General features: G+C 46.5%; 1 long non-coding RNA gene across 2 annotated transcripts; it reads left to right on the forward strand.

Moving 5' to 3' along the window:
- The first annotated feature begins 29,688 nt into the window (after positions 1-29,688).
- LOC141166317 (uncharacterized) lies at positions 29,689-85,562 on the forward strand. Of its 2 annotated transcripts, none has more exons than XR_012251278.1 (5): positions 29,689-30,179; positions 66,785-66,837; positions 72,521-72,631; positions 73,502-73,586; positions 85,284-85,562. It is a non-coding gene; the product is annotated as an uncharacterized lncRNA (long non-coding RNA). The 2 variants fall into 2 exon arrangements; XR_012251279.1 differs by lacking the exon at positions 85,284-85,562 and adding an exon at positions 75,397-75,471.
- The last annotated feature ends 58,617 nt before the right edge of the window (positions 85,563-144,179 follow it).

Genomic DNA, 144,179 nt, shown 5'->3' on the forward strand with positions numbered 1-144,179 from the left:
TCTCGCGCCCTCTTCAGGTTTGGCCTATCATCATCTCGCGACCTCATCAGGTTTAGCCAATTATCATCTCAGGTAGGGCCTATCTTCGTCTTGTTCTCTCATCAGCTTTGGCCTATCATCGTCTCGCACCCTCACCAGGTTTGGCTTACCATCATCTCATGCCTTCATCAGGTTTGGAATATCATCATCTCGCGCTCTCATCAGGTTTGGCCTATCATCTTGCGCCCTCTTCAGGTTTGGCCTACCATCATCTCGCGCCCTCACCAGATTTGCCATACCATCATCTCGTGCCCTCATCATGTTTGCCCTATCATCATCTTGTACGCTCATCAGGTTTGGTCTGCCATCATCTCGTACCCTCATCAGGTTTGGCCTGCCATCATCTGGCGCACCAATCAGGCTTGGCCTACCATCATCTCGGGCCATCATTAGCTTTGGCCTATCATCATCTCGCGCCCTCATCAGGTCTGGCCTAACATCATCTCAGGTTTGGCCTACCATCATTTCGCGCCCTCATCAGGTTTGGCCTAATATCATCTCGCGCCCTCTTCAGGTTTGGCCTATCATCATCTCGCGCCCTCATCAGGTGTGGCCTATTATTGCCTCGCGCCCTCACCAGGATTGGCCTAACATCATCTCACGCCCTCATCAGGTTTGGCCTTCCATCATCTTGCAGCCTCATCAGGTTTGGCCTGCCATCAGCTAATGCTCTCATCCACTTTGGCCTACCATCATCTGGTGCACCAATCAGGTTTGGCCTACCATCATCTCGTGCCGTCATTAGGTTTAGCCCATCATCATATCGCACCCTCATCAGGTCTGGCCTATCATCATCTCCAGCCCTCATCAGGATTTGCCTATCATCATCTTGTTCCCTTATCAGGATTGGCCTAACATCATCTCAGGTCTCATCAGATATGGCCTTCCATCATCTCACGGCCTCATCAGGTTTGGCCTTCCATCATCTCGCAGCCTCATCAGGTTTGGCCTATCATAATCACGAACCCTCATCAGGTTTGGCCTACCATCATCTCACGCCCTCATGAGGACTGGCCAATCATCATCTCGCACCCTCTTCAGGTTTGGCCTATCATCATCTCGGGCCCTCATCAGGGTTGGCCTAACATAATCTCACGCCATCATCAGGTTTGGCCAACCATCATCTAATGCCCTCATCAGGATTGGCCTACCATCCTTTCTCACCCTCCTCAAGTTTGGCCTACCATCATCTTGCACCCACATCAGATTTGGCCTACCATCATATCGTGCCCTGATCAGTTTTGGCCTACCATCATCTCGCACCCTCATCAGGTTTGGCCTATCATCATCTCAGGTTTGGCGTATCATTCTTGTGCCCCATCAGGTTTGATTTATCGTCATCTTGCAAATTCATCAGGTTTGGCCTATCAACATCTCGCGCCCTCTTCAGGTTTGACCTAACAACATCTCACGCCCTCATCATGATTGTACTACCATCATCTCGTGCCCTCATCATGTTTGGCCTACCATCATCTCGCACCTTCTTCAGATTGGGCCTATTATCATCTCGCACCATCACCAGGTTTGGCCCACCATCATCTTGTGCCTTCATCAGGTTTGGACTATCATCATCTCGCGCCCTCATCAGGTTTGGCCTATCATCATCTCGATCCCTCATCAGATTTGGCCTACCATCATCTCTCGCACTCATCAGATTTGGCATACCCTTATCTCGTGCCCTCATCAGGTTCGGCCTATCATCATCTCACATCCTCATCAGGTTTGGCCTCCCATTATCTCGAGCCCTCATCAGGTTTGGCATACAATCATCTCGCGCCCTCATCAGGTTTCGCCTAACATCATCTCGAGCCCTCATCAGGTTTGGCCTACCATCATCTCGCGCCCTCATCAGGTTTGGCAAAGCTTTATCTAGCGCCCTCATTATGTTTGGCGTAACATCATCTCACGTACTCATCAGGTTGGGTATTCCATCATCTCACGCCCTTATCAGGTTTGACCTATCATCATTTTGCGCCATCATCAGGTTTAGCCTATCATCATCTCGCAACCTCATCAGGTGTGGCAAATCATCATCTCGAGCCCTCACCAGATTTGGCATATCATCATTTCGCGCCCTCATCAGGAGTGGCCTATCATCACCTCGCGCCCTCATCAGGATTTGCCTATCATCATCTCGTGCCCTTATCAGGATTGGCCTAACAGCATCTCACGCCCTCATCAGGTTTGACCTTCCATCATCTCGAGGCCTCATCAGGTTTGGCCTATCATCATCTCGCGCCCTCATCAGATTAGGCATACCCTTATCTCTCGCCCTCATCAGGATTTGCCTATAATCATATCGTGCCCCTATCAGGATTGGTCTAACATCATCTCACGCCCTCATCAGGTTTGGCATTCCATCATCTCGAGCCCTCATCAGATTTGACCTACCATCATCTCACACCCTCATCAGGTTTGGCCCACCATCATCTCGCGTCCTCATCAGATTTGGCGCACCTTTATCTCGCGCCCTCATCAGGTTTGGCCTATCATCTCACGCCCTCATCAGGTTTGGCCTTCCATCATCTCGCGCCCTCATCAGGTTTGGCATACCAACATCTCGTGTTATCTTCAGGTTTGGCCTAACATCATCTCGCACACTCACCAGGTTTGGCCCATCATCATCTTGTGCCTTCATCAGGTTTGGACTATCATCATCTCGCGCCCTCATCAGGTTTGGCCTATCATCATCTCTATCCCTCATCAAATTTGGCCTAGCATCATCTCGCGCCCTCATCAGGTTTGGCCAATCATCATCTCACGCCGTCATCACGTTTGGCCTATCATCTCGCGCCCTTATGAGGTTTGGCCTAAAATCATCTCGCGCCCTCATCAGATTTAGCGTAGCTTTATCTCGTGCCCTCATCAGGTTCGGCCTAACATCATCTCACGTACTCATCATGTTGGACATTCCATCATCTCGCAACCTCATCAGGTTTGGCCTACCTTTATATCGAGCCCTCACCAGGTTTGGCCTATCATCATGTCGCGTACTCATCATATTTAGCATACCTTTATCTCACGCCCTTATCAGGTTTGGCCAATCATCTCACGCCCTCATCAGGTTTGGCCAATCATTTTGCGCCCTTATCAGATTTGGCGAAGCTTTATCTTGCGCCCTCATCAGGTTTGGCCTAACATCATCTTTCGTACTCATCAGGTTGGGCATTCCATCATCTCGCACCCTCATCAGGTTTGGCCTGGCATTATATTGCGCCCTCTACAGGTTTGGCCTAACATCATTTCGCGCCCTCATCAGGTTTGGCATACCATCATCTCGCGTTATCTTCAGGTTTGGCCTAACATCATCTCGCACCCTCACCAGGTTTGGCCCACCATCATCTTGTGCCTTCATCAGGTTTGGACTATCATCATCTCGTGCCCTCATCAGGCTTGGCCTATCATCATCTTGATCCCTCATCAGATTTGGCCTACCATCATCTCTCGCCCTCATCAGGTTTGGCCAATCATCATCTCGCGCCGTCATCACGTTAAGCCTATCATCTCGCGCCCTTATCAGGTTTGGCCTACCATCATCTCGCGCCCTCATCAGATTTAGAGTAGCTTTATCTCGCACCCTCACCAGGTTTGGCCTATCATCTCACGTACTCATCAGATTTAGCATACCTTTATCTCGTGCCCTCATCAGGTTTGGCCTACCATCATCTAGAGCCCTCATCAGGTTTGGCCTACCATCATCTTGCGCCCTTATCAGGTTTGGCCAATCATTTAGCGCCCTTATCCGATTTGGCGAAGCTTTATCTTGCGCCCTTATCAGGTCTGTCTTATCATAATCTCGAACCCTCATCAGGTTTGGCCTACCATCATCTCACGCCCTCATGAGGCTTAGCCAATCATCATCTCGCACCCTCATCAGGTTTGGCCTATCATCATCTCGCGCACTCATCAGGATTGGCCTAACGTAATCTCACGCCCTCATCAGGTTTGGCCTTCAATCATCTCGCAGACTCATCAAGTTTGGCCTACCATCATCTCACGCCCTCATCAGGTTTGGCCTATCATCATCTCGTGGACTCATCAGGTTTGGCCCACCATCATCTCACGTTCTCATCAGGATTGGTCTACCATCCTTTCTCACCCTCCTCAAGTTTGGCCTACCATCATCGTACACTCACATCAGATTTGGCCTACCATCATATCGCGCCCTGATCAGTTTTGGCCTACCATCATCTCGCACCCTCATCAGGTTCGGCCTATCATCATCTCAGGTTTGGCGTATCATTCTTGTGCCCCAACAGCTTTGATTTATCAACATCTCGCACCTTCATCAGATTTGGCCAATCATCATCTCAAGCCATCATCAGGTTTGGCATACCTTCATCTCGTGCTCTCATAATGTTTGCCCTATCATCATCTTGTACCTTCATCAGGTTTTGTCTGCCATCATCTCGTGCCCTCATCAAGTTTGGCCTGCCATCATCTTGCACCCTCATCAAGTTTGGCCTACCATCATCTGGCGCACCACTCAGGCTTGGCCTATCATCATCTCTCGCAATCATTAGGTTTGGCCTATCATCATCTCACACCCTCATCAGGTCTGTCCTACCATCATCTCAGGTTTGGACTACCATCATTTCGCGCCCTCATCAGGTTTAGCCTTCCATCATCTCGCGCCCTCTTCAGGTTTGGCCTATTATCATCTTGCGCCCTCATCAGGTTTGGCCTATTATCACCTCGCGCCCTCATCAGGATTTGCCTATCATCATCTTGTGCCCTTATCAGGATTGGCCTAACATCATCTCACGCCCTCATCAGGTTTGGCCTTCCATCATTTCGCGGCCTCATCAGGTTTGGCCTTCCATCATCTTGCAGCCTCATCAGGTTTGGCCTGCCATCAGCTCACGCCCTCATCAAGTTTGGCCTACCATCATTTGGCGCACCAATCAGGCTTGGTCTACCATCATCTCGTGCCATCATTAGGTTTGGTCTATCATCATATCGCGCCCTCATCAGATTTGGCGTAGCTTTATCTCGCGCCCTCATCAGGTATGGTCTAACATCATCTCACGTACTCATCATGTTGGGCATTCCATCATCTCGCACCCTCATCAGGTTTGGCCTACCATTATATCGCGCCCTCATCAGATTTGGCGTACCCTTATCTCACGCCCTCATCAGGTTTGGCCTATCATCATCTCGCGCCCTCATCAGGTTTGGCCTAACATCTCACGTACTCATCAGGTTGGGCACTCCATCATCTCGCTACCTCTTCAGGCTTGGCCCACCAGTATATCGCGTCCTCATCAGATATGGAGTACACTGAACTCATGCCTTCGTCAGGTTTGGCCCATCATCATCTCGCGCCCGCATAAGATTTGGCGTACCCTTATCTCGTGCCCTCATCAGGTTTGGCCTATCATCATCTCACGCCCTCATCAGTATTGGCCTGCCATCATCCCACTCCCTCATCAAGTTTGGCCTACCATCATCTGGTGCACCAATCACGCTTGGCCTACCATCATCTCATGCCATCATTAGGTTTTGCCTATCATTATCTCGCGCCCTCATCAGGTGTGGCCTATTTTCACCTCGCACCCTCATCAGGATTTGCCTATCATCACCTCGTCCTCTTATCAGTATTGGCCTAACATCATCTCACGCCCTCATCAGGTTTGGCCTTCCATCATCTCGCGGACTCATCAGGTTTTGCCTTCCATCATCTCACGGCCTCATCAGGTTTGGCATATCATAATCTCGAACCTCCATCAGGTTTGGCCTAAAATCATCTCACGCCCTCATGAGGTTTGGCCAATCATCATCTCACACCCTCATCAGGTTTGGCCTATCATCATCTCGCGCCATCTTCAGGATTGGCCTACCATCCTTTCTCACCCTCCTCAAGTTTGGCCTACCATCATCTTGCACACTTATCAGATTTGGCCTGCCATCATATCGCGCCCTGATCAGTTTTGGCCTACCATCATCTCGCACCCTCATCAGGTTTGGCCAATCATCTCGCACCCTTAATAGATTTGGCGTAGCTTTATCACGCGCCCTTATCAAGTTTGGCCTAACATCATCTCTCATACTCATCAGGTTGGGCATTCCATCATCTCGCACCCTCATCAGGTTTGGCCTACCGTTATATCACGCCCTCATCAGGTTTGATCTATCATCATCTTGAGCCCTCATCGGGTATGGCCTATCATAATCTCGCACCCTTATCAGGTTTGGCCAATCATCATCTCACCCCATCATCAGGTTTTGCTAACCATCATGTTGTGCTCTCATCATGTTTGCCCTATCATCATCTTGTACGCTCATCAGGTTTGGTCTGCCATCATCTCCTACCCTCATCAGGTTTGGCCTGCCATCATCTGGCGCACCAATCAGGCTTGGCCTACCATCATCTCGGGCCATCATTAGCTTTGGCCTATCATCATCTCGCGCCCTCATCAGGTCTGGCCTAACATCATCTCAGGTTTGGCCTACCATCATTTCGCGCCCTCAACAGGTTTGGCCTAACATCATGTCGCCCTCTTCAGGTTTGGCCTATCATCATCTCGCGCCCTCATCAGGTGTGGCCTATTATTGCCTCGCGCCCTCACCAGGATTGGCCTAACATCATCTCACGCCCTCATCAGGTTTGGCCTTCCATCATCTTGCAGCGTCATCAGGTTTGGCCTGCCATCAGCTAATGCTCTCATCCACTTTGGCCTACCATCATCTGGTGCACCAATCAGGTTTGGCCTACCATCATCTCGTGCCGTCATTAGGTTTAGCCCATCATCATATCGCACACTCATCAGGTCTGGCCTATCATCATCTCCAGCCCTCATCAGGATTTGCCTATCATCATCTTGTGCCCTTATCAGGATTGGCCTAACATCATCTCAGGTCTCATCAGATATGGCCTTCCATCATCTCACGGCCTCATCAGGTTTGGCCTTCCATCATCTCGCAGCCTCATCATGTTTGGCCTATCATAATCACGAACCCTCATCAATTTTAGCCTACCATCATCTCACGCCCTCATGAGGACTGGCCAAACATCATCTCGCACCCTCTTCAGGTTTGGCCTATCATCATCTCGGGCCCTCATCAGGATTGGCCTAACATAATCTCACGCCATCATCAGGTTTGGCCAACCATCATCTAATGCCCTCATCAGGATTGGCCTACCATCCTTTCTCACCCTCCTCAAGTTTGGCCTACCATCATCTTGCACCCACATCAGATTTGGCCTACCATCATATCGTGCCTGATCAGTTTTGGCCTACCATCATCTCGCACCCTCATCAGGTTTGGCCTATCATCATCTCAGGTTTGGCGTATCATTCTTGTGCCCCATCAGGTTTGATTTATCGTCATCTTGCAAATTCATCAGATTTGTCCTATCATCATCTCGCGACCTCATCATGTTTGGCTTATTATCATTTCCCGTCCTCATCAGGTTTGGCCTATCAACATCTCGCGCCCTCTTCAGGTTTGGCCTAACAACATCTCACGCCCTCATCATGATTGGACTACCATCATCTCGTGCCCTCATCATGTTTGGCCTACCATCATCTCGCACCTTCTTCAGATTGGGCCTATTATCATCTCGCATCATCACCAGGTTTGGCCCACCATCATCTTGTGCCTTCATCAGGTTTGGACTATCATCATCTCGCGCCCTCATCAGGTTTGGCCTATCATCATCTCACATCCTCATCAGGTTTGGCCTCCCATTATCTCGAGCCCTCATCAGGTTTGGCATACAATCATCTCGCGCCCTCATCAGGTTTCGCCTAACATCATCTCGAGCCCTCATCAGGTTTGGCCTACCATCATCTCGCACTCTTATCAGGTTTGGCCACTCATCATCTCGCGCCCTCATCAGGTTTGGCAAAGCTTTATCTAGCGCCCTCATTATGTTTGGCGTAACATCATCTCACGTACTCATCAGGTTGGGCATTCCATCATCTCACGCCCTTATCAGGTTTGACCTATCATCATTTTGCGCCGTCATCAGGTTTAGCCTATCATCATCTCGCAACCTCATCAGGTGTGGCAAATCATCATCTCGAGCCCTCACCAGATTTGGCATATCATCATTTCGCGCCTTCATCAGGAGTGGCCTATCATCACCTCGCGCCCTCATCAGGATTTGCCTATCATCATCTCGTGCCCTTATCAGGATTGGCCTAACAGCATCTCACGCCCTCATCAGGTTTGGCCTTCCATAATCTCGAGGCCTCATCAGGTTTGGCCTATCATCATCTCGCGCCCTCATCAGATTAGGCGTACCCTTATCTCTCGCCCTCATCAGGATTTGCCTATAATCATATCGCGCCCCTATCAGGATTGGTCTAACATCAACTCACGCCCTCATCAGGTTTGGCATTCCATCATCTCGAGCCCTCATCAGATTTGGCCTACCATCGTCTCACACCCTCATCAGGTTTGGCCCACCATCATCTCGCGTCCTCATCAGATTTGGCGCACCTTTATCTCGCGCCCTCATCAGGTTTGGCCTTCCATCATCTCGCGCCCTCATCAGGTTTGGCATACCAACATCTCGTGTTATCTTCAGGTTTGGACTATCATCATCTCGCGCCCTCATCAGGTTTGGCCTATCATCATCTCGATCCCTCATCAGATTTGGCCTAGCATCATCTCGTGCCCTCATCAGGTTTGGCCAATCATCATCTCACGCCGTCATCACGTTTGGCCTATCATCTCGCGCCCTTATGAGGTTTGGCCTAAAATCATCTCGCGCCCTCATCAGATTTAGCGTAGCTTTATCTCGTGCCCTTATCAGGTTCGGCCTAACATCATCTCACGTACTCATCATGTTGGACATTCCATCATCTCGCAACCTCATCAGCTTTGGCCTACCTTTATATCGAGCCCTCACCAGGTTTGGCCTATCATCATGTCGCGTACTCATCATATTTAGCATACCTTTATATCACGCACTCATCAGGTTTGGCCTACCATCATCTCGAGCCCTCATCAGATTTGACCTACCATCATCTCACGCCCTTATCAGGTTTGGCCAATCATCTCGCACCCTCATCAGGTTTGGCCAATCATTTTGCGCCCTTATCAGATTTGGCGAAGCTTTATCTTGCGCCCTCATCAGGTTTGGCCTAACATCATCTTTCGTACTCATCAGGTTGGGCATTCCATCATCTCGCACCCTCATCAGGTTTGGCCTGGCATTATATTGCGCCCTCTACAGGTTTGGCCTAACATCATTTCGCGCCCTCATCAGGTTTGGCATACCATCATATCGCGCTATCTTCAGGTTTGGCCTAACATCATCTCGCACCCTCACCAGGTTTGGCCCACCATCATCTTGTGCCTTCATCAGGTTTGGACTATCATCATCTCGTGCCCTCATCAGGCTTGGCCTATCATCATCTTGATCCCTCATCAGATTTGGCCTACCATCATCTCGCGCCCTCATCAGGTTTGGCCAATCATCATCTCGCGCCGTCATCACGTTTAGCCTATCATCTCGCGCCCTTATCAGGTTTGGCCTACCATCATCTCGCGCCCTCATCAGATTTAGCGTAGCTTTATCTTGCACCCTCACCAGGTTTGGCCTATCATCTCACGTACTCATCAGATTTAGCATACCTTTATCTCGTGCCCTCATCAGGTTTGGCCTACCATCATCTAGAGCCCTCATCAGGTTTGGCCTACCATCATCTTGTGCCCTTATCAGGTTTGGCCAATCATTTAGCGCCCTTATCCGATTTGGCGAAGCTTTATCTTGCGCCCTTATCAGGTCTGTCTTATCATAATCTCGAACCCTCATCAGGTTTGGCCTACCATCATCTCACGCCCTCATGAGGCTTAGCCAATCATCATCTCGCACCCTCATCAGGTTTGGCCTATCATCATCTCGCGCACTCATCAGGATTGGCCTAACGTAATCTCACACCCTCATCAGGTTTGGCCTTCAATCATCTCGCAGACTCATCAAGTTTGGCCTACCATCATCTCACGCCCTCATCAGGTTTGGCCTATCATCATCTCGTGGACTCATCAGGTTTGGCCCACCATCATCTCACGTTCTCATCAGGATTGGTCTACCATCCTTTCTCACCCTCCTCAAGTTTGGCCTACCATCATCGTACACTCACATCAGATTTGGCCTACCATCATATCGCGCCCTGATCAGTTTTGGCCTACCATCATCTCGCACCCTCATCAGGTTCGGCCTATCATCATCTCAGGTTTGGCGTATCATTCTTGTGCCCCAACAGCTTTGATTTATCAACATCTCGCACCTTCATCAGATTTGGCCAATCATCATCTCAAGCCATCATCAGGTTTGGCATACCTTCATCTCGTGCTCTCATAATGTTTGCCCTATCATCATCTTGTACCCTCATCAGGTTTTGTCTGCCATCATCTCGTGCCCTCATCAAGTTTGGCCTGCCATCATCTTGCACCCTCATCAAGTTTGGCCTACCATCATCTAGCGCACCACTCAGGCTTGGAATATCATCATCTCTCGCAATCATTAGGTTTGGCCTATCATCATCTCACACCCTCATCAGGTCTGTCCTACCATCATCTCAGGTTTGGACTACCATCATTTCGCGCCCTCATCAGGTTTAGCCTTCCATCATCTCGCGTCCTCTTCAGGTTTGGCCTATTATCATCTTGCGCCCTCATCAGGTTTGGCCTCTTATCACCTCGCGCCCTCATCAGGATTTGCCTATCATCATCCTGTGCCCTTATCAGGATTGGCCTAACATCATCTCACGCCCTCATCAGGTTTGGCCTTCCATCATTTCGCGGCCTCATCAGGTTTGGCCTGCCATCAGCTCACGCCCTCATCAAGTTTGGCCTACCATCATTTGGCGCACCAATCAGGCTTGGCCTACCATCATCTCGTGCCATCATTAGGTTTGGCCTATCATCATATCGCGCCCTCATCAGGTCTGGCCTATCATGTCGTGCCCTCATTAGGATTTGCATATCATCATCTCGTGCCCTTATCAGGATTGGTCTAACATCATCTCACGCCCTCATCAGGTTTGGTCTTCCATCATCTCGTGGCCTCATCAGGTTTGGCCTTCCATTATCTCGTGGCCTCATCAGGTTTGGCCTACCATAATCACGAACCCTCATCAGGTTTGGCCTACCATCATCTCACGCCCTCATCAGGTTTGGCCAATCATCATCTTGCGCCCTTATCAGGATTGGCCTAACATAATCTCACGCCGTCATCAGGTTTGGCCAACCATCATCTAATGCCCTCATCAAGATTGGCCTACCATCCTTTCTCACCCTCCTCAAGTTTGGCCTACCATCATCTTGCACCCACATCAGATTTGGCCTACCATCATACCGCGCCCTGATCAGTTTTGGCCTACCATCATCTTGCACCCTCATCAGCTTTGGCCTATCATCATCTCAGGTTTGGCATATCATTCTTGTGCCCCATCAGGTTTGATTTATCATCATCTTGCAAATTCATCAGATTTGTACTATCATCATCTCGCAACCTCCTCAGGTTTGGCTTATCATTTCCCGTCCTCATCAGGTTTGGCCTATCAACATCTCGCGCCCTCATCAGGTTTGGCCTAACAACATCTCACGCCCTCATCATGATTGGACTACCATCATCTCGTGCCCTCTTCATGTTTGGCCTACCATCATCTCGCGACTTCTTCAGATTGGGCCTATTATCATCTCGCACCCTCACCAGATTTGGCAAATCATCATCTTGTGCCTTCATCAGGTTTGGACTAACAACATCTTACGCCCTCATCATGATTGGACTACCATCATCTCGCGCCCTCTTCATGTTTGTCTTACCATCATCTCGCTCCCTCATCAGATTTGGCGTACCCTTATCTGGTTTGGCCTATCATCATCTCATGACTTCATCAGGTTTGGCCTTTCATCATCTCGTGCCCTTATCAGATTTGGCCTACCATCATCTCGCGCCCTATTCAGGTTGGGCCTATCATCATCTTGTGCCCTTATCAGGATTGGCCTACTAACATCATCTCATGCCCTCATCATGTTTGGCCTCCCATCATCTCGCGGCCTCATCAGGTTTGGCCTGCCATCAGCTCACACCCTCATCAAGTTTGGCCTACCATCATCTGGCGCACCAATCAGGCTTGGCCTACCATCATTTTGTGCCATCATTAGGTTTGACCTATCATCATATCGCGCCCTCATCAGGTCTGGCCTATCATCATCTCGCACCCTCATCAGGTCTGGCCTACCATCATCTTAGGTTTGGCCTATCATCATTTCGCGCCCTCATCAGGTGTGGCCTATCATCACCTCGCGTCCTCATCAGGATTTGCCTATCATCACCTCGTGCCCTTATCAGCATTGGCCTAACATCATCTCACGCCCCCATCAGGTTTTGCCTTCCATCATCTCGCGGCCTCATCAGGTTTGGCCTTCCATAATCTCGTGGCCTCATCAGGTTTGGCCTATCATAGTCACGAACCCTCATCAGGATTGGCCTAACATAATCTCACGCCGTCATCAGGTTTGGCCAACCATCATCTAATGCCGTCATCTGGATTGGCCTACCATCCTTTCTCACCCTCCTCAAGTTTGGCCTACCATCATTTTGCACCCACATCAGATTTGGCTTACCATTATATCGCGCCCTGACCAGTTTTGGCCTACCATCATCCCGCACCCTCATCAAGTTTGGCCTATCATCATCTCAGGTTTGGTGTATCATTCTTGTGCCCCATCAGGTTTGATTTATCATCATCTTGCAAATTCATCAGATTTGTCCTATCATCATCTCGTGACCTCATCAGGTTTGGCTTATTATCATTTTCTGTCCTCATCAGGTTTGGCCTATCAACATCTCGCGCCCTCATCAGGTTTGGCCTAACAACATCTCACGCCCTCATCATGATTGGACTACCATCATCTCGTGCCCTCATCATGTTTGGCCTACCATCATCTCGAGCCTTCTTCAGGTTTTGTCTATTATCATCTCGCACCCTCACCAGGTTTGGCCCACCATCATCTTGTGCCTTCATGAGGTTTGGACTATCATCATCTCGCACCCTCATCAGGTTTGTACTATCGTCATCTCGATCCCTCATCAGATTTGGCCTACCATCATCTCGCGCCCTCATCAGGTTTGGCCAATCATCATCTCGCGCCCTCATCACGTTTGGCCTATCATCTCGTGCCCTTATCAGGTTTGGCGTACCATCATCTCGCGCCCTCTTCAGGTTTGTCCTACCATCATCTCGCTCCCTCATCAGATTTGACGTACCCTTATCTGGTTTGGCCTATCTTCATCTCACGCCCTCATCAGGTTTGGCGCACCATCATCTCGCGCCCTCTTCAGGTTTGGCCTATCATCATCTCGAGCCCTCATCAGGTTTGGCCTACCATCATCTCGCGCCCTTATCAGGTTTGGCCAATCATCATCTCGCGCCCTCATCAGGTTTGGCCTATCATCTCGCGCCCTTATCAGATTTGGCCTACCATCATCTCGTGCCCTCTTCAGGTTGGGCCTATCATCATCTTGTGCCCTTATCTGGAATAGCCTAACATCATCTCAGGCCCTCATCAGGTTTGGCCTTCCATCATCTCGCTCCCTCATCAGATTTGGCATACCCTTATCTCGCGCCCTCATCAGGTTTGGCCTATCATCATCTCACGCCCTCATCAGGTTTGGCCTTCCATTATCTCGCGCCCTCATCAGGTTTGGCATACCATCATCTCGCGTCCTCTTCAGGTTTGGCCTACCATCAACTCGCGCCGTCATCAGATATGACGTACCCTTATCTCGGGCCCTCATCATGTTTAGCCTACCATCATCTCGCGCCCTCATCAGATTTGGCCTATCATCATCTCGAGTCCTCATCAGGTTTGTCATACCATCATCTTGCGCATTCATCAGATTTGCCTATCATCATCTCGTGCCCTTATCAGGATTGGCCTAACATCATCTCAAGCCCTCATCAGGTTTGGCCTATCATCATCTCGTGACCTCATCAGATTTGGCGTACCCTTATCTCGCGTCCTTATCAGGTTTGGCCTTCCAACATCTCGCGCGCTCATCAGGTTTGGCTTACCATCATCTCGTGCTCTCAAGTTTGGCCTATCATCATCTCGAGCCCTCATCAGGTTTGGCCTACCATCATCTCTCATCTCTCGCCCTTATCAGGTTTGGCCTATCATCATCTCAGACCCTCATGAGGTTTGGCCTATCATAATCTCACACCCTCATCAGGTTTGGCCAATCGTCATCTCGTGCCCTCATCAAGTTTGGACTACCATCATCTGGCGCACCAATCAGGCTTGGCCTGCCATCATCTCGCGCCATCATTAGGTTTGGCATATCATTATCTGACGCCCTCATCAGATCTGGCCTATCTTCATCTCAGAATTGGTCTACCATTATTTCGAGCCCTCATCAGGTTTGGCCTAACATCATCTCGTGCCCTTATCAGGTTTGGTCTTCCATCATCTCTCGCCCTCATGAGGATTGGCCAATCATCATCTCGCACCCTCATCAGGTTTGGCCTATAATCATCTTGCGCACTCATCAGTATTGGCCTAACATAAGCTCACGCCCTCATCAGGTTTGGCCTTCCATCATCTCGCGCAGTCATCAAGTTTGGCCTACCATCATCTCGTGCCATCATTAGGTTTGGCCTATCATCATCTCAAGCCCTCATCACGTTTAGTCTACCATCATCTCACGCCCTCATGAGGTTTGGCCTATCATCATCTCACGCCCTCATCAGGTTTGACCTATCATTATCTTGCGCCCTCATCAGGATTGGCTTACCATCCTTTCTCATCCCCCTCAAGGTTGGCCTAACATCATCTTGCACCCACATCAGATTTGACCTACCATCATTTCGCGCCCTGATCAGTTTTGGTCTACTATCATCTCGCGCCCTCATCAGGATTGGCCTAATATCATCTCACGCCCTCATCAGGTTTTGTCTTCCATCATCTCGTGCCTTCATTAGGTTTGGACTATCATCATCTCTCGCCCTCATCAGGATTGGCCTAACATCATCTCACGCCCTCATCAGGTTTGGCCTAACATCATCTCATGCCCTCAACAGGTTTGGCCTTCCATCATCTCGTGCCTTCATTAGGTTTGGACTATTATCATCTCTCTCCCTCATTAGGTTTGGCCTACCATCATCTCACGCCCTCATCAGGTTAGGCCGTCCATCATCTCGTGCCTTCATTAGGTTTGGACTATCATCATCTCGCACCCTCACCAGGTTTGGCCTATCGTCATCTCACGCCCTCATCAGGTTTGGTCTATCATTATCTCACGCCCTCATCAGGACTGGCTTACCATCCTTTCTCACCCTCTTCAAGGTTGGCTTACAATCATCTTGCGCCCTCATCAGATTTGAACTACCATAATTTCATGCCCTGATCAGTTTTGGCCTACTATCATCTCGCGCCCTCATCAGGATTGGCCTAACATCATCTCACGCCCTCATCAGGTTTTGCCTTCCATCATCTCGTGCCTTCATTAGGTTTGGACTATCATCATCTGGCGCCCTCATCAGGATTGGCCTAACTTCATCTCGCGCCCTCATCAGGTTTGGCCTACAATCATCTCGCTCTCTCATCAGGTTTGGCCTATCATCATCTTGAGCCCTCATCAGGATTGGCCTATCATCATATCATCATCTTGCATCCCTATCAGGTTTGGCCTATCATCATCTCGCGCCCTCATCAGGTTTGGATTATCATTATCTCGTGCCTTTATCAGGATTGGCCTACCATCATCTCACACCCTTCTCAAGTTTGGCCTACCATCATCTTGTGCCCTCATCAGGTGTGACTTATCATCTCAGGTTTTGCATATCATAATCTTGCACCCACATTAGGTTTGGCCTTTCATCATGTCGAGCCCTCATCAGGTTTGGACTACCATCATCTCGCGCCCTTATCAGGTTTGGCCACTCATGATCTCGCGCCCTCAACAGGTTTGGCCTATCATCTCGAGCCATAATTAGATTTGGCCTACCATCATCATCTCGCGCCCTCTTCCTGTTGGGCCTATCATCATCTCGTGCCCTCATCAGGTTTAGCCTATTATAATCTCAGGCATGGCCTATCTTCATCTCGTGCCTTCATTAGGTTTGGCTTATCATCATCTCTCACCTTCACCAGGCTTGGCATACCATGATCTCGCGCCCTCTTCAGGTTTGTCCTACCATCATCTCGCGCCCTCATCAGGTTTGGTCTTCCATCATCTCACGCCCTCATGAGGATTGGCCAATCATCATCTCGCACCCTCATCAGGTTTGGTCTATCATCATCTCACGCCCTCATGAGGTTTCGCCTATCATCATCTCATGCCCTCATCAGGTTTGACCTATCATTATCTTGTGCCCTCATCAGGATTGGCTTACCATCCTTTCTCACCCCCCTCAAGGTTGGCCTACCATCATCTTGCACCCACATCAGATTTGACCTACCATCATTTCGCGCCCTGATCAGTTTTGGCCTACTAACATCTCGCGCCCTCATCAGGATTGGCCTAATATCATCTCACACCCTAATCAGGTTTTGCCTTCCATCATCTCGTGCCTTCATTAGGTTTGGACTATCATCATATCTCGCCCTCATCAGGATTGGCCTAACATCATCTCACGCCCTCATCAGGTTTGGCCTAACATCATCTCATGCCCTCAACAGGTTTGGCCTTCCATCATCTCGTGCCTTCATTAGGTTTGGACTATTATCATCTCTCTCCCTCATTAGGTTTGGCCTACCATCATCTCACGCCCTCATCAGGTTAGGCCGTCCATCATCTCGTGTCTTCATTAGGTTTGAACTATCATCATCTAGCACCCTCACCAGGTTTGGCCTATAGTCATCTCACGCCCTCATCAGGTTTGGTCTATCATTATCTCGCGCCCTCATCAGGACTGGCTTACCATCCTTTCTCTCCCTCTTCAAGGTTGGCTTACAATCATCTTGCGCCCTCATCAGATTTGAACTACCATAATTTCACGCCCTGATCAGTTTTGGCCTACCATCATCTCGCGCCCTCATCAGGATTGGCCTAACATCATCTCACGCCCTCATGAGGTTTTGCCTTCCATCATCTCGTGCCTTCATTAGGTTTGGACTATCATCATCTCTCGCCCTTATCAGGATTGGCCTAACTTCATCTCACGCCCTCATCAGGTTTGGCCTACAATCATCTTGCTCTCTCATCAGGTTTGGCCTATCATCATCTCGAGCCCTCATCAGGATTCGCCTATCATCATATCATCATCTTGCGTCCCTATCAGGTTTGGCCTATCATCATCTCGCGCCCTCATCAGGTTTGGATTATCATTATCTCGTGCCTTCATCAGGATTGGCCTACCATCATCTCACACCCTTCTCAAGTTTGGCCTACCATCATCTTGCGCCCTCATCAGGTGTGACTTATCATCTTAGGTTTTGCATATCATAATCTTGCACCCACATTAGGTTTGGCCTATCATCTAACGCCCTCATCAGGTTTGGCCTCCCATCATCTCGCGCCCTCATCAGGTTTGGTATACAATCATCTCGCGCCCTTATCAGGTTTGGCCACTCATGATCTCGCGCCCTCAACAGGTTTGGCCTATCATCTCGAGCCATAATTAGATTTGGCCTACCATCATCATCTCGCGCCCTCTTCCTGTTGGGCCTATCATCATCTCGCGCCCTCATCAGGTTTAGCCTATTATAATCTCAGGCATGGCCTATCTTCACCTCGCACTCTCATCAGGTTTGGCCTATCATCATCTCTCAACCTCACGAGGCTTGGACTACCATGATCTCGCGCCGTCTTCAGGTTTGTCCTACCATCATCTCGCGACCTCATCAGATTTGGCGTAGCTTTATCTCGCGCCCTCATCAGGTTTTTCCTATCATCATCTCACGTACTCATCAGGTTGGGCATTCCATCATCTCACGCCCTTATCAGGTTTGGCCTATCATCATTTCGCGCCCTCATAAGGTTTAGCCTATTATCATCTCGCACCCTCATCAGGTGTGGCCAATGATCATCTCGAGCCCTCACCAGATTTGGCCTATAATCATTTCGCGCCCTCATCATGATTAGCGTAACATCATCTCACGCACTCATCAGATTTGGCGCACCGTTATCAAATGCTCTCATCAGGTTTGGCCTATCATCATCTCTCGCCCTCATCAGGTTTGGCCTTCCATCATCTCGCGCTCTCATCAGGTTTGGCATACCATCATCTCGAGTCCTCTTCAGGTTTGGCCTACCATCATCACGCGCCGTCATCAGATATGGCGCACCCTTATCTCGCGTCCTCATCAGGTTTAGCCTACCATCATCTCGCGCCCTCATCAGGTTTGGCCTATCATCATCTCAAGCCCTCATCAGGTTTGGCATACCAACATCTCGCGCATTTATCAGATTTGGCCTACCATCATCTCGTGCCTTCATCTGGTTTGGACTATCATCAACTTGCGCCCTCATCAGGTTTGGCCTATGATCATCTTGCGCCCTCATCAGGTTTGGCCTATCATCATCTCGATCCCTCATCAGATTTGGCCTACCATCATCTCGAGCCCTTATCAGGTTTGGCTTACCATCATCTCGCGCCCTCTTCAGTTTTGTCCTAACTATCTCGCGCCCTCATCAGATTGGGCGTAGCTTTATCTTGTGCCCTCATCAGGTTGGGCCTACCATTATATCGTGCCCTCATCAGATTTTGCATCCCCTAATCTGGTTTGGCCTATCATCATCTCACGCCCTCATTAGGTTTGACCTTTCATCATCTCGCGTCCTCATCAGGTTTGGCATACCATCATCTCGTGCCCTCTTCAGGTTTGGCCTACCATCATCTCGCGCCCTCATCAGATTTGGCGTGCCCTTATCTAGCACTGTCATCAGATTTGGCCTACCATCATCTCGCGCCCTCATCGGGTTTGGCCTATCATCATCTCACGCCATCATCAGATTTGGCATACCCTTATCTCGCGCCCTCATCAGGTTTGGCCTATCATCATCTCACGCTCTCATCAGGTTTGACCTCCCATCATCTCGCGCCCTCATCAGGTTTGGCATACCATCATCTCGCGCCCTCATCAGGTTTGGCCTATCATCATCTCGAGCCCTCATCATGTTTGGCCTACCATCATCTCGCGCCATTATCAGGTTAAGCCACTCATCATCTCGCGCCCTCATCAGGTTTGGCCTACCATCTCGCGCCCTTATCAGATTTGGCCTACCATCATCTCGCGCCCTCTTCATGTTGGGCCTATCAACATCTTGCACCCTCATCAGGTTTAGCCTATTATCATCTCAGGTATGGCTTATCTTCATCTCGCGCTCTCATCAGGTTTGGCCTACCATCATCTCTCACCCTCACCAGGTTTGGCCTACCATCATCTAGTGCCTTCATCAGGTTTGGACTATCATCATCTCACGCCCTCATCAGGTTTGGCCTATCATCATCTTGCACCCTCATCAGGTTTGGCCTATTATCATCTCGATCCCTCATCAGATTTGGCCTACTATCATCTCGCGCCCTCATCAGGTTTGGCTAATCATCATCTCGCGTCCTCATCATGGTTGGCCTAGAATCTCGCGCCCTTATCAGTTTTGAACTACCACCATCTTGCGCCCTCTTCAGGTTTGTCCTACCATCATCTCTCGCCCTCATCAGATGTGACCTATCATCTCAGGTTTTGCATGTCATAATCTTGCGCCCCCATCAGGTTTGGCATAACATTTCGCGCGCTCATCAGGTTTGATATTTGATTTGGCCAACCATCATCTCACGCCCTCATCAGTCTTGGCCTCCCATTATCCCGCGCCCTCATCAGGTTTGGCCTACCATCATTTCGCGCCCTCATCAGGTTTGGCTTATTATCATTTTGCGTCCTCATCAGGTTTGGCCTATCACCATCTCGCGCCCTCATCGGGTTTGGTATAACATCATCTCACGCCCTCATCATGATTGGCCTACCATCATCTCGCGCCCTCATCATGATTGGCCCACCATCATCTCACGCCCTCATCAGGTTTGGCCTTCCATCATCTCGTGCCTTCATTAGGTTGGGACTATCATCATCTCTGCCCTCATCACGTTTGGCCTTTCATCTCGCGCCCTTATCAGGTTTGGCCTAACATCATCTCGCGCCCTCTTCAGGTTTGTCCTACCATCATCTCGCGCCCTCATCAGATTTGGCAAAGCTTTATCTCGCGCCCTCATCAGGTTTGGCCTAACATCATCTCACATAGTCATCAGGTTGGGTATTCCATCATCTCACGCCCTTATCAGGTTTGGCCTATCATCATTTTGTGCCCTCATCAGGTTTAGCCTTTCATCATCTCGAGCCCTCTTCAGATTTGGCCTATCATCATTTAGCTCCCTCATCAGGTATGGCCTATCATCAACTCACGCCCTCATCAGGATTTGCCTATCATCATCTCCTGCCCTTATCAGGATTGGCCTAACATCATCTCACGCCCTCATCAGGTTTGGCCTTCCATCATCTCGAGCCCTTATCAGATTTGGCCTACCATCATCTCGCGCCCTCATCAAGTTTGGCCTACCATCATCTTGCGCTCACTTCATCAGATTTGGCGTACCCTTATCTCGTGCCCTCATCAGGTTTGGCCTGCCATCATCTCGTGCCCTCATCAAGTTTGGCCTACCATCATCTCGCGCCCTCATCAGATCTGGCCTACCATCATCTCAGGTTTGGCCTACCATCATTTCACGCCCTCATCAGGTTTGGCCTACCATCATCTCGCGCACTCTTCTGGTTTGGCCTATCATTATCTCGCGCCCTCATCAAGTGTGGCCTATTATCACCTTGCGCCCTCATCAGGTTTAGCCTATCATCTAGTGCCCTCATCAGGTTTGGCCTATCATCATCTCGCGCCCTCATCAAGTTTGGCCAATCATCATCTTGTGCCCTCTTTAGGTATGGCCTATCATCTCGCGCCCTCATCAGGTTTGGTCTATCATCATCTCGCGCCCTCATGATGATTGGCCTACCATGTTCTCGCACCCTCATATGGTTTGGCCTACCATGATCTCTCACGCGCATAAGGTTTGGCTATCATCATCTCGCACCCCTATCAGCCTTGGCCTATGATCATCCCGCGCCCTCCTCAAGTTTGGCCAAACATCATCTCGCGACCTCATCAGGGCGCCTTCATCGGGTGGCCTATCATCATTTCGCGCCCTCATCAGGTTTGGCCTATTATCACTTGGCGCCCTCATAAGGTTTGGCCTATCATCACCTCAAGTTTGGCATTTCATCATCTCGTGCCCTTATCAGATTTGGTCTATAATCATTTCGCCCCCTCATCAGGCTTGGCCTATCATCATCTTGCGCCCTCATCAGGTTTGGCTTATCATCATCTCGCGCCCTCATCAAGTTTGCCCAATCATCATCTCGTGCTCTCATAAGGTTTGGCCTATCATCATCTCAGGTTTGGCCTATCATTATCTCAGGTTTGGCCTATCATCATCTCGCGCCCTCATCAGGTTTGGCCTAACATTAAGGTTGAGCGAGTATGTTCTGTCCGAGTATGCTCGGGCCGAGCTCCGAGTATTTACAGCTGCTCGGTGATAAGGTTAAATCGCTCCCGTGTGCATGATTTGCAACTGTTTGACAGCTTTATTACATGTGAGGAATGTGTAAGAAATAGACATTCCTCCCATGTAATAAAGCTGTCAAACAGTTGCAAATCATGCACACGGGAGCGATTTAACCTTATCACCGAGCAGCTGTAAATACTCGGAGCTCGGCCCAAGCATACTCGGCGAAAGGGTTAATAGAACATACTCGCTCAACACTACGTATCATCAACTGGCGCCCTCATAAGGTTTGGGCTATCATCATCTCGTGCCCTCATCAGGTTTCTTATATATGTCTTTCTGTAAAGGCATCACCTTCACAATCACAGCAATTAGAAGAGATGCTTATCTGGACCTGTCCCCTTCAACGGTCAGTGTCTGAAGACATAAAATGATATTCAGGTTTAGAATTTTGTACATTCTATTCCCGTTGTGAAGTCATTAGAACTGTCTTTTTTTCATGGGTCCAATTTTTAACATCAACAAAAAAATAAATTAATAAAAAGTCAAAAGCCCCTACCTCCTTTTATAATTATAAAACATACATTTAAAGGGATCCTTTTATTTTATCTATATTTTCTACTGCTCTATATTTTAAAAGAAAAGACTCCTTTCATTCATTTTTGAAAGCATTAAACTACAACTCCAATGTTAGCGCAGTAGCTACCGAGGGGGGCAGAGGGGGTTGTGGCCCCGGGCTCAGCGCACTGTGGGGGCCCACCCGGATCTACGCTATTGTAACTGTATCGTCGTGTGCAGCACGCCTTTACAGTTACACTCCGGGCAGAGCAGGGAGACTGGATGTCCCTGCACTCCCCGGCGGCCGCTATGCGGCCCTTGAGCAGGAGGAGGGGGGGCCCGGTGCCAGCATCAGGCCCCCCCGCCCGTCACCGCAAGCTCAATGATGAGAGAGGGAGTGCGACGCTCCCTCTCTCATCAGTCCCCCTCTGAGTCTGACGTCAGTGAAATCATCACTTGGTGCCCGGCCCGCTGTGCTGAGATGTGTGCGTTCACTCGGAGCAGCGGGGGAATGTGGAGGAGAGGTGAGTATTGTGTTTATTTATTCCTCCTATGGGGGAGATTATACTACAGACTCTGTCTATGGGGGGAGATTATACTACAGACTCTGTCTATGGGGGGGGGTTATACTATATAGAGGAGCATCTGGTGCATTATACTATATGGAGGCTATTTATACAGTGTGGGGATTACAGTTATGGTCATACAGTGTGTGAGATAATGTGGGGTCTTTGCACAGTATGGGGCCATCATACAGTGTGGGAGACAATGTGGGGTCTTTGTACAGTGTGGGAGCCATCCGTTTGGAGGCTACTAAGGGGTTGTATACTGTGGGGGGGGTACTATACGGTGAGGGGGAATTATACTATGTATAGGAGAGGATCATATTCTGTAGAGGGGAGCTGTACATGGGGGGAGACTCAGGACATTATTAAATGTTAAATGGGCACTTATCGTTATAAGGGACCTCAGGTTATTATGACTGTCAAAGGGGCACACAGAGAGCACTATTACTTTCTAGGGGGCACAATATGGGCAATGTTTTTCTAGGGCACTTACACACGGCATTACTATATACTAGAGGTTGGTTTTACCATCTAGAGAGCACACAGTGCCACACAGAAGGTGCAGTAATAGGGACGCATACAGCAACAGAGGCTCAGTATTGGGGTATTAGTAGGATGAGGCGTTTGTGCAGGTTGGGAATAGATGTGGATGGTGCCTGAAATGTAAGGAGTCAAATGTGTCTTTGTTGTGATCTCTGCAGACCTGAGACTCTGAGTCCTGGATGGAGAAGTCGTTGTGTCGGTCATGGCCAGATGGAAAAGACGGGAAAAGTGTACAATTTAATCAGAAAGAAAGTCAGCTGTAAGGTACTATATATAAATGTGCTTTGATCTCTTATATGTTCTGCAGGACTGATGTCACCATATGGTGGTAATATCAGTGCTGGTCTTTGTATAGAGATTATTTTTAGTAACCGTTCGGTCATCTGCTGAGGTTCTCCTACATCCACTATCTGGATGCGCGCGCCACCATAGTTATAGTCAGGGTTACCTGGTTAGGGGCCCACTCAGAAGTTTCGCCCCCCCCCCCCCGAACCAAAACCCTAGTTACGCCTCTGTGTCAGCCCCTATACTTCTATTTCTGACCACATTAAACTACAACTCCAATGTCAGACCCTAATTCAATGGGAACAAAAGAGCTGACAATAGAGAATGATAATAATATAATTTGTCCACGTAAATGGCAAAACTACACAAAAATGGAGCCACATAAAAATGTCCCAACTTAACCTCCCAACAAACATGTTTTATTACACTGTCATCTTCCTATTATATTTGTCCTGTAGGAGTCATTACTTCCCCAGCAATATAGCAGCTAATTGCTAGGTTTTTTGCCGCTATACCCATTAAGATCTACCGATCATCAGCAACTCCTCATTTAAGGAAGGGGTTGTCCTGAAAATGTCTTATTACAGAGTATTCCCGATAAATCCTTTGGATACGCTATAAGTATACCAAAGCTTAAAAATAAAGAGCTACCTACCTGGACTTGTCCCCTTTCAGCTGTCAAGTTCTAGTGACACGAGATGGCTCCGGTGCAGAACTTTATACATTCTGCTTCAATTGTGATGTCTATGATGTCATGTGCCCTGTGTCTAAAACACAAAATGATTCAGGTTTAGAAATTTGTACATTCTATTCTAATTGTGATGTCATGGAATGTCGATTATGTAACATGAGCCGTGATGTCATCAGAACTGTCACTGCTTTTTTTATGTATCCAAATTTTAACATTAACAAGAAATTAATTTAATAAAAATACATACCCCCCTACGTTGTTTCATAATTATAAGATGCCCATTTAAAGGGATCCTTTTATTTTATCTATATTACCTACTGCTCTATGTATTAAAAGAAAACACAGGACTCCTTACTACCATTCCTGACCGCATTAAACTACAACTCAAATGTCATCCTTCTCTGTTGTCAGCTCTTTTATTACTATTGAATTAGAGGCTAATATAATTTGTCCGCGTAAATAGAAAAACTACCCAAAAAATAGAGCCACATAAAGATATCCCAACTTCACCACTCTCTGTCTACATAACTTACTAGAGCATAGGGATGGCATAGAGGGCGAGCTCCATTGAAGAATTCCATAGTTGGGAGCCAGTGCAAAGAGCTGGAAGACTCCCAACTAGTGTTGAGCATTCCGATACTGAAATATCGGGTATCGACCGATATGCGCTGTATCAGAGTTCCGATACTGAGTTCCGATACTTTTACAATATCGAACACCGGAAGTTCACATAATGCCTGCGCTCTGCAGTGTCTCTGAAGGATGACAAGCTGGATGGCAGTGCTCAGCTGCGATCCAGCCTGTCATCAGAATGCCATCCCAGCGTGGGAGAATTCTCCTGCTCAAGCGCTGACATTACATTATCTCCATTACATTACAATTAAATGGAATAGCAGGAATTAATATTTTTTTAAGACGTTAATGCCACAGCCATGATGGTTGTGGCATTACAGTGGTTGCCCAAATAGATGGGAACAGTGCTCACAGTGAAACATGAAAAGCCGGCAATTCATCAGCGGCATACACCGGTACCCGACAATTTAGAATAGAAAGAATAGATCTTCACACATAGATTAGATAGATAGAAACATGTCAGTCACATATATAAGAAGTACAGTGACAGTGTTGGTTACTGTACTTGTCATTTAGTGTAAAGGATTTATTTAAAAAAATAATAGTGTTTTCACGCACCGTCTCTTTAAAAAAGCCGGCCGGCAATTCAGCATCGGTACCCGACAATTTAGAACAGAAAGATAGAGCATCACACATAGATTAGATAGATAGAAACATGTCAGTCACATATATAATAAGTACAGTGATAGTGTTGGTTACTGTACTTGTCAGTTAGTGTTAAAATAAAGGATTTATTACAAAAAAAATTGGCGTGGGGTTCCCAGTAATTTTAGTCTCTAGTGGAGGTTAAGCAGACGGCTGGGGCAGATGTTTGAAGCCAGGGAAGGGGGTAATACCCACGGAGCTTCCCAGGCTACTAATATCAGCCCCCAGCTGAATACCTAGCCTTTACTAGCTATTAATGCGCCATTTCTGGGACGGCTGACGGCTGGTGTTTCTAGCCTGGGAGGGGGCCAATATTCATGGCACCCTTCCTGGGCTATTAATATCAGCCCCCAGCTGTCTGCCTAGCCTTTGCTAGCTATTAAAATAGGTGGGAACCCACGTCATTTTTTTGGGGGGGTCCCCCATTTTAATAGCTAGTAAAGGCTAGGTATTCAGCTGGGGGCTGATATTAGTAGCCTGGGAAGCTCTGTGGGTATTACCCCCTTCCCAGGCTTCAAACATCTGCCCCAGCCATCTGCTTAACCTCCGCTAGAGACTAAAATTACGGGGAACCTCATGCCAACACTACTCCCAACAAACATGTATTATTTACATTGTCATCCTCCTACAATAAGTGTCCTGTAGGGGTCATTACTTCCCCAGCAATATAGCAGCTAATTGCTAGGGGTTTTAGCTGCCATACCCATTAATATCAACTGATATTCAGCAACTCCTCATTTAGGCAAGCGGGTGTCCTGAAAATGTCCTATTACAGAGTGTTCCCTGCAATCCATGATAAATCCGGTGCATACGCTTTAAGTATACCAAAGCTTAGAAGTAAAGAACTACCTACCTGGACTCGTCCCCTTCCAGCTGTCAGGTTCTAGTGACACAAGATGGCTCCGGTGCAGAATTTTATATATTCTGCTCCAATTGTGATGTCATCTGATGTCTATGATGTCATGTGCTCTGTGTCTAAAATACAAAATGCTTCTGGTTTATAAATTTGTACATTCTATTCTAATTGTGATGTCATGGAATGTCGTTGATGTCACGTGTCCTGTAATGTCATCAGAACTGTCACTGTTTTTCTTTTTATGTATCCAACTTTTAACATTAACAAGAAATTAATTTAATAAAAATACATAACCTCCTACGTTGTTTCATAATTATAAGACGTCCATTTAAAGGGATCCTTTTATCTTTATTACCTACTGCTCTATGTATTAAAAGAAAACACAGGACTCCTTACTACTATTCCTGATCGCATTAAACTACAACTCAAATGTCAGCCTCTACTTCTATAGGAATAAAAGAGCTGACAACAGAGAATGATACTATAATTTGTCCGCGTAAATAGCAAAACGACCCAAAAATTGAGCCACATAAAGATATCCCAACTTGACTACTTTCTATCTACATGCCTTACTAGAGCATAGGGATGACATAGAGGGCGAGCTCCACTGACGACTTCCATAGTGGGGAGCCAGTGCAAAGAGCTGGAAGACTCCCAACAAACATATATTACATTGTCATCCTCCTACTATAGGTGTCCTGTAGGGGTCATTACTTCCCCAGCAATATAGCAGCTAATTGCTAGGATTTTTGCTGCCATACCCTTTAAGATCAACTGATCATCAGCAACTCCTCATTTAGTGAAGGGTTGTCTTGATAATGTCTTATGATCGAGTGTTCCCGATAAATGTGTTGGATACACTATAAGTATACCAAAGCTTAAAATAAAGAGCTACCTACCTGGACTCTGTCCCCTTTCAGCTGTCAGGTTCTAGTGACACAAGATGGCTCCGGTGCAGAATTTTATACATTCTACTCCAATTGTGATGTCATGTGATGTCTATGATGTCATGTGCTTTGTGATGTCATCATAGCTGTCACTGTTATTTCAAATTTACAACCACAAAAAAGTTGATTTCATTGTTTAAAAAAAATCATGGTGGGTAATTGCAGCCTGTGATTATTTTACATACTGTTATTAATATTCATAAGCTCGGCTTGTAGAATATATAGGTAATAGACTGTGTTGAATGACTAGATGCCTATTAGAGCAATAAGATATACTTTAGTAACATTATCTCTATTTCTACAATCTTTTGGTCTAAGGGCTCATGCTAATCAGCGTTTAACTCGGATGAGTGCAATGCGATAAAAAATCTGCTTGCACTCTGACTATTGTCATTGAAAGATTGTGTTCATCTGTGATTTTTTTTTTCTCCGCTCGGATCGGACTGAGAAAAATAATCGCAACATGCTGCGAGTGACCGCGTATATCAGATGAGACTCGCCAACGTAGGCAGATTATAATGAGGGCAATTTGGGCTATCACCCAAGCCGCCCCGTCCGGGGAGCCCATAGCCAGATTACCCTCATTATATTGTTGTGTGCGCCGCCAATGCGACACACATATCCCGGCAGGCAGGGGCGGGCTGGGCGCGGTCGTGTCTGCTAAAGTCACGTCACGCAGGACACAGTGCGCCCTGCACTGCTGCTTCCCATAGGAGAGAAGCTGGACGGGAAGCGAGCCGGGGGAAGGTGAGTGACATGTGTGTGTGTGACAGTGTGTGCATATATGATTGTGTTTATCTATGTATGTGTGATATGTCTGTTTATATGTATTTTTGTGTATGTCTTCAAATGTGTTTATGCCTGTATGTGTCTTTGTATATGTTTGTGTGTGTGCCAGGGGCGTCGCTAGGCACTTATATCCGGGGCCTGGGCCCCAGTGCATTGCTCCGAAACTCGCTGTAGCTGTTTTGTTTTTTTTCTTCAAATAATTAAACTTTATTAACTGTCTGTGCACTGAGTGCAGGCACCGCGCAACACACAGGGTTTGCCTGACGCACCCCTGCGGGCAGTGTGGCTGCTCTGTGTCATTATCTCGCAGCTCCTCCTCCCTGCTGATCCTTTTCTTCGGGGAAGTCAGGGCAGAGCGAGTGTACAGCGCCACCTAGGGGGAGGATATGATGGAAGGGGGAGGAAGGAGGTCAGTGGGGCCAAGTCTGTCAGGGAATACAGCCGGCCATGGGGAGATAAGAGGGAGATTACAACTCTCTCTGTGGCTGCACAGCACATCCCCCCTCCTTTAATGTTTCAGGCAGCTCAGCAGTCGGGATGGGGGAGGGTGTGCAGGGACAGTGCAGGCCTGACAGGGGGTCTCCTGTTTACAACCATCCCTCTTACTGCTGATTCACAAGGTCAGGACTCTTCCAATGCTGCCACTTGATAACTACTGATGAAGAGAGTATGTCTATGTCATGTCCCAGTATAATGTGTATAATGTGTATACAGGTCTTGTCTCTGTATACATGTGTATATACATAATGAGCATATGTGTAGGTCATGCAGGGGCGTATCTAGGCGGGCGGGGGGCACGTGCCCCAGGTGCAGCGGGCAGGGTGGGGGGCGTCGAGCCGCTTAATGCATCGGTCCGAGGTGCCCTCCTCCCGGTGGCAGCATTCTGCCGCCTCCTGGACCGGGATTCGGCTGTTCTCTGAGAGGGCTTTCTAGCTGACAGCCCGCTCAGAGAAGCTGCGGCGTGCCGGGTCCCAGTGATTGTAGACGCGAGTACAATTGGAGCTCTGACCGTCGGCTTAGAGCGACGTCAGCAGTGTGATCAGGTCATGTGATCGTGCTACTGACGTCACTCGCCGGTGCCCACAAGAGAGAGCAGAGCCTTAGTGATAAGTGCTCCTGTGGCTATGGAGCTGCAGACAACGAAGATTCAGCCCAGGGGGCTAATTATTAATTGTGCAGGGTGGCTAATTATTAATTGTGCAGGGGGGCAATCATTAATTGTCAGGGGGCAATTATTAATTGTGTAGGGGGCTAATTGTTAATTGTGCAGGGGGACTTTATTAATTGTCCTGGGGGGCTGTGTATTGTACAGGGGTTTATTTATTCATTGTGCAGGGGGGGGGCTATTTATTAATTTTGCAGGGGAGCTATGTACTAATTGTGCAGGGGGCTATTTACTAATTGTGCAGGTGGCTATTTACTAATTGTGCAGGGGGATATTTATGCAGTGTGGAGGGGGAGAGGTTTAATCTGTGGGGGTGGGTGCAGGCACATTATTGGTAGCGAGGGGGAAAATGTGTGCGAACACAGTATGGGAAGCGAGGGTGATGGGATGTGTGCTGACACAGTATGGGGAGTTAGGGGGATGTGTGAGGAGGAAATATGAGGAGGTAGGGGAATAGTGTGAGAAGACACTATGGGGGAAGAAAAGTGTGAGTGGGCACAGAATAGAGAGAGTAGTGGGTGGGGGATAGCATGGGGGGACAGTGTAAGGTCACAGCCAGGAGGAAGAGTGTGATGAGGGGGCACAGTACAGAGACTGGGACCTATAGGGGGGACACAGTGTGAAGAGGGGGCCCAGTATGGAAAGGAAAGGGTAGTATGGAGGGCATATGTCATAAGAGGGACAGTGTGTGAGTCATATTTTGTGCAGGGAATATAGAGAGGGGCCATTATTTATTTAGGGGATCAATGTAGGGCAGATATTTGTATTCAGGAGCATTATAATGACGCTGCTAATCTTTAAGGACATCGTGTGGGGATGTGCTGCGGAAGACCGGAGAAGATGGAAGTCTGCAGAGACGAGCTGTGGATGGGAAAAGTCATCATGTGTCTGGACAAGAGGAAGAAAAGAAAGAGAACGACTCCAGAGACAGCGTCACCTATAAGGTACCTGGATGTAAATGTTTTTTATGATGCTGACATTTTTATATTTTTATTTATGTTAGGAGGATTAAAAATATTGTCCACGTTTGTGATTAGTCTGCAGTCATTCTGTGTGACTGCTGACTTCTGAATTCCTTTTTTTTTGTTTAGGGGAGGGGTAGGATGCAAAGCTTAAACCTCGGGGCTTGGGCCCCTGATCTTTTAAAACTCTAGCAATGCCCCTGGTGTGTGCACATTTCTGCGACCCGTATATGTGCAAGTCTGCATGTGTATACATGACTGCGTGTGCATATGTGTGCGACTGCATGTGCATGACTGTGTGTGCATGCCTGCTTGTGTCTGACTGCATGTGTGTGTGTGACTGCATGTGTGTACTGTATCTAGGGAGCTATGTGGTGCCTCCTACTGGATGTAGGGAGCTACGTTTCTTCCTCCTACTGGAGGTAGGGAGCTGCGTGCGGCCTCCTACCGGAGGTAGGGAGCTGCGTGCGGCCTCCTGCCGGAGGTAGGGAGCTGCGTGCGGCCTCCTGCCGGAGGTAGGGAGCTGCGTGCGGCCTCCTGCCGGAGGTAGGGAGCTGCGTGCGGCCTCCTGCCGGAGGCAGGGAGCTGCGTGCGGCCTCCTGCCGGAGGCAGGGAGCTGCGTGCGGCCTCCTGCCGGAGGCAGGGAGCTGCGTGCGGCCTCCTGCCGGAGGCAGGGAGCTGCGTGCGGCCTCCTGCCGGAGGCAGGGAGCTGCGTGCGGCCTCCTGCCGGAGGCAGGGAGCTGCGTGCGGCCTCCTGCCGGAGGCAGGGAGCTGCGTGCGGCCTCCTGCCGGAGGCAGGGAGCTGCGTGCGGCCTCCTGCCGGAGGCAGGGAGCTATATGGGAACTTGTGACGACACAGCTTTTAATCCTAATTATCCAAAATAATAATTAATAATACTTATCTAAATTAAGTAGGCCAGGAGAAATACACTATTATTTTTATGTTGACTTTTGAATTCATGTGTTTCTTCAGGTAGGGCAAGAAACATGGACTTTTGTCATAAGTCTGAATGTTGACTTCTCTTGTAGGTTGAGTTAAGCCTTGTTAACTGATGAATAGCTGTTATTTACATCTTATATCAACAGTACAATAAACTGTAGGAGCTATCTTTGCATGGGGTCTTTGAACAATGAATGTTTGTTAAATATGTTGATTAACCATTGTGTGGGCTCTGTGGCTTGTTGACTCGCAGAGCAGAGGAGTATAAGCTATTAAGATCAATTAAATGATCAAACAATGGAGAGTTAAACTCATCTCACCTCCCCCTGACCTGTAGAAAATGTCTTGAAGGGCAGTTGCGAACCATATAAGGGGGTTATGACTCTGTATCAGGAGTCTTTTTACAAAACCGCAGACAGGAACACTAAGGGACAGCTCTACAGGACAGCATGGCTCCATCCAGAGGTATACAGATCTGCTCTATTGACTATCACAGAACTCATGGATATATTCGGGAGAAATCCAGGTTGGGACCATCCGGTCACTTGGTTCCATGGATATGTCAGGAGAAGCCAGATTGGGACCCGAGGGTCTCCTGGCCACGTACCTCAATGGATTGTCAGCTTCCTAAGCTTGCCGCTATGTTCTCTCTGTTGGTGTCCACAAAAAGCGGGGTGCCACTTGTTGAGTTAGTTGGCCCTGGAAGTCCCAAAGTCGCAGCTGCTCTATTCCCAGCGGGCCAGCGGAAGGGTGAGACTGTGTTGTTTTGCACCATCTTGGGTGTTTGCTGGGACTGTTCTATATGTTTATTGTGTGTTTGGTGGTTCAATAAAGTATTGCCACACTGTTTTAACCTCACTCTGTGTTATCTGAGTAGTGTTATGCCCATAGAAGACCCTGTGTCTTCACAGTACTCATACTGTACATAGGGGGATTTTGTGGGGGCTCATACTGTATGTAGAGGGCTATGTGGGGCTCATACTGTATGTAGGGGGTTGGGGGACACTGGGTCGCCCGTGGGTGTAATACTAATCAGACAACACAGGGTGAGGGTAAAACAGTGTGGCAATACTTTATTGAACCACCAAACAGACGTTAAACCTATAGAACAGTCCCAGCAAATACACAAGATGGTGCCAGTTACAGAGTTTCCCCCTTCCGCTGGCCCGTCGGGAATAGAGCAGTGAGGTATGTGGCCAAGTGACATGATTGTCCCAACCTGAATTTCCTCATAACGGCTCTGAGAGTTCAGTGATAGTCAATGGAGCAGATTTGTATTTCTCTTGATGGAGCCATGTGTCCTGGTTGCTATGCTGAATAGTCTCTCTTGGCTGTCTCTTTGTATAATCTCCTCGATACAGAGGCATATGCCCCTTTATATAGTTTCCTATAGTCCTTTCAAGCACACATCCACAGGTCAAGGATAAAGGATGATGATATTAATCCGCAGGGCTTGAGTATCCACAGCTCATCCCCCCAGTGTTTACTGGCAAACCCCCTACAATGGTATTTAAAGGGGTTGTCCACTACTTTCACATTGATGCCCTATCCACAGGATAGGGCATCAATGTATAATCGGCCGGGGTCCCGCAAGCGGCACACCCGCCGATCAGCTGTTATCGGTAGCGGCGGCTGCCGGCCGGAAGTCCTTACCTGTGGTGCTTGGCTGTCGATCTGTAGTGGCCGCCAGGGGTTACTATACATCCGCCTCCCATTCAGTCATTCAGTTGAATAGGAGGCGGATGTGCAACAAGTGCCAGCCCCTACAACTTAACGGCCAAGCACCACAGGAAAGGACTTCCGGCCGCCGCTGCCAGCACCGATAACAGCTGATTGGCGGGGGTGCCACTACGGATAAGGCATCAATGTGAAAGGAGTGGACAACTCCTTTAACATATCTTGCAAACATCCATTGTTCAAAGATCCTGAGTCTCTGTCTTTCAAAACTGGCAGATAATACATTGTAGGAGCTGATATAATATGAATGCCTGTTATTTACATCCATTAACAAAATATAAACTCAAGTGATCAACATATCTTGAGTTTTAAACTAGAACAATGTGGGAAGGGAAGCAAAAGGCCAGAAAAAGCCATACAGCTGACAAATACTATTGAGATCTCTGCTATTGGAAGTGGAAAGGAAGAACAAAGACAAAAAAATCTAAGTAATAAAAATATGGGAGGAAGAGAAACCAATCACAAACTAAAATGTTTTTATACAAATGCACAAAGCATGGGCAACAAACAAGGAGAATTGGAACTACTAATGCAGGAAAAGAAATATGATGTCATTGGAATCACTGAAACTTGGTGGGACGATACACATGATTGGAATAAAAGGCTAAAAGGATACAACTTATTTGCAAGAAACAGACTTGATAAACGAGGAGGAGGTGTCGCATTGTATGTTAGAAAAGCGTATATCTGCACAGAGATTGAAGCTTCAGAGACTGGGAGTTCTGTGGAAACTGTTTGGGTAAGAATACAAGGAGAGAACAACGGAAAGGACACCATTGTAGGCATTTACTACAGGCCACCTGGGCAAGCTGAAGATATGGATGAACTCTTTATGTATCAAATGACCAAGTTCTCAAAAAAATATGACGTAGTGGTCATGGGAGATTTCAACTATCCAGACATTTGTTGGGAATCTCTCTCAAGTAAAACTAACAGGTCAAGCAAATTCTTATCCTCTCTTGCTGACAACTTTATCTTCCAAAAGGTAGGGGAGAAAACAAGGGGATCTGCTACTTTGGATCTAATCCTTATAAACAGGGAGGAAATGGTTGAGGAGGTAAAGGTGGCTGGGACCCTAGGAGGCAGCGATCATGCTATTATAGAATTTTGGATAATTAGAGGAGGAAGACATGTGAAGACTCAAACTTCAAGGTTAGATTTTAGAAAGGCAGATTTTAAGAGACTCAGAAAGAGAATAGGAGGGATCCAATGGCTGGATGTCCTTAAGGACAAAAATGTCCAGGAAGGATGGGAAATTTTTAAAAATGAGATTCTCAAAGCACAATCGTTAACAATCCCGAAAAGTAGGAAGAATGGGAAGCATTTAAGGAAACCAGGATGGATGAACACAGAACTTAAACACATGCTAAAAAGAAAGAAAGAAATGTTTATTAAATGGAAAGAGGGAGGCATATCTAAAGAAGATTATAATGCAGTCTGCAGATCCTGTAGGGCACGTATCAGGTTAAGTACATGGATAAGAATGAAGTGATTAACCAGAGTCAGCATGGGTTTGTAACTAACAAGTCATGTCAGACTAACTTAATTTCCTTCTATGACCGAATCACTGACTGGGTGGATCAGGGAAATGCTGTAGATATAGTATATCTTGACTTCAGCAAAGCATTTGACAAAGTATCTCACACCATCCTTATTGAAAAAATGACCAAGTATGCAATGGACCAGGCAACTGTTAGGTGGATTCATAACTGGCTTAGTGATCGGACTCAAAGGGTGGTTGTAAATGGCTTCACATCCAGCTGGATGAATGTCTCAAGTGGGGTACCACAGGGCTCCGTCCTGGGACCTGTATTGTTCAACATCTTTATCAATGATTTAGATGAAGGAATTGAGGGTAAACTGATTAAATTTGCTGATGACACAAAGCTAGGAGGGATAGCTAATACTAGAGAAGAGAGAGAGAGAGGATTCAAAAAGACCTAAATAAACTGGAGCAGTGGGCAGCAGCCAACAGAATGGTTTTTAACAGGGAAAAAAGCAAAGTACTACATCTGGGCAATAAAAATGAAAAAAGCATATACAGAATGGGAGGAATAGAGCTAAGCAACAGTACATGTGAAAAAGACTTAGGTATACTAATAGATCATAGACTGAACATGAGTCAACAGTGTGATGCAGCAGCAAAAAAGGCAAATACAATTCTGGGATGTATTAACAGAAGCATACAGTCTAGATCACGTGAAGTCATTATCGGACTTTACTCCTCTTTGGTCAGACCTCATCTGGAATACTGTGTACAGTTTTGGGCACCACATTTTAAAAAAGACATAGACAAACTGGAGCAAGTTCAGAGAAGAGCGACCAGAATGGTGACTGGTCTGCAAACCATGTCCTATGAGGAACGGTTGCAGGATTTGGGAATGTTTAGCTTGCAAAAAAGAAGACTGAGAGGAGACTTAATAGCTGTCTACAAATATGTCAAGGGCTGTCACATTGTAGAAGGATCATCTTTATTCTCATTTGCACAAGGAAAGCAATGGGATGAAACTAAATGGGAGGAGACACAGATTAGATATTAGAAAAAACTTTTTGACAGTGAGGGTGATCAATGAGTGGAACAGGCTGCCACGAGAGGTGGTGAGTTCCCCTTCAATGGACGTCTTCAAACAGAGGCTGGACAGACATCTGTTTGAGATGATTTAGTGAATCCTGCTTTGAGCAGGGGGTTGGACCAGATGACCCAGGAGGTCCCTTCCAACTCTACATTCTATGATTCTATGATATATTTATTATACAAATAATAGTCTGTGTTGATCAACCAAAGAAGAACACATTCAAAAGTCAACATAAAGGTGTATGGCTCCTGGCCTACTGAATGTGTCTGGCATAATTAGGAAAAAAAGCTGTATTGTCACAAGGTCTCCTATTGTATGTAGGGGGCCATGTGGGGGCTCATACTGTATATATTGAGCACAATTAATTATGCTGACATCCCCCTATAAAGTCATACAATTAATGTAAAAAAAATAATTATAATTAATATGTTAGCATTAATATTGAGCAGTATTAATTTCAGCCTATTGGTTCGGCCTCCACTACAGTCACGGTCTCATGTGGCCCCTCGGGAAAATTAATCTCCCACCCCTGCTCTTTTTCATATAGCGCTATGTTATGCATAGTGCTGTACACAAGGAAAAAATTTGTGCGGTGCGCTATGTGCGCCGCTGTCTGTCTTTTTCCATCTACAGATGTGCACCAGAGCACCTGTATGTTACTCACATGACTTATCACATAATCTATCAAAATAGGATCATGTGACATGTCACGTGATACATTGGGTACCTGGGGGAGGGGGCCCACACCTTCTAAACTGCCCAGGACCCTGGTTACTCTTAATTCACCCCTGCTCACCAATGCAAGTCAATGCGTGCGAAAAAAAAAATGCACGGCACACGGACCATGCTTATGCCATCAGCTTTTATGAGGAGGCAAGTTCCGGACAGGACCAAGGAAATGCTGTGGATGTTGTGTATATGGACTTTTCAAAAACCTTTTGATACGGTTCCACGCAAAAGGTTGATACATAAAATGAGAACAATGGAGATAGGGGAAAATATATGTATGTGGGTTAAGAACTGGTTCAGTGATAGGAAACAAAGGGTGGTTATTAATGGAACACACTCAGACTGGGTCTCAGTTAACAGTGGGGTACCACAGGGATCAGTATTGGGCCCGCTTGTTTTTCACATATTTATTAATGACCTTGTAGGGGGCATACAGAGTAGTATTTCAATATTTGCAGATGACACTAAACTTTGCAGGGTAATCAATACAGAGGAGGACAATTTTATATTACAGGAGGATCTATGTAAACTAGAAGCTTGTGCTGATAAATGGCAAATGAGCTTTAATGGGGATTAATGTAAGGTAATGCACTTGGGCAGAGGAAATAAAATGTATAACTATATGTGACAGATCAAGGGGACGGGGTAGAAAGAGTACCTATAAGAGATGGCAAAACAGAGGTCCTCTAAGACAGGGACCGCTCTCCCCCACACCTTTTGTCTATGGTTTCACCCTCCACCTCGTCTTCCTCCTCTTCTTTTTTAGAGAACAGGGATGCAAGATACCATTTACGAGAACGGATGGTGAATTACAATCGGTAGTTAATTTTGAACCACGGTCTGCCCTACATGCTGGCTCTGATAGGAGTATTTTGAATCTGTCCTCACGTACCCTTACAGTTATGGAGAGAAGGGTTTTGGGTGCTGGACTATCATTTGTCCCTACGACCCGTTTCGATCCTTTTCTGTGGGTCAAGGATATTGAACTATTTCTTAGAAAACTGAGGTGGAAGAAGTTCTCCCATAATGACAGACATAGATGCCAAGAACTTGGTATCTCTCTGGATGAACTTAAAGATGTTCACCTTTTGACAGGATTGGCAGAGGAGGGGAGTCGCGGATTGGGTGAAGGTCCTTTCTCAGATTTGAGATTGAAGAGTACAAAAATGCCACCTATGGGGGAGATTAGCAGTATAGACATCTTTTCCTCACTTGTCACTGAGGAGATAAAGAAAATTAATCCAAGATCACATAGAGTGAAGTCCAATCTCACTTTTGAGGAGCGAAGAGCACTACAGGTTTTGAGTAGTGATACCTCCCTTGTCATTAAACCATCAGACAAGGGAGGGAATGTAGTACTTTTGGACTGTGATCAGTATATTGCCATGTGTGTCGATATCCTTTCAGACACCATGACTTATAAGATACTGCAAGGTGACCCTACCCATATTTATACCAAAGCTCTATCTGCTATCTTACAACAAGCTAGACGAGACTGCCTTATTTCATCAAGCGAATTCAATTTCCTTCCGAAATTCCCTACGACTGCGACTTTCTATGCCCTCCCTAAAGTCCACAAGGGGTTTCCTCCATTGAAAGGAAGACCCATTGTCTCTGGTGTAGATGCATTGAGTCAGAACTCGAGTATTTACCTTGACCAGATGCTTAGACCTTTTGTCACGGCCCTTCCTTCCTTCCTCAGGGATACAACAGATTTGTTAACTAAATTGGATGGCATCATAGTGGAACCAGGGACTATTCTGGCCTCAATTGATGTGGAGGCGTTGTACTCCAGTATACATCATACGGCAGGTATATCAGCAGTTGATTTTTTTCTTAAAACAAGGGGTAATCATCTTTTCCCGCATAATGGTTTTATCCTTGAATTATTGAAATATGTGTTGACTCACAATTTTTTTCTTTTTCAGGGTAAATTCTACCACCAGCTCATGGGCACAGCAATGGGGAGCCCCTGTGCCCCCACTTATGCTAATTTGCTCCTGGGTTGGTGGGAGGACACTATAGTTTTCGGGGACGGGGATGTCATCGGTGGCCCATATATTCAATTTTGGGGTCGTTATATTGATGACATCCTCGTCCTCTGGATGTGTGATGAGGTGTCTTTCATTGGCTTTATACAACGTCTAAATGTCAATGAATTGGGCCTAATATTTACATATGAAATTGGTGGCAAAAAACTGGCTTTTCTGGATGTCTTGTTATCAATTGATGATGCAGGTTCTCTGAAGTCATCGATTTTTAGAAAACCAACCGCGGCTAATAGTCTCCTAAATTGGGGAAGCTATCACCCTAAACCATTAAAACGGGGGATTCCGAAGGGTCAGTTTTTAAGATTAAGGAGAAATTGCTCATCCACTTCTGATTTTTTGTCAAAGGCTAGGGATTTGAAAAGTCGATTTATCGATCGTAATTATCCGAGCAGGGTATTAAATAAAGCATTTACACATGCCCTACAACAGGATAGGTCCACACTACTTATAGCTCGTGACCGATCTGAACAGACTACATTAACCAGATTGATAGGGACTTTTGATGATCAACATCCAAAAATTATGACAATCCTGAAGAAACATTGGGGCATCCTAAAGGTAGATCCGGACATTGCTAAGTGTATTGCGGATTTTCCATCTGTTACTTTTAGGAGAGGTAGATCCGTAAAAGATCAATTGGTACATAGTCACTTTACACCTCCGAGGAAGGAGGGTACTTGGCTGGACAGAAGGTCTATTGGGACTTTTAGATGTGGGAAATGCTCTTTTTGTCGACATATATCTGTCTCTGACACCTTTATGAGTTCTGTCACCAAACGTATTTATAGAAATAAATTCTTTGCTAATTGCAGGAGTATGGGTGTAGTTTATATTTGTACCTGTACCTGTCCTAAAGATTACGTAGGGAAGACTAGGAGACAATTTAAGGTCCGTATTGGAGAGCATTTGGGGGATATCCGTAACAACAGGGATACACCCCTAGCTAAACACATCAATTTGCATCACGGAGGCGACTTAAATTCTTTCACGTTTCGTTCAATAGAAGTCGTAGATATGCCAATTCGTCAAGGTGATTGGGATCGCAAAATTTTACAGCGAGAGGCGAGGTGGATTTTTTGGCTCGAGTCCCTAGCCCCTGGAGGTATCAATGAACAATTGAGTTTCTCGAGTTTCATCTAGCCACTGTATGTTTTTTTCTTTATTACCCTTACTGACAAAATCAATATCAGCCTTCTTTATAAATTATAGCTTGTTAACTATTTTCCAGTGTATTTATCATATACATTGTGAATTTGGGACACTGCTGTTATCAACAAGTTTATGGACTATAAGCCTTTTTTTTTTTTGGGTATTGTAATTTTTTGTCATTTTTGTGTGCATATCAGTGTTGTCTCTCTTTTATTATTTATTTTTTCATTTTCGTGTCTATTATTTTATTTGATGTCATTATGTCTATAGGTTATTCAATATGTAACATCCACAAGTATGAGAACTGTTATTGGTGCGAGGGTTTATCATTGTTTTCCCCTATATATTGTGTGCCCTTTAAAATCGTAGGTTATAAATACTGCAGTACGAGTAATTGGGACGTAGTTTGAGTACCCTTCTCTGTGAATTGCGCTATCTACGCAGCCGGATTTTGAGTTATACGTAACATCCGGTGTAAAAAGGAACGGACTTTGCGTAGTCCCCTTTGTTTTCCTTCTGTGTCTGCGTAACCGGAAGTTACGTTTTGCGTAACTCCCGGAAATGACACTGAACAATGTATGGAGGGTATCGTGGAACGCTGCTTGCGCCTCATGGGATAAGGTAACCGCATTATTAACTGCAGGTGTTCTGCCCTATGGGATTTGGGCACTAATTAAGGGAGTTATATATAGAGAGACCATGTGCATTAGTCTATATACGTTTTTTTTGGATTATGGAAACACACATTTGTTGTGCACCTACTATGGGCTTTCTCCTCTGATACTGTCTGTCCCCTGATGAGCCCCATACTGAGGAGGGGGTGAAACGCGTAGGGACTGGGACTAGGTCAATGGGACCTCATGTTTGGCATACCACCTTGGGACATTTATTGATGGACGTTCTTTGGATAAACTTGAATGGGCGTACCTGCTGACAACTCCTTTTAGGAAATTTATTGTTCTTTTTGGCTGGATTATCTGCATGTCCCTCTAGGAACATCGCTTGAAATACACTATCTGCCATCTCAGAAGAAATGCGCTTAAGATAAGTCTATCTGTCTACTTTCATAATCACCTTTATTGGATATACTATATTACTGCAGACACTGGGATGTCAATAGTGGACATTTTGTCATTTTTTGCGAGGATAAACTGTTGCATAATTGCTGATGCTAGAACAGTATGAATGGTCGCCTCATTCTTTTTCTTTAGTTTTTCTGAAATTCTATACTTGTATTGCCTGGAATATATCATTTGTCATCTCAGAAGAAATGCATTGAATATGAGCCCGTTTATTTATTTATTTATTTATTTTTTTCTTGCAACCATCTTGTTAGGATGCGCCGCATAACTGCGGATATTGGGATGTTATCTATGGACATCTTGTTATTTTTTCCGAAGATAACTGTTGTATAATTGCTGTTGCTGGGACAGTTTATATTTTTTCTGAGGGACAACTATAATTGGATACACGTATTGTTTGATATTCATCATCTGTCATCTCAGAAGAAATTGCACCTAAGAATAAGTCCATTTATTTACCACCCTCTAGGATTTGCTATATAACCACGAATGCTGGGACATTGATAATGGACATTTTGTTAAGTTTTTCTGAGGATAACTGTCTTCCTAGTTGATTACGACTGGGACATTATCATTCCCCTTTTTTTTTTTTTTTTTTCTCTTTCTCTCTGAGGGACTACTACAATTTGAGACATTCATCGATAATCGTCCATTAGTATTTTTGCTTGGGTCATTTTAGTTTGGCCCTATGGTTTATAATATTTACGAATTTTGATAGACATCTCAGAAGAACTATCTTATATTAAGTTTATCTTATACTAAGTTTGTCTTTTTATTATGTTTATTTATCCTCTGACATCTTTTATTAATACTAGTAGTTGTGTTTTTTCTAGTATTTGATTACAATTGATTATTCCCTTCATGATCCCAGGCGACTTGTGGTCCCGTTAGCTATATGTCTAACAAATACTAGCTGATATCTCATAAAAACGGACGTTAGTTTACTGAGCCCATTTTTTTGTTTATGTGATTGCTACGTGTAACGGGCTATTCTCTATTGAGTCCATTTTTGATACTGTATGTGATTGGCATTTTGCGGGCGACAGTTGGTTAAGTCTATTTTGTATAGTCGATTACTATCTATAAGGGGCTATTTTTCATTTAGTCCATTTTTGATACTGTATGTGACTGGCATCTTGTTGCTGTATTTGACGCCTTGCAATTTATGTATTATTTTTTATTCTTATCTTTCACTTTTGGTTACACGGGGATATAGGGATAGCTTAGCCTTACCCACTGACGAGTGGGGATATTAGTCGAACCCTTAGGGTAAACTGTATACTTGGCCTTTATGTGGGCTATTATCTACTACTAGGGTGACCTAGGGCAATTTTTGGATCGTTGTCTTACATCCCTCCGTTTATATGATAACTGTAGTATATCGAAGTTTATATTTGTTCTTGTGTGTACACTTTGTTCCATAGGTACCATTGAGTATCTTTTTATAGAAGAAACTATTAAAGGTATTTTTTAGGGTCATTTTCTTTGGTTTTGGTTTCTATATGTGACGCGCCCCCTGGGCCGTGGGGTACCCGGAGCCGGGCCTGTAGATGCTGGGGGTTGTAGTCACCATGGTGGTGACCCGGTCCGTGACCCAGGTGGTCAATCTAAGGGTAGTTTATGTATATCTGTTATGTATAGTCCGACTACGCCACCTGTGGAATGCGGTTATTGGGAACCGCCGCTGCGGAGCAGTCCGCTGAAGCTGGTGGTATGTGCAGCAAGGTGATGTAACTCCCCACAGGAAGAGTGGAGCTTCAGGGCAGCGTGTATGGATGATGGTGGTGGTAGTGCAAGGTATCAGTAATGACAACATGGAGTCTTTGCAGTGCAGTCCCAGGGTCTTTACTGTCGGCAATTATATGGGCCCCAACGGGAGTACCGGCTAGTGATGAGGGCCTGATCAGTCTGGGAACAATCCTAGAGTCCTCCTGGCCAAGTGAAGTTGTAGGCCTGCCGTTCTGACTATACTCTTTGGCTATCCCGCTTATAGTCATGTTGTAGCCCACGTCCCTGAGTGTAACGTGCTGTGCTCACCCGTATGGCTGGCGACTCGGGCCTTGTGTATTCCTCGCTCCTCTGTGGCGGTACGGGTCCTTTCGTGTGGCTGAGCCTCCGGGCTTCTGTTGGGCCAGGAGACCTGCAATCTCCTGCCCTGCGGTATCTGCTGCTGGGTATGCAATCTCCACAGCCTCGGACTCCGGCTTCCGGTCCTCTGTGGATACTAGCCAGGACGAGCTAGCTCCAGCTCCAGTCCCTGGCTCTGTACTCCTTCGTGTCCTGCTTGACTCCACACACTGAACTTTAGACTCAGACTCTCTAACCCCGCCTCCAGATCCAGTTATAAAGGGCAGGATCCTCCCCTTTCTGGTCTGGGGCAGGAGGTGTTGCATGTTATGTGTTCCTGACCAGGAAACTCCTGTTTTGCTCCCAGACATGGTATTACTACCACTGTGGCAACCAGACCCTCTGGGGTGCCACATATGCTTAATTGTAAAACACTGGGCAAAACTGTAACTGAAAAAGACTTGGGTGTATTGGTAGACAACAAGCTCACATTTGGGGGCCAGTGTCAGGCAGCTGCTACAAAGGCAAATAAAATAATGGGATGCATTAAAAGAGGCAAAGATGCTCATGAGGAGGACATAATTTTACCACTATACAAGACAGTAGTGTGACCACACTTAGAATACTGTGTACAGTTCTGGTCTCCAGTGTATAAGAAAGACATAGCTGAACTAGAGCGGGTGCAGAGAAGAGCGACCAAGGTTATTAGAGGACTGGGGTTCTGCAATACCAAGACAGGTTATTACACCTGGGGTTATTTAGTTTGGAAAAATGAAGGCTTAGGGGTGATCTTACTACTATGTACAAATATATGAGAGGACAGTACAAAGACCTTTCTACTGATCTTTTTACTGAGGCCTGAGATGAGGACAAGGGGGCATCTTCTACGTCTGGCGGAAAGAAGGTTTAATCATAATCACAGATGCGGATTCTTTACTGTAAGAGCAGTGAGACTATGAAACTCTCTGCCGCATGATGTAATGAGTGATTCACTATAAAAATTTAAGAAGGGCCTGGATGCCTTTCTTGAAAAGTATAATATTACAGGTTATATATACTAGATTCCTTGATAGGGTGTTGATCCTGGAACTAGTCTGATTGTCGTATGGAGTCAGGAAGGAATTTTTTTCCCCAATGTGGAGCTTAGTGTTTGTCACATGTTTTTTTTTGCCTCCTCTGGATCAATATGTTAGGCTTCGGGTTGAACTAGATGGACTTAGTAACATAGTCTTCCTTCAACCTTAAAAACTATGTATAGCATCCATATAATACGCACCTATGTAACACCCTTCAGTGGCTGTGGTGGCATCTCGGCGCAGAAATTCTGAGTCTCCGATCTTCATCTGGCCTTGTTTTCTGTGTTTTGGCCATCATGTCAACAAGACAAGGGTGTTTGGGGCAAGAGACATGTTGGTGAGGGGGTTGTTGGCGGCCGTGATGCTGGCACTGGAGGTGGCTGCCAAGATGCTGGCACTTGAGATGGTGGTGGCTGTCAAGATGCTGGCACTGGAGGTGGTTGCCATGATGCTGTCACTGTAGGTGGTGATGGCTGCCAAGATGCTGTGACTGGAGGTGGTATTGGTGGCTGCCGTGATATTGGCACTTTAGGTGATGGTGGCTGCCATGATGCTGACAATGGAGGTGGTGGCTGCCGTGATGGTGGGTCTGCTGAGTGACCTTCTTGGGGGTCTAATCACCGGTTTTTGTTGACCTCAGAAAGCTGCTCACTTTCGAGGAATTCAAAAATGGCCATTGGTAAATTTGGTGGCATGGTGACGGACAATACAATTTGGAGGGTGGCCCTGTTCTGCAGCCTCAAAGAAAAGGGAACATGCTTGAAATAATGGGCCAGGCTTAGACAAAAATCCTCCTGCCCATCCTCATTCACAGGTATTCCCATGTGGTGTACGCCAGTGGTGGTGATGGGGGGGCCCTCTTTCGGCAGTAGTGAAGCTGGCTTACTGGTGCATGAAGGGAGGTGTCGAGGGGCTGTGGTGTGCTGGTGCTCTCCACAGGCTCTTCTTCTTCTGAGCTGGCGGTATTTCCCTTTTTGGTCCGGTCAGATCTGTAAGGTCAGGGATGAAAGGGTAAAAAGCATTTATTATTATTATTATTATTATGCAAAATCCTAATCAAAACATTACACAAACAAACTGAAAAAGGTAGCCACTTACGGACGAAGATCTAGGACTGGGGCCAAAAACTGGAGCCGGTCATAATATAGGTATGGCCGTTTTTTTAAGACCACACCCACTCTTCCTACACTGTTGTCGCTCACAGCAGAACTGGTCCCAGCAACTCCTACATAACCTTGTCACTACACCCACTGGAAAGAAAATAGGAATAGATTATATAATTTTTTTATAGGTAAAGGATGCTGTATGCAATAACATGTATAATGTGTATTCTAAGATCACTACTGCTAGTATAATGGTTATTTTTCTTTGTCTTTTTGTGTGTTTATGCTGGGTTGCCAAATTTTCGAGTTTCGCGATATTTTTTGGACCAAAAATTACACACCTAATGTTCTGGCTTCAATAGTTATTTGTTAGACCTCACCTACAAAATAACACATATTCAGACAATCCTAATATCCCGTTCATATTTGCCGTTCTTATATCCTCTTGAATCTGCTGTGAGCTGTCTTCCAAATTAGGATATAGTTGGCAGCAAATATAGTTCCACGGTGCCTGCAGGTGACTCTGGTCCCCATAGCCATCATCCCTTCTGTTCCACAATTCTGGTCTTTGCTGAACCAGAACCAGCATCATTTCGACATCAATGGTGCTAGCCATGTTGTTGGTTTCTGTAGAGGCATGTTTTTTTTTTTTTTCACTTTATATCATCCTTTGTCCCAAAAGATGAGCTTCCACCCTTTAGTCCACTTCCCTCACTTACCCCCTATGTCTCCACTCCTGTTGCCGATCCCCCACCGTTTTCAACACCCACTCCTGGCCCTGATTACAGTTCTGACCTTATTATAATTTTGTAATGTTTATTTGTTATATATTTATATTTGTTTTATTTAATGTTTTCATCATTTTTAATACATTTTGTTTTTTCTTATCTGCTTGTTTTTTTCTTTGCTACCTTATACAAAATGGTAGTTTAAATGTAATGTTAAAGCATATCTGAATTTCACAGAAATCTTGGGGAAATTTAAAAAGATTTTGAGAAAGGGGGGGGCTTCAAATACATAAGTAGGGCTATAGCAGTGATGACTTGGCCCAGGAACTTGGGATCTTATATTGTCTATTCATATGTAGTCTAGTCTACAACATTTTGGCGTTGTTTTACTTCTTTACAAATTTGGGTATTTATTTTAAAAAAAAATCGGGTGGGGTCCCCCTCATTTTCTTAACCAGCTGAGGGAAAGCAGTGGGCTGGTGGTGTTGTTCTGGGAATGGGCCACTATTTATGGATATTCCCAGCTTATAAATAACAGCTCACAGCTGTTTGTGTAGCCTTTACTGGTTATTAAAAGGGGGTATCCCCCAAAAAATTACTTGGGGTACTCCCAAGTTTTAATAACCAGCAAAGGCTAAACACACAGCTGCGGGCTGATATGAATAGGTTGAGAAGGGGCCATGGATATTGGCCTCCTCTCAGACTAATAATATCGGCCCTCAGCCACCCCAGAAATGGCACATCCATTAGATGGGCCAATTCTGGTGCTTAGCCTCGGCTCTTCTCACTTGCCTTGGTGCGTTGGCAAGTGGAGTAATGGTTTTGGGGTTGATGTCAGCTATTTCATGTTTGCTGACATCAAGCCCAGGGGTTAGTAATGGAGAGGCGTCAATAAGACATCCCCATTACTGACTCCTTTAGTTCAAGTAAAAAAACTCACACAGAACAAAGTCCGTCATTTGAGCAAAACACTCGAGGACCCTCTTTTACCCATTTATTAAGATCCAAATAAAAATAAAAAAACAAACTAATCCTCACCTGTCCGCAGGTAATCCATACTCATGATGTAGCACAATGATCCCCAGCTCTGCTATATCCGGATGGTGTGTTGAGCGGTTGTATGAGAATGCGTCTGCTCAGCAAGCCAGCTGGAACTCACTGACAGTAGCGTGAGGACACGCCTGCAGTGACGAGCGGTGACGTCAATAAGCTTGCAACTTGAAAATGCTTTGCTATTTTCTTACAGCCTACTTCTGCTTTGTGGGCCTCCATCATTTTCATTTTCAGAGTGCTAGGCTGCTGCTGAGAAGAAACCATAGCTGCTGTTTTTAACACAAGGTTAGAGTAGGCTGGGTTTTTATAAAGTTGGGAAATGTGTATCACCTAACCTTTCCTAACGATGATGGTGAACAAGCCATAACCCTAAGGCTGCGTGCCCACGATCCGTAATAGCACTGGTTTGGATGCAGATCACCTGCGCTGCGTTCAAAATGCTGCGTTCTACATTAGAAGCACAGTGGATGGATTTATAGAAATCCCATGCCCGCTGTGCTTCTATTTGACACCGCAAAAACTCGCCCGTGGCACGGCTTTACGAGCTATAGCGTGTCAATTTCTGTTGCGGAGATGCTGTCTCCGCAACAGAAATCTCCCCAATACAATGTATTAGATGCCGTGAAGACCCAGGGTCTTCCGTGGGCGTAACACTACTCAGACAACACAGGGTGAGGGTAAAACAGTGTGGCAATACTTTATTGAACCACAAAGTGGACAATAAACACATAGAACAGTCCCAGCATATCCCCAAGAAGGTATAATATTACTCAGTCCTCACCCTTCCGCTGGCCCGCATGGGATAGAACAGCTGCGACTTTAGGACTTCCAGGGCCAACTACCTCAACCAGTGGCCCCCCGCTTCTGGCGGGCCCTCACAGAGAAAAGGTAGACGCAAGCTTAGGAAGCTAGCAGTCCATCGAGGTACAAGGCCAGGAGACCTGAGGGTCCCACCCTGGCCTCTCCGAGAGTTTCCCCGGGGCCAAATGACCGATTGGTCCCAATCTGGCTTCTCCGAATGTCTCCATGGGTTCCAGGCGACCAGAGGGTCCCACCTGGCAACCCCAAACAACATATCCATGGGGCCAGGTGACTTCATCGTCCCAACTTGGTCGTCCCAAATGTATCCATGGGCTCTCCGATGGTCAATGGAGCAGATCCGTATTTTTCCAGTCAGGGCCTCGTACCCTTAGGCCGGAATCATGTAGAATCCAAATCTGTGTCTCTTTGGGTAAAGCCATGCTCCTAAGCTGATGGTGTGACAGAGTCTCTCTGATCTTTTGCTAGTCTTTGATTCTCTTTGTAAAGTCTCTTTTAAATGTGTTTTAAGTCTGACTGCTACAGAAGCATATCTCCTTTTAAGTACACATCCACAGGTCAAGGGTTTAGGGAGGGCATTACTCACAGGGCTCAGGTCTCATTGTTTGAACCGATCAAATTTACATAGTTGCTATAGTAGGGGCTCTATAAATCAACAGTCAGCTGGCTTAGTACAATACACTGTGTGCAGAATTATTTGGCAAGTTGTATTTTAGAGGATTATTTTTATTATTGATCAACAACTATGTTCTCAATCAACCCAAAAGACTCATAAATATCCAAGCTTAATATTTTTGGAAGTTGGAGTGGGGTTTTTTTTAGATTTCGCTATCTTAGGAGGATATCCGTTTGTGCAGGTAACTGTTACTGTGCAGAATTATTAGACAACTTAATAAAAAACAAATATAATCCCATCTCACTTGTTTATTTTCACCAGGTAAACCAATATCAGTGCACAAAATTTAGAAATAAACATTTCTGACATGCAAAAACAAAAACCCAAAAAATTAGTGATCAATATAGCCACCTTTCTTTATGATGACACTCAACAGCCTTCCATCCATAGATTCTGTCAGTTGCTTGATCTGTTTTCGATCAACATTGCATGCAGCAGCCACCACAGCCTCCCAGACACTGTTCCGAGAGGTGTACTGTTTTCCCTCCCTGTAGATCTCACATTTTATGATGGATCACAGGTTCTCTATTGGGTTCAGATCAGGTGAACAAGGGGGCCATGTCATTATTTTTTCTTCTTTTAGACTGGCCAGCCACGCTGTGGAGTAGTTGGATGCATGTGATGGAGCATTGTCCTGCATGAAAATCATGTTTTTCTTGAATGATACCGACTTCTTCCTGTACCACTGCTTGAAGAAGTTGTCTTCCAGAAACTGGCAGTAGGTCTGCGAGTTGAGCTTCACTCCATCCTCAACCCAAAAAGGTCCCACAAGTTCATCTTTGATGATGCCAACCCATACCAGTACCCCACCTCCACCTTGCTGGCGTCTGAGTCGGAGTGGAGCTCTCTGCCCTTTACTGATCCAGCTCTGGCCCATCTGGAGTCACTCTCATTTCATTAGTCCATAAAAGCTTTGAAAAATCTGCCTTAAGATATTTTTTGGCCCATTCTTGACATTTTATCTTAGGTTTCTTGTTCAAAGGAGGTCTTTTTTCAGCCTTCCTGCCTTGGTCATGTTCCTGAATATCGCACACCTTGTGCTTTTTGATACTCCAGTAACGTTGCAGCTCTGAAATATGGCAAAACTGGTGGCGAATGGCATCTTGGCAGCTTCACACTTGATTTTCCTCAATTCATGGGCCGTTATTTTGCGCCTTGTCAGGAAAATATTAATGTCAGGGACATATTAACAGAATATTAGCCCCTTCTCCCATGCCCTCTGCTGTAGTGTTTGTCCAGAGATGACAATTATACAGTGTCTACTGCAAATTATTACCACTTGTCAGCACTGAGCTGTCCCATTTTCCTCAGCACAAAAGCACCAATTAGCACACACCTGGGAAATAGCTTATGCAAACGATGCCAGGCAAGGAGTGTTATAACTTTGTTAGGAAGCAAGCATCTTGTCTCTGAAAGACACAGGAGGTAATTAAAACGCTGGCTTGCACTAATTTGCGTGTACCCGTGAGGCTGCTTCCCGAGCCTCAAAGGGGAATTTACAGACGAACTGACTCCGATATGAATTATGAAATATTATGAGTTCCATACGTCCGACAGTAACGGGACCCATATGTTTAGTGACCAAATCAGCCCAGGAATGTATAGGTAGTTTTCCAGGGCTGTAACCAAAATCAGGGAGCTGTAGCGCAAAAACACCAGAATAGCAGACTGCAGCTATGCGATATGTGGTCTCTAAATAAAGATAAAATCATAAGGGAAAAAATGGCATAGTTTGCAAGCTTCTGCAATCAACGAGCGGTGTGTTATCGCAGAATTTAGCGTTTTTAATAAAAATGTACAGGCTGGAGACCGGCCCACATGGTGTCACCACAAGGGGCGTGTGGCCAGATCTCCCCTTAGGTATAAGAGAATCCATGGAGAAGACAGGAGCACTCATTGCCAGGGGGGAATAAGAATTATAAGCAACGGGTCCTGTTCAATAACAGCATAATTTAACTGGAGAGCCCCTCCTCCACCTACATTGAATCGTCTCAGCGATCGTATAGTGTAAGTAATGTTATCTTCTTTCCTCCTGTTTATTTTATGTAACTTAGTATGTATTTTAATGTCTCCTTTGTAACATCCTTATGTATATATTTTTCCTAAACACTGCCTCCCTTTTGGATTAAACATAAAATGTAATAGTTCTGTTTCTTTTGTTCACTAATCATTCCCTTCCCCGAAGCCATATACGCTACCAAAATGCAGGCGTCCGGCCAGGCCTGTATTATATTTCAAACTCGGCCGGTGGTGGCAGAGAGTATTAATAATTGGGCTATCGTGACGCTGACAGTGACCGTACGGAGGGCGTTAAACACGGATTCCAGGCTGTGGAACCCAGGGTGTTGAGCCATATGCTCACTGGTCGCTTACCGATACCTACGTAGCGAGTAGTCTGGATCGCGTGTTCGCGACTCCGTACAAAATACGGACAGCGTGACGGCACGGTGAGATATTGCGTGATCTCCCCTGTGGCGTCCCTCTATGTGTTGGAATTCCTGACACGCCTTTTTTGGCCAACACGCTTCTTGCGACCCTGTTGGGTATTTGCCATGAAACGCTTGATTGTTCGGTGATCACGCTTCAAAAGTTTGGAAATTTCAAGACTGCTGCATCCCTCTGCAAAACATCTCACAATTTTGGACTTTTCAGAGCCTGTCAAATCTCTCTTCTGACCCATTTTGCAAAGGAAAGGAAGTTGCCTAATAATTAAGCACACCTTATATAGGGTGCTGATGTCATTAGTCAACACCCCTCCTCATTACAGAGATGCACATCACCAGATTTACTTAATTGGTAGTTGGCTCTCAAGCCTATGCAGCTTGGAGTAGGACAACATGTATAAAAAGCATCATGTACTCAAAATGCTAATTTGCCTAATAATTCTGCACACAGTGTATGTCATTAGCATATTAACAAACCTCATTGTTTCCAAACGAAGAGAAGTCAACATTTAGTTTTATACAAATACTGGTCTGTTCTTCTTGACCAGCCACAGAAATACACAAACACTATTGTGTTTCTGTTGACTTATGAATGTATTTCTCTTGGCTTAACAAATCTAATCGTCTGGCTGATTAAGATTATAAGATGTATCGACACAGATGCATTAACTCTGCATGTGTTCGATGAACACATCCGGATTTACCTGCATGCTCGAACGCAGCGCTTTGGACGCAGCAAAAATATGTGCCCAAACTAGCGTGTCCAAACTTTTACATGCCACTGTAAGAGGCGCACCTCGCTATTCACGTTACATGTAAAACCGCATGGCAGTGTACACATAGGATGATTGTTGCCTTCAGGGGTAGGAATGCAGCAGAACAGTCCATCGCTCTTATATTCCTTCCCACTTTGGACATGGTTGTCCTCGCCCATTCTGGAACCTGGTAGACACACAGCATGTACAGTAGGGGCCCTGGGAGACGCACACTGCAGTCGCAGCACCCACTGCCTCAGTCAGGCCCAAGGCCGTGTTATTGTATGTGGAGGAGTCATTGCTGGACATGGTCTCCCCATTGAGGGCTAAAATAGTGGATGTGACAGTTGGTCATCCGGTCAACGACCTCACCTCCTCCTGGGCGCTCGAGTTGACCCCTCACCCATTTCTCCCGCTCTTTCTTCCCCTCAGTGACCTTCACCATCATCTGGCCATAGCGAGGTCCGGGGCTGGGGTCTTTTCCATGTACTGCTGTGGCCAGGGGATGAGTGCTGATACCTCTCCAGGGGGCTGTGGTGTACTCACCACCAAGGCTGCCACCCTGCCTGGTCGCAGGACCTCTGTCATGCTTACACGGCTGCCTCCACCTTGGAATTGGGTTCCAGTTTTGGGACCTGCAGAAGAACCTTTTGTCTTGGGGTCCGGAATTGGATCCTGTGCCTTCCCTGGACTTTGGTGGGGGGCTTTACTGAGTCAGTCAACCCAGCCGCACTTCTTGCTCCTGCTGCGCCATCTTCCTTTTCCACTCGGCTTGTCCAGGCCCACCGTAGAGTGCGATGCCGTTGCATCGGCCATCGCTTTCAGTAGGTTAGCTGTAGCACTCCATCTTCTCATGCCGTTTCGCCTCCTCCCCAACAATGATCCAGGCCCACTCTGCAGTGGGTGTGCTCTTCCATTGCTCCGCCTGTTCTTGGGTGAGGCTACTTTTGATTCACATGCCCATTTCCTGGGAGTTTCCACCCATTCTCCCTTGGCTTGCTACAATGGGCGTGGTTTCTCTTTCTTCCACGGCGCCCATTGGGGGCGGGCACTACTAACTACAGGCCAGTCTCTCCAAACAAGCCACTTCCCAGGCTGGATGCATTTTAGATATCTTTCACTTCTCTTACGCCCATGATGGGATGGGTCCATCTCACCATTTCGCGCCACTCCCCCGCCTTCTTGCAGTCTCTATCCATTAACTTTATCCTCTCCTAAAGACTAAACCCATTATCTTTATCATATGTCTTGTATCTTTGCTAAGCCACTTAACTATATAAACAGTACTTATACGCTGTACATTACTATAAGACAATATAAAAGACGCACATCATTATTCACATCACATGTAAAACTGCATGGCACTGTACACATAGCTCGATTTGTTGTCTTCAGGGGTAGGAATGCAGCAGAACAGTCCATCACTTTTATAAGTACAATGTGGCAGCGACTCAAGGAGAAGTCATTATTATGGGGGACTTTAGCTACCCTGAAATACATTGGGGAACATTAGTTCCAGCAAAGGTAATAGGTTTTTGACAACTATGAGAAGCGGGGCACTGCTAGACCTAATATTAACCAACAGGCTAGACCGCATATCAAATATACGAGTTGGGGATCACTTGGGTAATAATGATCACAAAATAATAAGTTTTCATGTATCCTTTAATAAGATGTGTAATAGAGGGGTTACAAGGACACTAACCTTCAGGAAGGCAAATTTCCAACGGTTGAGAGATGATCTTAGTGCAATAAACTGAGACGATATCCTGAGACATAAAACTACACAAAGCAAATGGGAGACATTTATTAGCATCCTGAATAGGACCTGTGCACAATATATACCCTATGGGAATAAACATGCAAGAAATGGGAAGAAACCATTATGGCTAAATAGAGCTGTAAGGGGCTCAATAAGTGACAAAAAAAGCATTTAGCGAACTAAAGCAAGTAGGTAGTGATGAGGCATTAAATAAATACAGAAAATTACATAAATTCTGTAAAAACCAAATCAAGGCAGCAAAGATTGAGACAGAGAGACTCATTGCCAGAGAAAGTAAAAATAATCCCAAAATATTCTTTAACTACATAAATAGTAAAAAACTAAAAAATGATAGTGTTGGCCCCCTTAAAAAATAGTCTGGGTGAAATGGTGGATGAGGATGAGAATAATGCCAATATACTAAATTATTTTTTTCAACAGTTTTTACACAAGAAAATCGCATGACAGAAAACATGATCAGTAATAACAAAAATTCTCCATTAAATGTCACTTGCTTAACCCAGCAGGAAGTACAGCGGCATCTAAAAATCAATAAAGTTGACAAATCCCCGGGCCTGGATGGGATACACCCGCGAGTATTGCAGGAATTAATAGTCATAGACCATTATTTTTAATCTTTAAAGATTCCATAATAACAGGGTCTGTACCACAGGACTGTCGTATAGCAAATGTGGTGCCAATATTCAAAAGGGGGACAAAAACCAAACTTGGAAATTATAGGATAGTAAGCTTAACCTCAACAGTGGCTAAAATCCTGGAGGGTTTTCTAAGAGATGCTATAATAGAGTATCTGAAGAAGAATAACCTCATGACCCAATATCAACATGGGTTTACGAGGGACCCTTCCTGTCAAACTAATCTGATCAACTTTTTTGAAGAGGTAAGTTCCGGACTGGACCAAGGAAATGCTGTGGATGTTGTGTATATGGACTTTTGAAAAGCTTTTGATATGGTTCCACACAAAATGTTGATACATAAAATTAGAACAATGGGGATAGGGGAAAATGTATTTATGTGGGTTAAGAACTGGCTCAGTGATAGGAAACAAAGGGTGGTTATTAATGGAACACACTCAACTGTGACCCAGTCTATCAGTGGGGTACCACAGGGGTCTGTATTGAGCCCGCTTGTTTTTCACATATTTATTAATGACCTTGTAGGGGGCATACAGAGTAGTATTTTAATATTTGCAGATGACACTAAACTCTGCAGGGTAATCAATACAGAGGAGGACAATTTTATATTACAGGAGGATCTATGTAAACTAGAAGCTTGGGCTGATAAATGGCAAATGAGCTTTAATAGGGATAAATGTAAGGTAATGCACTTGGGCAGAGGAAATAAAATGTATAATTATATGCTTAATTGTAAAACACTGGGCAAAACTGTCACTGAAAAAGACCTGGGTGTATTGGTGGACTACACTGTTGGTGGCCAATGTCAGGCAGCTGCTGCAAAGGGAAATAAAATAATGGAATGCGTTAAAAGAGGCATAGATGCTAATGAGGAGAACATAATTTTACCGCTATACAAGACACTAGTGCGACCACATTTAGAATACTGTGTACAGTTCTGGTCTCCGGTGAATAAGAAAGACATAGCTGAACTAGAGTGGGTGCAGAGAAGAGCAACCAAGGTTATTAGAGGACTGGGGTTCTGCAATACTAAGACAGGTTATTACACTTGGGGTTATTTAGCTATTTTAATATTACAGGTTATATATACTATATTCCTTGATAGGGCGTTGATCCAGGGAACCAGTCTGATTGCCGTATGGAGTCAGGAAGGAATTTTTTTTCCCCAAAGTGGAGCTTAGTGTTTGCCACATGGGTTTTTTTGGCCTTCCTCTGGATCAACATGTTAGGCTATGGGTTGAACTAAATGGACTTAGTAACATAGTTTTTAAGGTTGAATTAAGACTATGTTACTATGTTTTCCAAACTCAGATTCATATAACAGACTACCAGATAGAGAAGTGTGATTCATCACTCCGTAGAACAAGTTTCTACTGCTGCAGAGTCCTGTGGCTGATATCATTACACCACTTCATCTGACTCTTGGCATTGTGCTTGGTGATGTACGGCTTGCATGCAGCTGCTACAACCCCTGGCAAAAATTATGGAATCACCAGGCTCAGAGGATGCTCATTCAGCTGTTTAATGTTGTTGAAAAAAAGCAGATCACAGACATGGCACAAAACTAAAGTAATTTCAAATGGCAACTTTAGGGCTTTAAGAAACACAAAGAAATCAAGATTAAAAATGTGGTACTCAATAAGGGTAAATTTTTTTCAGACCGAACAGAGGGAAAAAATGATGGAATCACCCTGAAATTTTAATTTCCAAAACTAACACCTGCATCAAATTAGATCTGCTCATTAGTCTGCATCTAAAAAGGAGTGATCACACCTTGGAGAGCTGTTGCACCAAGTGGACTGACATGAATCGTGGCTCCAACACGAGAGATGTCAATTGAAACAAAGGAGAGGATTATCAAACTCTTAAAAGAAGGTAAATCATCACGCAATGTTGCAAAAGATGTTGGTTGTTCACAGTCAGCTGTGTCTAAAATCTGGACCAAATACAAACAACATGGGAAGGTTGTTAAAGGTAAACATACTGGTAGACCAAGGAAGACATCAAAGCGTCAAGACCGGAAACTTAAAGCAATATGTCTCCAAAACAGGAAATGCACAACAAAACAAATGAACGAATGGGAGGAAACTGGAGTCAATGTCTGTGACCGAACTGTAAGAAACCGCCTAGAGGAAATGGGATTTACATACAGAAAAGCTAAACAAAAGCCATCATTAACACCTAAACAGAAAAAAACAAGGTTACAATGGGCTAAGGAAAAGCAATCATGGACTGTGGATGACTGGATGAAAGTCATATTCAGTGATGAATCGCGAATCTGCATTGGGCAAGGTGATGATGCTGGAACTTTTATTTGGTGCTGTTTCAATGAGATTTATAAAGATGACTGCATGAAGAGAACATTCAAATTTCCATAGTCATTGATGATATGGGGCTGCATGTCAGGTACAGGCACTGGGGAGATGTCTCATTACATCTTCAATAAATGCCCAAATTTACATTGATATTTTGGACAGTTTTTTTATCCCATCAATAGATGTATGGGGATGATGACATCATTTTTCAAGGTGATAATGCATCCTGCCATAGAGCAAAAACTGTGAAAACATTCCTTGAAATAAGACACATAAGGTCAATGTCATGGCCTGCAAATAGTCTGGATCTCAATCCAATTGAAAATCTTTGGTGGAAGTTGAAGAAAATGGTCCATGACAAGGCTCCAACCTGCAAATCTGATCTGGCAACAGCAATCAGAGAACGTTGGAGCCAGATTGATGAGTACTGTTTGTCATTCATTAAGTCCATGCCTCCGAGACTGAGTTATTAAAGCCAGAGGTGGTGCAAAAAAATACTAGTGATGTATTGGAGTGTTCTTTTGTGTGTTTGTTTTTCATGATTCCATAATTTTTTCCTCAGAATTGAGTGATTCCATAATTTTTGCCAGGGGATGTAGTACCTGGAAACCCATGCCATGAAGCTACTGGGGCAAAGATTTTGTGCTGATGTTAATGACAAAGGAGTTTTAGACTCTGGAGTTATGGACTCAGCAGAGCGTTGGTGATTTTTATCGATCCACCATGTGCCAGCACATGGTGACACCGCTCTGTAACTCTACGTGGTCTCCTTCGTGGCTGAGTGCCTGTAGTTCCTAACTGCTTCCACTTTTTAATAATCTCATACACAGATGATTGCTTGTGGAATATTTAGGAACGAAGAACTTTTACAAACAATGTTGACCTCCTATTACAGGACCAGATTTGAATTCAGTGAACTCTTTAGAATAATGCATTCACATATGTTTATATGTAAACTCTGACTACATAACTACTGGCTGGATTTCATACGCCTGCAGCCATGGAACTGAATGAAAACTCTGAATACAATGATTTAAAGGTGTATCACAATAGTTTTGTCCAAAGAGATATATAGAAGTACTCGTATATACAATCAGTTTATCATACTGTAAAGCGTTAGAAGTTTTGCACTCCTAATTAGAAGATGTAGTGCACAGAAGGAATAGCAATAAGATTCAGATAGAAAACCTTTGGCACTGTAGATATGACACTTGAGATGCAGAGTGAATTTACTAGTACTTTTATTCACAACAGATATACTGTGGGTACGGAAAGTATTCAGACCTCTTTAAAATTTTCACTCTTTGTTTCATTGCAGCCATTTGGTAAATTCTAAAAAGTTCATTTTTTCTGATTAAAGTACACTCTGCAGCCCATCTTGACTAACAAAAACAGAAATGTAGAAATTTTTGCAAATTTATTAAAAAAGAAAAACTGAAATATCACATGGTCATAAGTATTCAGACCCTTTGCTCAGACACTCATATTTAAGTCACATGCTGTCCATTTCCTTGTGATCCTCCTTGAGATGTTTCTACTCCTTCATTGGAGTCCAGCTGTGTTTAATTAAACTGATAGGACTTGATTTGGAAAGGCACACACCTGTCTATATAAGACCTCACAGCTCACAGTGCATGTCAGACCAAATGAGAATCTTGAGCTCAAAGGAACTGCCCAAGGAGCTCAGAGACAGAATTGTGGCAAGGCACAGATCTGGCCAAGGTTACAAAAGAATTTCTACATTACTCAAGGTTCCTAAGAGCACAGTGGCCTGCATGATCCTTAAATGGAAGAAGTTTGGGACCACCAGAAGTCTTCCTAGACCTGCCGTCCAGCCAAACTGAGCAATTGTGGGAGAAGAGCCTTGGTGAGAGAGGTAAAGAAGAACCCCAAGATCACTGTGGCTGAGCTCCAGAGATGCAGTAGGGAGATAGGAGAAAGTTCCGCAAAGTCAAGCTGCCATCCACCAGTCAGGCTTTTATGGCAGAGTGGCCCGACGGAAGCCTTTCCTCAGTGCAAGACATATGAAAGCCCGCATAGAGTTTGCTCAAAAACACATGAAGGACTCTCCGACTATGAGAAATAAGATTCTCTGGTCTGATGAGACAAAGATAGAACTTTTTGGTGATAATTCTAAGCGGTATGTGTGGAAAAAAACAGGCACTGCTCATCACCTGCCTAATACAATCCCAACAGTGAAACATGTTGGTGGCAGCATCATGCTATGGGGGTGTTTTTCAGCTGCAGGGACAAGACGACAGGTTGCAATTGAAGGAAACATGAATGCGGCCAAGTACAGAGATATCCTGGATGAAAACTTCTTCCAGAGTGCTCTGGACCTCAGATTTGGCCGAAGGTTCACCTTCCAGCAAGACAATGACCTTAAGAACACAGCTAAAACAACAAAGGAGTGGCTTCAGAACAACTCTGTGACCATTCTTGACTGGCCCAGCCAGAGCCCTGACCTAAACCCAATTGGTCATCTCTGGAGAGACCTGAAAATGGCTGTTCATCAACGTTCACCATCCAACTTGACGGAACTGGAGAGGATCTGCAAGGAAGAATGGCAGAGGATCCCCAAATCCAGGTGTGAAAAACTTGTTGCATCATTCCCAAGAAGACTCATGACAGTGCTAGCTCAAAAGGGTGCTTCTACTCAATACTGAGAAAGGATCTGAATACTTATGACCATGCGATATTTCAGTTTTTCTTTTTTACTAAATTTGCAAAAATTTCTACATTTGTTTTTTTTTTCAGTCAAGATGGGGTGCAGAGTGTACTTTAATGAGAAAAAAAATGAACTTTTTAGAACTTACCAAATGGCTGCAATGAAACAAAGAGTTAAAAATTTAAAGGGGTCTGAATACTTTCCGTACCCACTGTATAGTTTATCATACACGTCTCTTCTTTTAAAGCTTTAACCTTATTCATTATATTTTCAATTAAACACTTTATTATTAATATCTAATGTTGGAAGAAATACATTGATCAAGTGATATGTAAAATTAGACTAAGAACGGAGTGGTAATGGTGGACATTAGGACCCAGCGCTCTCATGAGCAACATAGCTGAGCTCAACATGCCTTCCAGACACTGGTGGACTAAACCTACACATATATGGTATTACAGAGATCTCCCCTCCTTTATCACTGGCACCAGGGATTTTATGTGACTGTAACTGGAGGTTGCTATGACCATTACACATGCAGCCTTACAAGGTTGGTTTTATTTTGTCACATTTTGCATTCAGTGACTCACTCCTTCCTACTTTATTGCTGATGTTTAGGAATACAGGGACGACTTGCATAGTGACATGCATCTTGTGACAAAGTCACTGGCAAAGTACTAGAGGGGAGATATGTAGCACTGAGATTGATAGCTGCAGTAATTGTACATAGGAAAAAGGTTCCAGCACACAAGTGAGCTAAACAGCCATCTTTGGTGCTGGGATGATTGAACACCTATAGAGAGGGAGGAACTCTGAGGATATAATTCACAGCCTTTCAGAGCATTTGGTGTGGGGAGGGCCTGGAGGTGAAAGCTCTGAGCTGTTTGTTTTCACACGTGCTGGATGTATGGAGATTGCAGGTCTCCTGGTTTGAATCCCTTTGTTAAAGGACATGAAAGCTGGACTCTAAGCCAGGTGGGCTGGCTAACCAGCACTATTGTATGGACTTGTTATTTTATGTTTACCCTTCTGCCGGACAAAAGCTGTATTTATGTTTTCTGGTGACGTGGTTTATGAAGATTGCAATAAATCAGCCGCACTTTAAATAGAAACGGTTCCTGTGTCTGCCTCTTTAAGAAGCCGAGAGAGTCGATTTACCACAATCTGTACATGACACGGATAAGATGGTGTTTTTTTCCTACAGATGGCTGTGATCTCACCTGTACTATAGTGACGGAATACATCAGCCGCCCATGAGACGACAGCTGCAGTCATGCAGAATGAGGGGATAGCACTTATGTTATCAGGCATCAGCCACAACATGTGAGAACCACTCATTTTTAAAGGGAACACACAAGTCCACCATGTACGAGGGTGTGTCTTCAATAAGCAATCACAGATCCTCTCGCTCCAATTAGAAGGGGTTTTACATCGCAAACAGTAGTAAAGGGCGCAATGTGCCGCATAGCAGCATTGGTGATGCCAGACTGCTGTCATTCAGGTGACGCACAATGGAGCTCTGATTCCTGATCTACAAGCTGCAGGGATATAGACTCATAGAAGAAAAAAGCGATCAAGATCACCCAAAAGAATGTTTCTCAATATAAAAGACAAATTTTATTGTATGAATATAAAATGCAAAATGTAATACACATGCTTGACAAAAATGGTGCAAATACATACACTATAAAAAATCCATCGTAATGTAGGACCGATGGGGTCCATTCTGTGAGATTCACAACAGCTCAGTGCCCATGTGCACTGTCATTAAATGACCCACCTAGCCATACTAGAGTCCAAGTAAATGTACAAGTATTTAAAGATGTCCAGGAAAATAATACTGGTCTATAGTAAACAGTTCATTGAATGGTCACCAAATAGTTAAGCATCAAACTATCCACAAGAGATAGATGTATGAACAATTAATTCATACCTGGACACAGGACCATATGGTGTGGGAGCTCACAGGGGGGCCACGCGTCCACCCCAACGCGCGTTTTGGCACTGCCTTCAGGAGGCGTAAACCATCTCAGGAGGTGTGTCTCTTTAAATGATAGCCCAGCCAATGGGTGAAGATGGGAGGACCATGAGTGTCGCACGTAGCGTCGCGGTTGCCGTGGCCACCCGGTACGTCGGCGTCATGCGGCGGATCACGCGAAAGTCACGTGGGCCCATGTGACTCTGCAGGTCCTTGCAGGTAGACGCCGAAGACCACGGGGTGCTGTGCCAGCCCGTGAAGCGCATGCATACAGATCCTATCGGCCACAAACACTGTCCCAGAGCTCAAAGAATGCAGTACATAAACAGCATACCCCCCAATGTTACATGTCACCTTTACCACAACTCATACAATGCGATCTGAAGGTCAGTTTAGCAATACATTTAAATCTGTATAATAATACATCATATAAAACACAATATATCAGATATGTTATAATTAATAGAAAAGTTTCATACATTAACCATCCCAAAGACAACATGTACATACTTTATAATGTCTTCATTCATATAAACATAGATAGTTACCATATCAGTGTACAGACAATAGCTTACATATAATAAAAGTGACAAACATCACAACCACTACAGTCCTCACTCCTAAATTATCCATACATGTGATGTAGTCATTATGGGGTCCGAAATATATATATAATCATGCACTACATCCCACAAGAATGTAAGTGTCCCTATAGGGGAACATGTGCGCACCCACAAATATAGACAGAATATCATAGACAGGAGGTGTCCACGCCTGGCATGACAAAACCCCAAAGGAGTCCGTACATGACTCGACGTGGACACCCCCTGCACTGCATGAGATACCTGGCCAAACTGCAATGGATAAGCTCTCATACAATGGGTACAAAAAAAATTATTACAATATCAACGGGTCAGAAAGCCAATCGATGCACAGTAAGGCACTTGTCATTCCCAGATCAAGTGAATTTTCCTCTCCACCCATGGTCGAAGATAAAAGGCATCAGAAGAGATGTAACTAGGCCACATCCATCCCAAGAAGATTTAGCAACAAATATAGATGGATACACACTGTGAAAAATAAAATCAAAATTAAAAACAATTTAAAAAACAATATAGATGTATGTTGCAGGCAGAGAGGGATCAGATAAAAGGGACAAAACTGAGGTTCTCGTTCAATCCATTTGTATGTACCGTACCTAAATTCCAAATCCATCGTGACTGTAGTTGAGCTAAACGCTGACTAAGTTTTCCTCCACGAATTCCGTACTTAAGTAAATCAATCCCTCTGATCTTTAATAGGGAACTATCACAGCCATGACATAGCTTGAAGTGTCGTTGTATTGTCCTGAGTGTGGAAGTGTCCATGCTGTCTGTGGCTGCCAAAACACCCAACACATGTTCCCTTACTCTCCCTTTCAATTGGCGCGTAGTTAGGCCAATGTAGATTAGTCCACAAGGACAAGTGGCATAGTAGATAACATAGCGTGAGGTACAGGTGATGCGGCTCCTGATTTCATATATCTTAGTGCCAGCTGCATTAGTGAAGGTATTCACTCTTTGCACATTAGGGCAGGCAACACATCGACCGCAAGGAAAGCTTCCACACAGGACTTGAGGCACCCAAAATTGTAGTCACGGATTCAGTCTGGTAATGACTGTGTATCAGTTGGTCCCGTAGATTTTTGGAGTGACGTACAGTGATAGATGGACGATCAGGAAGAATTTTTGACAGCGTGGGATCTGTCAATAAAATTGGCCACACCTTGCTCAAGCATTCCCTCATACGTCCAAACTGCCCATGGTAATTTGTTATGAATCTCACTTTGTCCTCCATCTATCTTGGGGCTCTTTTTTTTATATAATAATTCATGTCGACTAGAGTATTTGGCACGATGATATGCTCTTTTTACCATGCGTCTGCTATAGCCCCTTTCGTAGAATCTATTTTTCAGGTCTTCTGACTGTCTAACAAATTCCATGTTGTCAGAGCAAATCCTACGCAAACGTAGGAATTGGCCTGTTGGTATAGCCTGAATCATGTGAGGGGGATGAGAGGATGTCGCATGGAGTAGCATATTTGTAGAAGTGTCTTTCCTATAGATACTAGTCTGTAAGAAATTATTTTGATCCCTAGTAAGGGTCACATCTAAGAAATTAATTACATTTCTATCCCACGTAAATGTGATAAAAATGTTCATATCATTCTTATTGAGGGATTCCATGAACTCAAATAAAGCTTCAACAGTACCCTGCCAGATATGTGAGCTATTGTCTGTACACTGATATGGTAACTATCTATATTTATATGAATGAAGACATTATAAAGTATGTACATGTTGTTTTTGGGTTGGTTAATGTATGAAACTTTTCTATTAATTATAACATCTGATATATTGTGTTTTATATGATAATGTATTATTATCCAGATTTAAATGTATTGCTAAACTGACCTTCAGATCGCATTGTATGAGTTGTGGTAAAGGTGACATGTAACTTGGGCGGGTATGCCGTCTATGTACTGCATTCTTTGAGCACTGGGATAGTGTTTGGGGCCAATAGGACCTGAACGCATGCGCTTCGCGGGTTGGCACAGCGCCCCGTGGTCTTCGGCGTCTACCTGCAAGGACCTGCGGAGTCACATGGGCCCAAGTGACTTCCGCGTGATGCGCCAAATGACGCCGTCATGGGTCGCCCTGGCAACCGCAACGCTACATGCGTCACTCATGGTCCTCCCATCTTCACCCATTGGCTGGGCTATCATTTAAAGAGACACACCTCCTGAGTTGGTTAACGCCCCCTGAAGAAGGCAGCGCCGAAACGCGCATTGGGGTGGACGCGTGGCCCCCCTGTGAGCTCCCACACCATATGGTCCTGTGTCCAGGTATGAATTAATTGTTCATACATCTATCTCTTGTGGATAGTTTGATGCTTAACTATTTGGTGACCATTCAATGAACTGTTTACTATAGACCAGTTTTATTTTCCTGGACTCTAGTATGGCTTGGTGGGTCACTTAATGACAGTGCACATGGCCACTGAGCTGTTGTGATTCTCACAGAACGGACCCCGTCGGTCCTACATTACGATGGATTTTTTATAGTGTATGTATTTGCACCATTTTTGTCAAGTATGTGTATTACATTTTGTATTTTATATTCATACAATAAAATTTGTCTTTTATATTGAGAAACATTCTTTTGGGTGATCTTGATCGCTTTTTTCTTCTATGAGTCTATATGGGTGGCGATTTACCCTTATTAGCATCCTCAGGTGTGAGTTATTTTGTCTCATTTAATATGCACCAGTTGAGAATTATAAGTAAGCTGCAGGGATATAGCAGAGCACATCCCATTTATAGACTGATGCGATCTGCTGATGAACAATAGAAGACAGCTACAGCACATCTAGCATCTCTGCTCAGCATTTGGGGCAATCTTCTGTGTCCTTTCCCTTGTTTAGTACTGGTTCAGCACCACAGTGATGGGCTGCTCTCCTCTGGGCACTACAGTCCTAGATTCGGCACCAAACTGGTGGGCAGCTCTCCTCTGGGCACTACATTCCTAGATTCAGCACCACACCGATGGGCAGCTCTCCTCTGGGCAGTACAGTCCTAGATTCAGCACCATAGTGGTGGCCAGCTCTCCTCTGGGCAGTACAGTCCTGGACTCAGCACCACACCAATGGGCAGCTCTCCTCTGGGCAGTACAGTCCTGGATTCAGCACCACACCGATGGGCAGCTCTGATCTGGGCAGCACAGTCTAGATTCAGCACCACGTAAGTGAGCAGCTGGTCAGCTGGACATTATAGTCAAATTTTGGTGCAACACCACGGAGGGCAGTGCCATCCAGATTCAGCATGACACTAGTGGACTTCTTTGGTGCCTCTGGCTGCAACAGTTTCAGCACTTCTGCCTAGGACAGCTCCAGCTTCACTTCTACCTTGAAGAAAATGTCCTTCTCCTCTTGCCCCTCTCTGATATCCTCAATTATAAACCAATGCACTGGTTATTGGCACAAGAATAAGTCAGCGACTGAATCCAAGTATACAGCAGGATTGGACAAGGCTATTTGTATTGGTGTGAAATGGCTCTTAAGCATGTAATTTCCTTCTGTGCCCTTATTAGAGTGATATGTTTTGTTCATGGACTTCCTAAACCAGAAAGTAGCCAAGGTAAACTTACTCTTAAATATGCAATTAATGCTATAATTTAGCATCGCTTAGATAGTGTTTATGGGCCAGATTATAAGCAGTTATTATAAGCAATTATTATAGCAATTATAAACCAGATCCTGTGTGCTAGAAATGTGTATTGCCCTCTAGAAAGAAGACAGAATGTACAGTACAGACTAAAAGTTTGGACACACCTTCTCATTTAAAGTTTTTTCCGTATTTTCATGACTGAAAATTGTACATTCATACTGAAGGCATCAAAACTATGAATTAACACATGTGGAATTGTATACTTAACAAAAAAGTGTGAAACAACTGAAAATATATCTTCTATTCTAGGTTCTTCAAAGTAGCCACCTTTTGCTTGGATGACTGCTTTGTACACTCTTGGCATTCTCTTGATGAGGTTCAAGAGGTAGTCACCGCAAATGGTTTTCACTTCACATGTGTGTCCTGTCAGGTTTAATAAGTGGGATTTCTTGCCTTATAAATGGGGTTGGGACCATCAGTTGTGTTGTGCAGAAGTCAGGTGGATACACAGCTGATAGTCCTACTGAATAGACTGTTAGAATTTGTATTATGGCAAGAAAAAAGCAGCTAAGTAAAGAAAATCAAGTGGCCATCATTACTTTAAGAAATGAAGGTCAGTCAGTCTGAAAAATTGGGCAAACTTTGAAAGTGTTCCCAAGTGCAGTTGCAAAAACTATCAAGCGTTACAACGAAACTGGCTCACATGAGGACCGCCCCAGGAAAGGAAGACCAAGAGTCACCTCTGCTTTTGAGGATAAGTTTATCCAAGTCACCAGCCTCAGAAATCGCAGGTTAACAGCAGCTCAGATTAGAGACCAGGTCAATGCCACACAGAGTTCTAGCAGCAGGCACATCTCTACAATAACTGTTAAGAGGAGACTTTGTGCAGCTGGCCTTCATGGTAAAATAGCTGCTAGGAAACCACTGCTAAGGACAGGCAACAAGCAGAAGAGACTTGTTTGGGCTAAAGAACACAAGGAATGGACATTAGACCAGTGGAAATCTGTGCTTTGTTCTGATGAGTTCAAATTTGAGATCTTTGGTTCCAACCACCATGTCTTTGTGCGACGCAGAAAAGGTGAACCGATGGACTCTACATGCCGGGGGAAGCATGGAGGAGGAGGAGTGATGGTGTGGTGGTGCTTTGCTGGTGACACTGTTGGGGATTTATTCAAAATTGAAGGCATACTGAACCAGCATGGCTACCACAGCATCTTGCAGCGGCATGCTATTCCATCCGGTTTGCGTTTAGTTGGACCATCATTTATTTTTCAACAGGACAATGACCCCAAACACACCTCCAGGCTGTGTAAGGGCTACTTGACCAAAAAGGAGAGTGATGGGGTGCTACGCCAGATGACCTGGCCTCCACAGTCACCAGACCTGGACCCAATCGAGATGGTTTGGGGTGAGCTGGACGCAGAGTAAAGGCAAAAGGGCCAACAAGTGCTAAGCATTTCTGGGAACTCCTTCAAGATTGTTGGAAGACCATTTCCGTTGACTACCACTTGAAGCTCATCAAGAGAATGCCAAGAGTGTGCAAAGCAGTAATCAAAGCAAAAGGTGGCTACTTTGAAGAACCTAGAATATAAGACATATTTTCAGTTGTTTCACACTTTTTTGTTAAGTATATAATTCCACATGTGTTAATTCATAGTTTTGATGCCTTCAGTGTGAATGTACAATTTTCATAGTCATGAAAATACAGAAAAATCTTTAAATGAGAAGGTGTGTCCAAACTTTTGGTCTGTACTCTATATGGGGAGAATGCAGCTGACATGTTCACTGTAACCCAACGATTAAAGTAATTTAACTAAATCCATCTTCACAAATCAACTCTTAAAGGAATAAAGCACCTTTTTTGTAGAAAGCAGTCTTAGTAACGTGTAGTTGTGTATTTAGGATTATTCTTCTATAGTTTATGTTTAGTAATTATTCCTGAATTTATTCATATTTAATTTACATATATAAACTCGGCGATGAGTTAATTGTAATATTTCTGCCTCTTTATCCCTTCTAGACAAGGCGCTGCATAATAGAGCATTAAGTGTAGAGAGACCACTGGAAAAACAGGCAAGTTTCCAGACTTTTACATGGTTTACTGCATTTTGTGCAGAGAATTTATAGAAAACATTTCCAAACAGATGTGTTGTGCTTAGTGGGCTGCCGATAATTATTTAATAATATCATATAATGTGTACTATAACTGTTAATAAATTACCATAATTATTGTACAACCTTGATCGATTCTAAAACAGATGGACTAATATGTCATGCAACAGATGCACAGACTAGACTACTATCGGACACAGTAATATTCTTGCAAACAAACACTTGTATTTAGGAGCATAGATACTTTGGGTAGTGGGATCTATTAGCTTGCCGAAGCAGATACAGTAAACAGAGGAACACGTAAAGGTAAAATGTATTAACCTCAGGCATTCATTGCTAATGAGACTTCTTTTATTATAAATCATACTGTAAATGTATTTCTTTTTATAACTACCTCTAATAACCAATTTAATAGCATAGATTTTTCCCAATTTAGTAGTGATGAGCGAGCGTGCTCACTTCTGCTCTGTACTCGCCCGAGCATCTCACTGCTCAGCGCTCCGCGACTACTTCCGAAATGCTCGGCCGGGAGCTCGAGTCCCTGCCCCGCATGTTTGGCGCTGTTTTAACAGTGAATAAACATGCAGAGATTGCCTGCCACTCACTGTAATGCCGTAGCCATGTTGGTTGTGGCATTACAGTGATTGGCTGGCTGCATAGCGTTATCGGGTCTATATTAGACTCTGTGACCCTATGCACGTCACAGTCTACCCTTCAGACAGTCAGAGTAGGGAGAGGTGCTGCTTAGCTAGGGAGAGAATTGGCAGTTTATTAGTTAGGTATAAATATTCTACATCTACTGCAATAATATATATATATATATATATATATATATATATATATACACACACACAATTGAACTAACAGTCCTTCTAAGGATTAATCCAGCTGCATATATTATTCCTGGTGATAGTAGGAGTTAGGCAGGCAGAGTTTGAGGACAGTGTATACAACAGAAAAGGAGCAAGTTCTGTCTTCTGCTGTTACAGATATCCATAGCCCTAGAAATCAGGGCTACTTTTTTATTTCTTTTGCTCTTAATCCTGATTATTTATATCTAAATCGCCACTGCCTAAAACTGTGGTCATCAGACGTGATCCGATATTACTGCCGTAATAATCGTCACTTTTTTTGGAGCGTGCCAAATATCACACTTCATTGAAAATGGGCAAGGGACGGGGAAGTGGATGTGATGCTAATGGTGCACGCAGAGGCCGAGCCCTTTGGCAAGATTAAACTGTGCCTGCTGAGGGAGCACAACAAACACCCACATCATGTCGAACTACATCCAAATTCTAGGGGGCCGCGGAACACCACTCTTGAAGCCAGAGCAGTGTGAAAAGGTTGTTGGTTGGATAGCAGATAATGCTTCCAGTCAGTTTGCCACCACCACCACCACCCTGTCTTCCACACGGTCCAGTCTCAGTAGCCGTGAGTCTGGACTACATATTCCTCACCCTGTTCCTCCTTTCTCCCAGCATGCCGAGTGCCCAGAGACAAGTGATCCCAAACTTGGACACTCTGAAGAGCTGTTCACTTTTCCATTTATAGATTCGGGCCTCTTGCCCAGCCCACTTCATGTAGTGATGCCCAAATATTTGAGCAGCCACAGTCACATGAAGGTGACTGTGGGAAAGTGCAATTAGTGTTGCAAGAGGTGAATGATGATGATGAGACACAATTGCCAGCAAGTCAGGAGGAGGCCCAGGATGCGTACGTGGAAGACGAGGTGGTGGACAATGAAGCCACTGACCCAACCTGGCAAGGTGACATGCATAGCGAGGACAGCAACACAGGGGGCGAGGGAGGCGTAGCACCACAACAGGCAGGACACACGGTGGGCAACTGTTCCCCGGAACACCAACACAAAGGAAGTTGCCAGTCCAACTGTTAGGTCTTCCAGAGTCTTGCTCTTTTTTAAAGACTGTTCAGATAACCCCAAAAAGGCCATTTGCAACATCTGCCATGCCAGCATCAGCAGGGACAGCAAAACTACCAGCCTAACCACCACCAGCATGCTCAGGCACATGACAGCAAAGCACCCGATTAGTTGGGTCGAACACCAGGGTCCAGGATCAGTGTCTTCGGGTAACACCATTGCCTGTTGTGCGTGCACGCCAATCCTCTATCCATGGTGCAGGCGAAGATTCCTCCCGCCCTGCACCTGTCGTTGCTCACTCGCAACCACCACTCGCAACCACGTCCTTGTCCCAGCGCAGCGTTCAGTTGTCCCTACCTCTGTCCTTTGTGAACTGTGGGGCATTGGCTGCATATTTGCGCTTGCTTTCAGAGCTAAACTACCATATTTCTAGACTGCTTGCACTTGAAATGTTGCCTTTTAGGCTCGTGGAGAAGGAATCTTTCCGCAACCTCATGGCAGCGGCCATCGCTTGGTACTCTGTCCCCAGACACCACTATTTCTCCTGGTTTGTCATCCCCGCCTTACACATGCAAGTGTCCCAGAACATTACCCGTGCCCTCAACAACGCAGTTACGGGGAAGGTCTACCTAACCACAGACACATGGACAAGTGCTTGTGGGCTGGGACGGTACATCTCGCTGACGGCACACTGGGTTAATATAGTGGAAGCCGGCACCCAGTCGGACCCTGGGATGGATCACGTCCTCCCAACGCCAAGGATTGCTGGACCTGGGTCAATCAGGGTCACCCCCACATTCCACAGCTCCTGCTCCTCCTCCTCTTCAGCCTCCATCTTTGAAATGACCACATCAGTTGGAAGCTGGAAGCACTGCAGCACTGCATCGGCCAAGTGACAACAGGCTGTGCTGAAGCTAATGTGCTTAGGGGCCAAACCTCACACCGCTGCAGAGTTGTTGATTTGACAGCTGTAACAGAGCAGGCAGATCTGTGGCTGTCACCACTGAACCTACAGCCAGGCATGGTCATGTGTGACAATGGCTGGAACCTGATGGCGGCTCTGAAGCTAGGCAAGCTTGCACATGTACCATGACTGGTCCATGTGCTCAACCTAGTGGTTCAGTGGTTTCTCAAAACCTACCCAGATCTGCATGATTTGCTTGTGAAAGTACGCTGCGTTTGTGCCCATTTCTGAAAGTCTCCTACAGCTTCCGCCGCCCTCGATGTGCTTCACCAGCGTTTGCAGCTTCCAGCTCACCGACTGGTGTGTGATGTCACCATGCATTGGAACTCAATGATGCATATGTTGGGAAGCATTTGTGAGCAGCAGAGGGCAGTACCAGATTCAACATGCCCGTCAGTATTCAGGTCAGCCTCCGCATATAAGAGCTGATGAGTGGGCATGGAAGTCTGACATCTGTGCCGTCCTCCAAAACTTTGAGGACTCCACGAAGATGGTGAGCGGCGATGACACCATAATTGGCGTCACCATATCGCTTTTCTGTGTACTGAAACACTCGCTGCTCACAATTAAAGAGGAGGCGTTGCCGGCAGAGCACGATGAGATGGAGCAAGGAACCATACAGAGTGATGCCACACAGCCCAGCCTCATCTCATCTCAACTCGGATTGGGTGATTATGAGAAGGAGGAGGAGGAATAGGAACTGTTTTCCTGTGCTACAGACAGTCCTATCCACACAACAGTCATACCGTCTGTTCAGCGTGGATGACCTGAGGAGAGGGAGAATGAGGAGGAGGATGAAGAGGAGGATAGCATGGACAGTCGTCTTCTTGGTCAGGACAGGGATGACTTGGCTGTTGGCAGTCTGGCACACATGGCTGAGTTTGTTACACTGCCTTTCCCATGACCCTCGCGTTGTACGCATTTTGACCGACCGTAATTACTGGTTGGTCACACTTCTAGACCCACGCCACAAGGAGAACTTTCTATTTCTCCTTCCCATGGTGGAGAGGTTTAATAAAATGTTGCAGTACCAGAAGGCCCTTGTTGAGGAATTAAAAAAAATTCCCATCTGAAAACGCTGGTGACAGAGGTCACAGTTCCTTGGACAACCAAGGAGTACAGGCGAGGGAGACACAAATATGATGCAGAAGTGGCAGGGGAACACTGTCAAAGGTGTGGGACAGTTTTCTCAGACCCTCCCAGCGCCCAGGCCCTGATGCGTGGGGTATTCTGATAAGGAGGGAAAAGTTTTGGAAGATGCTGAAGGAGTACCTTGCCGACCGTACCAATGTCCTTCGTGATTCCTCTGTGCCTTATAACTATTGGGTAACCAAGCTGGACATGGGGCATGAACTGGCTCTCTATGCCTTGGAGGTCCTGGCCAGCCTGCCGCTCGCGTTTTATCAGAGCGGGTTTTTAGTGCCACCGGGGGCATTATAACTGATAGGCGCATCCACCTATCAACTGAAAATGCCAACAGGCTGACTCATCAAAACGAACAAGGGCTGGATTGGGCCAGACTTCTCAACACCATCGGATGATAGCAGCAGAATATAAACTCAAATCCAGTGGCATTTTTGGGGGGTCTATTCCCATGCACCTCTTCAAACCCAGACATGGGTATACGCTTCTTGATTTTGTCTATTTTCTGTTGTCCTCCTCCTTCTCCTCCTCATCCTCCACCACCATATCACCAGGGTGACTGTGATGCAACACCCACATAATTTTTTTTAAGGGTGTTTATGATGCCCTTAGGAAATTTTTTTAGAGGTCTACCTCTAGCATTCTGTATGTTATATAGAATGTTCATGTATGTTTTTCAGCCCATGAACTTAGTGCATGGGCATTACCAGTTTGGAGACCCACTCCTTAACAATGGTAACAATTTTATTAATGAGGCCCTCCTTGACGTCTCTTCAAAGGGGGTATTGGAGTGCGTCCTAATTTTTGGCAGCCCTCGAACTTGCTGCATATGCAATAACAGTAGATGGAGACCCACTCCTTAATAATTGGAACAACAAAGCATAGCCGGCTGATGGCCCTCTAACAATAGTAAGAGGTACCTGATGGCCTTGTAAAAATAGGCTTTGTGACTTTCACAGTCCCTCCTTCATAAATGATGTGTCTGATCATGTCTCACACCACATGGCCAGATAAGGTGTTAAAATGACATTTACGGGTGAATGTATTTTTCACCGTTGAAAGCAATGCAAAAGTGCAAAAACGCATAAAAAACACTACATGTGAACATAGCCCAAGGTATGGAGGAGCATTTTTGGTTTTGGTTATTTATTTTGCCTTATATAGAAGTAATTACCCTGGAAAGAATGTTCCTTAACATTTTTTCCATTTTAGCTTAAAAGTGACGTAATACTCTGACAACATGTTCACAGCAGTGACCTGGGAGTCAGAGATGCTTCCAGGGGTCTTCCCCATGCTGTTCCTATATCATTTTGACACTTTTCCCATCGATTTGGCCAATTTTTCCAGGGGGCCGCCGGAAAAATGTTCAAGTTTGCCATTGACTTACATTGGGCTTGTTGCTCGGGTCGAGCACCCGAGCATTATGATTTGCTCGACTCGAGCAATGAGTACCCGAGCATTCTAGTGCTCGCTCATCACTACTATTTAGGTTACTATTTTATGAATGGAATTGAATGCCTAATTGAGTTTAAGTTTAAGCACTCAGCATTAATGAAGGAGACATTAAGTGCAGCTCTCCAGAAATTACATAATTAGATGGCTGAAAGTAGGTCAGAAATTTATTCTTTTAGATGATCCCTATGGGCTTCACCAATTAGATGGAACTCCACTCACTGCAGAAGTTCTTGTTCAGAAGATTGCTAAGAGAATATATGAAGAGAATGACAGAGGAGTTTTTGACAAGATTGTTTCCAAGCTCCTAAACGTTGGTAGGTGAAGATTTTTCATACCTACAAATTATCAATTAACCAGTTATTCCCTGCAGAAAATATTGGAACATTTCCTTGTAATTTATTCAGGGGGGTCACCCAGAAGGTAAATTAATTTTAGCTCGCTCAGATATGTTTGTCACGGAGGCAGTAACCCATTTTGGCCTTGTCCTTGATGATGTAAAGTTTGCATGCAGAAAAACTCATACTGTAGGTCTCTGTAGAAATTGAAGCCACAATGATGACTGGCTGCAAACTTTCTCTAATTTTCATTTTATTTTAGATTGATTGAAGTAACAAAAAATCTGTTGCATAATGCAGTTTCTAAAAAACTTTTCTAATTGCATATACTTACACAGTAATGTGTGATAAGTGAGAATTATGCAATGCATGCAGTAGACCTTTGTTTTCTAGATGTCTGTACATATCTATATATAGGTTTAAATACATTTAAATGTACAGTAAATTGTTTGTGCAGTTAACCCCTTCACGACCTTGGCTGCATTCATACGTCCAGTTCGCCTGGTACTTACCAACCTTGGACGTATGTATACATGCAGGCGATTTTGCGCGCACAGAGGTTGTGTGCGTGCGATCGCCGCCGGATGTCAGTTGATTCTGACAGCAGACACCCGGCACCAGGAGCGGTACCCACACCGCTCCCGGTGCTTTAATCCCCTAAAAGCTGCGGTCAATATCGATTGCAGCATTTAGAGAATAGGCAGAAGGAGGAAGCCCCCTCTGCCCTCCGATTGGCGCCCCACGACGTCATCGCATGGGCCCGATCGTTGTAATGATGACCCGACATTGTCATGGCGACATCCAGGTCTCTAGAGCTAGCAAACTTGCTACATCATTATTTTTTTCTAGATCAGATCAGCACCATGGTCACCTCTGCCTGGATATTATGACATCATGAAGCAGCCGCTCACCCAGAACTTCTTAGCTACTTAAGGTGGGTACTTATGAATACCTCCTGGTATTCATTGATCTCTTCCCTTGGTTGCCTGAAGCTTGGGCAGTGACCAAAATTAACGCAAAAGGAAAAATAAAAAAATTGAAAAGTGAGGTGGTTTGCAGATATGGAGTGTCCAAACCATAGAGAGTGACAGAGGCAGACACTTCACTTGAAAACTGATGAAACAGATCACGGCAACTCTGGGGATCGAACAGGCTTTCCATGTTCCCTATCAATCCCAAAGTAGTGGGAAGCTGGAACGCCTTAAAATAGTTGTCCACTACTATTTAAAATAGCCCAATTTGTTTTTATGATGAAAAGCAGCTTCTTTCTAATTACCACCCACTGCTGTTTCTGCCTGTGAGCTGCGCTATCACTGGCTGCTCACAGGCAGCATGTGACCCCCCCCCCTCCCCCGCTAACCTATCATCATCTCAGGTTTGGCCTATCATCACCTTGCACCCTCATCAGGTTTGGCATATCATCACCTCGCGCCCTCATCAGGTTTGGCCTATAATCATCTCTCGCCCTCATCAGGTTTGGCCTATAATCATCTCTCGCCCTCATCACGTTTGGCCTATTATCATCTCGCGCCCTCATCACGTTTGGCCTATCAGCATCTTGCGCCCTCATCAGGCTTGACCTATCATCATCTCAGGTTTGGCCTATTATCCTCTCGTGCCCGCATCAGATTAAGCCTATCATTATCTCGCACCCTCATCAGGATTGGCCCATCATCATCACTTGCCCTCATCAGGTTTGGCATATCATCGTCTTGCGAACCTCAACAGGTTTGGCCTCTCATCATCTTGCACTCTCATCAAGTTTGGCCTATCATCATCTAGCGCCCTCATCACGTTTGGCCTATTATCATCTCGTGCCCTCATCAGGATTGGCCTACCATCATCTCACGCCCTCATCAGTCTTGGCCTATCATCATCACTCGCCCTCATCAGAATTGACCTACCATCATCTCGCGCCTTCATCAGGTTTGGCTTATCATCATCTCTCGCCCTCATCAGGTTTGGTATGTCATGACTTCTCGCCCTCATCACGTTTAGCCTACCATCATATCGTGCCTTCATCATGTTTGGACTATCATCATCTCGCGCCCTTATTAGATTGGGCCTACCATCATATCACGCCCTGGTCAGGATTGTACAAACAACGACCAATATATCTTAAGGAAACAATGGCTGAAACCTCGGTAAATCCAGAGTCAGCCAGAATAGTCTCATATAGCATTTAGAACAGAAAAAAACATGAGTACAAATTGGCATAAAAAGTTAAAGTTTTATTTAGTCAATCTGTAAATAACTTACATTAATATATTAACATATGTCACCAAATACTGTATACACCAGCTGAGGTAATATTTGTTGGTGACATATGTTTGATTTTCGGTGATTGCCTGTGCTATTACGGGCCGATGTGCGCCTGCGCCGCTGCCCCCCAACTTCCGCTCATGGATTTGGCTATCTTTATCCCCTGTGTGTGGTCTCCGGATGCGTGACCGCACGTGCTGGAGATGCATACAGGGGGCGTGACGGCCATTATCCATGGGGCCGAACGGGTTTGGTACTGCCACGCATGCGCCGCTTCAGGCCTTCATTTGATCCTGATTTGCATGATGATGCTCAGTATTCATGGGGCAGAGCGGGTTTAAAACTACCACGCATGCTCCGTCTAAGATCCTTATTTATCTTGAGCTATGTGTTTCAATCACATGACGCACCATGTGACCAATTGTGGGTGTATTTATAAATGTCCTGTTGATTCTCTTTCATTTACCTGTCTCTTGATGAAGCTTTTTACAAGCGAAACATGCGTCGAGACACCTTTGCCACCTGTCCTCCGTGTCACCCTGGACACCATATACAATTGTGGTAAGCATCTGGTAAACCTGGGTTTGGTTTAAACATTTTTATGTGCTCCACTTCTAATATACAGCCTTATTCTATCCAGTATATCTCTGGAAAGATACCACACTATGTATATGGACTCTATCTTTTTAGCTTGGGTATGATATGCCTTTGCAGGCAGGACTGCGTTTTTCTTCCAGCACATTGCACTTTGTCATGTATTACATTAATATATCCATAATATAAATATAAGTTATTTACAGATTGACTAAATAAAACTTGAACTTTTTATACCATTTTGTACTCATGTTTTTTTCTGTTCCTCATCAGGATTGGCCTACCATCATCTCGTACCCTCATCAGGTTTGGCCTATCATCATCTCGCACCCAAATCAGGTTTGGCCAATCATCATCTGAAGCCATCATCAGGTTTGGACTACCATCATCTCGCACCCTCATCAGGTTTGGACTACCATCATCTCGCATCCTCATCAGGTTTGGACTACCATCATCTCGCGCCCTCATCAGGTTTGGACTACCATCATCTCGCGCCCTCATCAGGTTAGGTCTACCATCATTTCGCACTCTCATCGAGATTGGCCTATCATCATTTCACTCTCTCATCGAGATTGGCCTATCATCCTTTCGCTCTCTCATCAAGATTGGCCTATCATCATTTCGCTCTCTCATCAAGATTGGCCTATCATCATTTCGCTCTCTCATCAAGATTGGCCTAACATCATCTCGCTCTCTCATCAGATTTGGCCTACCATAATCTCGCACCCTCATCAGATTTGGCTTATCATCATCTCGCACCCTCATCAGATTTGGCCTGCCATCATCTCGAGCCCTCATCAGGTTTGCCCTACCATCATCTCACGCCCCCTCATCAGGTTTGGCTTATCATTTCACGCCCTCAGCAGGTTTGGCCTACCATCATCTCGAGGCCTCATCAGGTTTGACCTATCATCATTTTGCACCCTCGTCAGATTTGGCCTACCATCATCTTGCGCCCTCATCAGATTTTTCCTATCATCATCTCAGGTTTGGCATATCATCATCTCGCGCCATCATCAGGTTTGGCCTACCATCATCTCGAGCCCTCATCAGGTTTGTCCTATCATCTCATGCCCTCATCTGGTTTGGCTTATCTTGCGCCCCCATCAGGTTTGACCTATCATCATTTCGCACCCTCATCAGATTTGGCGTATTACCATCTCAGGTTTCGCATATCATCATCTCGTGTCCTCATCAGGTATGGACTATCATCATTTCGCTCCATCATCAGGTTTGACCAATCATCATCTGGAGCCATCATCAGATTTGGCCTACCATCATCTCGCACCCTCATCAGATTTGGCCTACCATCATCTGGAGCCCTCATCAGGTTTGGCCTATCATCTGGAGCCTTCATCAGGTTTGGACTACCATCATCTCGCGCCCTCATCAGGTTTGGCCTATCATCTCGCTTCCTCATCAGGTTTGGCTTATCATTTCACGCCCTTATCAGATTTGGCCTACCTTCATCTCAGGCTTGGCCTTCCATCATCTCGCGCCCTCATCAGGATTAGCCTACCATCATCTCGTGCCCTCATCAGGTTTGGCTTATCATCATCTCGCGCCCCCATCAGGTTTGACCTATCATCATCTCAGGTTTGGCATATCATCATCTCGCGCCCTCATCAGGTATGGCCTATCATCATCTCGCGCCCTCATCAGGATTGGCCTAACATCATCTCACGCCCTCATCAGGTTTTGCCTATCATCATCTCGCGCCCCCATCAGGCCAAACCTGAGATGATGATAGGCCAAACCTGATGGGGGCGCGAGATGATGATAGGCCAAACCTGATGAGGGCGCTAGATGATAGGATAAACCTGATGAGGGCGTGAGATGATGGTAGACCAAACCTGATGAGAATGCCAGATGATGATAGGCCAAACCTGATGAGAACGTGAGATGATGATAGGATAAACCTGATGAGGGCTCGAGATGATGGTAGGCCAAACCTGATGAGGGTGCGAGATGATGGTAGGCCCAACTTGATGATGGTGCGAGATGATTATATGCTAAACCTGAGATGATGATAGGCAAAACCTGATGGGGGCGCGAGATGATGGTAGGCCAAACCTGAGGAGATGATAGGTTACGCGCCCCCATCAGATTTGGCCTATCATCTCCTCAGGTTTAGCCTACCATCATCTCGCGCCCCCATCAGGTTTTGCCTATCATTATCTCAGGTTTAGCATATAATCATCTCGCGCCATCATCAAGTTGGGCCTACCATCATCTTGCGCATTGATCAGGTTTGGCCTATCATCATCTCATGCCCCCATCAGGTTTGGCCTATCATCATCTCAGGTTTGGCCTATCATCATCTCGCGCCTTCATCAGGTTTGGCCCACCATGATCTCCACCCTTGTCAGATTTGGCCTATCATAATCTCGCGCCCTCATCAGGTTTGGCCTATCATCATCTCAGGTTTTGCACATGTTTGTGTGAGTGTGTGTGAGCGTGTATGTGTGAGCTTGTCTGAGTGTGTCTGTGTGAGCGTGAGTGTGTGTGTGAGAGTGTGTTTATGTGAGTGTTTGTGTGAGAGCGTTTGTGTGAGTGTCTGGGTGAGTGTGTGTGTTTATGTGACTGTTTGAGTATATTTGTGGGAGTGTGTTTGTGTGGGCGTGTATGTATGAGCATGTTTTTGTCAGCGTGTTTGTGTGAGTTTTTGTGTGTGAGTGTTTATGTGAGTGTGCTTGTATTTGAGTGAGTGTGTTTGTGAGAGAAAGTGTGTGTTTATGTGAGTGTGTGGGATAGTGTTTGTGTGGGAGAGTGTTTGTGTGGGAGAGTGTGAGAATGTGTTTGTCTGAGTGTGTTTATGTGAGTTTGTTTTAAATTAATGTGAGTTCAATAGTTAGAAAAATCTGATACTTTCCATAAATTATTAGGTGTAATTTAAACATTTTGCTATCAAAAAAACAGCCTCCTCCATATCCACTCAAGCTGTCTTATCCATCACCAAGATAGATGCGTTTTCTGCCATTTAGGTAGAAGTAATCTTCAAACAATTTGCTTCTAATTTAGACAAAGTAGCTAGAAGGTATAGCTTGCAAACCCTACATGTGATGTTTGCCTATTAAACAATAGTTGTAATATGTATTTGCGAAACTTCCATTTTCTCTATGCCTGACCTACACTACTTCAATTTTTAGCAGGTAGTAGTACATTGATAGTTTTTGTGTTTAAGAGTGCGTATGTGTGTGAATGAGAGAGCATTTGTGTGAGAGAGTGTGTGTCAGTGATAATTGTGTGAAGCAGTGTGTGTGAGATTGTGTGTGTTTGTGTGAGAGAGAGTATGTGTGTAGGAACGTGTGTCTGTATGAGAGAGTGTGGAGTGTGTGTCTGAGAGTGGGGGTGTAGGATAGTGTGTGTGAGAGAGAGTGTGCTTGTGTGTAAGAGAAAATGTTTGACAGTTTGTGTGTTAAGAGTGTGTTTGTGTAAGTGTGTGTTTGTGTGAGATTGGGTGAGTATGTGGGTGAGAGAGTGAGTGTGTGTATGAGAGTGTATTTGAGTGTATGTGTGTGAGCGTGTCAGACTGTATTAGAGTGTGTAGGAGAGTGTGTGAGCGAGTGATTGTGTAAGAATGTGTTTGTGCAGGAGTGTGTGAGTGAAGGAGAGATGGTGTGCGTGTGAGAGTGTGTAAGAGTGTGTGTATGTGTATCAAAGAGTTTTTGTGTGTAAGGGTGTGTGTGGGATTGTGTGTACATGTGAGCGTGCATGCGAGAGTGTGTGATTGTGTTTGTGTGTAAGAGTGTGTTCGTGAGTGTGCATGTGAGATTGTGTGTGAGTGCGAGAGAGTATATAAAAGTGTGTGTGAGAGTATGCTTTCGTGTGAGAGTGTGTGGAGGGGAGAGTGTGTATGAAGGAGAGTGTCTGGTCTGAGAATGTGTGTGTGAAAGAGTATGTTTGTGTGAATGTGAGTGCGTTTGAGTATGCCTGTGTGTGTGAGTGAGACGTTTTTTTGTGTGTGAGAAAGTGTGTGGAGGGGAGTGTGCAAAGGGAAGTGTGTGTGTGTAGGAGAGTCCAAGAGAGAGACTGGAAGGAGACAAAGCGCAGATATGGAAAAGATGGCACAATTGCGCTCACCTGGTTTGCATTCTGTACACACAACCACTGAAAACACTTAAGGCTGCTGCAGACCCACGAGGAGATAAAAGCATCGATACTAGAAAACAAATGTCAAATCATTAAACCATTTACAATTAGAGTGGCATTCGTCATTCTTCCTACAACAGCGCAGAATCCACCCATTTGTTTTTCAGTATCGATGTGTGTAGGAGAGTGTCAGAGAGTGAGAGTGTCTAGAGAAAAAGAGTGTGTGTGAGAGAGTGTCTGGTCTAAGAATGTGTGTCTGTGTGAATGTGAGAGTGTGTGTGAGATTGGGGGAGAGAGTGTTTTTGTGTGAGAGAGAGAGTGTGTGTGTGAGACAGTGTGAGAGTGAGTGTGTATGAGAATGTGTGTTTGTGTAGAAGTTTGTGAGTGGGGGAGATTGTGTGTAGATGAGTGTGTGTAGGAAAGCGTGTAAGAGTATGTGAGAGTGAATGTGTGAAAATGTGTTTGTGTGAGAGTGCATGTTTCAGAGTGCGTGTGTGGGTGTAGGAGCGTGTGTGTGTGTTTGTGTGAGGGTGTGTATGTGAGAGATTGAGCATGTGTGCTTCTGCAGAAGTGTTTGTGTGAGAGTGGGGGAGAGTGTGGGTGTGTGTGGAATGTGAGAATGTTTTGTGTGAGGGTTTCTGTGTGTGAGAGTGTGTGTGTATGAGTGTGAGAGTGTCTGGTCTGAGAGTACTTATATGTGAACGTGTGTGTGTGAGTGCCTTTGTGTAGGAGAGAGTGTGTATGTGGAGTGCCTGTGTGAGTGTTTCTGTGAGTGAGAGAATGTGAGAGAGAAAGTGAGATCGAAAGATAGTGTGCGTGCGAATGTGTGTGTGTGAGAATGTGTGTGTTAGAGAGTGTGTGTAGTATGTCAGAGAGAGTGAGTGTGTGACGGTTTGTGTGTGAGAATGTGTGAGTGTATGTGTGAGTGTGTGTGTGTGTGGCTAAGTGCCCATGATGAAGAAATGCTGCATATTTTTTACGCTTCTCCCTGGCAGGAAAAACGCATGCGGATTTTACATGATTTTTTCCTGCCAGGTAGAAGCGTTTGTCAAGCGTTTTTGCAGGCATTTCTGCATGCGGCTTATCAAGCGCTTTTCCAAGCGATTTTAGCATCAATTGGAAAAGTGCTTGACAACTTTGGTCACACTATATAAATCCATGCAACCGGCATGGATTTATATAGTGTGACCAAGTAATAGTTAAAGAAAAGAATAAGAATGGTAAAAAATAAAGATTATACTTACTTTCCGATGGCCCCCGGTGTTTTCTCCTCTTCGTCCGGTCTGTTGTGTGGGTCGTGGTGGTGTGAAAGGACCTGCCATGACATCATTTAGTCACGTGACAGGTCACGCAACCACCGACGGTCGCGTGACCTGTTTCATGACTAAATTACGTCATGGCAGGTCCTTTCACACGACCGCGACCCATACAACAGACCGAACGCATCGCTGAGGAAACCGGGGAACATCGGAAGGTAAGTATAATCTTTATTTTTTATTTTAAATTCTTTTTTTAACAGGTTCTATGGTACCCGGGTCTGGAGGAGAGTCTCCTCTTCTCCAAACCCGGGTACCATCCGCACATTGGACCGTATGATATCCGCTTGTGAAAATGTGTTCATACGGATATTATGCGGTTCAATGCAAGTCAATGGCGGCAATTACGCTGCGTGGCCGCAAAATTAATGGACATGCCGCGTATTTTTCCGCAATGATAATCCGCAGCGGAAATTTCCGCAGCATGTGCACAGCACATGCGGATTATCATTGGGGACCATGGGGCACGTATTACCAAGCGTTTTTTAAGCGTTTTCGCTGCAGAAATTCCGTGGCAAAAACGCTTGAAAAACGCATAGTCGGCACGCAGCCTGAGAATATGTGTGTGAGAGAGAATGTGTGTGTGTGAGAGAATGTGTGAGAATGTTTGAGTGTAGGTGTGAGTGTGATAGAAAGAGTGTGTGTGATATTGTGTGTGGCTGTGTTTTTAAGTGAAAGATTGTGTGGGTTTGTGACTGTGTAAGTGAGAATGTGTGTGTGCGAGTGAGTTTGTGGGAGAGTGAATGTGTTTGTGTGTGTGAGAGAATGTATGTGCGCGTGCATGGTAGTGTATGTCTGTGAGAATGTGTATTAGAGTGTGCGAGAATGTGTTTTTGTGAGTGCGTGTGAGCGTGATAGTGAGTGTGTGAGAGGGTGTGTATGTGAGAGTGTGTGAGTGTATGTGTATGAGAGTGTTTGATAGAGAATGTGCGAGAGACAATGTGAATTAGAATGTGTAGGAGAGTGTATGTGTGTGTTTTTGTGACTGTGAGATAATGTGTGTGAGACAGTGTGTGTGCGCACGTGATAGTGAGTTTGTGTGAGAGAGTGTCTGTGTGTGAGATTGTGTGTAGGAGAGTGTGAAAGAATGTGTGAGCAAGAGAGAAAAAGAGAGTCGGAGAGTGTGGAGGGGAGTGTGTGAGAGTGCATACATGTGTGTGTCAGTGAGTGAGAGTTATGCACACACACAGGATGCAGACATGACGTACGGTACGCAAACATGCACGCATACAGAAGGCAGACATGCACACACAGTACGTAGACATGCACTCAAACATGCTTGCACACGGTACACAGATATGTACACATACAATACGAGACACGCACATATACAAATATATACACAGATAAGTACACATACAGGCATACGTACATATACATATTTGAAGACAAATTTACAGAAACTCTGCTGTGAACTCCCTAAGGTTAATGCAGTACAGCTGGCCTGTTCACATAGAGGTAAACAGTGGAAACCCCCCACAAATTACACCATTTTGGAAACTAGACCCCTCAGGAACATATCTAGATGTGTGGTGAGCACCTTGAACCCCCAAGCTGCTTCACAGACGTTTATAACATTGAGCCGTAAAAATAAAATGTTCACATTTTTCCCCAAAAAATGTTTTTTAGCCCACAATTTTGCATTTTCATAAGGGTAACAGGAGAAATTGCACCATACCATTTGTTGTGCAATTTCCCCTGAGTAAGCCGATACCCCATATGTGGGGATAAACACTGTTTGGACACATGGCAGGGTACGGAAGGGAAGGAGCGCCAGTTGACTTTTTGAATGTAAAATTTGCTTGAATAATTAACGGACGCCATGTCGCGTTTGGGGAGCCCCTGATGTGCCTAAACAGTGGAAACCCCCCACAAGTGACACCATTTTGGAAACTAGACCCCTCAAGGAACTTATCTACAGTTGAAACAAGAAGTTTACATGCATATGTGTCTTTTTATATAGTGTATGTTTTTCTCAATATCTGACACGAAATCAGAATAAACCTTTCCCGTTTTAGGTTAATTAGGATTACCATAAATTTTAATATTTGCCAAATGCCAGAATATATTCTATAATATAATAAAAATAGTATGTACCCCAAAATGTTACCAATAAGTAGTGTGGAGAGAGCACTTAATTTACGGGGTGCATGTCTCCTGAATCACAAGCTGGGCACAATGTATGGGGGCGCTACAATATATGGGGGCACAATGTATGGGCACTAAACTGGCATATTTGCATTTCTCCAGAAAAAAAGCTTGGCGTGGATGTCACAAAATAGTAACTGCAGCCATAGATGAATTCATTGAGAGGTGCAATTTCTACAATGGGGTTACTTTTGTTTTTTTGTGCTATTCTGGCACTTCAGGGCTCCGCAAATGTCGCACGCAAACTATTCTAACAAAATCTGTGCTCCAAAAGCCAAATAGCGCTCCTTCCATCTCAGCCCTAACAGTAGTGTGGCCTAACAGTAGTTTCTGACGATATATAGGGCAGCACCTCATTAGGGAGAAAATGCGCAATAAATTATGCAGTCCATTTTCAACTATTAACCCTTGTGTACCTGAAAAATTTGCAGCAAATACAAAAATGTAATTTTTACCACTAAAATGTCATATTTCCATATCTCAATCGTATAAAATTCTGTGAACATATGGGTTCAAAATACTCACTCCACCCCTACATGAATTCTTTAGGCAGTGAAGTTTCTAATATGGGGTCACTTGTGGGGGATTCTGCTGTTCTGGCACCTCAAGGGCTCAGCTAATGGAGCCCACAATCTATTCAAACAAAATCTGCATTCTAAAAGCCAAGTAGCCCTCCTTCCCATCCGACCCCTGCTGTGTGCTCAAACAGTAGTGTACAACCACATATTGGGTACTGCCACATTCAGGAGAAATTGCATAAAAAAATATGGGGTCCAATTTCTCCCATTACCACTCGTGTAAATTATAAATTTGGTGCTAAAACAGTATTTTAGTGGAAAAAAAACTATTTTTTGTTCTCACATCTAAATGTTATAAAGTTTTTTGAATCACTTGTAGGGTAAACATGCTCAGTATACCCCTAAATTAATTCCTTAATTAGTTTCCAAAATGGGGTCACTTGTGGGGGTGTTTCTGCCAGGGCTGTGGAGTCGGTAAGCCGAACCTCTGACTACGACTCCAACTCTGATTCCTCAATTTCCATGACACCGACTCCGACTCCCTCATACATGGCTCATGTTTAAGTGATAAATTTACTGTAGCACAGATTTATCTCAGCTAAAAGTCTAGACCCTTAGATCAGGAATAGGACATTTCATAACTTTCCCAAATTCTTACGAAAAAAAATATTCCCCATAAACTGCATTGAACTACTGTACCCAATTTATTATATAGTTTAGGAGTTGGAGTTGGTCCATTTTATACCGACTCACCAAAATGGACTCCGACTTCGACTCCACAGCCCTGGTTAGCGCTAATACCAGGCCCCGGGTGCTGACAACTGTCATCAGCCTTGCCTGGTCTTCCTGCGACCTGCAAGACCAGGCAACGCTGATGATAAAAAAAAAAAAAAAAAAAAACTGTGGACTCCCACCATATATTTTATCCCCTTAGTGAGCAAGCCAATTTTGACCTTAGAGGGGTTGTTCACTACATTTTATCACCCCCCCCCCAATGCATTCCCCTGGGTCAAGCTGTCAACCGTGTGTCATCAGTGTGCACGTGTGTCATTAGTATGCATGTGTGCGGCACGCACGTATATCCTTCGTGCTGCCAGAAAAAATTACATGCCTGCAAGTTTTTCACACGGACACGTGAAAAAACTGACATTCATGCACCACCATTGAATACAATGGGTGTGCGTGTGTCCGTATTTGCAGTCCTTAAAAAGTGGATGTGTGAAGGTAGCCTAACACATACACTTCACATTCTGTGTGTAAATAGACAGCACATCTATACTACAGATATGCAACCACCACATATACTCTATGGATTAAATCAGTATTTTTTTAAGAGAAAACCAGGAGTGAAACAAACAGATAAAATCTATCTTGGAGATACCTGTTCCGACTCCTGATTTTGGCTTACAAATTCCTGACCCAAATCCAGGCCAAAATCTGTCTGTGAAAGTGTCCACAGGATGGCGGCAGTAATATGGGACAGTGTTTTTATGATTTCTCCCACAGTCCCTGCAGCAGCTTCAGCCGCACAGTAACAGATGTGATACCAGGGGCGAGGGGTGACACCTGCTGCAATCCTTGTATACTGCGGCCATTGTACTGGGGTCCTAGAAAGTTATACCACAGGGAAGGTAGTGGAGAGAGGAATACGGACACGGATCATTGACACTTATCTGTCACTTTGTGATTTACTGATCTCAGGCTCCGCAGGAAAAGCTCATCACAATCTTCCATCTGTGGCCTGGAGAAAATGCTGCTCTTGTTTGGCGTCTAAGGGGAGGACACATCTGCCGGTGAGACGATTGCTCTGCTCAAGTGATCGGCTGCAGCTGGTGCGAGTGGAGGATCAAGCGATGTCACAAGGCAGAAGGCAATGAGGTGAAGAGAGAAGCCCAGGACCAGAAGAGCAATTCATTATTGTCACTGCTTTGAAAACATCTTCATTTTCTTTGTAATCTGGAATAAATATTTATTTAGAAACTTCTCTCTGATAGAACAACCACCCCCGATATGCCCAGCACAGGATGTGCCCCGGAATCTCTACTATAGTGCACATGATATAATCTATATATGTACTTCATGGTACAAATGGTGACAAGACCACTACCTGCAGCCACCAGTAGAGGGAGCGCCGGAGCGAGCTGCATAAAGCCGCACATTACATGTCCTGTGAATACATTTACCTGGCGGTAGATGGCGCCGTTTTAAAAACATGAGTAAACAAAATCAACTGTCGCTGGCCAGCGCTGGCCACCAGGCTCCTTCCCCCAGCTCCAGCACAGTGACGGCCGGGTGGGCAGGCGGCCCCTAACATCGCCCTATGCCTGCCCCCCGCCGTCGGTACCCCCTGCGGGGTCAGCGTCGCCCGGTACAGAAGCCGTCGTCTGTCACCTCTGCAGCACGCAGGGTACTTCTGGCAGTTGGAATCCGGTGCTGCGACGCCCTCCCTGGGCTGCTGGGGGTTACTCGGAGCCGGGTCAGTGTAGATGTGGTGGGGGGATGCAGTCGTGGCCTCGACCCGTTCCGTGCCCAGGGCTGTCACATAAAAATATTGGGCTTTCAAGGATGAGTGGTTATTCGACTACGCCACCTGCGGTTCCTGGTGATGGTCACCAGCGCTGCAGCAGTCCTCTGAGGCCGGTGTTCTGGCAGCACAGTTGGTACTACTCCCCACAGGCGGAGCAGGCCTCAGGGCAGTGGGTAGGAGGACTATGTAGAAGTATGGTGGGTGCAGTTCCGTGCAGGAATAAACAAGCGGAGGCGGAGTATGAAGTCATCCAGGTCTTTACTCACTTTAGATGAACTTTCAGCCGCAAAGCTTCTCTCTGCTTCTCACAGCATACTGTGGCCACCGGGTAGGGGGTTCAGCACTTTCCAGGTAGATCAGGAGCACCGGTCGAGACCCCGCTGGTGTGTTCCTCTCCTTAGTTTGTTCTCCCACTGAGTCTTCTCCTCACTGTGTGTGGTCTGAACGTGGTGTAAGGCCGGGTCCCACTGGATAAACGCAGTGTGAGAGATACAGGTGGCGACTCCGCTCCGTCCGTATCCCCCTGGGATCCACTAAGCCTCCGGGCTTTTCTGACTGAGACTTGAAGTGACAAAGTCAGATATCGGGGGCCGGTCACCCCTCTTGCAGCAGGAATCCCTCTGGCTAGGCCAAAATGAAGAATACAGGTGGCGACTCCGCTCCGTCCATATCTCCCTGGGATCCTTTTGCCTGTGGAGCCTATCTCCTCTGCTCCCCTCCAAGGCCTTCTCAGAACAGGACCCTGACCGGGCAGAGACATGGGTTAACTCTGACCCGCTCCTCGTCTCAAGGCCAGAGAACGAGGACCATGAATCTTCAGCGAGCTACAGACTCTTGCTGGACCCTGACAGAAAACCACAATCAAAGACCTTGAACTTAAGATGGCCATAGGTTATATAGATTCATAAGTGCTTCCTGTAAGTGTGTCTTCCACCCTCACCCACTACTTGGTTCCCCCTATCTTTGGTTCCCCCCCATCTCCTCTATCCCGGGCCGGGGCAGCACCCTGGTGCATTTAGGCCCCCTACAGGACAGGAGTGGTGTAGTGTTGAGTGTGAAGTGGGGTCCTGAGTGATGCTCCATCCTTACCTGAAAGAGGAGATACCACACCTCTATCTGAGGTGCAGTACCCCTATGGCGACTGAACCCTCAGGGGCGCCACAGTGCCACGCAGGGGACGTCGGGCAGCGCGTTGATAGCAGAGGAGCCAGAGGCTGCGGTGCACCCGGGGCTGGATCAGGTTTGTGGCTATATCCCAGTGTGGTGAAGGGCCTGGTCCTTCTGGCCACTAGGATTTTGCTTTCTCACACAGAGCCGGCTATTTCCTACTGGGCAGAGGGACCAGGCCCTTCTGGCTACTAGGATTTATACTGCCCTATATAACAATGCTGAATCCCACTGGGCTGCAGGACACTTATTGTATATAGATATATATGAATACTGTAATGTTATTTTTCGCAGTAATGTTGAGGCGCGGACTAGATAGGACGTCTGATCACAGATATTTATTTTTATGGGACGTTTATACGCAGGAATTTTCCCCCTGATTTCAGTCTGTACAATATCCTGCTCTGATCACATCCACATCCCGTTTCATTTACTGGTAATCATTTTTGTGGATCACACGGCCACAGATTTTTTCCATGCATGTACCTAGGGGTGTTTTAACCCTCGGGTGACTTTCCGTTTTTATTTCATTTTAATTTTTTTCCTCCCCATAACTTTTTTATTTTTCTGTCCACATCGGCGTTGAGAGCTTTTTTTTTTTTTTGGTGGGACGTTTTTATTGATACCATTTTGGCGTAGCTACCGTGTTTTGATCGCCTCTTATTGCATTTTATTGCAATGTTGTGGCGGCCAAAAAAACTTAATTCTGGCGTTTCAATTTTTTTCTCGTCATGCCGTTTAGCGATCCGATTAATTTATTTTATATTTTGTTAGGTCAGACCTTTCTGAACACCTCAATTCCAAGTTTGTGTATTTTTTTCTTGTTTTTTTTTAATGGAGCAAAAGGAATATTTGTTTTTTTTTTCTTATATTTTTATGACATATGATGTAACTGCATCATATATGTTGTGACGGGGTTAATACTATAACTAAAGGCCCAATGCACCAGGTCCTTCCTCCCTCTAGGATTCAGCCTGCTTTATATAAGAAAGCTAAATCCCAGTGGTTGATTTCATGGTGTTTTTATTTGAAGTAAATTGATTTTTTAAAGGGAATCTGTCACCCCCTGGGAGTTATCAGACCTCTACTATGGGCATACAGGTGATAGAAATGTAAATCTATACTTACCTGTATGGCCCATATTAGAGGTATGCTTGCTTTTTTTTTTATAAAATCAGGATGCCGGGAGGAAGTGGAGACCAAACCTTATTGTTGCGCACCCTGGAGGTCACTGGAGCGGAAGTCACATTGCTTTAGTTCATGTGAATCACCTGAAGGGTTAATAAACTTCTTGAGCTTGGTGTCATCTATGCTGGTGACACACAGATCTACCTCCATGGACCCGATATCTCCTCCCTACTAGCCAAAATCCACCAATGTCTGTCCGCTATCGCATCCTTCTTCTCTGCTATATTTCTAAAACTTAACAAGGGTAAAACAGAATTCATCATCTTTCCACCATCTCATTCACCCCCCCCCCCCATTTGACCAATCTATCAACGTCAATGGCTATTCACTCTCCCCAGTCCCACAAGCTCGCTGCCTTGGGGTAACCCTGGACTCTGATCCAGTACTTCAGAATTGTTCCGACTCTCACAGAAAAATAATGAATCACCCCAAAATTTCTTGTTCAGCGCAATTGCACTGAAGGATAGACTGTTGCTTGCATCCAGAGATGTAGAAGAGGAAGAGAAGTTTGATGCTGGACTAGTCCAGAAGAAGTTCTTGAGATCATTGGGAACGGGATTAATCAGCAAAGATATCAAATTGCAGCTGAAACAGTACCTAGAAGTTCCTGGCATTTTGGACGAAGTCCTAATTGAAAAAATGAATGAGGCCGCTAGTTTGGAGTCAGAGAGCGAACAGAAGTTACAGAAAGGCTCTGCTCCTAAAATCACCAAAATGAGTCAGCTGAAGTTGGGGACACCCGGTGGCCAGTCCGAAGATCATCATAGAGACCCTCAAGTACCACCTCCGAGAGGGAACCTTAAATCACCAACAAAAGAGAGGCCTGCCAGCGCTGACGGGGAGGAAGTAATAGGAGAACTGCAAGCCAAGTCGATTGAGGTGAAAAAGTTGATTTGTTCCAGGCCAGAACCGGTATCCCTCAGACCCAGGAGTGGGTTCCAAAACAGAAGATACCCAGCTTGTGAAGTGTGCCGTTCATCAAATCAGAGTACCGTGGGTGTCCACTGTCTAAGATGTGGTGAGGAAGGACATTATGCCAAGGAATGCCAATGGTTACGGTTGTTTGGGTTAAAAGACAGGAGGTTACCAGCGTGGGGCGACTGGTAACCGCGACACGGAGGAGGCCCCATAAGTAAATCCAAATCTGACCAAACCCCAGAACGGCACATGAGGTAAAACGGCTCCGTCAGTACTATAACCAAGTGTGTTCCCATCTACAACAGCTGCAAGGGAGACAGGGGCATCAGTTACTTAATGCCCAGTGCGGAGGTCAAACGATGTACTCCTGGTAGGAGGATTCCTCGGTCAGTAAAGATAGCCTCATCAGCCTAATTGGTGAAAGGTGCTTTATACAGTGCCAGCTAGATGGACTCCTAGTAAAAGCACTGTGGGATACAGGAGCCCAAGCGAGCCTTTTAAATGAAGAATGGAGAAGGCGCTACCTGCCACACACTTGCCTTCGGTCACTAAAAGAACTCTTGGGACCAGTGGAACTCCACGGCAAAGCCGTCAACCAGACCAGAATCCCTTTCATAGGCTGGGTGGAAGTGACTTTCCAACTCAGGGCCACAAAGAACAGCAACACCATTGAGCTTTTGGTACCTTTTCTCGTGACCAGTTATCAGAACGTGGCAGAGGATCCTATCCTGGGTTATAATGTAATCAATGAGGTCATCACGAAACACAAGACAGGGGCGATGGTGGTGGATGCATCGCCACATCGTTCGTCATACCCAACGCCATGGCTGAAAACGTGATTCATAGAGTAAAGAAAGCACAGAATACAATGGACCTAAAGGAAGTCAAGGTAGGCTTGCGCCCAACCATCATCCCTGCAAACCAAATGGTGGGGGTGAGGTGTGGAGTCCGGGTAGAACCGGCAAGAAAAGTCCAGAAAAGACTGTTAGTGCCAAAAGACTCCTCAGAACTTCTGGAAGGCCTAGTTCAAGTTGAGACTGTGCTTACGATTCCTACTGGTGGGTTTGCTCGAGTGACAGTACCTGTGATGAATACTACGAAACCCGAAATTAGACTGAATCCAAAGACTGTGCTAGATCACATTGAAACCCTTAAAACGGTATATCCAGCCAGTGTGAGACCAGCCCAGGGGTCTACAGTGAATTCAGTCTCCCCACCAAGGAACAGGAGTTGACCAGGGGAGGAAATTGCAAGACCCACCTCAGGGTCCTGGGATCCCCCAGTATCCCTGGAACACTTGTGTGCTGAAGATTTAGCGATAGCAAAACAGATGCTGAGAGAAGAGTGTCATGCATTCTCTAAAGGTGACTCTGATATAGGCTGTATCCCGTCGTTGCAATTGAAAATCAATTTGAAAGACACGACCCCAGTAACCAGAAGTTACATGTCTGTGCCAAAACCATTACACCGGGAAGTGAAAGAATATTTACAAGATCTCATCAACAGAGGTTGGGTCCAAAAGTCAATGTCGTCTTATTCCTCTCCTATTGTCTGTGTTAGGAAGAAGGACGGTACGTTGAGACTCTGCTGTGATTACTGGGAACTAAACTGAAAGTCAGTACCTGAGTACCTGATCGACACCCGATACCAAAGATCCAAGATATGCTGGATAGCCTATCAGGAAGTACCTGGTTCTCTGTCCTCGATCATGGTAAGGCATACCACCAAGGGTTTGTTGAAGAGTCCAGTAGACCCTTGACAGCATTCATCACACCGTGAGGATTATATGAGTTGATCTGCATACCGTTTGGGCTCAGTTCAGCTCCAGCAGAATTCCAGAGGAGCATGGAGACATGTTTAGAAGGATTGAGGGATGATATCTGTCAGCCGTACTAGGATGACAGTGTGATACACAGCAAAACCATCCGGGAGCATGTTGAACACGTGAGGACCGCATTAAAACGGTATCAACAACATGGAGTTAAGTTGACCCCAAAGAAATGTGAACTGTTCAAAAGGCAAGTCCGATTTCTAGGGAAAATTGTGTTCGGAGAAGGATATTCCATGAACCCAGCAGAAATCGCTCCAGTACTGGCCTTAAAAGACAAGCGGCCCTCTACCGTCGGGGAGTTGAGGCAGATATTAGGATACCTCTCCTACTATCGTACTTACATTCGGAACTTCTCCAGGATTGCCCCACTATACCCCCTCTTGGGGGGACAACGACAGAGAGTACAACACCCACGGAGAAAAAGAAGAATGCGGGTAGGACCGGGCTTAAAAGAAACAATGCCCATTCTCTGGACAGCAGATCACCAGGAGGTATTAGAAGAACTAGTAGATTACCTGGTAAAACCACCCATCTTGGAATATCCTGATTTCAATTTACCATTTGTTCTTCATTGTGACACTTCTCAAGTTGGACTGAGAGCTGCCCTGTATCAGCATCAAGATGGAAAATTGAGGGTCATCGGTTATGGTTCTAGAACACTGACAGACGCCGAGAAGAATTACCATCTACATTCTGGAAAATTGGAGTTCCTGGCATTGAAATGGGCTATCTGTGAACGATTTAGAGATTATCTCTACTACAGCAAAGAGTTTGAGGTATACACTGACAACAACCCTTTGACCTATGTCCTTACTATAGCCAAACTGAATGCAATGGGTCAGAGATGGGTCGCTGAACTAGCTGACTTCAATTTCAGCATCAAGTACAGACCAGGCAAATGCAATGTGGATGCAAGAATGCCACTAGAGCCTGAGGAGTTCATGCAAGAATGCTCAGAGGAAGTCAGTCTGGAAGCAATTGAGAGCACTACCCAAGCAGTACAAGCTTATCAGGAGGAAGACACACCATTGTGGTGTCCGTTGACGGTGGAAACCACCATAAAAGCGAGAGAACAAGATCACCCCCAGTCTATTCAACAACTACCAAAAGGGAAAATCCATAGAGCACAATGGGAAGATCAGATAATTGGTAGAATACTAATTTATGTGGACCAAAATTGGTTTCCAAGTAAACAGGATAGAGACAATGAGACACCAGCAGTATCTGTTTTAGTTAAAGAATGGACGAAGCTCTACCTCAGTGAAGACTGTATCCTGCATCGTAAAGGAGGACAAAACCGGCAGTTGGTACTACCCAGAGTATTCCGTAGGTTGGTCTTCAAAGAACTCCATGAAAACATGGGACATCTGGGAGTGGAAAGGACAACAAATTGGTTCCATGAACGTTTATTCTGGCCGTACATGCAGAAAGATATTGAGAGGTACGTGACCAGGGAGTGTGGGAGTCTGAAAGATTAAACGTCCCAACACATCAACCCGGGCACCTATGGGCAACATCCAAACTACGTATCCATTTGAGATGGTCTCAATAGACTTTCTATGTCTCGAGACACGCAAGGGTGGTTACGAATACATCTTGGTGGTGATGGACCATTTCACTCGATTTGCTCAAGCATATGCCACCACAAATAAATCAGGTCGAACAGCAGCAGAGAAGATTTTCAATGATTTTGCTTTCAAATTTGGGTAACCCTACGAGGTTACACCACGACCAAGGAAGAGAATTTGTGAACCAGCTCTTTGCCAAGCTAGGAAAGTACTGTAGAATTCAGAGATCCCACACAACGCCCTATCACCCAGAGGGTAATGGACAACTGGAACGTTTTAACCGGACATTATTGTCGAAGTTGCGCACTTTATCAGCTGATGAGAAGAAAGACTGGAAGAGTTCTCTGTCAAAAGTGGTACATGGCTATAACTGTACAAAGAGCGATGCAACGGGTTACTCACCCTTTTTCCTATTGTATGGACTATCGCCAAGACTGCCAATCTACATCATGTTGGATACACCAGTGTCAGAGACTTACAGAACATATCGGAAGTACGTTCGGAAATGGAAGGAAAAGATGGTAGAGGCATACAACATAGCGTCCAAAGTGGTTATGCAAGGATAGAGCAAAAGTAAGGAGTACCATGATCGAAAATGTTATGGAGCAGAATTGGCACCGCGAAGCCGGGTGATAGTCAAGAACGTACGTGAGAAAGGCGGTCCAGGAAACTTTGTTCGTACTGGGAAGACAAGGTGTATGTGGTCGTAAGGAGGCAAGCTGATGACAGCCCAGTGTATGAAATCCGATTGGAAACGGGAGACAAGAAAACCAGAATAGTCCATCGGAATTTACTACTACCCTGTGATTATCTCCCACCACAACAAGACTTCCCAGAAGTAGACCGACATCATCTGAGATCGACTAAGGGACCACCACAAACTGATGCTCCGGAGGTGGATAGTGACCTTGAAAGCTCCGGTGGAGAAGAACACACAGTTGTATTTCTCGGACTGGCAAGGAGAAGGATGTACTAGCCTCAGGAGAGTGAGAGGCTCCAGAGTTCGTACCAAGGAGTACAGATGAAGTCCAATTCAGATCTGATGATCAAACAATGGCCCCTGAGGATACCTATCGACACTCAGGAGGAGCAGAATTACCAGACTGTGTGGAAACAAGCGACTCAGGACAAGTACAGGAACTTACAGAGGCAGCTCCAAGAGAATCTGAGGAAGCACGGGAAATGAGTGCAGCGGAAGAAACTTCTGTGACTGAAGAACCCGTGGTCTCTGAGGAATAACCCACCAGGAGGATATCGACTGGAGAAGTGAGGAGACCCATGATGCTGACATATGAGACACTTGGTGAACCGAGTCAAGTGCCAAGGACTGTCGACTGGAATCAGGTATCTCTGCCTGCGGACCAGGTAAGCCCACTTGAGTGGTATCCACCACCGAGAGGCGGTATGGAAGATGTTGTCTGGTGGAAAGACTCGCTTTCATGCTTTGATTTTCCTTAAAAGACTTTGTAGAAATAAAGAACTGTTAAAGCATAGAAAGAGAGAGAGCTGGTTGAAGACATACGAAAAGCTCCAGCTGAAGAGATTGTGATTGTTTTAATTGTGTTAATTGTTTATTTCTTACATGTGTCCTACAAGAAAAAGGTCGTAAGATTAGGTTGTTATCAATGTTTATGAACGATATAAAAATTTCGCAATGCCAATTTGTATATAAAATTATCCAACTTTCACCACTGTCTCACAATTGGTCAGATTGACCAATTAAGATGAATGTTGAGGACGACATTCAAAAAGGAGGGAAGAGTGTGACATGCAGAAGTAGTGCTGTTGCTTTAAAAGCATTCAGCAACTAATAGAAGGAACATAAGCACATGAGACAGGAAGTGTTGTGCTCCAGAAGCATCCAGCAACTAGAGGGGTTAACACAGTCACAGGAGAAGGGGAGTGTTTTAGCAGAGCCCCAGGGGAATTGTGGGGAAGCTGTTTACTGTCTGGCTAGAACCGAAGAGAAAGGTGGTGTGTGTTCTGTATCTCACAGAAGCGCCCCTGCAAGTGAAAAGGATTCAAGTCAGGAGTGAAGCTAAGCACAGGTCAGGTAGAGTTCCTGAACTAACAGTGCAGAGTATTGTCAGGCAGAAAGATAAGGACTGGAAGAAATGGTGTCACAGGGATCAACTCCCTCAGCAAACCCTCCCCTCTCCTCCATCTCACTGTGCTGTAAAGAATACTGTGTTCATTAACGTGCCTTTCCATTAGAACTGTGCGGTCCTGTACTACTGGGAAGACTGTGAACTGCTGTGCTGCTAAGGAAACTGTACTGTTTGTCACTGGAGCTTGTTGCTCATAAGACTTAACTTGCACTGGCTGTGCGGCTTCTTATTTATTTCTACTGTTCTACCATTTATGAGGACTCTTGTCAAGTGTGTCTGGTCAGCAAGTGAAACAACCTACGTGTCTGTGTCTGAGGGTCAATACCCCTGTGTGCCTGAAAGAAGCTGCAGCACATGGTCTATGGTCGCCTGAGTAACGGTTCCCCCAGGATTCCAATGAATTCATGTAACCTGTATCGCCCCTATCTGAACCTAGTAGCATGCGTGTAACATTCAGATTCCTTCCTTCCCCACGTAGACCGTAAGCACGCAGCCCAAGGCAAATACCAGCACCCCCTCCTTCCTTACGCAGACCCCCAGCACGCAGCGCCATGCAAGTAACAGGACCCCATCCTTACCCACACAGACCCAAAGCATGCAGCCCCATGCAAGTCACAGGAACCCCTCCTTCCCCATGCAGACTTCCAGCATGCAGCCCCATGCAAGTAACATTGCAAGTAACTTATTGCAAGTTTAACCTGTGTGCAGTTTTTATGCTGGGCAATCATCCCCTCCATGGCATGGAGTGAGAGGTTGAGAGTGATTGTTCATCAGCATTCTGCACCTGTGTTACCTACCTCTATTAAGGAGGTCTGCTGGATCCTGTTGTGCATTTTCAGTGAGATCTTGGCTGGTAAATACCATTACATTTTTGCGATGTTTCCCATTTTAAAGTGTCATCTCTTGGCCTTGTGGCAGCTTCTCACCCCACTCCACTCGTCATTCTGACGATCATGTTCTGCTCACTCTCACGCTTACCATGATCATCTCTCTGTCCATTCCCCAAGATATCCTTTGCTTTTCTTGTTATTATTTCTCTTTCAATTCATTTTCCTTTTCTGTAGTATAGAACATACAGCAGTCATCAAAAGCTCGTACCAACATCTCAAGTTAACTTGACTATGGAGATATCGTATATTTTAACATTTTATGCACATACAGGTTTTTTTGTGTTGGTGAGATTTTAATCCTATTTAATAAATAATCTAGTTTTAAGTGAATATATGTTCGCCTGTTTTGACTCCCTTTTTTGATTAATACTTTTGACAATTCTTTTTTTATAATACGCCAAAAAGCTGCTTGTGATTCTTATACTGTATATTTTAAATAGACTTTCATAAAAAAAATATTCTACAAGCCCGATTCATCATTGCATTTGCACCTTTCTTTAACTAGCTTTTGGTGTTTTTCATTTGTGACTAATTCTTTTCATTTGTGCCATTTTATATGCATTTAGCTGTTTGTTTGTTTTTATGTTCGTTATTGTGTGTGAGGCTTGAGGCTTCTAGATGTTTTTTTCTAATTCATTAATTGTAACTTTTCAAAAAAGTGCTACATTTTTACTCAAATGTATTCCAGGTCCCCCTGGAGCTTGTGCTTGTGTACCGTGTCTGATGTGAGCATTGTGCTTGGGTCACGTGTCTGAAATGTGTGCTTTGCTTGTGTGATGTGTCTGATGTGTGCATTGTGTTTGTGTGATTTCTTATGTGTGAGATGTGATTATCTGATATATGTGTGAGTTGTACGCTCTGTTTAAGTGATGTCACTTTGCTTGTGTGATGTGTCTGATGTGTGCGCTATGCTTATGTGACATGTACAATTTGTGAACTGTGCTTGTATGCAGGGCTTACCATTGCTAGGGTCAGAAAACATCAGGAGTTCAAGCCCCACGACAAATATTAGACTCCCAACCCCCTTCTACATTTTTTTTTATAACACCGCAGATAAAACGGTGATATTTCTGAGTATAGATAACGTAGTAATGTTACCTGCAGTCCTATGTAACACCACAGATAACACAATGATAACTGAGTACAGATAATGCAGTCCTATTTAACACAATGGACACCATGTGCAGTGTCAGTGCCACATGGTGACATTGTTTTGCTTCATAGAAGTCTCGCTGGCTCCTAGGGAAAGTCTGAGACTTCTGCAGTCTCGCTGCTCATGAAGACAGTATGCTATGGTCCTCTAAAGCAGTGATTTTCAACCTTTTTTGAGCCGCGGCACACTTTTTATACTTAGAAAATCCTGGGGCACACCACCAACCAAAATAGCACAAAATGACACTAAAACAGTCATATTATACATATAGTTAATAATATAGATTCTAAATTTATTTTACTCACTCAGTGTGAAACCTGGGCCTGTTTCGATAAACACAAAAGAGATATCCTGGCAGGAATGGTGGAAAGACACACACGAAGCTCTTCCTCAACAGTTCTCATTTTCTCCCTGTTTTTAGTTTTTATCGCAGTCAAGCTTGAGAAGCCCAGCTCACATAGATATGTGGTTGAAAATGGGAGCAATGTCAAAATAGCTTTGTTGGCCAGAATGGGGAACACCTTGGCAACAGATAACCAAAAACTGTCCAAAGGAAGATCAGCAAACTTTAGCTTTAAACCGCGATCTTGCTTCAGTTCAACGAGTTCCTCTTGCTCCTTTAAAGTCATGTCCTTTCCAGCAATGGATAATGAGCTGTATGGGTCCCTAACCCAGTCAAGGCATTCTGTGAAGGCTGAAGAGAAATAGAACGATAACTTCTCCTCAAGAGTTTTCAAATGTCTGCCAATCGCTTCGCACATTGCAGCAGTATTGTCATCATGCAGTTTCTCGGTGAGTGGGAACATCTGAAGGTTGCCACCCTGCACATGTTGTTGCCAGAGCTGCACCTTTAAACGGAATCCGTTCATTTTATCAGTGCTTGTAAGCAGGTTTTCATTTCGACCTTGCATCCGTGTGTTTAGTTCATTCAGATATTGAAATATATCAGCCAGGTATGCCAGCTTTGCACACCACTCATCACTTGCAAGCAGCTTTGAATAATCGGACCTCTCGTTTGTAAGAAATATTTTAAGTTCCTTTCACAACTCATACACACGGGCCAGCACTTTGCCGCGTGACAGCCACCTGACCTCCGTGTGGAGCAATAAGATTTTATGTTCCGCTCCCATTTCTGTACACAAAGACGCAAATAAGCAACATCTCAAAGGTCGCGTCTTCACAAAGTTCACTATGCGCACAACATCATCCAACACAGGAGATAGATCTGCTGGTAAGGTCTTTGCAACGAGGGCCTCACGGTGCAAGAAACAGTGGGTAGCAAGAACATCTGGGTTTCTTTCTTTAACCCTACTTACAAAGCCTTTGGTGCGCCTGACCATGGCTGCGGCTCCATCAGTGCAGACACCTGTGCAGTTTTCCCATGTAAGTCCACTTTTATCAAGATATTCCGATGTGACTTGGAATATTGCCTCTCCTGTTGATTTTTCTGTCAGTGCCTTGCAAAATAGGAAGTTTTCTCTAATGGCTTCACCATCCACAAAACGCACATTGGCCAACAACTGACAATGTCCACTGATACCCGTCGACTCATCAAGTTGCAAGGCAAATTTCTTACTGATGCGCACCTTTTCCAAAACAACTGTTTCAATGTCCGCAGACAAGTCATCAATCCGTCTGGCAATTGTGTTATCAGAGAGAGGCACTTTAGCTATCTCTTTAGCTGCTTCAGGGCCAAGCATCTCATTTACAATAGCTTTACAAGCTGGTAGTATTAATGTTTCTGCCACAGTGTGGGACTTTTTTGATTTAGCTATGAGTTCAGCAACAAGGTAGCTAGCTTTGAGGGCTCTCTCATTTACCTTTGTGCTTTTTCTCAAAAAAGTTGCCCCTTTCTCATTGTTTGTACGTAAGCGTACAAAATACTCCATCGGTTTATTTTGAACGGAAGGGTGTTTCGTTTGGAGATGGCGTTTAAGTTTGCTTGGCACCATAGCGCTATTGGAAAGCTTCTCACCACACACCAAGCACAGTGGTGTTGGTGCTGTCGCATCCCTAGTGGAAGTAAATCCAAATGAAAGATAGCTTTCACTGTATTGCCTTGAGCTCACCGTCTTGTCTTTTTTCTTTTGTCGAACTCTCATACTAGGGCCTTCATTTGGGTTAGAATTGTGTCCAGGGTCCTGTTCGGCATTTGCCTTTTCCATTCTCAAATACTTCTCCATCACTGCTGAGATAGTGTGCGCAGCCACACACTAAAATAGAAGAGTATTACATTATCTGCCACACTTAAAGGACCTCTGCTAGGCATATTTCATTCCTGAGGGCTTAAAAAGCAGCTCTCGTGGTGACAAGAAGCTGATTTAAACCCCCCAAGAGTGAACTTCGCGAGAGCTGTATGTGTGTGATAATAACTTATATTACTACGGTCTGCATTTCCTGCTTGAATTGACACTAGTGACGTAGCACTCAGCTTTCTCTATAAGTAGAATAGAGCCGGCTGCCAAGTGCTACGCCACTAGAGTCAATTCAAGCAGGACATGACTGCTGAAGAACGGTACTAATATCATTTATTATTCCATACATACAACTCTCACGGAGTTCACTCTTGGGGGTTTTAAATCAGCTTCTTACCACCACAAGAGCTACTTTTTTAGCCCTCAAGAGTGAAATATGCCTGGCAGAGGTCCTTTCAATAAATTATTTATTTTAAAAAAGTGAAATAAAAAAGGATAACCCCCTCATATATTCAATCCCATGTAACCTCATAAATACAGTCCCACGTATATGAGCACATGATTATCAGCATCATATACTGTGGTGATGTGCACTGTACAGCGCCACAGTATATGGTGCTGATTATTATGTGGCTCATATACTGCAATATAAAGGGGTACAATGAGAAGTACTATGGCCATGAGGCCAGAGTACAAGTACCAGCTCATATACTCAGCATATGAGCTAGTACTTGTAGTACTCCAGCCTCATGACTATAGTATTTCTCATTTTACATTTCTCATTGTTATATGCAGTATACTGCTGGAGTACTAAAAGTACCAGCTCATATGCTGAGTATTCTGCCAACAGTTCATATACTCAGGCAAAAGCTCATATAGTCAGCATTATTGGCGGGCATTACCTTGGCGGCGGGCAAATGCGAGAGTCTCTCCGCTCTCAGGATGACGCGCCGGCCTCGGTGACGTCATTAAGTCGCGCGAGGTTCAAAGCTTGCGCATGTGTTATTGTACACGTCTCCTACATTGTAAGAAGGCGTGACTGCGCATCGAGCGCATTGCCGGGAAACAAAACACAGGGGGCACTATAGTTTGGGGAACTTTCCCCGCGGCACACCCGACCATGTGTCGCGGCACACTAGTGTGCCGCGGAACACTGGTTGAAAATCACTGCTCTAAAGTGCACCACAAATGATAGAATGAGATAACTTTAGAATACTACTGATAGGGCTACTATGACTGTGGCAGTGTATAAGGGAGCAATCTTTGATGAAGGAACTGTGTTTGGGAACACCATTTATGAGGCACTGTAATTTGGGACACATTAGATGTCAGGTCTCTGGTTTGAGGATTTTTCATTGTGTATGTAACTGCCGGATACACAAGTGCAGTCCCATAGTCCATGAATGGAGTGGAGGTCGAACATACACATCACCACTTAATTTAAGACTGTGCTCTGAACGACCGAGTTTCCAACCCAAGTCCTGTTCTTGGGATCATTGGAGGTCCCAGCAATCGGTAAGTAACCTGGGATAACTTACTATTTTGGAAAGAACCCTTTAAAGGAGTTGTCCACTACTTATTATCCCCTCCCCAATGTATCCCTCCGGGGCCCGTAACTGTTTTTGTAATTACCTTCTGTTGCAGTTACTGCCTGTGAGCGGGGCTATCTCTGGCCTCTCACAGGCATCATGTGACCCCCGGCTGCAGCCGGCTCTGACATCCGCTGACGTAATGACAAGTCTAGGCTGCAGCCGAGGGTCCCTCTTCCGTGTTCCACCGGTGGATGCTGGGTTGTGGGCGGAGTTACCCCGCACGTCACACCCGGCATCCACTATGTGCTCTTCCTCTCCTCATTCATCGGGAAAGAGCGCGGTGGATGCTGGGTGTGACGCACGGGGTAACCCAGCCCACAACCCAGCAGCCACCGCGGGGACCCCAGCGCTGAGTCACGCCTCACTTGACATGACCTCAATGGCGGGTCACGTGATGCCTGTGAGCGGCCAGCGATAGTGCCGCTCACAGGCAGAACCTGCAACAGAAGGTAATTACAAACACACTTATGGGTCCTGGGGGGGATACATTGGGGGCATAATCAAAAGTTGTGGCCAACTTGTTTAAAAGGGTTGTCCAGTTATATAACATTTAGAACCTATCCTTAGGATAGGGCAGTATGATACGTCATCAGTATCACATTGCTGGGGGTCTGACATCTGGCACCCCAAACAATTTCTATCAGCTCTTGAATTGGAGTTGAAGTGCAGTACTTGGCAGTGGCTGACAACAGTTAATTAATGGGGGGTGATAAGTATGAGACCTCCCCAATCTGATATTGATGACCTATGCAATGGGTAGATTATCAATGTCATATGACTAAACAACTTCTCTTAGCATTTATAAAGGGAACCTGACATGAGATTCCTGCTAGTCAAATCACATGCTCCATGAATCAGGCACTTGCTGCATTACTGCAGTCATGCATGTATAGGGAGAGACCTGCCAGTCTAGGTAAGCAGGTTTAGGGAGAGCCTACCAGGGACCGACCTCGGACTCGTCATCCAAGACACATACGCCCCAATTCATTAAGGTGTTTGTGCCAGAATTTCGGTGTAAAACACCTTCATAAGTCACAATGTGGCTCCCCAGAGGGTCTGTTTGCCACAGTGGTAGTAATATCATGTCTGGGAGCAAAACAGGAGTTTCCTGGTCAGGAACACACAACATGCAACACCTCCTGCTCCAGACCAGAGAGCGAGGATCCTGCCCTTTATAACTGGGTCTGGAGGCGGGGTTAGTTAGTTTAGTCAGTGTCAGGAGTCAAGCAGGACACCAAGGAGCTGAGGACTGGAGCTGGCAGAGCTCGTCCTAGCCAGGGTACACACCGAGAACCGGACACCGGAGTCCGAGGCTGTGGGACCCTTCAAGCCCAGCAGCAGAAACCGCACGGCAGGAGATTGTAGGTCTCCTGGCCAACAGAAGCCCGGAGGCTCAGCCACACGAAAGGACCAGTACCACCACAGAGGAGCGAGGAATGAGGAATACACGGGATCCGAGTTGCCAGCCATACGGGTGAGCAGCACGTTACACTCAGGGACGTGGGCTACAACACGACTATAAGCGGGATAGCCAAAAGAGTACAGTCAGAATGACAAGCCTACAACTCCACCTGGCCAGGGGCTTCTAGGATTGCTCCCAGACTGACCAGGCCCTCATCCCTAGCAAGTACTCCCGTTGAGGCCTATATAATTACCACCAGTAAAGACCCTAGGACTGCACTGCAAAGACTCTGTGTTATTATTACTGATCCAGGTACTATCACCACCATCATCTCCTCATGCTGCCCTGAAGCTACACTCTTCCTCTGGGGAGTTACACTACCTTGCTGCGCATATCACCAGCTTCAGTGGACTGCTCCGCAGCGGCGGTTCCCAATAACCGCATTCCACAGGTGGATAAGTCGGACTATTTAAACCAGATACACATAGACTACCCTGGTTTGACCGCCCTGGGTCACGGACCAGGTCACCGCCACGGTGACTACAACCCCCAGCATCTACAAGGCCCGGCTCCGGGTATCCCGACGGCGCAGGGGGCGCGTCAACTTTGGCATAGTTGGCAGGATTACGTGCCTGCTACCACCGGGTACTGCGTGCCTTCACAGACTGTGTCGCATACCGTGGTGAAGATTTCCCGCCATCTGCTGCCGTTTGCCCGCCATTCTCTGCCATTTTCGGGTCGCCGCGCAGGAAGAAGAGGGGTGTAACCTCTGGAAGCGCGCGAAGCCCAAGCTCCGCCCCACGCACCGACGCAGCGCCAGGTCCTGGAAGGAGCCACAGCGAACGCTGACGTCAGACGCGTGCGACTCCAGGTCCTTGACGGAGACCATCGCCTGCAGAACTGCGGCCTACGGAATGAAGGTAGGCCACGATTCACTAGGGGGGAGGAAGGCGCCTGATATGGAGGGAACTTCAACCACCGGCGCGGCCGCTGCCGCGTTAATGCCATTCACCATGCCTTTTGTACCGGGTGCAGCGTGGTTGCCCCAGTACTCAGGAGAGTCGCACAACCTGAGTGACTTCAAGGAGAGACTCAATAGCTTATTTAAAGTATAACCCCTGTCCGAGGAACAGAAAGTGAGCATCCTAATAGGCCAGTTGATTGGTGCAGCCCAGAGAGAACTAAAATCCTGGTCAGCCAGAGAAAAAGGGACTGTAAAAGAGATACTGGCCCGCCTAAAGGACACTTTTAACACCCGTACTACAGCAGAGATAAAGATGAAGTTTTATGGGTGCAAACAATGGGCACAGGACAGTGTACGGGACTATGCTTTAAACCTACAGGAGGCGCTGAGGGCCATCAAACAGGTAGACCCTGACAGTGTGCGTGATGAAAACAGACTGTTAACTGAACAATTTATTGAGGGTTTACTGTCCAGCGCCCACCGAACCCAGCTGCGCATAATGGCTCTGCAAAATCCTGATTTGGACTTTGCTCAATTTAAGGACAGGGCCATCCGGGTGCTACGAGAACCAGCACCAGGTGGCGCTACAGCTCACCGCCGCCCAGCTATCACCTACCACCAGGAGGTGGCACCCTTTTCCCCAGAGCCTGTAGGAGCTGATGAACAGACTCTGGACAATGCCCCGTCAACAGACCTGCACCATCAGGTCCAAGAGCTAACTAAAAGTGTAGCTGCATTAACCAAAACTGTGCAGTCCTTGCAGGTGTCTCCCAAAGGAAAGATCCAGCTGGCTTCCAGTCCGGAGGACATCCCGTGGCGCCAACAGAAGAGGATTCCACCATCCAGAGGGAGGAACAGCAACCGCTACGACCAGGACGGACAACCCACCTGCCGCCGCTGCAACCAGCCCGGACATTATGCAAGGTACTGTCATTTAAACGAGCAAAACATGGGGCAGAGGGCCAACCCCCAGGCATAAGACCACCAGGCCCATCAAGCTGGCGAGACAAATATGTGGGAGGACGACCGGTTCTACCTGTCGTGCTGGACGGCTTTCCAATGAGCTCGTTGCTGGACACTGGATCCCAGGTGACCACCATCCCCTACATTCTTTTCAAACGGTACTGGACTGACTCTGCCATCACCCGCCGTCCAGATGAACATTTGAGCATTTATGCCAGCAATGGTCAACCCGTACCTCAAGTGGGGTTCAAAGAAGTGACCATAAAGGTTGGCAAAATGGAACTGCCAGCACAGGGACTGATTATTGTCAACATTGATAACCTTAGGCACTAATGTCATTGAAAATTGTCTTGCAGAAACAATTGTCTTGTTACAGCAGGTTGCAGAGTCCGCCAGTTCCAGCCAGCAGCGGGTTCTACAAAGAGAGATCAGAGCCCTGAAGAAAAGACAACAGGTAGAACTGTCTGGTGGTGAGATTGGCAGTGTTAGGATGAGTGACCCATTCCCTATTGCCATGCCCCCAATTAGTGAAATGCTGATATGGTGTCGGGCAGCCATCGGTCTAAGGGGTATGGATTACCAGGCCCTGGTAGAGCCCGTCTACTCTGACTGTAGGCCCACCATTTTAGCAGCCCGGGGGGTGGTTGATGTCTGCCATGGGAGGGTACCCGTCTGCATCCTAAACATTGGGGAGAGAGAAGTCCATTTGCCCCGGTATGCCACCCTAGCCAAACTGTTCACTGTCAACCAGAATTCTATAAAGACAGTGGAACCCTTGCCTCCATCCCAACAGGTGGAGGATAACGGCTCCAAGGGACAAATGGAGGACTGGTGTCAGAAGCTGCATGTGGGCACTGACTCCACCTCTCCACATCAAAAACAAGGAGTATACCGGGTGGTCCAGGAGTATGAGAGGGTCTTCAGTAAACACCCACTCAACTTCGGGCAGGTAAAGGGGGTTCAACACCATATCCCCACGGGAGACCATCCACCTATTAAAGAAAGGTACCGACCTGTACCGCCAGCACACTACCAAAATGCCAAAGGGATGTTACGAGAGATGAAGGAGGCTGGGGTAATAAGAGACAGTTGTAGCCCCTGGGCAGCTCTATTAGTTCTTGTAAAGAAAAAGGATGGCACAATGAGAATGTGTGTAGACTACAGGCAAATTAACTGCATAACTCATAAAGATGCATACCCGCTACCCAGGACAGAGGAGTCGCTAGCTGCTCTAAAATCTGCTAATTATTTCTCTACTTTGGATCTTACTAGTGGTTATTGGCAGGTTCCTGTAGCAGAGGTGGATAAGGAAAAGACCGCATTCACCACCCCGATAGGCCTCAGCGAGTTCAACTGCATGCCATTGGGGCTCTGCAACGCCCCAGGAACCTTGATGGAGTGCTGTCTAGGACATAAGAATTTCGAGACAGTCCTCCTGTACCTGGATGATGTCATAGTATACTCCAAGACATATGAGGATCATCTGGAGCACCTGGCGGAAGTGTTTGAAGCGCTGGCTAGCTTTGGCCTGAAGGTGAAGCCATCAAAGTGCCACCTGCTGAAGCCCAAAGTACAGTACTTAGGGCATGTGGTAAGCGCTGACGGTGTAGCACCAGACCCCGACAAGATCACCGTAATCAAGGACTGGCCGAGACCTTCCACCATCAAAGAAGTGCGGCAGTTCCTCGGGTTGGTAGGCTACTACCGAAGGTTTATACCAGGCTTCACCAAGATGGCGGCACCCATGCAGGACCTCCTGATAGGCCAGTCCAGAAAGGCCAAGAACCAGAAACCACCATTCAAATGGGACAAGCTGGAAGATGAGTCCTTCACCAGGCTGAAGATGGCTCTCACAGGAGACGAGGTCCTGGCCTACCCTGATTATGGACAGCCCTTTGTAATGCACACGCCCGGACTGACTGGCGTGCGTGTGTATATGTAGTGATTCCACTGGACCGTACCAGAGAGTGAATGCCTGGAGGGGCGTAACTAAGTATCCACCTGATCCGACCAAGGTCACACGATGGCATACGACGCCAGTGCACCAAGGAGGAACCGAGCAGAGGGACCAGGTGCTACTCCAGGTCAGACCCCGGACACGGCTGTTGACCCACACCGGGGAATACAGGAACAGGCAGGTTAGGCTGGCACACAGACTGGTGGGTACAGGCAGACACGGCTGGTATGCAGACAGGGAGGTACTGGCAGGTACGGCCGGTATGCAGGCAGGTGAATGTTGTTAAGCACGACTGGTATGCAGGCAGGGAGGTACTGGCAGGTACGACAGGTTGGAGCACAGAGTGGATAGGACCAAGTACAGACTGGGACTCAGGAACAGAACCGCAGATGCGGTGGACAAACACAGCAGAGTGAGGCCGCCCAGAGTGGCGAGCAAGAGCAGAGCAAGACGAGACCGCCTGGAGTGGTGAGCGAGAGTAGAGCAGGACGAGGCCGCCTGGAGCGGTGAGCAAAAGTGGAGCAGGACAAGACTGCCGGAGCAGTGAGCAAAGGGTCAGAGCAGAGCGAGACTGCCGGAGCAGCGAGCAAAGGGTCAGAGCAGAGCGAGACTGCCGGAGCAGCGAGCAAAGGGTCAGAGCAGAGCGAGACTGCCGGAGCAGCAAGCAAAGGGTCAGAGCAGAGCGAGACTGCCGGAGCAGCGAGCAAAGGGTCAGAGTAGAGCGAGACTGCCGGAGCAGCGAGCAAAGGGTCAGAGCAGAGCGAGACTGGGCTCTGTTCACAAGGAACAGACAGGAAGGGAAAGGCAGAACCAGATACCCACAGGGTACTTGCAGTGAAGTAGCGAGTGGACCACAAACTCACAAACGGAAGTACAGAGACAACGAGCAGGAGTAGGTACGAGTTCAGACTCTGCAGAAAAAGGGGAGATATGGGTGTAGAAAGAAACGGGAAAAAGGCTGGAAGATAGTTAGGGCAGGAACAGACACTGGGAAAAGACAGAGACAACAGATCTAGGTATGCGGCCCCTAGAGGGCAGAAGCAACAGGCTAAGAGCGTGTTCACACAGGCCTGGAATTACAGCCTCCAGGAAAGGCAGCTGGCTAGAGTACACAGACAGGACACAGTTCAGACAGAGGACCTGATACCGCAAGGCAAGAAACATAGACAGGACCTGGCACATCAGTGACAAGAAGCCAACTGACAAAACAAGATGCTCAGGCAAGGATTCCAGGGAGGAGCTGGGTTAAATACCAGGTGACAGACAGCAATAGGCTGAGGAAGCATCAGGGGTGTGTCTGCAGCAGCTACAAGAAACAGGAAGTTCAGCGGGCGTCGCCCTAAGCAGACAGAGCAGAGCAAAGCAGACAATATGGAAAGAAGCCAAAGTGATAGTCTGGACTGGATATCAAGTGCGTGCTCTTGCACAGTGGGAGATGGACCACTATTCAAGGACGCCGCCAGGTATGTTACAGTACCCCCCCTATGCCCCCTCTTCTTCAGGCCTGCCAGAATCTTTCGCAGGGAATTCGAGGGCCAATCCTTCACTTCAAGGAGATTACTTCTACTGTCCACAGAAAAAACTGGTCTCATCTGGGTAGCTAGGATGCTACCTCCTATCCAGCCATCCTTCGCAACAGACGAAATGGGTGGAGTACTAGGAACAGCACACAAGGAAGTCTCTCTCCACATATTTTCAGGTGGCATCCCAGAGGGTACAGGAGACAACTGGAAGTCCTCCGCCGGGTTGGAGGGGGGCAGAGGCTCGGGGGTAACCTCTGCTTTGGGGTACCTCTTGTCAAGCTCACAGGAAGAAATGGGCGGGGTATCAGGTACAAGGTGAAGAAAAGTCACTGTCCCTTTGTTATCTGGTGGTACCCCGGAGGATTCAGGAAACAACTGGAGGTCCTCCGCCGGGTCGGAAGACTGCAGAGACTCGGGGGTAACCTCTGCTTCGGAGTACACTAGGTTGGACTCACTGGACGAAGTAGGTGAGGTATCAGGTACCGAGTATCGGGAAGTCTCTGTCCATTCGCTACCAGGTAGCACCCCGAAGGGTACTGGAGACAACCAGAGGTCCTCCGCCTGGTCGGAGGTGTGTAGAAACTCGGGGGTAACCTCTGCTTCGGAGTACACTAGGTCGGACTCACTGGACGAAGCTGGCGAGGTATCAGGTACAGAGTATACGGAAGTCTCTGTCCATTCGCTACCAGGTAGCACCCCAAAGGGTTCTGGAGACAACTGGAGGTCCTCCGCCTGGTCGGAGGGGTGTAGAGACTCGGGGTTAACTACCGCTTTGAGGTACCCATTGTCAGGCTCACAGGATGGAGCAGACGAAGTATCGGGTACCGGGTGTAGGGAAGTCTCTCTCCATTTGTCATCAGGTGGTATCCTGGAGGATTCAGGAGGCAACAGGGGGTCCTCCGCCAGGTAGTAGAGGTGCACAGACTCGGAGGTAATCAGTGCTTCGGAGTACCCTTGGACAAGCTCACCGGTTAAAGTGGGTGAAGCATCAGATACCGGGTGCAGGAAGTCCTCCTGTGTGGATTCTAGGTGGGCAGAAGTCTCTTCGGGCAGGAGAACTGGTGCGCTACCCACGCGTAATTACCCGTCTGGGCTGCTCCGGGATACAGGGAAATGAAGCTTCAGCCGTGACTTCAAGGTTGGGATCAGGAGGTCTTTGGGAGGACAGACCCTGGCGTGATGGTTTGCCTCTACGCCTAGCACGTCTGGACTGCCTCTTGAGGTTGGGAGAAGTATTCCGGAGAGCGCAGTCATCCTGTGTGGATTCTGGATGGGCAGTAGTCTGTTCGGGCAGGAGGACTAGTGCGCTACCCACACACATTACCCATCGGGGCTGCTCCGGGATATTGGGAAGTGAAGCTTCAGCAGGAGCCTCCAGGTTAGGGTCATCGAAGACCATTAGAAAGGCCACCTGGAAGGTCTGCAGGTCCAGGACAATAGGATCCTGTGCTTCCCATAGGGGGGTGATCCATTTCAAGGCATCACCCGCTAGGTAAGACATCATGAACCCCACCTTAACCCGATCGATGGGAAAACAAAGAGGGTAGAACTTGAAGTGTAGCAAGCATTGCTCCACAAATGCACGACTCAGTCTTGGATCCCCATAGTACCATGGCGGATCCGCAGGAATGAGTGCTGATAGATCCATCTGGACGGGTGCGTAATTCGCCTGGAACTCAGCTGGTAGCAAAAAAAATAAATTTCTTCTAGATGCACGTATTCGCTGAAAAACGTCTCAGAGAGCGAAGTCCGTGGGGCTCAACGGGAACCATGGCCTGAGCATGCTGTAATGCACACGCCCGGCCTGACTGGCGTGTGCGTGTATATGTAGTGATTCCACTGGACCGTATCGGAGAGTGAATGCCTGGAGGGGCGTAACTAAGTATCCACCCGATCCGACCAAGGTCGCACGACGGCATACGACGCCAGTGCACCAAGGAGGAACCGAGCAGAGGGACCAGGTGCTACTCCAGGTCAGACCCCGGACACGGCTGTTGACCCACACCGGGGAATACAGGAACAGGCAGGTTAGGCTGGCACACAGACTGGTGGGTACAGGCAGACACGGCTGGTATGCAGACAGGGAGATACTGGCAGGTACGGCCGGTATGCAGGCAGGTGGATGTTGGTAAGCACGACTGGTATGCCAGGGAGGTACTGGCAGGTACGACAGGTTGGAGCACAGAGTGGATAGGACCCAGTACAGACTGGGACTCAGGAACAGAACCGCAGATGCGATGGACAAACACAGCAGAGTGACGCCGCCCGGAGCGGCGAGCAACACGAGACCACATGGAGCGGTGAGCAAGAGTAGAGCAGGACGAGGCCGCCTGGAGCGGTGAGCAAGAGTGGAGCAGGACAAGACTGCCGGAGCAGTGAGCAAAGGGTCAGAGCAGAGCGAGACTGCCGGAGCAGCGAGCAAAGGGTCAGAGCACAGCGAGACTGCCGGAGCAGCGAGCAAAGGGTCAGAGCAGAGCGAGACTGCCGGAGCAGCGAGCAAAGGGTCAGAGCAGAGCGAGACTGCCGGAGCAGCGAGCAAAGGGTCAGAGCAGAGAGAGACTGGGCTCTGTTCACACGGAACAGACAGGAAGGGAAAGGCAGAGCCAGATACCCACAGGGTACTTGCAGTGAAGTAGCGAGTGGACCACAAACTCACAAATGGAAGTACAGAGACAACGAGCAGGAGTAGGTACGAGTTCAGACTCTGCAGAAAAAGGGGAGATATGGGTGTAGAGAGAAACAGGAAACAGGCTGGAAGATAGTTAGGGCAGGAACAGACACTGGGAAAAGACACAGACAACAGATCTAGGTATGCGGCCCCTAGAGGGCAGAAGGAACAGGCTAAGAGCGTGTTCACACGGGCCTGGAATTACAGCCTCCAGGAAAGGCAGCTGGCTAGAGTACACAGACAGGACACAGTTCAGACACGGGAACTGATACCGCAAGGCAGGAAACATAGACAGGACCTGGCACATCAGTGACAAGAAGCCAACTGACAAAACAAGATGCTCAGGCAAGGATTCCAGGGAGGAGCTGGGTTAAATACCAGGTGACAGACAGCAATAGGCTGAGGAAGCATCAGGGGTGTGTCTGCAGCAGCTACAAGAAACAGGAAGTTCAGCGGGCGTCGCCCTAAGCAGACAGAGCAGAGCAAAGCAGACAATATGGAAAGAAGCCAAAGTGATAGTCTTGACTGGAAATCAAGTGCGCGCTCTTGCACAGTGGGAGATGGACCACTATGCAAGGACGCCGCCAGGTATGTTACACCCTTCATCCTTCACACGGACGCGAGCAATGTGGGACTGGGAGCGGTGCTGTCCCAGATCCAACAAGGCAGAGAAAGGGTAATAGCCTACGCCAGCAGGAAGCTCCGGCCCAGCGAAAGAAACCCAGAAAACTACAGCCATCGTCTGGGCCGTGACTGAGCGCTTCAAGCATTATCTCGCCTCCTCCAAATTCACTGTGTACACGGATAATAACCCGCTGACACACCTGGACACTGCAAAACTTGGTGCCCTGGAACAAAGATCGATGGCCCGACTGTCTAATTACGAATTCACCATCAAGTACTGGGCTGGGCACAAGAATGCAAACGCAGATGCGCTGTCCAGAATGCCTAACTTGCCAGACGGGGGAGAAGACCCAGAGGAGCTGGAAGAGATAGAAATCCCCGCGTTCCACCGCCATGGAATATAGCAGTGCTCCCATTGTGTGAAGAACAGGTGCTCTGCCAACAGAGAAGCCACGTTCAATCCATTGCCCCACTATGGATGGGCAGAAACACAAGACAGTGACCCGGCTGTCCGCCTAGTCAAAGAGTTGCTGACACAAGCTGACTCATACCCTGATTCAGATGCTCCAGAGGAGACCAAACAGCTGTGGAAAGAAAAAAGCAAGCTGTTCATCTATGAAGGGAATCTGTGTAAAAGAACTGTCAACTCCCGGACACATGAGTTTGTCTGGCAGGTGGTAGTCCCGAGGAGAGATGCGTCTATGGTCCTGGAAGCGTACCACGATGGAGCGGGACATTTTGGATGGAAAAAGCTGGAAGTCCTGCTACGCGAATGGTTCTATTGGGTTGGCATGAGGAAAGCAGTCGAGAGGTGGTGTCGAGAATGCGGACCGTGCAACCTGAGAAGAAAAGACCGTGACAGCCAGAGGGCCCCCCTGCAGCCCATCATCACCAAGCAGCCACTTGAACTGGTAGCCCTGGACCATGTGAAGCTATCCCCGAGCAGGTCAGGCTATGTCTACGCTCTCACCATCGTAGACCACTACTCCCGGTTCCTGGTAGTAGTGCCAGTCAAGGACCAAACGGCTCAGACAGCAGCCAGAACTTTCCAGCAGCACTTCTGCTGTCCGCATGGTTACCCAGAACGTGTGCTAACTGACCAAGGTCCGGCCTTTGAAGCAGAAGTGTTCCAGGAGTTCTGCAATCTGTACGGCTGCAAGAAGATCAGGACAATGCCTTATCACCCCCAGACTAACGGGATGTGTGAAAAGATGAACCAGGTGGTGATAGACCTACTGAAGACGTTGCCCCTGGAGGAATGCAGCCTGTGGCCAGAAAAGTTGCCAGACCTGGTGGATCTCTACAATCATATCCCAGTGAATTCCAACAACTGTACACCAGCTTACCTGATGCGAGCGAGACCTGGTAAGCTGCCCATCGACCTGGATATGGGAGTTCTGACGCCAGAAGATGCCTCACCAGATGCGGATTGGGACACTGAGCGGCAACAGCAATACCGTAAGGTACAGGAAAGTGTTGAAAGAAGTCTGCCCCAAGCAAGAGAAAGGCAAGAGAGGACTTACAATCAACATGCACCTGCTGTTCCCGTCACCTGGAGAGCAAGTCCTAAAGAGGAAGAGGCGACTCCACAAGTTGGATGACCAGTGGGAAAAAGAGCCGTACACCATTCTATCATCAAGTCATGATAACACCAAGGTGTGCCTCATAAGTAAGGACGGAGGTGAGACAACATCAACAGTTTCCAGAGACTACCTGAAGAAATGTCCCGAGCAGCTACAGCATGCTGAAGAAGGCCAAGATATCCCTCAACCCGCAGAGGAAGTGGAAGAAATGTTCAGCGCAGTACTCTGAAAATTTCCCCAGTCGTGGACACAAGTAAATAATGCAATAGTTGTGCCAGTCCTTACATTTCTCCAACCAGCCCCTCAAGAAGCTGTAGAAGTCCCAGTAGAGTTGGAAGAACCATTGGCCCCAGAGACAGAAGATTCCTCATCAGCAGACCAGGAGAATCTACCCTCTGCTAGTAGCGAGCCTGTCGTACCCACGGTAAGCCAAAGGATCCGTAGGAAGCTGCCCCACCTACCAGAGACACCTCCAAACACCTGTAGTGAGGCGAACATTGAGCCCACCACACCAGGGGTAAATACAGGGGACCAAGGTAGAGCACTGACAGAAAGTGTACTCCGTAGGTCTACCAGAATCACCAGAGGTCAGATCCCTGCTCGTTGGAGAATTTAAAATGTAACTATAACTGTATTATTGCAAATGTTTTATGTGTGTATTAAATATGTTTTTCCAGTTACCCTACAGGGTCCAAAAAGACTTTTAGGTTATGGACAATGGATAACCAAAAACTTTGCCTGTAAATACTTGCACCTGTAAAGTGCCCCTTTTGTGCCAGACCACAGAACAAAAACCCGTGGAGGTGGCTGAAGACGTGGTCCAATATCCGGATCATCAATGCCCTGTAGCCACCCCAGGGCCCCTGTGGAGGGTTTGGGACGGGTCAACTCAAACTACATCTTCAGTGGAATGGATACCTGGTTACGGACAATACCGTGACCTATAAAGACTGTTATGTTTGTAATATACTAATGTACCTTGTTTATTGTTATTTGTTATGCTTTTGCAAAATATGTTCAGTCCCGGAGTACTGAAATTTACTAGGGGGGAATGTGACACTCCAGAGGGTCTGGTTGCCACAGTGGAAGTAATACCATGTCTGGGAGCAAAACAGGAGTTTCCTGGTCAGGAACACACAACATGCATCACCTCCTGCTCCAGATCAGAGAGGGGAGGATCCTGCCCTTTATAACTGGGTCTTGAGGCGAAGTTAGGTTAGTTAAGTGTCAGGAGTCAAGCAGGGCACTAAGGAGCAAGGAGCTGAGGACTGGAGCTGGCAGAGCTCGTCCTAGCCAGAGTACACACCGAGAACCAGACACCGGAGTCCGAGGCTGTGGGATCCTTCAAGCCCAGCAGCAAAAACCACACGGCAGGAGATTGTAGGTCTCCTGGCCAACAGAAGACCGGAGGCTCAGCCACACGAAAGGACCAGTACCGCCACAGAGGAGCGAGGAATACACGGGATCCGAGTTGCCAGCCATATGGGTGAGCAGCACGTTACACTCAGGGACGTGGGCTACAACACGACTATAAGCGGGATAGCCAAAAGAGTACAGTCAGAACGGCAAGCCTACAACTCCACCTGGCCAGGGGATTCTAGGATTGCTCCCAGACTGACCAGGCCCTCATCCCTAGCAAGTACTCCCATTGAGGCCTATATAATTACCACCAGTAAAGACCCTAGGACTGCACTGCAAAGACTCTGTGTTATTATTACTGATCCAGGTACTATCACCACCATCATCTCCTCATGCTGCCCTGAAGCTACACTCTTCCTATGGGGAGTTACACTACCTTGCTGCGCATATCACCAGCTTCAGTGGACTGCTCCGCAGCGACGGTTCCCAATAACCGCATTCCACAGGTGGCGTAGTCGGACTATTTAAACCAGATACACATAGACTACCCTGGTTTGACCGCCCTGGGTCAGGGACCGGGTCACCGCCACGGTGACTACAACCCCCAGCATCTACAAGGCCCGGCTCCGGGTATCCCCACGGCCCAGGGGGCGCGTCAACAACATCTTTACATAGTTTGGAATTTACCTAAAAATTGTGAAACTTTTGGTGTTTTCACACCAGTTCCGCTCAGCTTTGCCAAACTGGGCCGAGCCTTTCCAGGGTTAATTCATGAAAAGTTACACCAATTTAAAGGGGTTGTCCACTAAACATGTGCCCCCAAGCAATTTGTCAACCTGAGATGAGAATTTTCCCAATTATATTTAATTACTAAAAGATCCTCTGAGGGGCGCTCTCTCTCCCTGTCTCCCGATGCTGAGGCGGAGATTGCTCTCATTTCCTGTGATGCCTTGTCAGCTTCAGCCTTGTTCCGGGCACTGAATATCGACGTGACGTTCCCCAGACTCCCCATGACTGCGGCCTTGTGATCTAGATTGATTGCACTGTGGGCTGTGCAGACACCGCCCCTCACAGTCCGGGAGTATCGGTGGAGATGTTCAGTGAGCTTCTACCTCCTGTCACTGATGAAAGCGCTTATCGGACTAGCAGCACTTTCATCAGGCTGAGTGAGCAGAGAAGAGCTCACTGGTACAGGTGGAGGGAGTGAGGCAGTCATGATTTACTGCTCCTCCATCCTCTTAGTCCGGGGAGGGGAGAGGGGGGGAGATTGGCGCTATCACAGTGGGGGACTCGGCACACATCCATCCCCCTACTCACACGCTGCCCTGCTCCTATACAGCCGGTACTGTGTCCTGTCTCTAGACTCATGGCCCCCCACCCAGGCTCACCATCCAGGGACCTCCTGAGTCTGAGGTCTATTATACAGCAAGAAGAGATAAAACAGTAAGAGATGAGGAGAAGACAGTGACACAATAAACACCTGAAGAGCGGAGATAAGGAAAGAGAGAGTGGTCAGAGGGACTTAACTGACCTGTTACCACTGACATCACCAACAAACCCAGCTCTACAGCCATTACAGATGTAGCAGAGCTGAGAACTTCAGCTATTCCGCAATGACAACCTCAGCTCTGCTGCACTGATGAGCCCAGCTGTGTTACATATGGAAAGTCATCTTCTCTATATCTGACACTTCTAAGATCAGCTCTGCTACATCTGCATAGCACAGCTATAGTAAAAACAGACACACACAGCTATACTGCCCTGTTATCTGAGGTTTAGAAGGTATTCCCTGCCCATGGGAGCACCGTGTTCAGTGGTTAGCACTGTAGCTTTGCAGTGCTGGGGTCCTGGGTTCAAATCCCACCAAGGACAACAACAAAAGGAGTTTGTATGTTCTCCCCGTGTTTGAGTCACTTTTCTCCGGTTTCTTCCCACACTCCAAAAACATACTGATAGGGAATGTATATTGTGAATACAGGGACCCACCGGCCTAAATGATAGATTAGAGATGTCGGCGTTTCTATAAAAAAAATGTAATGTAATGTCAATCAGAGTATAACTTATTTTTTGTACTTTGTTTTTAATATGGTTGTTTTGTTTATATGTTCGCAGCGGTGTGAGCGGGTCTTATTCCGACCCCTTTTTTGGTGATGTCGTTGTGTGTTGATTAGATTAAAAGTAATCACCTTTGTTACATTCCCCATACCTGTTTGACCCATTGAAGCGCGCGTCAGCGCGAAACGGCCGTCGTCAAGAACAGTATGACATATACTCCCCTGCTTGTGATGTTTTTAAAGAAGAAACAATAAAGAAGCATTTTAACACAGTCCGGTGAGTGCCTTCCACTTTTCTTGAACTATTCACAGTATTTTTTGTCTATGAATGGAAGCTGTTTTTGCACCCAGGACATGAAAGGATAAATGTTTAGTCCTGCTATATGAAGGAGTGATTGGAGGCGTAGGTGCTGGTTTTCCTGTAGACAGTGATGATAATGGTAAAAATTTTAAAAAAATCTGATTTGATTTCAATATGGTAATTTTAAAGTGATGAACCTTACCTGCGATTGGCTGGTTGTTGTATACAAATCCTTCTTGGATTGGTCAGCTCTCCCTGCCTGCCCAGCTCTCCCTGTCTCCAAGACTATCACAGCGGTAGCACATCCCTCTGGCCCGCCGTTGTATCCTATTACCGGCACCTCCTTCTCTGCCTCTCTGATCTCGCTCATGAAGACTGAAGTGACGAGGTGAGGGGGCGCCTCACCGGGAAGGTGTAAGTGAAGCAAGCTGCAGGTGTCCGGGACGCCCGGGGTATAGAAAAAAGAGAAGGATCGGTGCTGTGCCCAGAAAAACACGCCTGTTTCACTCATCTGGCCCGCCCTTGTACAGCATTACCTCTTCTCTGCCTCTCCTAGTATACATGGCACCCCTCATCCCTGTACTGGTATGCATGGCACCCCTCATCTCTGTCCTGATATGCATGGCACCCCTCATCCCTCTCCTGGTATGCATGGCACCCCTCATCCCTGTCTTAGTATGCATGGCACTCCTCATCCCTGTCCTGGTATGCATGACACTCCTCATCCCTGTCCTGGTATGCATGGCACCCCTCATCCCTGTCCTGGTATGCATGGCACCCCTCATCCCTGTCCTGGTATGCATGGCACCCCTCATCCCTGTCCTGGTATGCATGGAACCCCTCATCCTTATCCTGGTATGAATGGCCCCCTCATCTTTATCCTGTTATGTATGCCCCCCTCAGCCTTATCCTGGTATGTATGGCCCCCTCACCTTTATCCTGTTATGTATGCCCCCTCATCCTTATTTTGGTGCATGGTCCCCCTAATCCCCATCATGCTGCACATAAAAAAATAAACACTCCTACTCACCTTTCTTCTCTCCTCCAGCGCTGTGTCCTATCTGCCAACACTGATCTCTCCATGTGAGCCGCGCATGGTATCACTACCATGCGCTGCTCACAAGGAGAAATCAGCTGCCGGAAGTCACTGCTCTCCACGCCGGGACTGTGTGCGTGGGGAGCACTGAATATTCATGCTCCAAAATAGCCGGCACACAGCGTAGCCGCAGCGCGGCTCCTGCTGCTGCCGGGTGATCGCGTGTGCCCGCTATTAAAGGGAATGAATATTCACCCCTCCCCACACCCATGGGCGTGGAGAGAGGTTGAATATTCATGCCCTTTAACATCAGGCACAGGTGATTCCGGCAGCAGCAGGAACCGCACTGTGGCTACACTGTGTTTCCCGCTATTAAGGAGCATGAGGCGTGGGGAGCAGTGCATATTCATTTTCTTTAGCAGCAGAGACAGTACAGGCTGCAGCAGGCGGCTGCTGCCTCCTGTGCCCTGCTCCTCCGCTCCTACCGCTCCCCCCACACATCATATATATATACCTCCTCCTCCCCCAACATTCGGACTATAAGGGAATACGCCCTATAAGATGACACCCGGCGTATAAGACGACTCCTGACTTTTGAGAAGATTTTCAGGGGTTAAAAACGCCGGAAAATACGGTATTCTCCAGGTGGTAGGCGCTCCCGGAACACAGTAGGTAGGATGCGGTGATATATTAAATAACCAAATTTTATTAACATAGCATACAATGCGTTTCAGCTCTTATGAGCCTTCTTCAGGTATTACATATAGGCTACTACAGCTTTGTGTATTTTATATATAAAGAAAGTCAGTGCATATAATTTTTGGGCGTGTTTTACCAAGGTTTTAACTCTTTCACTCCCATTTTATCAAGAGCTTTACAAACATGGAAGTATAAACATTAAAAACTAATCTGAATGGATCTAATTAAAAAAAATATATATAATGTATAAAATTCATATCTCATTAAAAAAACTTTTATTCTTTTTTCTTCTTTTTCTTTTTTTGCCTTTTCTTTTCCTTTCTACTCAACAGTTACTGCTTATATATTTATTTTATTCTTATCCTTTATGTGTTTAAATTCTTTTCCTTTTTTTATTTTTTTTTAATTAGATTCCGGGAGCGCATACCACCTGGAGAATAATTACATATGTAGTTTTTCCTATTTATAATAATCAGTCAGGTATTTGATTTGCATGTAATCGATTCATTCATCTTTGCTGACAAGTACGTACATCTAACATTTATAGCTTAAAAGTTTGTTCACAGTCACTGCATCTGCGTTAACCACATCTTGGTATCATGTAACATACTGATGAAAGATCATGCAATTTACATTTACATTGCACAAGTTTATACAGGACAATGCAATGTATAAATGAGAATAATGAATATTATTTCTGAACTAGAGATCATTACACCCAATGAACAATCGTTAAGCAAGCTGTTTACATGGCAAGATACCAGTGAAGAGAGCATTTTTTAACAATGCTCATTCATAATTATCTTGCAGTGTAAATGCCCCTTAAAGGGGTTTTCCCACTAACAAAAGTTCATTTTAACCAATGACTGTATCTGACTGTGTACGGAACACGATCTCATCATACCACATCTCCTGGGCAGGGGAGGAAGCAAAAGCATATACAGACATTACTGCAGAGGATCACAACTGATTTTCTTTGAAGTAAAACATTGATAAAAAGCAGGCATGGAAATGTTTTACTTCACAAAAAGAATCAGCTGTGATCACCTAATGTAATATCTGTATACTCTTTTGATTCCTCCCCTGCCCAGGAGATGTGGTATGATCAGACCATGTTCCGTACACGGTCAGACAGACATTACACAAGAAAACATTCATAAGATTATCTTAGCACAGAAACATTTTTTAAACACATCCAATTGTGGAACTTATTATTAGTCCAAGGTCTATTGATTAAAATCATCTTTCGTTTGTGGGAATACCCTTTAAGTCGTTTATTGAATTTATACAATGCATTTAGTTGCAGCTACACCAGTCAATACCTCACTACTTTTTCAGACATCTGTATGAAAAATAGTTTGATTTTCATCCATAAAAAACAACAATTTTTCATGTGTATGTCTATTTTTGGCATTGATATGTCATCAAAATCAAATGTATTAATTTATACATCAAAAAACTAAAAAATGACACAAGGCCACATACAGTTTTCTATGTTAATAAATACAATGGATTTGTGAACAACAGACACCATATGTATTGTGTTCATATATCATTTTAAGAACCCATTGAGTTTAACAGGCAAGCCTGATCCAAAAATGGATCAGAGTATTGCATCTGCAGTGATTTTTTTTTACATACGTCTGAACACTTACTTCCACCGGTCTGTGTGTGGTACATTGGTATATTCTTTGTGTGCCAAACTGTTTGCAAACGAAAATACATTTATCTGAACAAGCCCTAAGATTCATGCTTTTCACCAAGGCATTTTGTACTATTACTAAGACTCTGATGAAGTCAGACCAGCAACAGCTTTTTAACATTTAAGCCATTTACAACTTGTTGTTCCGTCATGGACAACACTAACAGGTAAGCGTATCATAAACTCAACGTTCTAAAGATTTTATTAATATGGTGCTGTAGGAAGCGAATTTTTGTCCTATTTTTTAGTTCAATCATAGTTGATACTAAATGTGAGCTGTAAAATCAGCATACCCATTTTTACCATGAAGAAGCTATATTGTAGTATACTTTATTGTGATATACTTCAAGGATGATTGAATTTTTTAAAATTCAAATTCGCCAGGTTTCATACTTATTTTTACCAAGGAAAAGCTATATTGTGACATATGTTAGTAGCTATTGAACCAGTTCTATGCATGGGTGGGGATCATTTTTATTGGTATTTACTCATCATAATATGTCGGGAGCTGTGATGACCATCATACTGTTTAGGGAGCTGAGATGACCATCATAATGTGTGAGAGGGGGCTATGGTGACCAACATACTATGTGTGGGGGCTAGGATGACTATCTTACTGTGTGGGGATTGCTAGGCCATCATGCTGAGTAGGTGCAGTAATGAGGGAACATCATTCTGTATAGGGTCATTTTTGTGGGCATTTATTTATGGGGCCATGGAAGGGATATCATAATGGACAAGAGCACTTGGGGGCTTCAGTAGGGGCAAAATAACTGTGTAAGTGTCGCAGTACATATCTCTCTCTGTGTCTTAAAAGTTTGAAGGTATGCCCTCCTGTGACTGCACCTATGTACCGTTATAGGACTTTGCAAAGCAGTCCTGTGATTTCTATGTATACCCCTTTTAAGGGGCTTTATTATAATGAGGTACAGTGGGGGTAATTATTATAAGGCGACACACTGGGGAATCATTATCATATATGTTTTCTCGCGTCCCCATCAGGTTTGGCCTATCATCATCTCGCGTCCCCATCAGGTTTGGCCTATCATTATCTCGCTCCCTCATCAGGTTTGGCTAATCATCATTTCAAGTTTAGCCTATGATCATCTCGCGCCCTTATCAGGGTGTGCCTATCATCATCTCGCACCTCATCAGGTTTGGCCTATCATCATCTCAGGTTTAGCCTATCATCATCTCGCGACCTCATCAGCTTTGGCCAATTATCATCTTGCGCCCTCATCAGCTTTGGCCTACCATCATCTCGCGCCTTCATCCGCTTTGGCCAATTATCATCTTGTGCGCTCATCAGGTTTGGCCTACCATCATCTCGCGCCCTCATCAGATTTGGCCTATCATTATATCACGCCCTCATCAGTATTGGACTAATGGTAAAAGGAGACCCAGCACCACCATATAGCTAAACCTATGCCTGTGCCGAAAACCCCCAAACAAGCAAATGGAAACAGGAAAAAAGAGGGCAAAGCAGGCACAAAGCATACAACATCATGAGATATAGAGGCAGAGTGTTGAAAAAGATTTGGAAATTTTATTATAACTAGGACAAACAACACCACTAATTAAAAACATGATAAAAACATATACAACAAAGACATGTGAAAATATAACCACATATAGAATTTTTAGTCTACACAGCCAATAAATATTGAATAAATATTGAATAAATCTAAAGTCATACAACCAAAATATTACACAGGTATGGTATATATAATTTAGATTTTGTTCCCAATAGTATAAATATATATAGATAAAATATACTTTCCAAATATATCACAAGAAAGTCAAAAATATATTTGTAATCTCCCTAACCTGGACAAATGGCCAATGGAAAATAATAAGAAAGAGAGAAAAGTATATAAGTCAATTATAAAGAGAACAAAATATACCAACCATGTGAGAATCATAAATGGAGCAGGGGGAATGTCAAAAAAAGATTATTATGTTTGGCCTACCATCTTCTCACACCCTCATCAGGTTTGGCCTACCATCTTCTCGCGCCCTCATCAGATTTGGCATACCCTTATCTCGCGCCCTCAGCAGGTTTGGCCTATCATTATCTCACGCCCTCATCAGATTTGGCATACCCTAATCTCGCGACCTCAACAGGTTTGGCCTAACATCATCTCACGCACTCATCAGGTTTGGCCTTCCATTATCTGGAGCCCTCATCAGGTTTGGCATACCATCATCTCGCGTCATCTTCAGGTTTGGCCTACCATCATCTCACACCCTCACCAGGTTTGGCCTACCATCATCTTGTGCCGGCATCAGGTTTGGACTATCATCATCTCACACCCTCATCAGGTTTGGCCTATCATCATCTTGATCCCTCATCAGATTTGGCCTACCATCATCTCGCGCCCTCATCAGGTTTGGCCTAACATCATCCCGCACCCTCATCACGTTTGGCCTATCATCTCGCGCCCACTTCAGGTTTGGCCTACCATCATCTCGCGCCCACATCAGATTTGGCCTACCATCATCTCGTGCCCTCATCAGATTTGGCGCAGCTTTATCTCGCGCCCTCATCAGGTTTGGCCTTCCATCATCTAGCAGACTCATCAGGTTTGGCCTACCATCATTTCACGCCCTCATCAGCTTTGGTCAATCATCTCAAGCCCTAATCCGATTTGGCGTAGCTTTATATCGCGCCCTCATCAGGTTTGGCCTAACATCATCTTTCGTACTCATCAGGTTGGGCATTCTATCATCTCGCGCCCTAATCCGGTTTGGCCTAGCATCATCTCGCGGACTCATCAGGTTTGGCCTACCATCATCTCACGCCCTCATCAGGATTGGTCTACCATCCTTTCTCACCCTCCTCAAGTTTGGCCTACCATGATCTTGCACTCACATTAGATTTGACTTACATCATATCGCGTCCTGATCAGTTTTGGCCTACCATCATCTCGCACACTCATCAGGTTTGGCCTATCATCATCTCAGGTTTGGCGTATCAATCTTGTGTCCCATCAGGTTTGATTTATCATCATCTCACACCTTCATCAGATTTGGAATATCATCATCTCGCGACCTCATCAGGTTTGGCTTATTATCATTTCCCATCCTCATCAGGTTTGGACTATCAACATCTCGAGCCCTCATCAAGTTTGGCCAAACATAATTTCAAGCCCTCATCATGATTGGCCTACCATCATCTCGTGCCTTCATCATGTTTGGCCTACCATCATCTCGCGCCTTCTTCAGATTGGGCCTATCATCATCTCGAGCCCTCATCAGATTTAGCCTATTATCATCTCAGGTATGGCCTATCTTCATCTTGCGCTCTAATCAGGTTTGGCCTATCATCATCTCGCACCCTCACAAGGTTTGCCCCACCATCATCTTCTGCCTTCTCCAGGTTTGGACTATCATCATCTCGCGCCCTCATCAGGTGTGGCCAATCATCATCTCGAGCCCTCACCACGTTTGGCCTATCATCATTTCGCGCCCTTATCAGGTGTGGGCTACCATCAACTCACGCCCTCATCAGATTTGGCGTACCCTTATCTCGCGCCCTCATCAGGTTTGGCCTATCATCATCTCGCACCCTCACAAGGTTTGCCCCACCATCATCTTCTGCCTTCATCAGGTTTGGACTATCATCATCTCGCGCCCTCATCAGGTTTGGCCTATCATGATCTCGATCCCTCATCAGATTTGACCTACCATCATCTAGCGCCCTCATCAGGTTTGGCCAATCATCATCTTTCGTACTCATCAGGTTGGGCATTCCATCATCTTGCGTCCTCTTCAGGTTTGGCCTATCATAATCTCGAACCCTCATCAGCTTTGGCCAAACATCATGTCAAGCCCTCATCATGATTGGCCTACCATCATCTCGTGCTTTCATCAGGTGAGGCCTAATATCACCTCGCGCCCTCATCAGAATTTGCCTATCAACACCTCCTGACTTTATCAGGATTGGCCTAACATCATCTCATGCCCTCATCAGGTTTGGCCTTCCATCATCTCGCGGCCTCATCAGGTTTGGCATTCCATCATCTTGTGGCCTCATCAGGTTTGGTCTATCATAATCTCGAACCCTCATCAGGTTTGACCTACCATCATCTCACGCCCTAATGAGGTTTGACTAATCATCATTTCGCACACTCATGAGGTTTGGCCAATCATCATCTCGCGCTCTCATCAGGTTTGGCCAAACATCATCTCAAGCCCTCATCATGATTGGCCTACCATCATCTCGTGCCTTCATCATGTTTGGCCTACCATCATCCCGCGCCTTCTTCAGGTTGGGCCTATCATTATCTCGCGCCCTCATCAGGTTTTTCCTATCATCATCTTGATCCCTCATCAGATTTGGCCTTCCATCATCTCACGCCCTCATCAGGTTTAGCCTATTATCATCTCAGGTATGGCCTATTCATCAGGTTTGGCTTATTATCATTTCCCATCCTCATCAGGTTTGGACTATCAACATCTCGCGCCCTCATCAGGTTTGGCCAAACATCATCTCAAGACCTCATCATGATTGGTCTACCATCATCTCGTTACTTCTTCAGGTTGGGCCTATCATCATCTCGCGCCCTCTTCAGGTTTGGCCTAACATCATCTCGTGCCTTCATCATGTTTGGTCTACCATCATCTCGCGACTTCTTCAGGTTGGGCCTATCATCATCTCGCGCTCTCATCAGGTTTGGCCTATCATCATCTCGCACCGTCATCAGGTTTGGCCCACCATCATCTTGTGCCTTCATCAGGTTTGGACTATCATCATCTCGCACCCCATCAGGTTTGGCCTATCATCATCTCGATCCCTCATCAGATTTGGCCTACCATCATCTCGCACCCTCATCAGGTTTGGCCAATCATCATCTCGCGCCCTCATCATGTTTGGCCTATCATATCGCGCCCTCATCAGAATTGGTGTAGCTTTATCTCGCGCCCTCATCAGGTTTGGCCTAACATCATTTCGCGCCCTTATCAGGTTTAGCCTATCATCATCTCGCCCCCTTATCGGGGTGGCCAATCATCATCTCAAGCCCTAACCAGGTTTGGCCTATCATCATCTCGAGCCCTCACAAGTTTTGCCCCACCATCATCTTCTGCCTTCATCAGGTTTGGACTATCATCATCTCGTGTCATCAGGTGTGGCCTTCCTTCACCTCGAGTCGTCATCAGATTTGGCCTACCATCATCTCACGCCCTCATCAGGTTTGGCCTACCATCACCTCACGCCCTCATCAGATTTGGTGTACCCTTATCTCGCGCCCTCATCAGGTTTGGCCTATCATCATCTCGCACCCTCACAAGGTTTGCCCCACCATCATCTTCTGCCTTCATCAGGTTTGGACTATCATCATCTCGCGCCCTCATCAGGTTTGGCCTATCATCATCTCGATCCCTCATCAGATTTGACCTACCATCATCTAGCGCCCTCATCAGGTTTGGCCAATCATCATCTCGCGCTCTCATCATGTTTGGCCTATCATATCACGCCCTTTATCAGGTTTGGCCTACCATCATCTCGAGCCCTCTTCAGGTTTGTCCTACAGTCATCTTGTGCCCTCATCAGATTTGGTGTAGCTTTATCTCGCATCCTCATTAAGTTTGGCCTAACATCATCTCACGTACTCATCAGGTTGGGCATTCCATCATCTCACGCCCTAATCAGGTTTAGTCTATCATCATCTCGCACCCTCATCAGGTGTGGCCAATCATCATCTTGAGCCCTCACCACGTTTGGCCTATCATTATTTCGCGCCCTCATCAGGTGTGGCCTTCCTTCATCTCAAGTCATCATCAGATTTGGCCTACCATCATCTCACGCCCTCATCAGGTTTGGCCTACCATCATCTCACGCCCTCATCAGATTTGGCGTACCCTTATCTCGCGCCCTCATCAGGTTTGGCCTATCATTATCTTACGCCCTCATCAGATTTGGCAAACCCTAATCTCGAGCCCTCATCAGATTTGGCAAATCATCATCTCGCGTCATCTTCAGGTTTAGCCTACCATCATCTCGCACCCTCACCAGGTTTGGCCTACCATCATCTTGTGTCTTCATCAGGTTTGGACTATCATCATCTCTCGCCCTCATCAGGTTTTGCCTATCATCATCTTGATCCCTCATCAGATTTGGCATAGCTTTATCTCGTGCTCTCATTAGGTTTGGCCTAACATCATCTCACGTACTCATCAGGTTGGGCATTCCATCATCTCACACCCTTATCAGGTTTGGCCTATCATCATTTCGCACCCTCATCAGGTTTAGCCTATCATCATCTCGCACCCTCATCAGGTGTGGCCAATCATCATCTCGAGCCCTCACCACATTTGGCCTATCATCATTCGCGCCCTCATCAGGTGTGGCCTATCAACACCTCGCACCCTCATCAGGATTTGCCTATCATCATCTCGCGCCCTCATCAGGTTTGGACTATCATTATCTCACGCCCTCATCAGATTTGCAATACCCTAATCTCGCGACCTCAACAGGTTTGGCCTATCATCATCTCACGCCCTCATCAGATTTGGCCTACCATCATCTCGTGAACTCATCAGATTTGGCGTAGCTTTATCTCGCGCCCTCATTAGGTATGGCCTAACATCATCTCCCGCCCTCATCAGGTTTGACCTAACATCATCTCGCGCCCTCTTCAGGTTTGGCCTATCATCTCGCGCCCTCATCAGGTTTGGCCTATTATCACCTTGTGCCCTCATCAGGATTTGCCTATCATCATCTCGTGCCCTTTTCAGGATTGGCCTAACATCATCTCATGCCCTCATCAGGTTTGGCCTTCCATCATCTCGCGGCCTCATCAGGTTTGGCCTTCCATCATTTTGCGGCCTCATCAGGTTTGGCCTGCCATCAGCTAATGCCCTCATCCAGTTTGGCCTACCATCATCTGGCGCACCAATCAGGCTTGGCCTAGCATCATCTCGTGCCATCATTAGGTTTGGCCTATCATCATATCGTGCCCTCATCAGGTCTGGCTTATTATCAGCTCAGGTATGGCCTCTCTTCATCTTGCTCTCTCATCAGGTTTGGCCTATCATCATCTCGCACACTCATCAGGTTTAGCCTATTATCATCTCAGGTATGGCCTATCTTCATCTTGCTCTCTCACAAGGTTTGGCCTATCATGATCTCGAACCCTCACCAGGTTCGGCTTACCATAATCTCAATCCCTCATCAGATTTGACCTACCATCATCTTGCGCCCTCATTAGGTTTGGACAATCATCATCTCGTGCCCTCATCACGTTTGGCCAATCATCTCGCACCCCCTTCAGGTTTGGCCTACCATCATCCCGCACCCTCATCAGATTTGGCCTACCATCATCTCGTGCCCTCATCAGATTTGGCGTAGCTTTATCTCGCGCCCTCATCAGGTATGGTCTAACATCATCTCACGCCCTCATCAGGTTTGACCCACCATCATCTCGTGCCCTCTTCAGGTTTGGCCTATCATCATCTCGCGCCCTCATCAGGTTTGGCCTACTATCACCTCGCGCCCTCATCAGGTTTGGCCTATTATCACCTCGCGCCCTCATCAGGATTTGCCTATCATCATCTCGTGCCCTTTTCAGGATTGGCCTAACATCATCTCACGCCCTCATCAGGTTTGGCCTTCCATCATCTCGCAGCCTCATCAGGTTTGGCCTTCCATCATCCTGCGGCCTCATCAGGTTTGGCCTGCCATCAGCTAATACCCTCATCCACTTTGGCCTACCATTATCTGGCGCACCAATCAGGCTGGGCCTACCATCATCTCGTGCCATCATTAGGTTTGGCCTATCATCATATCGCACCCTCATCAGGTCTGGCCTATCATCATCTCGATCCCTCATCAGGATTTGCCTATCATCATCTTGTGCCCTTTTCAGGATAGGCCTATCATCATATCAGGCTGTCATCAGGTTTGGCCTTCCATCATCTCGCGTCCTCATCAGGTTTGGCCTTCCATCATCTCGCGACCTCATCAGGTTTGGCCTATCATAATCACGAAACCTCATCAGGTTTGGCCTACCATCATCTCACGTCCTCATGAGGTCTGGCCAATCATCATCTCGCACCTTCATCAGGTTTGGCCTATCATCATCTCGGGCCCTCATCAGGATTGGCCTAACATAATCTCACGCCATCATCAGGTTTGGCCAACCGTCATCTAATGCCCTCATCAGGATTGGCCTACCATCCTTTCTCACCCTCCTCAAGTTTGGCCTACCATCATCTTGCACCCACATCAGTTTTGGCCTATCATCATCTCGCGACATCATCATGTTTGGCTTATTATCATTTCCCATTATCATCAGGTTTGGCCTATCAACATTTCGCGCCCTCATCAGGTTTGGCCTAACAACATCTCACGCCCTCATCATGATTGGACTACCATCATCTCGTGCCCTCATAATGTTTGGCCTACCATCATCTCGCACCTTCTTCTGAGTGGGCCTATTATCATCTCGCACCATCGCAAGGTTTGGCCCACCATCATCTTGTGCCTTCATCAGGTTTGGACTATCATCATCTCGCGCACTCATCAGGTTTGGCCAATCATCATCTCGCGCCCTCATCACGTTTGGCCTATCATCTCGTGCCCTTATCAGGTTTGGCCTACCATCATCTCGCTCCCTCATCAGATTTGGCGTACCCTTATCTGATTTGGCCTATCATCATCTCACGCCTACATCAGGTTTGGCCTTTCATCATCTCGCACCCTTATCATATTTGGCCTACTATCATGTCGCGCCCTCTTCAGGTTGGGCCTGTCATCATCTTGTGACCTTATCAGGATTGGCCTAACATCATCTCACGCCCTCATCAGGTTTGGCCTTCCATCATCTCGCAGCCTCATCAGGTTTGGTCTATCATCATATCGCGCCCTCATCAGGTCTGGCCTATCATCATCTCGAGCCCTCATCAGGATTTGCCTATCATCATCTTGTGCCCTTATCAGGATTAGCCTAACATCATCTCTCGTACTCATCAGGTTGGGCATTCCATCATCTCGCGCCCTTATCAGGTTTGGCCTACCATTTTATAGCGCCCTCATCAGGTTTGGCCTATCATCATCTCGAGCCCTCATCAGGTATAGCCTATCATAATCTCTCACCCTTATCAGGTTTGGCTAATCATCATCTCACGACATCATTAGGTTTGGCATACCTTCATCTCGTGCTCTCATCATGTTTGCCCTATCATCATCTTGTACCCTCATCAGGTTTTGTCTGCCATCGTCTCGTGCCCTCATCAGGTTTGGCCTGACATCATCTTGCACCCTCATCAAGTTTGGCCTGCCATCATCTGGCGCACCAATCAGGTTGGGCCTACCATCATCTCGCGCCATCATTAGGTTTGGCCTATCATCATCTCACGCCCTCATCAGGTCTGAGCTATCATCATCTCAGGTTTGGCCTACCATAATTTCGCGCCCTCATCAGCTTTGGCCTACCATCATCTCGCGCCCTCTTCAGGTTTGGCCAATCATCATCTCGCGCCCTCATCAGGGGTGGCCTATTATCACCTTGCGCCCTCATTAGAATTTGCCTATCATCATCTCGTGCCCTTTTCAGTATTGGCCTAACATCATCTCACGCCCTCATCAGGTTTGGCCTTCCATCATCTCGCGGTCTCATCAGGTTTGGCCTTCCATCATCTTGCGGCCTCATCAGGTTTGGCCTGCCATCAGCTCACGCCCTCATCAAGTTTGGCCTACCATCTGGCGCACCAATCAGGCTTGGCCTACCATCATCTCGTGCCATCATTAGGTTTGGACAATCGTCATATCGTGCCCTCATCAGGTCTGGCCCATCATCATCTCAAGCCCTCATCAGGATTTGCCTATTCTCACCTCGTGCCCTCATTAGTATTTGCCTATCATCATCTCGTGCCCTTTTCAGTATTGGCCTAACATCATCTCACGCCCTCATCAGGTTTGGCCTTCCATCATTTCGCGGTCTCATCAGGTTTGGCCTTCCATCATCTTGCGGCCTCATCAGGTTTGGCCTGCCATCAGCTCACGCCCTCATCAAGTTTGGCCTACCATCGTCTGGCGCACCAATCAGGCTTGGCCTACCATCATCTCGTGCCATCATTAGGTTTGGCCTATCGTCATATCGCGCCCTCATCAGGTCTGGCCTATCATCATCTCAAGCCCTCATCAGGATTTGCCTATTAGCATCTCGTGCCCTTTTCAGGATTGGCCTAACATCATCTCAGGCCCTCATCAGGTTTGGCCTTCCATCATCTCGCAGCCTCATCAGGTTTGCCCTTCCATCATCTCGCGGCCTCATCAGGATTGGCCTATCATAATTAAGAACCCTCATCAGGTTTGGCCTACCATCATCTCACGCCCTGATGAGGTTTGGCCAATCATTATCTCGCACCCTCATCAGGTTTGGCGTATCATTATCTCGCGCCCTCATCAGTATTGGGCTAACATAATCTCACGCAGTCATCAGGTTTGGCCAACCATCATCTAATGCCCTCATCAGGATAGGCCTACCATGCTTTCTCACCCTCCTCAAGTTTGGCCTACCATCATCTTGCACCCACATCGGATTTGGCCAACCATCATATCGCGCCCTGATCAGTTTTGGCCTACCATCATCTCGCACCCTCATCAGGTTTAGCCTACCATCATCTCGCGCCATCTTCAGGTTTGTCCTACTATCATCTCGCTCCCTCATCAGGTTTGGCGTACCCTTATCTGGTTTGGCCAATCATCCTCTCACGCCCTCATAAGGTTTAACCTTTCATCATCTCGCACCCTTATCAGATTTGGCCTACCATCATCTTGTGCCCTCTTCAGGTTGGGCCTATCATCATCTTGTGCCCTAATCAGGATTGGACTAACATCATCTCACGCCCTCATCAGATTTGGCCTTCCATCATCTCGCGGCCTCATCAGGTTTGGCCTTCCATCATCTCACGCCCTCATCTAGTTTGGCCTACCATCATCTGGTGCACCAATCAGGCTTGGCCTACCATCATCTCTTGCCATCGTTAGGTTTGGCCTATCATCATCTCGCGCCCTCATCAGGTGTGGCCTATCATCACCTTGCGCCCTCATCAGGATTTGCCTATCATCACCTCTTGCCCTTATCAGGATTGGGCTAATATCGGCTCACGCCCTCATCAGGTTTCGCCTTCCATCATCTCAAGCCCTCATGAGGTTTGGCCTATCATAATCACGAACACTCATCAGGTTTGGCCTACCATCATCTCATGCCCACATGAGGATTGTCCAATCATCATCTCGCACCCTCATCAGGTTTGGCCTGCCCTCAGCTCACGCCCTCATCAAGTTTGGCCTACCATCATCTGGCGCACTAATCAGGCTTGGCCTACCATCATTTCGTGACCTCATCAGGTCTGGCCTATCATCACCTCACGCCCTCATCATGATTTCCCTATCATCATCTCGTGCCCTTATCAGAATTGGCCTAACATCATCTCACGCCCTCATCAGGTAAGACCTATCATCTTCTCACGCCCATATCAGGTTTGGCCCCACATCATCTCTCGTACTCATCAGGTTGGGCATTCCATCATCTCGCGCCCTCATCAGGTTTGGCCTACCATTATATCGCGCCCTCATCAGGTTTGGCCTATCATCATCTCGAGCCCTCATCAGGTATGACCTATCATATTCTCGCACCCTCATCAGGTTTGGCCAATCATCATCTCACGCCATCATCAGGTTTGGCATACCTTCATCTCGTGCTCTCATCACCTTTGCCCTATCAACATCTTCTACCCTCATCAGGTTATGTCTGCCATCATCTCGTGCCCTCATCAGGTTTGGCCTGCCATCATCTTGCACCCTCATCAAGTTTGGCCTACCATCATCTGGGGCACCAATCAGGCTTGGCCTACCATCATCTCTCGCCATTATTAGGTTTGGCCTAAGATCATCTCACGCCCTCATCAGGTCTGGCCTACCATCATCTCAGGTTTGGCCTACCATCATTTCGTGCCCTCATCAGGTTTGGCATACCATAATCTTGCACCCTCTTCAGGTTTGGCCTATCATCATCTCACGCCCTCATCAGGTGTGGCCTATTATCACCTCGCGCCCTCATCAGGATTTGCCTATCATCATCTCCTGCCCTTATCAGGATTGGCCTAACATCATCTCACGTCTTCATCAGGTTTGGCCTTCCATCATATTACAGCCTCATCAGGTTTGGTCTTCCATCATCTTGCGGCCTCATCAGGTTTGGCCTTCCATCATCTTGCGGCCTCATCAGGTTTGGCCAGCCATCAGCTCATGCCCTCATCAAGATTGCCCTACCATCATCTGGTGCAAGAATCAGGGTTGGCCTACCATCATCTCATGCCATCATTAGGTTTGGCCTATCATCATATCGCACCCTCATTAGGTCTGGCCTATCATCACCTCGCGCCCTCATCAGGATTTGCCTATCATCATCTTGTGCCCTTATCAGGTTTAGCCTAACATCATCTCACGCCCTCATCAGGTTTGACCTATCATCATCTCACACCCTTATCAGGTTTGGCCTAACATCATCTCTCGTACTCATCAGGCTGGGCATTCCGTCATCTCGCGCCCTCATCAGGTTTGGCCTACCATTATATCGTGCCCTCATCAGGTTTGGCCTATCATCATCTAGAGCCCTCATCAGGTATGGCGTATCATAATCTTGCACCCTCATCAGGTTTGGCCAATCATCATCTCACCCCATCATCAGGTTTGGCATACCTTCATCTCGTGCTCTCATCATGTTTACACTATCATCATCTTGTACCCTCATCAGGTTTTGTCTGCCATCATCTCTCACCCTCATCAAGTTTGGCCTACCATCATCTGGCGCACCAATCAGGCTTGGCCTACCATCATCTCGAACCATCATTAGGCTTGGCCTATCATCATCTCACGCTCTCATCAGGTCTGGCCTACCATCATCTCAGGTTTGGCCCACCATCATTTTGCACCCCCATCAGGTTTAGCCTACCATCACCTCGCGGCCTCTTCAAGTTTGGCCTATCATCATCTCACGCCCTCATCAGGTGTGGCCTATTATCACCTCGCGTCCTCATCAGGATTTGACTATCATCATCTCGTGCCCTTATCAGGATTGGCCTAACATCATCTCACGTCTTCATCAGGTTTGGCCTTCCATCATATTACAGCCTCATCAGGTTTGGCCTTCCATCATATTGCGGCCTCATCAGGTTTGGCCTTCCATCATCTTGCGGCCTCATCAGGTTTGGCCAGCCATCAGCTCATGCCCTCATCAAGATTGCCCTACCATCATCTGGTGCACCAATCAGGGTTGGCCTACCATCATCTCATGCCATCATTAGGTTTGGCCTATCATCATATCGCGCCCTCATTAGGTCTGGCCTATCATCACCTCGCGCCCTCATCAGGATTTGCCTATCATCATCTTGTGCCCTTATCAGGTTTAGCCTAACATCATCTCACGCCCTCATCAGGTTTGACCTATCATCATCTCCGCCCTTATCAGGTTTGGCCTAACATCATCTCTCGTACTCATCAGGCTGGGCATTCCGTCATCTCGCGCCCTCATCAGGTTTGGCCTACCATTATATCGTGCCCTCATCAGGTTTGGCCTATCATCATCTAGAGCCCTCATCAGGTATGGCGTATCATAATCTTGCACCCTCATCAGGTTTGGCCAATCATCATCTCACCCCATCATCAGGTTTGGCATACCTTCATCTCGTGCTCTCATCATGTTTACACTATCATCATCTTGTACCCTCATCAGGTTTTGTCTGCCATCATCTCTCACCCTCATCAAGTTTGGCCTACCATCATCTGGCGCACCAATCAGGCTTGGCCTACCATCATCTCGAACCATCATTAGGCTTGGCCTATCATCATCTCACGCTCTCATCAGGTCTGGCCTACCATCATCTCAGGTTTGGCCCACCATCATTTTGCACCCCCATCAGGTTTAGCCTACCATCACCTCGCGCCCTCTTCAAGTTTGGCCTATCATCATCTCACGCCCTCATCAGGTGTGGCCTATTATCACCTCGCGTCCTCATCAGGATTTGACTATCATCATCTCGTGCCCTTATCAGGATTGGCCTGACATCATCTCACGCCCTCATCAGGTTTGGCCTTCCATCATCTCACGGCCTCATCAGGTTTGGCCTTCCATCATCTTGCGGCCTCATCAGGTTTGGCCTATCATCATTTCGGGCCCTCATCAGATGTGGCCTATTATCACCTCGCGCCCTCATCAGGATTTGCCTATCATCATCTCGTGCCCTTATCAGGATTGGCCTAACATCATCTCACGCCCTCATCAAGTTTGGCCTTCCATCATCTCGCGGCCTCATCAGGTTTGGCCTTTCATCATCTCGCGGCCTCATCTGGTTTGGCCTGCCATCATCTTGCGGCCTCATCAGGTTTGGCCTGCCATCAGCTCACGCCCTCATCAAGTTTGGCCTACCATCATCTGACGCACCAATCAGTCTTGGCCTATCATCATTTCATGCCATCATTAGGTCTGGCCTATCATCATCTCGCACCCTCATCAGGATTGGCCTATCATCATCTCGTGCCCTTATCAGGATTGGCCTAACATCATCTCAGGCCCTCATTAGGTTTGGCCTTCCATCATCTTGCGGCCTCATCAGGTTTGGCCTTCCATCATCTCGCGGCCTCATCAGGTTTGGCCTATCATAAATACGAACCCTCATCAGGTTTGGCCTACCATCATCTCACACCCTCATGAGGTTTGGCCAATTATCATCTCGCAACCTCATCAGGTTTGGCCTATCATCATCTCGCTCCCTCATCAGGATTGGCCTAACATAATCTCACGCCGTCATCAGGTTTGGCCAACCATCATCTAATGCCCTCATCAGGATTGGCCTACCATCCTTTCTCACCCTCCTCAAGTTTGGCCTACCATCATCTTGCACCCACATCAGATTTGGCCTACCATCATATCGCGCCCTGATCAGTTTTGGACTACCATCATCTCGCACCCTCATCAGGTTTGGCCTATCATCATCTCAGGTTTGGCGTTACTTTCTTGTGCCCCATAAGGTTTGATTTATCATCATCTTGCAAATTCATTCGATTTGTCCTATCATCATCTCGCGACCTCATCAGGTTTGGCTTATTATCATTTCCCGTCATCATCAGGTTTGGCCTATCAACATCTCGCGCCCTCATCAGGTTTGGCCTAGAAACATCTCACGCCCTCATCATGATTGGAATACCATCATCTCGTGCCCTCTTCATGTTTGGCCTACCATCATCTCGCGCCTTCTTCAGATGAACCTATTATCATCTCGCGCCATCACAAGGTTTGGCCCACCATCATCTTGTGCCTTCATTAGGTTTGGACTATCATCATCTCGCGGCCTCATCAGGTTTGTTCTATCATCGTCTCGATACCTCATCACGTTTGGCCTATCATCTCGTGCCCTTATCAGGTTGGGCCTACCATCATCTCGCACCCTCTTCAGGTTTGTCCTACCATCATCTCGCTCCCTCATCAGATTTGGCATACCCTTTTCGGGTTTGGCCTATCATTATCTCACGCCCTCATCAGGTTTGGCCTTTCTTCATCTCGCGCCCTTATCAGATTTGGCCTACCATCATCTCGCGCCCTCATCAGGTGTGGGCTATTATCACCTCGCGCCCTCATCAGGATTTGCCTATCATCATCTCGTGCCCTTATCAGGATTGGCCTAACATCATCTCATGCCCTCATCAGGTTTGGCCTTCCATCATCTAGCGGCCTCATCAGGTTTGGCCTTTCATCATCTCACGGCCTCATCAGGTTTGGCCTTCCATCATCTTGCGTCCTCATCAGGTTTGGCCTGCCATCAGCTCACGCCCTCATCAAGTTTGGCCTACCATCATTTGGCGCACCAATCAGGCTTGGCCTACCATCATCTCGTGCCATCATTAGGTCTGGCATATCGGCATCTCGCACCGTCATCAGGATTTGCCTATCATCATCTCGTGCCCTTATCAGGATTGGCCTAACATCATCTCATGCCCTCATCAGGTTTGGCCTTCCATCATCTCGCGGCCTCATCAGGTTTGGCCTTCCATCATCTTGCGGCCTCATCAGGTTTGGCCTTCCATCATCTTGCAGCCTCATCAGGTTTGGCCTATCATCATTTCGCGCCCTCATCATGTGTGGGCTATTATCTTCTCGCGCCCTCATCAGGATTTGCCTATCATCTTGTGCCCTTATCAGGATTGGCCTAACATCATCTCACACCCTCTTCAGGTTTGGCCTTCCATCATCTCGCGGCCTCATCAGGTTTGGCCTTTCATCATCTCGCGGCCTCATCAGGTTTGGCCTTCCATCATCTTGCGTCCTCATCAGGTTTGGCCTGCCATCAGCTCAAGCCCTCATCAAGTTTGGCCTACCATCATCTGGCGCACCAATCAGGCTTGGCCTACCATCATCTCGTGCCATCATTAGGTCTGGCATATCATCATCTCGCACAATCATCAGGACTTGCCTATCATCATCTCGTGCCCTTATCAGGATTGGCCTAACATCATCTCAGGCCCTCATCAGGTTTGGCCCACCATCATCTTGCGGACTCATCAGGTTTGGCCTTCCATCATCACGCGGCCTCATCAGGGTTGGCCAATCATCATGTCCACCCTCATCAGGATTTGCCAATCATCATCTCGTGCCCTCATCAGTATTGGCCTAACATCATCTCAGGCCCTCATCAGGTTTGGCCTTCCATCATCTCGCGGCCTCATCAGGTTTGGCCTTCCATCATCTCACGGCCTCATCAGGTTTGGCTTATCATAATTACGAACCCTCATCAGGTTTGGCCTACCATCATCTCACACCTCATGAGGTTTGGCCAATCATCATCTCGCACTCTCATCAGGTTTGGCCTATCGTCATCTCGCGCCCTCATCTGGATTGGCCTAACATAATCTCACGCCATCATCAGGTTTGGCCAACCATCATCTATTGCCCTCATCAGGATTGGCCTACCATCCTTTCTCACCCTCCTCAAGTTTGGCCTACCATCATCTTGCACGCACATGAGATTTGGCTTACCATCATATCGCGCCCTGATCAGTTTTGGCCTACCATCATCTCGCACCCTCATCAGGTTTGGCCTATCATCATATCAGGTTTAGCGTATCATTCTTGTGCCCCATCAGGTTTGATTTATCATCATCTTGAAAATTCATCAGATTTGTCCTATCATCATCTCGCGACCTCATCAGGTTTGGCTTATTATCATTTCCTGTCCTCATCAGGTTTGGCCTATCAACATCTCGTGCCCTCATCAGGTTTGGCCTATCAACATCTCACGCCCTCATCATGATTGGAAAACCATCATCTCGTGCCCTCATCATGTTTGGCCTACCATCATCTTGCGCCTTCTTCAGATGACCCTATTATCAACTCCCACCATCACCAGGTTTTGCCCACCATCAACTTGTGCCTTCATTAGGTTTGGACTATCATCATCTCGCACCCTCATCAGGTTTGGCCTATCATCATCTCGATCCCTCATCAGATTTGGCCTACCATCATCTCGCGCCTCATCAGGTTTGGCCAATCATCATCTCGCGCCCTCATGACGTTTGGCCCATCATCTCGTGCCCTTATCAGGTTTGGCCTTCCATCATCTCGCGCCCTCTTCAGGTTTGGCCTGCCATCATCTTGAGCCCTCATTAGATTTGGCCAACCATCATCTCGCGCCCTCATCAGGTTTGGCCTACCATCATCTCGCGCCCTCATAAGATTTGGCGTACCCTTATCTAGCGCCCTCATCAGGTTTGGCCTATCATCATCTCGCGACCTCATCAGATATGGCATACCCTTATCTCGCACCCTCATCAGGTTTGGCCTATCATCATCTCACGCCATCATCAGGTTTGGCCTCCCATCATCTCGCGTCCTCATCAGGTTTGGCATACCATCATCTCGCACCCTCATTAGGTTTGGCCTTTCATCATCTCGAGCCCTCATCAGGCTTGGCCTACAATCATCTCGCGCCCTTATCAGATTTGGCCTATCATCATCTCACGCCCTCTTCATGTTGGGCCTATCATCATCTCGCACCCTCATCAGTTTTAGCCTATTATAATCTCAGGTATGGCCTATCTTCATCTCGATCTCTCATCAGGTTTGGCCTATCTTCATCTCTCACTCTCACCAGGTTTGGCCTACCATGATCTCGTGCCCTCTTCAGGTTTGTCCTACCATCATCTCGCGCCCTCATCAGATTTGACGTAGCTTTATCTCGCGCCCTTATTAGGTTTGGCCTAACATAATCTCACGTACTCATCAGGTTGGGCATTCCATCATCTCACACCCTTATCAGGTTTGGCCTATCATCATTTCCCGCCCTCAACAGGTTTAGACTATTATCATATCGCAACCTCGTCAGGTGTGGCCAATCATCATCTCGAGCCCTCACCATATTTGGCCTATCATCATTTCGCGCCATCATCAGGTGTGTCCTATCATCACCTCACGCCCTCATCAGGATTTGCCTATCATCATCTCGTGCCCTTATTAGGATTGGCCTAACATCGTCTCAAACCCTCATCAGGTTTGGCCTTCCATCATCTTGAGCCCTCATCAGATTTGGCCAAACTTCATCTCGGTCCCTCATCAGGTTTGGCCTACCATCATCTTGCGCCCTCATCAGATTTGGCGTACCCTTATTTTGCGCTCTCATCAGGTTTGGCCTATCATCATCTCACGCCCTCATCAGGTTTGACCTTCCATCATCTTGAGCTCTCATCAGGTTTGGCATACCGTCATCTCGAGTCCTCTTCAGGGTTGGCCTACAATCATCTCGCGCCGTCATCAGATATGGCGTACCCTTATCTCGCGCCCTTTTCAGGTTTAGCCTACCATCATCTCGCGCCCTCATCAGGTTTAGCCTATAATCATCTCGAGCCCTCATCAGGTTTGGCATACCAATATCTCTCGCATTTATCAGATTTGGCCTACCATCATCTCGTGCCTTCATTAGGTTTGGACTATCATCAACTTGCGCCCTCATCAGGTTTGGCCTATGATCATCTTGCGCCCTCATCAGGTTTGGACTATCATCATCTCGATCCCTCATCAGATTTTGCCTACCATCATCTCGAGCCCTCATCAGGGGTGGCCAATCATCATCTCGCACCCTCATCACGTTTGGCCTATCATCTCGTGCCCTTATCAGGTTTAACCTACCATCATCTCGCGACCTCTTCAGGTTTGTCCATCATCATCTCGCTCCCTCATCAGATTTGGCGCACCCTTTTCTGGTTTGGCTTATCATCATCTCATGCCCTCATCAGGTTTGGCCTTTCATCATCTCGTGCCCTCATCAGGTTTGGCATACCATCATCTCGCGCCCTCTTCAGGTTTGGCCAACCATCAACTCGCGCCCTCATCAGGTTTGGCCTATCATCATCTTGAGCACTCATCAGGTTTGGAATACCATCATCTCGCGCCCTTATCAGGTTTGGCCTATCATCATCTTTTGCCCCTATCAGGATTGGCCTAACATCAACTCAAGCTCACATCAGGTTTGGCCTTCCATCATCTCATGCCCTCATCAGGTTTGGCCTTCCATCATCTCGAGCTCTCATCAGGTTTGGCATACCATCATTTCGAGTCCTCTTCAGGGTTGGCCTACAATGATCTTGCGCCGTCATCAGATATGGCGTACCCTTATCTCGCGCCCTCTTCAGGTTTAGCCTACCATCATCTCGCGCCCTCATCAGGTTTGGCCTATAATCATCTCGAGCCCTCATCAGGTTTGGCATACCATCATCTCGCGCCCTCTTCAGGTTTGGCCAACCATCAACTCGCGCCCTCATTAGGTTTGGCCTTCCATTATCTCGAGCCCTCATTAGATTTGGCCAACCATCATCTCGCGCCCTCATCAGGTTTGGCCTACCATCATCTCACGACCTCATCAGATTTGGCGTAACCTTATCTCGCGCCCTCATCAGATTTGGCCTATCATCATCTCACGCCCTCATCAGATATGGCATACCCTTATCTCGTGCCCTCATCAGGTATGGCCTATCATAATCTCACGCCCTCATCAGGTTTGGCCTCCCATCATCTCGCGCCCTCATCAGGTTTGGCATACCATCATCTCGCATCCTCATTAGGTTTGGCCTTTCATCATTTCGAGCCCCCATCAGGTTTGGCCTACCATCATCTCGCTCCCTTATCAGGTTTTGCCACTCATCATCTCGAGCCCTCTTCAGGTTTGGCCTATCATCTAGCGCCCTTATCAGATTTGGCCTACCATCATCTCACGCCCTCTTCATGTTGGGCCTATCATCTCGCGCCCTCATCAGGTTTAGCCTATTATAATCTTAGGTATGGCATATCTTCATCTCGATCTCTCATCAGGTTTGGCCTATCATCATCTCTCACCCTCACCAGGTTTGGCCTACCATGATCTCGCGCCCACTTTAGGTTTGTCCTACCATCATCTCGCACCCTCATCAAATTTGACGTAGCTTTATCTCGCGCCCTCCTCATGTTTGGCCTAACATCATCTCGCGTACTCATCAGTTTGGGCATTCCATCATCTCATGCCCTTATCAGGTTTGGCCTATTATCATTTCACGCTCTCATCAGGTTTAGACTATTATCATCTCGCACCCTCATCAGGTGTGGCCAATCATCATCTCGAGCCCTCACCAGATTTGGCCTATCATCATTTCGCGCCCTCATCAGGTGTGGCCTATCATCACCTCATGCCCTCATCAGGATTTGCCTATCATCATATCGTGCCCTTATCAGGATTGGCCTAACAACATCTCAAGCCGTCATCAGGTTTGACCTTCCATCATCTCGAGCCCTCATCAGAATTGGCCAACCATCATCTCGCTCCATCATCAGGTTTGGCCTACCATCATCTCGTGCCCTCATCAGATTTTGCGAACCATTATCTCGCGCCCTCATCAGGTTTGGCCTACTATCATCTTGCGCCCTCATCAGATTTGGCGTACCCTTATCTCGCGCTTTCATCAGGTTTGGCATACCATCATCTCACGCCCTCATCAGGTTTGGCCTTCCATCATCTCGCGCCGTCATCAGATATGGCGTACCATTATCTCGCGCCCTCTTCAGATTTAGCCTACCATCATCTCTCGCCCTCATCAGGTTTGGCCTATAATCATCTTGCGCCCTCATCAGGTTTGGCATACCAACATCGCGCGCATTTATCAGATTTCACCTACCATTATCTCGTGCCTTCATTAGGTTTGGACTATCATCATCTCGTGCACTCATCAGGTTTGGCCTATCATCAACTTGCGCCCTCATCAGATTTGGCCTATGATCATCTTGCGCCCTCATCAGGTTTGGACTATCATCATCTCGATCCCTCATCAGATTTGGCCTACCATAATCTCCTGCCCTTATCAGGTTTGGCCTACCATCATCTCGCAACCTCTTCAGGTTTGTCCTACCATCATCTCGCGCCCTCATCAGATTTGGCGTAGCTTTATCTTGCGAGCTCATCAAGTTCGGCCTACCATTATATCGCGCCCTCATCAGATTTTGCGTCTCCTAATCTGGTTGGGCCTATCATCATCTCACACCCTCATTAGGTTTGGCCTTTCATCATCTCGCTCCCTCATCAGGTTTGGCTTACCATCATCTCGCGCCCTCTTCAGGTTTGGCCTACTATCATCTTGCGCCCTCTTCAGATTTGGCGTACCCTTATCTAGCGCAGTCATCAGGTTTGGCCTACCATCATCTCAAGCCCTCTTCGGGTTTGGCCTATCATCATCTCGCGCCCTCATCAGATTTGGCATACCATTATCTCGTGCCCTCATCAGGTTCGGCCTATCATCATCTCACATCCTCATCAGGTTTGGCCTCCCATCATCTCAAGCCCTCATCAGGTTTGGCATACCATCATCTCGCGCCCTCATCAGGTTTCGCCTATCATCATCTCTAGCCCTCATCAGGTTTGGCCTACCATCATCTCGCACCCTTATCAGGTTTGGCCACTCATCATCTCGCGCCCTCATCAGGTTTGGCGTAGCTTTATCTAGCGCCCTCATTATGTTTGGCGTAACATCATCTCACGTACTCATTAGGTTGGGCATTCCATCATCTCGCGCCCTCATCAGGTTTAGCCTATCATCATCTCGCACCCTCATCAGGTGTGGCCAATAGTCATCTCGAGCCCTCACCAGATTTGGCGTATCATCATTTTGCGCCCTCATCAGGTGTGGCCTATTATCACCTCACGCCCTCATCAGGATTTGCCTATCATCATCTTGTGCCCTTATCAGGATTGGCCTAACATCATCTCACGCCCTCATCAGGTTTGGCCTTCCATCATCTCGAGCCCTCATCAGATTTGGCCTACCATCATCTCATGCCCTCATCAGGTTTGGCCTATCAACATCTCGCGCCCTCATCAGATTAGGCGTACCCTTATCTCGCGCCCTCATCAGGATTTGCCTATCATCATCTTGTCCCCTTATCAGGATTGGCCTAACATCATCTCACGCCCTCATCAGGTTTGGCCTTCCATCATCTCGAGCCCTCATCAGATTTGGCCTACCATCATCTCACACCCTCATCAGGTTTGGCCTACCATCATCTCACACCCTCATCAGTTTTGGCGTACCCTTATCTCGCACCCTCATCAGATTTGGCCTATCATCATCTCACGCCCTTATCAGGTTTGACCTTCCATCATCTTGCGCCCTCATCAGGTTGGGCATACCATCATCTCGCGTTATCTTCAGGTTTGGCCTAACATCATCTCAAACCCTCACCAGGTTTGGCCCACCATCATCTTGTGCCTTCATCAGGTTTGGCCTACCATCATCTCGCGCCTTCGTCAGATTTGGCATACCCTTATCTCGCGCCCTCATCAGATTTGGCCTATCATCATCTCACGCCCTCATCAGGTTTGACCTTCCATCATCTCGCGCCCTCATCAGGTTTGGCATACCATCATCTCGCGTTATCTTCAGGTTTGGACTAACATCATCTCGCACCCTCACCAGGTTTGGCCCACCATCAACTTGTGCCTTCATCAGGTTTGGACTATCATCATCTTGCGCCCTCATCACGTTTGGCCGATCATCTCGCACCCTTATCAGGTTTGGCCTACCATCATCTCGCGCCCTCATCAGGTTTGGCGTACAATCATCTCGCGCCCACTTCAGGTTTGGCCTACCATCAACTCGCACCCTCATCAGGTTTGGCCTATCATCATCTCGACCCCTCATCAGATTTGGCCTACAATCATCTCGCACCCTTATCAGGTTTGGCCACTCATCATCTCGCGCACTCATCAGGTTTGGCCTATCATCTCACGCCCTTATCAGATTTGGCCTACCATCTTCTCGCGCTCTCATCAGGTTGGGCCTAGCATCATCTCAGGCCCTCATCAGGTTTGGCCTACCATCAACTCGCACCCTCATCAGGTTTGGCCTATCATCATCTCGAGCCCTCATTAGATTTGGCCAACCAGCATGTCGTGCCCTCATCAGGTTTGGCCTAGCATCATCTCGCGCCCTCATCAGATTTGGCGTACCCTTATCTCACGCCCTCATCAGGTTTGGCCTATCATCATCTCGCACCCTCATCAGATATGGCATATCCTTACCTTGCGTCCTCATCAGGTTTGGCCTATCATCATCTCTCATCCTCACCATGTTTGGCCTACCATGATATCGTGCCCTCTTCAGGTTTGTCCTACCATCATCTTGCGCCCTCATCAGATTTGTCATAGCTTTATCTCACGCCCTCATCAGGTTTAGACTATTATCATCTCACGCCCTCATCAGGTGTGGCCAATCATCATCTCGAGCCCTCACCAGATTTGGCCTATCATCATTTTGCGCACTCATCAGGTGTGGCCTATCATCACGTCACGCCCTCATCAGGATTTGTCTGTCATCATCTCGTGCCCTTATCAGGATTGGCCTAACATCATCTCACGCCCTCATCATGTTTGGCCTTCCATCATCTCGAGCCCTCATTAGAATTGGCCAACATTCATCTCGCTCCCTCATCAGGTTTGGCCTACCATCATCTCGCGCCCTCATCAGATTTGGCGTACCCTTATCTCGTGCCCTCATCAGGTTTGGCCTATCATCATGTCGCGCCCTCATCAGATTTGGCGTACCCTTATCTCGCGCTCGCATCAGGTTTGGCCTATCATCTCACGCCCTCATCAGGTTTGGCCTTCCATCATCTCACGTTCTCATCAGGTTTGGCATACCATCATCTCGAGTCCTCTTCAGGTTTGGCCTACCATCATCTCGCGCCATCATCAGATATGGCGTACCCTTATCGCGCTCCCTCTTCAGGTTTAGCCTAACATCATCTCACGCCCTCATCAGGCTTGGCCTATCATCTCGAGCCCTCATCAGGTTTGGCATACCAACATCTCGCGCATTTATCAGATTTGGCCTACCATCATCTCGTGCCTTCATTAGGTTTGGACTATCATCAACTCAATCCCTCATCAGATTTGGCCTACCATCATCTCGCGCCCTTATCAGGTTTGGCCTACCATCATCTCGCACCCTCTTCAGGTTTGTGCTACCATCATCTCGCGACCTCATCAGATTTGGCGCAGCTTTATCTTGCGCCCTCATCAGGTTTGGCCTACCATTATATCGCGCCCTCAT

This window comes from Phyllobates terribilis, unplaced genomic scaffold (genome assembly GCF_046119375.1).
Source record: "Phyllobates terribilis strain yellow unplaced genomic scaffold, ASM4611937v1 Scaffold_11__3_contigs__length_659146591, whole genome shotgun sequence".
Taxonomy (NCBI): domain Eukaryota; kingdom Metazoa; phylum Chordata; class Amphibia; order Anura; family Dendrobatidae; genus Phyllobates; species Phyllobates terribilis.